At 46.1% G+C, this 144179-nt stretch overlaps 1 protein-coding gene across 3 annotated transcripts; it reads right to left on the bottom strand.

Annotated features, from left to right (window-relative positions):
* Positions 1–27806: 27806 nt before the first annotated feature.
* On the bottom strand, positions 27807–142012 carry RYK (receptor like tyrosine kinase). Of its 3 annotated transcripts, XM_040427694.1 has the most exons (16): positions 141640–142011; positions 102105–102226; positions 99944–100043; positions 97574–97708; positions 96271–96330; positions 95268–95412; positions 94804–94904; positions 92065–92118; positions 88640–88765; positions 84490–84576; positions 67629–67698; positions 52138–52270; positions 38761–38870; positions 38232–38391; positions 29101–29237; positions 27807–28440 (listed from the first exon to the last, which is right to left on the bottom strand). In XM_040427694.1, exons 1-16 carry the CDS (start codon positions 141986–141988, stop codon positions 28329–28331), a joined length of 2001 nt encoding a protein of 666 aa, XP_040283628.1. In that variant the 5' UTR covers positions 141989–142011; the 3' UTR covers positions 27807–28328. The 3 variants fall into 3 exon arrangements, with proteins under 3 accessions (XP_040283628.1, XP_040283629.1, XP_040283631.1); XM_040427695.1 differs by lacking the exon at positions 92065–92118 and having other exon boundaries at positions 88640–88774; positions 141640–142012; XM_040427697.1 differs by lacking the exon at positions 92065–92118.
* Between the last annotated feature and the right edge of the window lie 2167 nt (positions 142013–144179).

The following is a 144179-nucleotide window of genomic DNA, read 5'->3' as shown; positions in this document are numbered from 1 at the left end:
ATGTGTGAGGCGAACTCATTGCACCCGCACTGAATCCGGACCCAATCATTTCTATGGGGCTGTGCACATGAGCGGTGATTTTCACACATCACTTGTGCGTTGCGTGAAAATCGCAGCATACTCTATATTGTGTGTTTTTCACGCAACACAGGCTCCATAGAAAAACCTCCTTCTCCCAGTTTTTTTTCTCCCAGGCTGTGAGCTCTGCGCTGCGATTGGCCAGTGCTACAGCCTGGGAGAAGGAGACACCCAGGAGAACAAGGGCAGTAAGTTATAGCCGAATCCATGACAGAATTCTTAGATAACCCGAACCTTGTATGCCGAACTTGAAAACAGAAGTTCGCTCATTCCTACTCATTACATACATACAGCACCAGAACAAAGCCCATTATATACATAGAGATCCAGAACCAAACCCATTACATACATACAGCACCAGAACCAAGCCCATTACATACATACAGCACTAGAACCAAGTACAGTACATAAATGCAGCACCAGAACCAAGCACAGTACATACATACAGCACCAGAACCAAGCTCATTACATAAATACAGAACCAGAACCAAGCCCATTACATAAATACAGAACCAGAACCAAGCCCATTACATAAATACAGCACCAGAACAAGCCCATTACATACACTCACCTAAAGAATTATTAGGAACACCATACTAATACGGTGTTGGACCCCCTTTTGCCTTCAGAACTGCCTTAATTCTACGTGGCATTGATTCAACAAGGTGCTGATAGCATTCTTTAGAAATGTTGGCCCATATTGATAGGATAGCATCTTGCAGTTGATGGAGATTTGAGGGATGCACATCCACGGCACGAAGCTCCCGTTCCACCACATCCCAAAGATGCTCTATTGGGTTGAGATCTGGTGACTGTGGGGGCCATTTCAGTACAGTGAACTCATTGTCATGTTCAAGAAACCAATTTGAAATGATTCGAGCTTTGTGACATGGTGCATTATCCTGCTGGAAGTAGCCATCAGAGGATGGGTACATGTTCTCATTCTGTTTACGCCAAATTTGGACTCTACCATTTGAATGTCTCAACAGAAATCGAGACTCATCAGACCAGGCAACATTTTTCCAGTCTTCAACAGTCCAATTTTGGTGAGCTTGTGCAAATTGTAGCCTCTTTTTCCTATTTGTAGTGGAGATGAGTGGTACCCGGTGGGGTCTTCTGCTGTTGTAGCCCATCCACCTCAAGGTTGTGCGTGTTGTGGCTTCACAAATGCTTTGCTGCATACCTCGGTTGTAACGAGTGGTTATTTCAGTCAACGTTGCTCTTCTATCAGCTTGAATCAGTCGGCCCATTCTCCTCTGACCTCTAGCATCCACAAGGCATTTTTGCCCACAGGACTGCCGCATACTGGATGTTTTTCCCTTTTCACACCATTCTTTGTAAACCCTAGAAATGGTTGTGCGTGAAAATCCCAGTAACTGAGCAGATTGTGAAATACTCAGACCGGCCCGTCTGGCACCAACAACCATGCCACGCTCAAAATTGCTTAACCTCTTAAGGACACATGACGTACCGGTACGTCATGATGTCCTGGTACTTAAGGACACATGACGTACCGGTACGTCATGTGTTGTTCCGATCACTGCCGCCCGGCCGGCAGTGATCGGAACCCGGTGCCTGCTCAAATCATTGAGCAGGCACCTAGGCTAAATGCGCGGGGGGGTCCCGTGACCCCCCCATGTTGGCGATCGCGGCAAACCGCAGGTCAATTCAGACCTGCGGTTTGCTGCGATTTCTGCAGTTTCTGGTCCCTGCGGTCCCTGACCGCGGGGATCAGAAACTTTTTATGCCTAAAAAAAGTTTTATTCACCCCCCCCTGCACCCCCGAATGATTTTTATGGTGGCGGGAGGTGCAGGGGGAGGGTTGCGGGCGGTGCGGGAGGCGGGCGGTGCGGCAGGCGGGATCGCGATCCCGAGAGATCCCCTCCTTACCCTTCCCCGTCTGCGAAGTTCTGAGCAGACGGGGAAGGTTCCCATGGCAACAGGACGCCTCTCAGGCGTCCTGCTGTCCATGGTGCTGAACAGATCTGTGCTGAAAGGCATAGATCTGTTCAGTGTAAGTAAAATACAGTGCAGTACAATATATATTGTTCTGTACTGTATTATACAGACATCAGACCCACTGGATCTTCAAGAACCAAGTGGGTCTGGGTCAAAAAAAAAGTAAATAAAAGTGAAAAAAAAGTAAAAATCAAAAAACACATTTATCACTGATAAAAAATGAAAAAAATTAAATTCCCTACACATGTTTGGTATCGCCGCGTCCGTAACGACCTGATCTATAAAACGATCATGTTACTTTACCCGAACGGTTAACACCATAAAAATAAAAAATAAAAAACTATGATGAAATTAAAATTTTGCCCACCTTACTTCCCAAAAAAGGTAATAAAAGTGATCAAAAAAGTCGCATGTAAGCCAAAATTGTAACAATCAAACCGTCATCTCATCCCGCAAAAATCATACCCTACCCAAGATAATCGCCCAAAAACTGAAAAAACTATGGCTCTTAGACTATGGAGACACTAAAACATCATTTTTTTTGTTTCAAAAATGAAATCATTGTGTAAAACTTACATAAATAAAAAAAAAGTATACATATTAGGTATCGCCGCGTCCGTATCGCCCGGCTCTATAAAAATATCACATGATCTAACCCCTCAGATGACCACCGTAAAAAAATAAAAATAAAAACGGTGTAAAAAAAGCCATTTTTTGTCATCTTACGTCACAAAAAGTGTAATAGCAAGCAATCAAAAAGTCATATGCACCCCAAAATAGATGCCAATCAAACCGTCATCTCATCCCGCAAAAAATGAGACCCTACTTAAGATAATCGCCCAAAAACTGAAAAAACTATGGCTCTTAGACTATGGAGACACTAAAACATTTTTTTGGTTTTAAAAATGAAATCATTGTGTAAAACTTACATAAATAAAAAAAATTGTATACATATTAGGTATCGCCGCGTCCGTGACAACCTGCTCTATAAAATTACCACATGATCTAACCTGTCAGATGAATGTTGTAAATAACAAAAAAAGAAACGGTGCCAAAAAAGCTATTTCTTGTTACCTTGCCGCACAAAAAGTGTAATATAGAGCAACCAAAAATCATATGTACCCTAAACTAGTACCAACAAAACTGCCACCCTATCCCGTAGTTTCTAAAATGGGGTCACTTTTTTGGAGTTTCTACTCTAGGGGTGCATCAGGGGGGCTTCAAATGGGACATGGTGTAAAAAAAAAACAGTCCAGCAAAACCTGCCTTCCAAAAACGGTATGGCATTCCTTTCCTTCTGCACCCTGCCGTGTGCCCGTACAGCGGTTTACGACCACATATGGGGTGTTTCTGTAAACTACAGAATCAGGGCCATAAATAATGAGTTTTGTTTGGCTGTTAACCCTTGCTTTGTAACTGGAAAAAAAATATTAAAATGGAAAATCTGCCAAAAAAGTGAAATTTTGAAATTGTATCTCTATTTTCCATTAAATCTTGTGCAACACCTAAAGGGTTAACAAAGTTTGTAAAATCAGTTTTCAATACCTTGAGGGTTGTAGTTTCTTAGATGGGGTCACTTTTATGGAGTTTATAATCTAGGGGTGCATCAGGGGGGCTTCAAATGGGACATGGTGCCAAAAAAACAGTCCAGCAAAATCAGCCCTCCAAAAACCAAACGGCGCACCTTTCACTCTACGCCCCGCTGTGTGCCCGTACAGTAGTTTACGGCCACATATTGGGTGTTTCTGTAAACAGCAGAGTCAGGGCAATAAAGATACAGTCTTGTTTGGCTGTTAACCCTTGCTTTGTTTGTGGAAAAAATGGGTTAAAATGGAAAATTAGGCAAAAAAATGAAATTCTCAAATTTCATCACCATTTGCCAATAACTCTTGTGCAACACCTAAAGGGTTAACGACGTATGTAAAATCAGTTTTGAATACCTTGAGGGGTGTAGTTTCTTAGATGGGGTCACTTTTAGGGAGTTTCTCCTCTAGGGGTGCATCAGGGGGCTTCAAATGGGACATGGTGTAAATAAACCGGTCCATAAAAATCAGCCTTCCAAAAACCATACGGCGCACCTTTTCCTCTACGCCCCGCTGTGTGGCCGTACAGTAGTTTACGGCCACATATTGGGTGTTTCTGTAAACGTCAGAGTCAGGGCAATAAAGATACAGTCTTGTTTGGCTGTTAACCCTTGGTTTGTTAGTGGAAAAAATGGGTTAAAATGAAAAATTAGACAAAAAAATGAAATTCTCAAATTTCCTCCCCATTTGCCAATAACTCTTGTGCAACACCTAAAGGGTTAACAACGTATGCAAAATCAGTTTTGAATACCTTGAGGGGTGTAGTTTCTTAGATGGGGTCATTTTTGTGTGGTTTCTATAATGTAAGCCTCGCAAAGTGACTTGAGACCTGAACTGGTCCCTAAAAATTGAGTTTTTGTAAATTTCTGAAAAATTTCAAGATTTGCTTCTAAACTTCTAAGCCTTATAACATCCCCATAAAATAAAATATCATTCCCAAAACAATTCAAACATGAAGTAGACATATGGGGAATGTAAAGTCATCACAATTTTTGGGGGTATTACTATGTATTACAGAAGTAGAGAAACAGAAACTTTGAAATTTGCAAATTTTTCCAAATTTTTGTTAAATTAGGTATTTTTTGGTGAAAAAAAACTTTTTTTTTTGGACTCCATTTTACCAGTGTCATGAAGTACAATATGTGACGAAAAAACAATCTCAGAACGGCCTGGATAAGTCAAAGCGTTTTAAAGTTATCAGCACTTAAAGGGACTCTGGTGAGATTTTCAAAAAATGGCCTGGTCCTAAGGTGTAAAAAGGCTGTGTCCTTAAGGGGTTAAATCACCTTTCTTTCCCATTCTGACATTCAGTTTGGAGTTCAGGAGATTGTCTTGACCAGGACCACCCCCCTAAATGCATTGAAGCAACTGCCATGTGATTGGCTGACTAGATAATTGCATTAATGAGAAATAGAACAGGTGTTCCTAATAATTCTTTAGGTGAGTGTACATCGAGATCCAGAACCAAACCCATTACATACATACAGCACCAGAACCAAACCCATTACATACATTTAGCACCAGAACCAAGTACAGTACATAAATACAGAACCGTAACCAAACCCATAACATGCATACAGCACTAGAACCAAGCACAGTACATAAATACAGAACCAAGCTCACTACATACATACAGCACCAGAAACAAATTCATTAAATACAATGCATTCGAAAAATCTTCAGATTCCATTCACTTTTTACACATTTTGTTATGTTGCAGCAAAAATTGAAGTTTTCCTCTATCATTCTGCACTCAATACCCCATAATGACAAAGTGAAAACAGAACGGTAGAAATCTTTGCTAATATATTGAAAAGGAAAAACAAAAATGTTGCACTGACAAAAGTATCCAGACTAGAAATAACTAGCGAATTGATTCTAAAGAAATCAGATTCATTACGAATTTCACAAAAACTTGTTTGCCAAATGAATTGGAAGTCTTAGCGATTCTACTCGGAGGTATTGTGCAAAAACGGCATCTAGCACCATCTTAGGCTACTTTCACACTCGCGTTTGGTGCGGATCCGTTCAGATAATACAACCGTCTGCATCCGTTCAGAACGGATCAGTTTGTATTATCTGTAACATTGCCTAGAAGGATCCGTCTTGAACACCATTGGAAGTCAATGGAGGACGGATCCGTTTTCTATTGTGCAAGATTGTGTCATAGAAAACGAATCCTTCCCCATTGACTTACATTGTGTGTCAGGACGGATCCGTTTGGCTCCGATTCGTCATACGGATACCAAAACGCTGCAAGCAGTGTTTTGGTGTCCGCCTCCAAAGCGGAACGGAGGCAAACTGATGCATTCTGAGCGGATCCTTTTTCATTCAGAATGCATTAGGGCAAAACTGATCCATTTTGGACCGCTGGTGAGAACCCTGAACGGATCTCACAAACGGAAACCAAAACGCCAGTGTGAAAGTAGCCTTAAATGGCGGGGAAAACAGGAGGGAGGATGAAGATGATGGATCGCATTAAACTGGGGAAGTAGGGGGGCTTGCCATGATTGGCTCAGAGGCTGACAGACTGATCAACTGCAGGACGGAGGTCGGTCCATTTGCTGGGAACTCCATAGAACGCCATCCTGTGTTCAACTTGTGACCTGACAGCATGTGTTGTCTAAGGAAAGCCAGCTCTTTTTTGTAAAAACCTTAAAGGGGTTGTGCAAAAATGGGGGGTGGGGGTTTGGCAAACCTTGTCCGGACCTGTAAAGGAAGGATGACTTACGTGCATCCCGATGCTGGCTCCCCGCTCCTTCTCCTCCAGGTCTGTGATGCTCTGCTTCAGCTCCCTCGATGACAACATCCAGTTTGACATTGCTGCGGCCAATCACTTGAACTTTCAGTGTAATATTTCCTGCCAGTGGTTCTGATTCCCCCCCCCCAACTAATTTTAGATTGAACCCCTTACTCTTTTGTCTAGTTTTCCATAAAAAAAAAATAAAAAAAATTCTCTTTTGTTATAGTTTTCCATGTCACAATTAGGGATGAGCAAATTGACTTCGGATTAATCACCCGAAGTCGATTTTCATAAAACTTCGCTAGAATACTGTACGGAGCGAGCGCTCCGTGCAGTATTAGAATGTATTGGCTCCTACGAGCCAAAGTTATTACTTTGCAAAGTCTTGCGGGACTTCGCGTAATAACTTCAGAAATTAATTTTCTACTGTTAAATACCTTTTACTGAACTCGGGTTCAGTTCCAAGTGGTCACAATATTAAAAAAAATATATATATACATATAGCCGTGTAGTTTTCGCACTAGCAACAAGGTCTAATAATATGTCGAGAGTTGCTGTTCTGTACAAGTAACATTTCATCACATTATCATCACAGGCAGGATTATGACGTGATATAAACTCTGTATAGATAACACAGGATCCACCATTCACAATGGGTGGTATCACAGCTGATCTAAACCCTCCTGACCTCTGCACAGGTAACAGTGCACGCCTAGAAAAATGTACAATGGAAGACACTGCTCCCCTCCAGGCCTCTGACCCATGTAGCAGCTCTCAAAGAACAGGAAGTCTTCACATATTTAAAGGGAATCTGTCACTAGCAAAAAATCGATTCTTATAATGTGTAAATGACGCTGTAAGGAGCCCAGAGGGGCGTTCTTCTTTCTCCACGGTGCCCAGGAACGCCCCAAATCCCGCGCAGGCGCAGTGCCGACAGTCATCTTATCATAGCCCAGGAAATCTCCGGCACTGCGCCTGCGCGGGGATTGGGATGCCGGCGAGAGGAGGATCGGGGTGTTTGCCGCAGAGCGCGGCGCTGAGGAGGGGGGGTGTTGAGCACTTAGCCGCGCCTCTGGGAGGGGATTTAGATGAACTTGGAGGCGTTATTAGATTTCAAATTTCGGCGGGCACGGCACTTCAGAGGGGCGTTCCTGGGCACCGTGGAGAAAGAAGAACGCCCCTCTGGGCTCCTTACAGCGTCATTTACATATCATAAGAATCGAGTTTTTGAAGAAATGACAAGACGGACAATCAAAAGAACAAGACCGATGGAAAAAAGGTACTCTGTTAAACATGGATTCATGAAAAAAATAATTTGGTAAATTGCTAGTGACAGATTCCCTTTAAGGCATAATAGCCAGAGTGAAAACTGCAGAATTTTAGGAGATTTTTAAATAGACATAGGGACATAGAAATAAATAAAAAAAATCTAAAAATATGTTTAACATAAAAACTTTTGCTTTATTCATTGAGTTCAGGTGTTCTGCTCAGTCCCATTGCCACAGATGTATAAAATCCAGCTCCTAGCCATGCAGTCTGCCTTTACAAACCTCAGTGAAAGACTGGATCATTCTAAAGGACTCAGTGAATTCCAGCGTTGTCCTGGAATAGCATCTCACCAATGCAACAAGTCCGTTTGTGAAGTTTCCTCCCTCCTAGATATTCCACAATGAACTGAGAGTGGCATTATTGTAAACTGGAAGCGTTTAGGAACCACCGCAACTCAGCCATGAGGTGGACGTAAAGTTAGAGAGCAGGGTCATCAACGCTTTGCTGACTCAACTGCAGAGTTTCAAACCTCTGACATGAACATCAGCAAGAAAAACTGCCTGACAGGAGCTTCATGGCTTTGATTTCCATGGCCAAGCATCAGATGGAGCGGTGTAAAGCACTTCACCACTGGACTCTGGAACAGTGAAAATGTGTTCTGAGAAGTGACAAATCACGCTTCTCTGATGGGGGATGCCAGGAGAACGTTACCTGCCTGAGTGCATGGCGCCAACTGTAAGGTTTGGTGGAGGAGGGATAGCGCTACGAGGTTGTTTGTCAGGGGTTGGCCTAGGCACCTTAGTTCCCTTGAAGTGAAATCTTAAAGGGGTTGTCTCACTTCAGCATCATGTAGAGAAAGTTAATACAAGGCACTTACTAATGTATTGTGATTGTCCATATTGTCTCCTTTGCTGGCTGGATTAAATTTTTCATCACATTATACATTGCTTGTTTCCAGGGGTTACAACCACCCTGCAATCCATTAGTGGTGGCCGTGCTTGCACACTATAGGAAAAGACGTCAGGCTATGCACACTTTTGCATTTTTTCTAGCATGCAGCCGCCACTGGATTGCAGGATTGCAGAGTGGTCGTAACTAGGGATGAGCGAATCGACTTCGGATGAAACATCCGAAGTCTATTCGCATAAAACTTTGTTTCAATACTGTATGGAGCAAGCGCTCCGTACAGTATTAGAATGTATTGGCTCCGATGAGCCAAAGTTATTACTTCACGAAGTCTCACAAGAATTTGCATAACAACTTCAGAAATCGATTTATACTGTAAAAAAACATTTCCCCAACTCGGGTTCGGTTCCATGGTACCACTTCGGAACGTCAGAGCCAATACATTCTAATAGTGTACGGAATGCTCGCTCCGTACAGTAATGAAACAAAGTTTTATGTGAATCGACTTCGCTCATCCGTAGTCGTGACCTCTGGAAATGAGCAGTGTATATAATGAATCAAGCCAGCAAAGGAAGCAATATGGACAATCACGATACATTAGTAAGTGCCTTGTATTAACTTTCTCTACAGGATAAATTTGCTGATGTGACACAACCCTTTAATGTTTCCACATACAAAGACATTTTGGATAATTCCAACGTTGTGGGAACAGTTTGGGTAAGGTTTTTCTGTTCCAGCAGGACTGAGCCCCAGTGCACAAAACAAGGTCCATAAAGGCATGGTTGGGTGAGTTTGATGTAGAAGAACTTGACCGGTCTGCACAGAGCCTCAACCTCAACTCGATCAAACCCCTTTGGAGTGAACTAGAGCAGAGACTGTGAGCCAGGCCTTTACATCCAACTTCAGTATCTGACTTCACAAATGATCTTCTGGATGAATGAGCCAAAATCTCTGTACAGACTCAAAAATCTTCTAGAAAGCCGGAATTAGACTTAGGCCTCATGCACACGGCCGTTGTTTGGGTCCGCATCCGAGCCGCCGTTTTATGCGGCTCGGATGCGGACCCATTCACTTCAATGGGGCCGCAAAAGATGCGGACAGCACTCCGTGTGCTGTCCGCATCCGTTGCTCCGTTCCGCGGCAAGAATAGGCAGTTATATAAATGGCCACCCGTTCCGTTCCGCAAATTGCGGAAGGCACACGGGCGGCTTCTGTTTTTTGCGGATCCGCGGTTTGCGGACCGCAAAAAACGGCATGGTCGTGTGCATGTAGCCTAACCAGTAATTCAGTTATCACTAAATCACCACGACGGCCCACAAGGAGATTCACCCCTGACCTCTGTAGGGGCAGGAACAGAGAGAGGGTTTAAATCCCCCCTCCCACCACCAACACCAGTGTGTCCAAAATTACAAAGACATAAAAAGTGGTGGATAGATAATAACTCAAGAGGATATTAATTCATAACCTCAAAAAACATAGAGCAAAAAAATTAGGGTAGGGGATATATGTGCCATTGTGGTGATTTCCTCGAAACTGAATTACCGGTAAGTCTAATTCCGGCTTTCCACCTCATCACCACGACGGCCCACAAGGAGATATAAAAAATTATAAGAACTAGGGGGCGACTGCCTGAAGGACTTTACGTCCAAAAGACAAGTCTGAGCTACTAGAAAGGTCTAGTCTATAGTGTCTCATAAAGGTATGTATGCTGGACCACGTAGCAGCTTTGCAGATGTCCTCTAAAGAAGCCCCGGCCCTTTCAGCCTGAGAAGACATGGCTCTAGTTGAATGGGCTCTTAGGTTGGAGGGGCAGGGTAGGCCCTGGATCACATAACAAAGTGAGATGGTGTCCCTAATCCATCGAGCCAGAGAGGACCTGGAGGACTTCAAACCTTTACTCTTACCTGAGAAAAGGACTAAAAGGTGATCGGATCTCCGGAAATCTTTCGGAACCTCAAGATACCTTAAAACTGAACGCCTAACATCTAGGGAATGAAAGGTGGATTCTTTACTGTTAGAGGGATTGTTACAGAAGGAAGGTAAGATTATTTCCTGGTTACGATGGAAATCGGATACAATTTTAGGAAGAAACCCTGGGTCTAATCTGAGTATGATTCTATCATCAGTAATACGGAGATATGGTTCCCATATGGACAAGGCTTGTATCTCGCCCAGCCTCCTTGCGGATGTAATAGCTATAAGGAAAGCGGTCTTTAGAGATAGGTGTTTTTATAGAACAATCAAGTATAGGTTCAAAAGGGGCGAGTGTCAGGCCTGTGAGTACAACATTTAGGTCCCAAGTAGGGATACGAGACTTTAGAGAAGGACGGAGGCGTGAGGCTGCTTTCATGAATCTTCTGATCCAGTGTTGGTTAGCTAGGTCTCGGTCGAAGAAGCAAGCAAGGGCTGAGATCTGTACTTTGAGGGTGGATGGTCTAAGACCTAGTTTAAGACCTCGCTGGAGAAACTCTAAGATTTGTTGAATATTAGGAGGTTCAGAATTGGGGACTGGACTCCCGATCCAGGAACAAAACCTTTTCCAAATTTTTAAGTAGATGGAATAGGTGACCTTCTTTCTACTCGCCTTCAGAGTAGATATTACTCGATCAGAGAGACCTTGCATCTGGACCTCAGGATCCAGGCTGTCAATGAGATTTTAGCATCTGGACCTCAGGATCCAGGCTGTCAATTTTAGGAAGTTCGGGTTGTGGTGTAGGATTGGTCCCTGATGAAGCAGATCCCTCCTGGGTGGAAGAGGCCACGGGCTTTCTACCGAGAGTTTTTTTTAGAGAAGGAAACAAACTTCTCTTCGGCCAGTAAGGGGCTATTAGGATCAGAGTTGTATCTTCTTGGCTGAGCTTCTGGATTATTTTGGGAATTAGAGGCAGTGGAGGAAATGCGTAGCAAAGGTTCCAATTCCATTGTATCGTGAATGCATCCAGCGCCCAAGGATTGTCCCGTGGACTTAGGGAGCAGAATGTTGGTACCTTCGCATTTTCCCTTGACGCGAACAGATCTATTTAAGGGGTGCCCCATCTGTCTATCCGCATTTGAAAAACGACCTGATCCAGAGACCATTCGGTGTGGTCTATTAGTTTTCGACTGAGGTAGTCTGCCTCTATGTTCAGAGCCCCCTTCAGGTGAATCGCAGAGATCGAATTTACATGGGACTCTGCCCAATTGAAATTTTTTTCTGATATGTACATCAGTTTTCCTGATCTTGTCCCACCTTGATGAGAAAGGTACGCTACTGTAGTCGTGTTGTCGGACAGGACTTTTACGTGTAGGCCTTGGAAGAGATCTTCCGCTGCCTTTAATGACTCCCAAACCGCCCTCAGCTCTCTGAAGTTGCAGGATTGAGAACGAATTGTTGGCGGCTAAGTACCCAGAAAGTAATGATCCCCCACCTTCGCTCCCCATCCTTTTTCGCTTGGGTCCGTTAGGATCTGAATGTAAGGAGCTTTCTCCCAGGGAACTCCCAAGGAGAGGTTGTTCGAGTTCGTCCACCAGTCTAGGGAGGGTTCACTAGTAGAGGGATGGACACCCTGTGATTCAGGGAGCTCTGCTGCCTGTTCCAGATTCTGAGAATCCAGGCTTGGAGGATCCGGAAGTGCGACTGACTCCAGGGTAACGAGGGTATGCAAAACGAGAGAAGACCTAGAAGGCTCATGGCTTCTCTTATGGTGCAGGACCTTCTGCTCTGAAACCGTTGGATCTTTAAACGAAGGTTCCTGATTTTGTCCAATGGAAAGAACGTGCGTTGAACTTGGGAATCTAGAATGACCCCCCAGAAACTGAATCGTACTGGATGGGTGGAGATTCGATTTCTGCAGGTTTATTAACCAACCTAGATTTCGTATGAACGATAGGAATGTGTCTAGATCCGCTTTGAGCTGACTTTCGCTATCCCCAATTATAAGGAAATCATCCAAGTATGGTACGATCACCAAGCCTCTGTGCCTCAGGGAAGCCACCTTCTCGACAACGAGCTTCGTGAAGACTCTGGGAGCAGATGATATTCCAAAGGGAAGAGCTGTAAATTGGAAGTGAAGTATTGAGCCTTTGCAGTCTCTAATTGCGAATCTCAGAAATTTCTGGGAATTTGGATGGATCGGGACGTGATAGTAAGCGTCCCTTAGGTCTACTGTACACATCAGAGCGTTTCTTCCTATCAGCGGTATCAGAGACTTTAGAGACTCCATCCTGAATTTCAGATAGACTATGAATTTGTTTAGGGTCTTTAAATTTATGATGGTTCGAAATGAGCCTCCCTTCTTTTGTACTAAGAAGAGGTTTGAATAGAACCCCTGCCCTAGCTGTGACAATGGGACCTGGGTTACTACGCCCATTTCTAGAAGGCTCTGGACTCCCTGCAGGATTTTCTTGTTTACCGAGGATGAGCCGGGACTGGTGACAATGAAACGGTTTGGGGGAGATTAAGAAAATTCATTCATTCATTTGGTAGCCGGACCTTATGATCTCCCGGGCCCAAGGGTGATGGAAACCCACGGGACTAAAAAATTCTTCAATCTCCCCCCGACTCTGGCATCATTGTCTGTCACTAGGTTTATTTTGGGAGGAGGGGAGTGCCTCTTCCTTTGCCTCTCTTGGGGTAGCTCCAGCGACCTGACTTCCCTTTATGTCTTTAGGGCCTACCCTGACTAGCGGGGGCACGAAAGGGATATTTCCTTTTTAGGACAGTTCTTCGGGGAAACCCTTCTTTTTGTCTGCCGCCTTTTCTAAAATGCTGTCTAACACAGGGCCAAAGAGGTACTCCCCCGAGAAGGGGATGGAGCACAACTTCATCTTTGAGGTCTTATCCCCGGGCCTATCCCATTGGATAGGCCCTCATCCTTGGCGGCGACTCTTACAGATTCCGCTGAAGCGTCCGCCATAAATGCATTGGCAGACTTTAGCAGGGGAAGGGAATTTAAGATTTCCTCCCTAGGGGTCTTGACTCGGATATGAGCCTCCAGTTCGTTTAACCACAACCCCATGGCCCTCGCCACCAAGGTAGCCGCAATATTGGACTTTAGGTTATACATTGCAGCCTCCCAGGATTTTTTCAACAAGCTGTCCCCTTCCTGTCCATGGGGTCGCGTAACAGAGGCGTCCTCAAAGGGTAAAGCTGTCTTTTTATTTACTTTTGCGACCTGAACATCGATCTTAGGTGTTTCATTAAATATTTTACACTCACTGGGATCAAATAGAAGCCTATTTCTAAAGGACTTAGGCACCCCAGGCGTTTCTCGGGATTAGACCACTTGTCGAGAACCATCTCATGTATATTCTAGTTTATAGGAAAAACACAGGGTTTTTTTTAACGCGAAGTCCTCCGAACATTTCGTCCTGTACAGAATGAGACTTCTGGCCTTCCTCCACCCCCATAGTGGCTCCGACAGCCTATAGTAAGTCTGGCATGCATTCATAAGAAAAACTAAATCTTCTGTCAGATTCAGAGAATTCTGCGTCAGAGGAAGCCTCCTCGTCATCCCAGGGTCGAGAGGACGAAGCATCTTCAGCTATTCCGTCTGAATCTGAGAAAGAGGGGGGGACGCTATTCTCGGTCTTTTAGCTGGAGGTGGATCCCTAGGTAAAGAAATAAGCTGAGATAAAGAGGATTTGACTTCTTCATGAATCATGGACCTAAAGTCTTCAATTAACGAAGGTTGTTCTTCACGTATAACACTTGAGATGCAATCCTTACATAGTCTTTTATGGTAATCGTCTGGAAGCCGCCTATAGCACGATATGCACTTAGTGGGCTTCCTAACCTTCTTCTGCGCCTCCTTAGGGACCTAGGAGGGCAGAGCGACCCCAATCAGGCTGATATAAACACATAAATAATGAAAATTATATTTTGCCCCAAGCCTGAGTGTAGGAGAGGAGGAACCAGAGTTCCCTGACCACAAGTGCAAGCAAAGCATTGGTGATATAAGCACACTCCCCCACAGAACTTAGGGCAGCTGGCGCAGAGGGGTCTCCTGGAGAGCGGGGTTCCGCTGACGTGATGGCACAAGCAACGGATTGTTGCCTCGGCACTTCCATGCGCTGTGACGATGTTTGCAGGAGACGCGCGCCTTATATGTCACTTCCTCGTCTCCTGGAAGTGACGCTGCCGCATAGCGCTAAAGCGCCCGACGCGCAGCCCAGCTAAAACCCTAGGAGGCCCGGCGGGAGATCGAGTCCTGGGCGCAGGCTCTTGTATCAAACTGAGCGAGGCCTCCCACTTCTCCCCTGCCCAGCGTGAGTACTGGGACAGCGGGAGGGCAGGGGGACTCCTAGGTAAGCCTGGTGGTATTAGGAAATACATCAGTCTTCATCTCCCTGGTTAGGGAGACCTCTCTCTGCCCCTGTCCTCTGTAGGGACAGGAAACACTGGTGTTGGTGGTGGGGGAAGGGGGGATTTAAACCCTCTCTCTTTTCCTGCCCCTACAGAGGTCAGGGGTCAATCTCCTTGTGGGCCATCATGGTGATGAGGTGGAAAGATTTTACAGGTAGGTGTCATCTTTCAGTATGGCCTTACCAATATATGCCATCTGCTTTTTTTAAGCTCATGAAATGTCTTGCCTACATAGTTTTTGGTTCAGCTGCAGGTTATCATATATTACAACGGCTGTAGAACATTTACTAAAATCTCTAAGGGTTTCAGAAACATACTAACCAAACTTTTACTTTGCGTCCTCTATGAAATATGATTTCGGGGGTATCAGTTATTAGGTCCTATAAACCCTCATCACTTTCTATTACACCCAACATCTCTCACAAATTTGGCAAACTTCAACAGATTCCCAGCTTCATAAAGTGCATGATGGGGTTACTTAGGGATGAGGACACATTGCCCATCATGACTCTTGGCTGACTGATAGATTAGCCCTGGACCCTGACCAGATTGTAGAGTTCAGGGGCCTGTATTTCAAACGCAAAAATAGACCCTGCTGTAGTGTCAACTTCACAAATACTGACCACTGATAATCTAGTTCAGCTGAATGTAATGATGCCTTTCACTGAAAGGGAACCTGTCATGTGGATATTGGATTATAATCTAACTAATTATATACAATCATTAACTACTAAAAAGTGCCTTAGGCTACTTTCACACTTGCGTTGTTCTTTTCCGGCATAGAGTTCCGTCACAGGAGCTCTATACCGGAAAAGAACTGATCAGTTTTATCCCCATGCATTCTGAATGGAGAGTAAGGGCTCTTTCACACCTGCGTTCTTTTCTTCCGGCATAGAGTTCCGTCGTCGGGGCTCTATGCCGGAAGAATCCTGATCAGGATTATCCTAATGCATTCTGAATGGAGAGTAATCCGTTCAGGATGCATCAGGATGTCTTCAGTTCCGGTACGGAACGTTTGTTAGCCGGAGAAAATACCGCAGCATGCTGCGCTTTTTGCTTCGGCCAAAAATCCGGAACACTTGCCGCAAGGCCGGATCCGGAATTAATGCCCATTGGAAGGCATTGATCCGGATCCGGCCTTAAGCTAAACGTCGTTTCGGCGCATTGCCGGAGCCGACATTTAGCTTTTTCAGAGTGGTTACCATGGCTGCCGGGACGCTAAAGTCCTGGCAGCCATGGTAAAGTGTAGCGGGGAGCGGGGGAGCAGTGTACTTACCGTCCGTGCGGCTCCCCGGTCGCTCCAGAGTGACGTCAGGGCGCCCCAAGCGCATGGATCACGTGATCCATGTGATCACGTCATCCATGCGCATGGGGCGCTCTGACGTCATTCTGGAGCGCCCGGGGAGCCGCACGGACTGTAAGTATACTGTTCCCCCGCTCCCCACTACTACTATGGCAACCAGGACTTTAATAGCGTCCTGGGTGCCATAGTAACACTGAAAGCATTTGGAAGACGGTTCCGTCTTCAAATGCTTTCAGTACACTTGCGTTTTTCCGGATCCGGCAGGCACCTCCGGCAACGGAAGTGCATGCCGGATCCCAACAACGCAAGTGTGAAAGAGGCCTAATCCGTTCAGTTTGCATCAGGATGTCTTCAGTTCAGTCCTTTTGACTGATCAGGCAAAAGAGAAAACCGCAGCATGCTACGGTTTTCTCTCCGGCGAAAAAAACTGAAGACTTGCCTGAATGCCGGATCCGGCATTTTTTCCCATAGGAATCTATTAGCGCCGGATCCGTCCTTCCGGCCTGCGCATGCGCAGACCGATAAAAATGTGAAAAAATGTACAAGACGGATCCGTCTGTCCGCATGACAAGCGGAGAGACGGATGCGTCCTTGCAATGCATTTGTGAGATGGATCCGCATCCGGATCCGTCTCACAAATGCTTTCAATCCCAGAGAAGATACAAGCGGCACTTCTGCTTTCAGCGGTGCGGTGCGCGCGTCCCGGGAGGAAGATCCACAGATAATGGTATAGTAAGGACCAGCACTCGCTTCAGTAATAATTTCAAATAGATTTAATGGTCACATACAAATGATAAGTGACGCGTGCGTTTCGGCTACTGTGAGCCTTTGTCAAAACGTTTTTGACAAAGGCTCACAGTAGCCGAAACTCACAAATGCTTTCAGTCAGAGGCAGATCGGGCGGGCAGTTCAGACGACGGAACTGCCCGCCGAATCACACTGCCGCAAGTGTGAAAGTAGCCTTAGATGTATTCACTTACTGGTGTGACAGATGGTTACCTCATAATATACACACAAAGATGCTGCATGCTAATGAGCTGATTTGAGTCCAGCGTATATTTAATTCAGAGCTATAGCCACTCCCCTGCCCACCTGCTGCTGGTTCATATGGAAAATAACTGTCACGCAGCAGGTGGGCGGGGAGAGTCAGGAGCTCATGAATATTCATGACTCATCATTATCAGCTGGAGCTTTTCAATACAAGATGTTGGCAGATTGACTTGGTCAATTACAGAAAGTGACCCAGCATTTTGCTAAGAGAATCAGTCACTTATTTATGTTGCCCTTAGTTAGGACATCATAAAACTGGCGACAGGTTCCCTTTAGCAATCTGTTGATTTATTCTGGAGTAAAAGCACTTTTGATCCATATGCAAATAAGAAGTGCACCGAGGGAGGGGCCAAGCCATTCTGTGCACCATCGCACCGCCTCGGCCTTTGGAATGACAGGGACAGAAAGGGAGGAGCAAGGGTGCACTAAGTGGCTTGGGACTGCCCTTAGTGCACTGAACTACTCATTTGCATATGGGTTAAGAGTCCCTTTTCTCCAGAATGAAGCAATGGATTACTAAGTAAAAGGTATCATCACATTCAGCTGAGCTAGCCCTACAAGGGTGCAGGGTGCCTAGTGTAACAGTGAATTTGTTCTAGTTTAAGATTGTAATGAACTGTACAGTCATCACCGGAGCCAGTTAAAATATCATCTATGAATCTGGCCCACCGGTAGATTTTTCAACTCATCAGAGAACGCATACATGAGGGTAACAAGGGCTCCCCCTGGTGGTAACTCTTTTGATCACACAAAAAAATTATTGGGAGGTCAAAAGTGAACTAAATTAGGAATGTGTTAAATGCCTCAGATTGTCTACCCTTAGGCCTCCTGCACACAACAGGTTTTTTTTCCCCGTTTACTGGCCGTTTTTTGCGTTCCGTATACGGAACCATTCATTTCAATGGTTCCACCAAAAAAAAAAAAAAAACACGGAATGTACTCCGTATGCATTCCGTTTCCGTATTTCCATTCTGTTGAAAGATAGAACATGTCCTATTATTGCCCGCAAATCATGTTCCATGGCTCCATTCAAGTCAATGGGTCCGCAAAAAAAAACAGAACACATACGGAAATGCATCTGTATCCGTTCCGTTTTTGCTAAACAATCTATTGAAAATTTTATGCCCAGCCCAATTTTTTCTATGCAATTACTATATACTGTATATGCCATACGGAAAAACAGAACGGAAACACAACTGAAACAAAAAAACGGATCCGTGAAAAACGGACCGCAAAACACTGAAAAAGCCATACGGTTGTGTGCAGGAGGCCTTAGTGCCTAGAACAGGGGAAAGCAACATGTAGGCGTGCCAGACATTGCTGACCCCATGTTTAGAAAATGTTTAGTTGAATGGAGACCACATTGGTAGGGTATCAAGCTCTACAAGACTTTGACATCCAGGCTTGCACCCCTCTTAAAGGGGTTGTCCAGTTTCTCAACTTTTCCTCATAGATCACTGTCCAATGATCGCTCATTTCTTACTATAATATTATTTGTTTGGCCTCCAATGCTGATGACGTGACCCTCTATGTAGCCCTCTGGTGTGGCTGCATTCACACTTTACATCCTGGTCCCAGGTTGAATGCCTGCCCATCTAACATGGGTGGGGAGTACACAGAGAATTGATTATGCCACCAACTCCCACCCATGTAAATTAGATTGGCAGGGATGCAGCCAGGACCAGAAAGAAACACGATGCAGAAGTAAGCCACTGGACACAACCTCACCAGCAGGGGAGGACTGGGAACTTGAAGTGGCCCTGGAAAAAACCTAAAACTGGCACCATGTTGTAAGCAAGTTCAAATTGACAAAAGGTGGGGCAACCAAGGTCAACAGAAGTAGGCGCAGCCATAGTGCAGCATACAATACTGCGGATGGTGATGCCATTGAATTCTGGCCAGCAGCCGTAGGTGCCCTCCTGGTAGTCCTAGCATTAATTAACGCTGAGAGGATCAGATCGGTATGTACCTGGACAGCAGCCATGGGGAGAGCCCAGGCAGCCTACTGGGCATCGGCTCACCAGGAAGTTTCCCTGTAGGGTCAATGGCCAGGCTGGAAAACCGCTTTCATCATGTCCCCCAACATATTCATGCAGTCTCTGACAGTAAACACATGAGAAATCCAGACAGATTTTGATTAAAAAATATAAATATTTTGGCAACGATTGTTAGTAACATAGTACATAAGGCCGAAAAAAGACATTTGTCCATCCAGTTCGGCCTGTTATCCTGCAAGTTGATCCAGAGGAAGGCAAAAAACCCTCTGAGGTAGAAGCCAATTTTCTCCACTTTAGGGGGATAAAAAATTTCTTCCCGACTCCAATCAGAATAACTCCCTGGATCAACGACCCCTCTCTAGTAGCTATAGCCTGTAATATTATTAAGCTCCAGAAATACATCCAGGCCCCTCGTGAATTCCTTTATTGTACTCACCATCACCAACTCCTCAGGCAGAGAGTTCCATAGTCTCACTGCTCTTACCGTAAAGAATCCTCCTCTGTTTGTGTACAAACCTTCTTTCCTCCAGACGCAGAGGATGTCCCCTCGTCACAGTCACAGTCCTGGGGATAAATAGCTGATGGGAGAGATCTCTGTACTGCCCCCTGATATATTTATACATATTAATTGTTGTACAATTAAATTATCTTTCCCCATAAAGGTATCATTTATTTTAATGAAGCCAACTGCCAAATGACAACCCGTCCTTTCTTACAAGATCAGCATCCCAACCTTGCATCTTTATCTAGGCACATCAAGAAAATAGAGCTGTGATAGTTATCCCAATTCTGCCATCTACCATTAAACTAACAGATAACATTTCCCCCACACAGCAGTGAACTGACCATAGGTTCCCTATCTATATAGGAGTGTTATCCCTCTGTGCCAAGTTCTACCGAAGGACACTATATTGTATTACATTTTACTGCTGAAATGAAAAAATCCAAAAATTCTTTAAACATTTTTTATGAAAATTTATTTTATTTTTAAATACTGCTTTCTGATTGAAGTGTCCCTTTAAATTCATTCATGGGGCTGAGAACAAAACGCAGTAAACAGTCACTCTGCTGTAATACTGACAGCCGCATTTACGAATCTTCGTCATACAACGCTGCAAAATTTGTCATACAACGCTGCAATTTGGAACATCTGGCTTTAGAAGAACCCACTACACATGACCTCAGAAGGAACATTTTGCTCAAACATTTGGCACAATGTCTCAAAGTATGCCAACCAATAGCTGGTATAAAGAGTGAGTCTAGGGATGCATGAGATGTATTATCCAGCTGGTACATCTTCAGAGTTAGTAAATCTGTCCCACCTTTTTATATCCTGCCAGGTCCTGGATTACATTACCCCTTCGTCTGAGTGTTTTCTCTCTATTGAGTCATCATCCCTTAGACCCCGTATGCTAGGACTACACCGCAACACGTGTCGCGCACCAAAAAAGGGCACAACTATATTGAGACATGTCACTCGACAATTATTGTAACAATAGTCTATGGTGTCGCACTGTGACTGCGACGCAATTGTCACACAAAAATGCAACTTCTATGGATTTTTTGCGACCGTCGTGTCGCAGTGCGACACCATTGACTAGCATTACAAAAAATGTTGCGCCAATTTTTGCTGACAAAAAGTCACACGACACATGCTGCCACGTAGCACAAGCCTTAGTGCTGACAATTCGAACTTGTTCAGATTGGAGATCAAATCATCTACATTTTCAGCCTATGAAGCCTGTCCCATATGGGAGTCATTTTTTGTACTCTCAGGTTTTAAACTATGGAAAGTATGGGTCCTGCAGATTTAGCATTGTCCCCCAATAGGCCAGCCTATGTACTCACCCAAACTTTTGCCAATGCAGTTTTCTGGAGAACAAGTTTAGGTTATTCACCCACAAAAACCCAAGGAAACCTTATAAATGGAACAAAAGTCAAGGACTTTTAGAAACAGTCCATTCAATACCTTTCTAAATAAATTTTCTGGGAATCTGTTACCATTGCTTGTCCAACATTATGTTGGCGAGATCCTCAACTGAGAGGAACCCGGATAAAAGGTTCACATTGGGGATTAGATTCCTTCATGCCCCTATCTTCTCTTGGAGTCCCCAAACCCATCACACAATACAGTGATCCCTCAATGGCCTCAGGATACAATATTTTCAACATACAATGGTCTTTTCTGACCCATCTTAAGTTGAAACCAGACTCAACATACAATGTCTCAGATCCAATCACTCAAGGTCACTTCTCTGTATTAATAGCTGGATTAGTTGCTAGTAAGCAGCTATTCCTGACTGTTAGGGCTCATGCACACGACCGTATGCCCTCCGAGTCCGAGGCCCCATGAGCGGGCCATATGTCCCGGAGCAGCATACATCATGCGCACAGCATCAAAGGTTACTATGATACTGTGCGCATCGAGCCGCCTGCGGGACTACTGTCCTGCACACATATGATCATGAGTGCAGGACAATAGTACCGCGGGCAGTCCAATGCACACAGTATCATAGTAACCTATGATGCTGTGCCACGATGTATGCCGCTCCGGGACATATGGCCCGCTCATGGACTGTATGTCTCGGAGGGCATACGGTCGTGTGCATGAGCCCTTATATGTAAGGATGTGTTTTATCTGTCTTCGTTATCTGCTTGTTTTTCTTATAGCTTCATTTTCTCTCATCTTAGATGACATTTTGGGGCTTTTGAACCGATTATTTAAAGGGGTTGTGTCACTTTAGCAAATGGCATTTATCATGTAGATAAAGTTAACACAAGGCACTTACTAATGTATTGCGATTGTCCATATTGCTTCCTTTGCTGGCTGGATTCATTTTTCCATCACATTATACACTGCTTGTTTCCATGGTTACGACCACCCTGCAACCCAGCAGCAGTGGCCGTGCTTGCACACTATAGGAAAAAGCAACAGCCTATGTGCACTCGCATGGTCCCGGCCACCAGGGAGGCCACCACTTTTTCCTGTAGTGTGCAAGCACGGCCACCACTAATGGATTGCAGGATGGTCGCAACCATGGAAACAAGTAATGTATAATGTAATGGAAAAATGAATCCAGCCAGCAAAGGAAGCAATGTGGACAGTCACAATGCCTTGTATTAACTTCCTCTACAAGATAAATGCCAGTTACTGAAGTGACACAACCCCTTTTAGGCTACTTTTACACTGGCGTTTTGGCTTTCCGTTTGTGAGATCCGTTTCAAGGCTCTCACCAGCGGTCCAAACGGATCAGTTTTGCCCTTATGCATTCTGAATGGAAAAGGATCCGCTCAGAATGCATCAGTTTGCCTCCGATCAGTCTCCATTCCACTCTGGAAGTGGACACCAAAACGTTGCCTGCAGCGTTTTGATGTCCGTCTGACAAAACTGAGCCAAACGGATCCATCCTGACACACAATGTAAGTCAATAGGGACGGATCCGTTTTCTCTGACACAATCGAAAATGATTCCGTCCCCCCCATTGACTTCCAATGGAGTTCATGACGGATCCGTCTTGGCTATGTTACGGATAATACAAACGGATCCGTTTGTGAAAGTAGCCTAAGTTACAATGATCTCAACATACAATGGTCGTCCTGGAACCAATTAATATTGTAACTTGAGGGACCACTGTACAGTATCTATGAGGAACAGAAATGTATGCATTAGAATATAAACCTGTTCCTAGAGAGACCAAATTGAAACAAAAATTGAAATTATTTTTTTTATTTCACAACATATTAAAAAAATATATTTGGATACTTCTTTGTCATTAGAAGACTGTACCTGTTAAATAAAACCATGACTGTTCATCGTACGAGCAACTACGTCACAACGCAACATCGGACCAGGAGTCACTGAGAAAATGGGGATTTGACTGCATATGGCCCAAAACTGTGTGCAGAAGACGACTTAATACTTCTCAGATTCACCCTTAGGCCTCTTTCACACGGGCGTGTCCGGATGCGTCCTGCTGCATTTCGGCAAACCCGCGCGAGTAGGAACGCAATGTGTTTTGCACGCGCGTGATAAAAAACTGACTGAGGTACCCAGACCCGAACTTCCTTGCAGAAGTTCAGGTTTGGATTAGTTGTAGTGTAGATTGTATTATTTCCCCTTATAACATGGTTATAAGGGAAAATAATAGCATTCTGAATACAGAATGCATAGTACAGTAGGGCTGGAGGGGTTAAAAAATAAATTTAACTCCCCTTAATCCACTTGTTCGCGCAGCTGGCATCTCTTCTGTCTTCATCTGTGAGCAATAGGACCTTTGATGACGTCACTGCGTTCATCACATGGTCCATCACATATCCATCACCATGGTGATGGATCATGTGATGCGCGTAGTGACGTCATCAAAGGTCCTATTGCTCACAGATAAAGACAGAAGAGATGCCGGCTGTGCGAACAAGTGGATTAAGGGGAGTTAAATTATAATATTTTTTTTAACCCCTCCAGCCCTATTTTAATATGCATTCTGTATTCAGAATGCTATTATTTCCCCTTATAACCCTGTTATAAGGGGAAATAATAATGATCGGGTCCCCATCCCGATCGTCACCTAGCAACCGTGTGTGAAAATGGCACCGCATCCGCACTTGCTTGCGGATGCTCGCGATTTTCACGCAACCCCATTCATTTCTATGGGGCCTGCGTTACGTGAGAAACGGACAAAGAGGAGCATGATGCGATTTTCACGCAACGCACAAGTGATGCGTGAAAATCACCGCTCGTGTGCACAGCCCCATAGAAATGAATGGGTCCGTATTCAGTGCGGGTGCAATGCGTTCACCTCACGCATCGCATCCGCGCGGAATACTCGCCCGTGTGAAAGGGGCCTTCGTTTTGGTGAAACCACTGAACTGTGCCCGGTGTGTGTACTGGGCCTTAAGGCAGCTGCACCTCTTGCAGCACCAAGGACCCCCGATTTCTAGGCTTTCTACATTTTGTCACATAACCTACTGAATGCACCAAAGCCCCTGACGCCGCTAAGGTGAGAAGGTTTTTATTAAATAACTACATGGGAATAGATGAAATCACTGTGTCGTCCTCTGGTCACATAATGACTGCACAGCTAATGTACTGCTCTCCTCTGGATAGGTCATCAATATCAGATCGTTGATGGTTCGACGCTCCCTCTGATCAGCTGGTGTGTGTTGCCATAGCAACGGAACCGAAGTGTGAATGGGTGCCGAGCTTCAGTACATCGGTGGCAGAATCTACACACCATACATCACAGTGGCAACCTGAAACAGCTGATTGCTGGATGTTGGACCCTCAACAATCTGATACTGATGATGTATCCTGAGAAAAGGTCACCAATTTCTAGTGCCCAGACAAACCCTTTCAGGTCATGCACTGTAAACTGAAGTTGAACAGCAACTTTGAGGGTGTTTTTTCACACTAGTTTCCATTTTTAAAAAGTGATTTCCAAAGGAGCTCTGAAAAATTAAAGTTGGAATCTGATTGGTTGCTATGGGTAACTACGTCAGTTTTCCTTTGCACCAGTTTTGATAAATTTCCCTCATTATGGGTCCATTTACATGTCCACAAAATGGGTCCGCATCCATTCCGCAATTTTGTGGAACAGATACGGACCCATTCATTTTCAATGGGGCCGCAAAAGATGCGGACAGCACACAGTGTGCTTTCCGCATCCGCACTTCCGTTCTGCGGCCCCGCAAAAAAAAATATAACCTGTCCTATTCTTGTCCAGACACAGACAAGAAAAGGCACTTCTTTAATAGTGCCGTCCATGTGTGGTCGGCAAAATGTGGAACGCACTTGGCCAGTGTCCGTGTTTTGCGGACCGCAAAAGAGTTGGACGTGTGAATGGACCCCAAGTCTCATTCAGTGAAGACTGGTGTCTTCTGCTGTCTGTGGGCCAGAAACCTAGAGGAGATCCCATAGATTTCAGTTTTAATTTATGCCCGTTCTCAAATAGAAAGAATTAGACTCCTCTAAAATAAAAAAAATAAATAACAAATCAGAAGAAAAACGCGGGCCAAAAAACACTTGGGAAAAAAAGGCAGCAGGAAAACCACTAGGCGTGGCAGCAGCCTCAGGCAAGTTCTTAGGAACTTACTGCAGAAGTGTTCTTAGAAATGGGCAGGAGGGGAAGGTAAAGGTAAAAATGACCAAAGAGATAGAAATATTAGTCAATCTAGTCAAATAAATAATGGTTTGGTGCAACTAGAAAGTTTTGGCGTTCGGTATAAAAAAAAAAATATATATAATAATGATTGAATTCACCATTCACATCTACGTAACAATAGTGATTGTAGCCAGTTATAATGCGGTATATTTCCTGGCTCTATACAGACCGCATCTGTGAATGGTCTATCATCAGAGGACCTTGTAGGTGATCACAAGGTCTGCATGTATGTGAACTAGAGTTGGGACAGTCCTCATGTACCTCTAACCCCCCCCCACACTGTACCACAAGCTGTAAACCACTACAAGACGGACTTTCACATAGCTGCTGTCAGTGCATTCTGCTTATACACACTAGGGGGGAGATTTATCTGCTTCTCCTTGCTCCAGAAAAGTGGCTTTAAAAAGTCGCAAGCTGTGTGTTTGTGACTTTTCAAATGCAACTTAAATGGGCCTCACCCTCATCACCGACAAGGACATGACCAACAGCTAAGGCTACTTTCACACCTGCGTTCAGGTGTCTGCTCGTGAGCTCCGTTTGAAGGGGCTCACGAGCGGCCCTGAACGCAGCCGTCTGGCCCTAATGCATTCTCAATGGAGGCGGATCCGCTCAGAATGCATCAGTCTGCCAGCGTTCAGCTTTACATTGACTTTCAATGTAAAGTCTGGACGGATCCGTTCAGGCTACTTTCACACTTAGAAATGTTTCTAAGTTATAATGCAGACGGATCCGTTCTGAACGGATGCAAACGTCTGCATTATAGGAGCGGATCAGTCTGATGAAACATCAGACGGACCCGCTCCGAACGCTAGTGTGAAAGTAGCCTTAGGCTACTTTCACACTCGCGTTTGGTGCGGATCCGTCATGGATCTGCACAGACGGATCCGTTCAGATAATGCAGCCGTCTGCATCCGTTTAGAACAGATCAATTTGTATTATCTTTAACATAGCCAAGACGGATCCGTCATGAACACCATTGAAAGTCATAGAAAACGGATCCGTCCCCATTGACTTACATTGTGCGTCAGAACGGATCCATTTGGCTCAGTTTCGTCAGACGGACACTAAAAAGCTGCAGGCAGCGTTTTGGCGTCCGCCTCCAGAGCAGAATGGAGCCTGAACGGAGGCAAACTGATGCATTCTGAGCGGATCCTTATCCATTCAGAATGCATTAGGGCAAAACTGATCCGTTTTGGGCCGCTTGTTAGAGCCCTGAACGGATCTCAGAGACGGAAAGTCAAAACGCCAGTGTGAAAGTAGCCTAAGACAGATTTATCTTCAGTTACACTAGTTTTCTGGTGCAGATGAAGCCAGAAAACTACAGCAGCTCTGAGCCATCGTAGATTTCGGTTTAGATGCACGGACTGCCAGAGGATGTGCCTCATCATAAATTTGGTGCATCCCCCGGCAGTGCAAGGAATACTAAGGCCAAAGCAGAAAGCATTGGTCTTGATAAATCTCCCCCTAGATGTATATCTGCTGAAAATGCTAATTGTGTGTATGGTGACGTCCTAATTCTATCTCGACAGCAGATGTCAGGGAGAGAAGGACTGGGCTGTTGGATGTCAACATGACTGGTCCTTTTGTTCTCTGGGAGAGAAGCTGCCATCAGAAGGGCGCAGAGGGACAGTTTCAAAGCAGACAAAACGTATGGGTAGCTTTAGACTGCATGTGCCTATCCCAGTATTTGGTACTGAATACAGAACTGATTGACTCCTTACGTCCTGTATGGAGGTGAAATATAAATCTAGTATGTGTCGGCCTTGATGCAGCGCACAAAACCGTGCAGTGATGGAAGGAGGCGACGAACCATCTGACAGGACTAAGCAGTTAATCATTTTCTTATCCACACACACTTGATGACTTAAGGCCCCCATACACATTAGTGTATTGGAGGGTCCAGCCAACGGTCTAATGTGTACGGTGAGCACCTGAGTCTCCCCCGCGAGATATCATCAAGGAGGAGAAGGATCGGGGAAAGTGAATATTTTCACCAATCTGTTTGTTCTCCCAGGAGATACGCTGCCACCAGAGATGGCTGACAACCGCCTTCTACCCTCCATCATTGAATACACATACATGTTCGGCCTAACCCAAAGCGTACGTGTATGGTGGAGTTGGGAGAGGGTGCTGCCGACAGCTACTGAATGAGCATGGCCGCCTTTGGACTTGTATTTGGGTGGTGTGCCCCGGGTTACCCACTAGTCCTGCTACTAATGACAATGATTGTAGCTGGCATGGGGTTCAGTCTTCTTTAGACGTGAAACCGTATCATACATGAAAATACAAAGCTCCGCAGCTTCTTGATTAGTTGTGAAACCAAATGTACACAATGCATTCTGAAGCTAAAAGTGAATAAAACCCCATCAACACAGTAAGTGTATGAGTGTACCGTAAAACGGATGTTGTACGAGCGCTGTAGAAAACAGTTATCCTTTATATACAAAGTGAACCGATGCATCATAAAGTCAACAAAAGCATACATAAGGAGGCATTGTCTAGTGTTATAACTTATCTTTTCACCCTTTTACAAAGGAACGATGCATCTTAAAGACGTCCAAACACAATTATTTAAAAAATAAAATAAAATGGTCCTATATATTAAAAAAAAGAGTAAACAAAAGGGGTAGGCTTAAAATAAAATAAAGAATGTCCAATATTTATAAAGTACAAAATGTCTTCAGGGCATCGAGCGTCCTTTGTAGAAACAATTCATAGTCTTGCAACAGAGACCTGATGAAGTTGTGTTCTTCTGTGTAGTGTCAATCCACTCAGTTCCACGAAACCAAGGTCTACAAACTATAAAATACTTGATATAAATGTATTTTACAAAAAAAAAGTAAAAAAAAATGAAGATTAACATAGTATCCTAAGGCACTGTGTTGTGAGAGCGCTGTACAGTCCATGCAGTGTTATTCCAGATGAGTAATAGTTTCCGCTCACACGTATGCGCCAAGTGCAGAGTGGAATTCAGTCAGGCACTGTACCAATTGCTGGAACTTGGGCCTTTCCTCGGGATCCAGAGCCCAGCAGCATGCCATGACTGCAAACCTGGAGAACAGGAGGGTAGGGAACGTCACACACATGACCATGATCAAGGATCAACAGCAAGATTACAACCACAATGGACACCTTGTAGATGAGGAGAATAGTTTCTACATGGAGGAATGTACTAAGCCATTTACTAGAGATCTTCTAATGTACTACACTGTAGGTCTGACCGCTATAAGGTTCATGTGCACTAGTAGGACATATGAGTAAGGCCGAATGCACACGGCCGTGGAACCGTGGTATCCCGGCCTGGCATCCTGCTGACAGGAGCGCATGGCGTCATTGGTTGCTATGACTCAGTGCGCTTCATGCCGCCGCTACACTCAGTGATACACTTGTATAGATCATAGGAGTGTATCACTGTACAGCAGCGGCGGCATGAAATGCACGGCGTCATAGCAACCAATGACGCCGTGCGCTCCTGTCAGCAGGATGCCAGACCGGGATACCACGGACCGCTCACATCCGTGTGCATGAGGCCTTAGAGGCTTTTTTTTTTTGTGTGAAACAAAAACAACCCCTTTAGAAAACCAAAATACTAAAAACATGCATAAGTGCCACCTAGACAACATATGTACGAATGACTCCAGAAAATCCAGGCTATATATCTATATCTATATATATATATATATGGGTACATTATGCAGAACTCATACTTACAGCTCATCGGGGCAGTTGATAGGCTGAGCTATTCTGTAGCCATCCTTTAGGTAAGCAGCCATCTCAAACGGGTCAATGTCAACATAAGGAGTCTGTCCCAAAGTCATCAGTTCCCACAGAGTTACTCCAAATGCCCACTGTAAGAAAGAACCATGCCACAAGGTGCGTTAGAAGAATCCTGCATACACACGGAATTAGAAGAAGTGGGTGTCCCATGAAAAACAACAATCTAATAATTATCTGTCTAAACTCTTTTTACTGGGCAGAACAACCCCTATAAATGTAGTCACAAGCTGCTGAACTGTGATATTCGGTTCTGCAGCCTAAGGGTCCATTCACACGTCCGTAGTGTATTGCGGATCCGCAATACACCCGGCCGGCACCCCCATAGAACTGCCTATTCTTGTCTGCAATTGCAATAATTACAATTACAAAAACATGTTCTATTTTTTTTCGGAAGCCGCGGACCAGAAGATTGGGGCCGGGCTCCGGAAATGCGGACAGCACACTGTGTGCTGTCCGCATCTCTTCCGGCCCCATAGAGCATAAATAGGCCCGGATTCGTTCCGCAATGTTGCAGAACGGATCTAGACCCATTCTATGGATTGTGAATGGACCTTAATTGTGTTGTCCCCTTATTCGGCCAATTTGGACCCACCAACAACATGGGATCACTTTTAGATATTTTTCTTTTTCCAGGAACACTTCAAAGTCCATCTGTCAGCAGATTTGTACCTCTGACACCGGCTGACCTGTTACATGTGCACTTGGCAGCTGAAGACATCTGTGTTGGTCCCATGTTCATATGTGCCCGCATTGCTGAGAAATGAAATTTTAATATATGCAAATGAGCCTCTAGGAACAACAGGGGCGTTGTCATTACACCTAGAGGCTGTGCTCTCTCTGCTACCAGTGTCCCCTGTCCACTTTGACAGGGCCAGGGAAGATGACGTTTTCCCTGCCTGGTCCTGTCAAAGTGCAGAGAGAGAGAGGGCCAGATTTATCATTCCTCTGACCGCTCACTCCACTTTCACATATGGCTAAAGTCGTCAGTTTTAGCCAAGTCAGATTTATGATCGGCCCTTTAAGACTGTAATAAATGTGGTTTGACGGTAGCAGTTTATCCGTCAGTAAGCAGCTTTACAAAAGTCGCACGTCTTTACAAAAAAGTCGCACATCTTTACGAAAAAGTCGCATGTTCTATTAAAAAGTCTCATAAGATAAGCATGGTCCTCACTGGAGTGAAATTGCGACTTTTTGAATAGTCCCAATAGTAAATCTGTCTAGAGATTCATTTACATAAGAAAACACGCCCACTTTCAGAAAACTGGCGAGCATAGTGCAGAGCAGAAAAAAGTCGCAAATTTGTGCACAGTTTTAGCGTTTGGGACTTTTTTGGGGACTTTTTCACTCCATTATTCTGACCTGAGATAATGATAAATCTGGCCCACAGTCTCTAGGTGTACCAGCAACACCCCCGTTGCTCCTAAAGGCTCAACTGCATATATTAAATCATCATATTAAAACATATGAACATGAGACCTACACAGACGCCTTCAGCTGCCAAGTGCATGTAACAGGTCAGCCGGCGTCCTAGGTACAGATCTGCTGACAGATGCCCTTTTAGTAAGTACAATGATTATCATGCCTGCAAGCATTAGACACAAACTATATACCAGATTATAAACGCTCTCTGGGCAGCACACCGTGGCTCGGTGGTTAGCACTGGTGCCTTGAAGCGCTAGGGTTCGAATCCAATCAGAGATCTGCACTAGTGCGTTTTGGGGTCGAGCGCCTATATGGCAGCTACCGACTTCCCAGAGAGTCGCCCCAATCACACACCTATCCCTGTGAGAAAAGAGTATTACAAATGTTTGTCCTCGTCATAAAGGCATCTCACTGTAAGATCCACTTACAGGTGTCTAAACACAAGTGTTGCATACAGATGAAGCAGACCGTACCCAGATCTCACAGAAGGCACCACCACTGCCTAGTGAGGTACAACCAGCGATAGGTTTGGGGTCAGACGGCCAGTTTGTGGGATTACGTCATCTGCCTTCACACAGCAGTATTCTAATACTCCTGATGGTATGCCCTCTCCGCCGATTCGCCCCACCAAATAATTGTCAAAGACAAAGCACAAAGCTTGTTAGTGGAACAATCCAGAGACTCCCCTGGGACTCAGCCATAGAAAAGCAATGATCAGAAATAATAATGACTCCCTGGACCGGGTCATTTTCTACACTGCGCTAGGAACAAGACTCTTGACGTTTCTTCAATAGAAGGAAGTCGATGACTCCACAACTGTTCCTAAAATGTCCTGGCCACTTCGGACATTTGAGTCTTGGCCGCTGATAAATGAGTCTGCTTTTTATATATGATGGGAATCCGATTAGTTAAAGAATAAAACAATGCAAAAATCTACATAAAAAGTGATAAATTAGAAAAGGACCATTGTGAAGGGCCGGGACAAGATGTATGGTGCAGACATGTGCAGTGGTGGCGAACCCAGGGCACAGCATTTCCGTACACTCACGGGAACCAAGTTACGCAAGGGAGATGACTTACTCCTGAGCCGCTCTGTGTGGGTGGGGTGTGAAACCAGTAGCAGCAGCAGCCCAGTGAGTAACCAGTATAATTCCATCCATCTGCCAGGTTATATCTCACCGTAGTACATTAAATATACATTTCCAGATATGCTCAGGTGAGACAAGGAAGATGAGGCGGGGGCATTAAAGCGGGCGTGGACAGCTAAAAATCAACTCCCCAATATACACTATAGATAGGGATAATGACGAGGCAGTATACAGCTCTATATCCTTCACATGCCGCAGGATCACAGCATCAGTTCCTCAATGCTAACCCCTTTCCACCCTGTAATGTACTATCACGTCTGGTGACAGCGTGGACACAGGAGCTATTGTAGGCGTCTGTACTATACATGGCAGGGACTGGCGCCAACTCATTTAGGCTAGGGTGACCTGGTCTCTTGACAATTTTTATAATGCTAGTCTATAGTGTTGCGCTGCGACTGTTGTGTTGCGCTGCGACATGCGACATCATAAACTAGCATTAGTGCGACAGCTGCAAAGAATCCATCCAAGACCACCGTGTCGCCTTCACAGCATGTCGAATGTTACAGTGCAACACCATAGACTAGCATTATAAAAATTGTCGTGCGACACACGTTGCAGTGTAGTTGTACCCCATGTGCCGCGCAACACATTTAGTCGTGTTGCCCTAGCCTCAAAGGGAATCCGTTGTCCGTTCCAATGCTGCCCCATCTTAGGCTAGGGCTACACGGCGACAGTTGTCACGCGACAATTTTTATAATGATAGTCAATGGTGTTGCACTGTGACATGATGCCACTGCGACATGACAGTCACAAAATCCATCCAAGTTGGATTTTTTTTTTTTAAAACTTTCAATTTTTATTGATTTTTCAACATAAGAAAATCAGACAGTAAATATGTCATTTGCATAAGCCAGAACAATGTTAAGATTTGCAAGTACAACTTTGACATTTATATTGTGATGTTACATATTTAAGCCAACAAAAGAATACCAGCTAATAAATGTCACTTGTATAATCCAGCAACTATCACTTAATATATGTTAAGCATATTGATGACATATACAACAAATTGTAACATAGTCAATTCAAGAACAAGACTAATGGATTGAATCCAGAACTTGTGATCCATTTCTAAGATATATTTTATTCTATACTTTAGTGTACCGCTATATATGCTTACCCTATACCGTAATCCATCCACCGTCCTCCATCCACCGCTCTCTCCCGCCGTGTATGTATACCACAGTATTAGTCCCTACAGAGCTACAGAGTGAATCTTAACTGCAAACGGGCATGAGCTCCACAATTCCCATCTTTTGTGAGCCCTTAAGCGTTCAGAGTAAGAATCTGCATATATATATTCATGTTGCATATACTGGTTAACTAGTGAGATCACATCAGGCACCTGAGGAGTAATGGGCAGCTTCCATGAGGTTGCAATAAGCTTCCTTGCAGCTGAGAGAATGCCCATCATAACCGGTCTATGGGAGTGAGGTAAATCTCCTATTCCGATGGATAACACAGCTAATGGAGGGTCGAGGGGGATCTGGAAGCCCGCCACTGTCGAGATAAGGTCAAAAATCTTCCTCCAAAAAGGGAGAATAATAGGGCATGACCACCACATATGTGATAAGCTTCCCTTTTCCCCACAATTCCTCCAGCAGTTTGAACTATATTCAGGATCCATGTGTGCTATGCGGGCCGGCGTCAAGTACCATCTAAGTTGTATTTTCCTATTTTGTTCAATGTGATTAATACATTTGGCAGTAGCTATCGTCCAGTGGAAAGCATCCCTCCACTCCCCGACCGACCAAGAGCTTTCAAATTCTTCTTCCCATTTCACCATAAAGTTAAGCTTTGTTTCTAAAGTAGGGTCAAGTTGGATTTTTATGCGATTGACGTGACGCAGTATGCACGATTGACGATCACAGCTAAAAATGTCGCGCCACACATGTCGCAGTGTAGTTGTACTCGTTTTGTCATGCGACGACACATACCGACGTGTAGTCCTAGCCTTAGATCTCAGACACCCCAAACAAGAAGCTTCGTCACTTTCTTGAACGAATCTGCTGAAATCCGTACGTTTCATTCACCTCGCCTATCTCCCAAACACAGGAGCCTTTGTTCTAATCCCACACAAGCGTCTGACTTCCATCCTAAACACTTGGAGTGTGGAAAGAATGAGCGGCCGTACGAGAATCGCTGACGGATGGAGGACAGCTCCCGGTACAGAAGCCTGAGCCACGAGCTAGATCATTCCATTCAACGTACATGTCCATGTTAGGATGCAAGAATTTGCCATCACAGACTGCTGGACATCTCTGCCTATGGATTTCCCGTCTGATATATTTCGTTTTTCAAAAACTCCCATAGAATCTTAAAGGGGTTGTCACGCTTCAGCAAATGGCATTTATTATGTAGATAAAGTTAATACAAGGCACTTACTAATGTGTTGTGATTGTCCATATTGACTCCTTTGCTGGCTGGATTTATTTTATCATCACATTATACACGGCTCGTATCCAGGGGTTATGACTAGGGGTGGGCGATATAGACGATATAGGCGATATGCGATATAAATTTGTGCCACGATATGGATTTTGAGCATATCGCCGGACCGCGATATGATCGCGCTCTCTGCGCGCACCATCTTCTCCTGAGCCGGCACACTGGGCACAGTGGAGAAGGAGAGAGTCCCTCCCTCCCCACTGTGCGCGGCTGCCGCTGACCACCAATGACAAAAGAGGAGGAGGGGAGGGACTGACAGTAAATTATTGAGTTTTCACGATCTCAGTGAGCGCGTGAAAACTCAAATCCGATGGTATATTCTAACCCCCAGGCGTTCCCATGGTGACAGGGACGCTTGCCTGGGGGTTAGAATATACAGGGCCACGCCGCTGACAGTAGAACATTTAAAAACGAATCAGTAACTGTAACTTTATTAATTGGTGATCTCTTTACTGTATACCTTACTAGGTCTTCGCTCCGATAACAGCATGCAGTGCGGGCGGGCGGCGCTCACTCACTGACGTCACGCGCCTGCTCCTCCCACTAGGCGGCGCAGGCGCGTGACGTCAGTGAGTGAGCGCCGCCCCCCGCACTGCCTGCTGTTATCGGAGCTAAGACCTAGTAAGGTATACAGTAAAGAGATCACCAATGAATAAAGTTACTGATTAGTTTTTAAATGTATTCCTGTGAGCGTCGGGGGGGGGAGAATGTGGATGGCACCGTTTAGGGGGGGGGGGGGGGATCTGTGGATGGCACCGTTTAGGGGGGGGGGGAATCTGTGGATGGCACCGTTTAGGGGGGGGGGGGGGGGAATCTGTGGATGGCACCGTTTAGGGGAGGGGGGGGGAATCTGTGGATGGCACCGTTTAGGGGAGGGGGGGGGGAATCTGTGGATGGCACCGTTTAGGGGAGGGGGGGGGGAATCTGTGGATGGCACCGTTTAGGGGAGGGGGGGGGGGGGATCTGTGGATGGCACCATTTAGGGGAGGGGGATCAGCTCCCTGCTGCTGTGTGCACAAAGCACAGGGCAGCAGGGTGAATATGACAAGGGTTCTACGTTCTAGCCCTTAAGGAGACTAATAGTTATTAAATAAAAAGTAAAAAAAAGTTTAAACACGCCCCCCCAAATATAGAAAACAATATATCGCAATATATATCGCATATCGCACATGCTTAAAATTATATCGCAATATAGATTTTAGGCCATATTGCCCACCCCTAGTTATGACCACCCTGTAATCCAGCAGCGGTGGTCGTGCTTGCACATTATAGAAGGCAGAGACTGTCTCGGGTCACCTCGTATCTTTGTAACCCTTGGATATGAGCAGTTTACATCCCCTTTAAGGTTTATTCATAATGGCATTATGGGATATATATTAATAAGGCAATCTGTCAAGAATTTTAGACCACATGTACAGGACATTATATGTCCCAATAAGAAGAGGAGAAAACAAGTGAAGGTAATAACTAAAAACCATCATCGATGGCTCATGTTATGGGCCGACCGGAGGAGCCATATTTGCGGTCCTCGTTCTAGCTGCATTTTGCTCGTAACAGAAATGGATCCATGCAGAGAAAAAACAGAAAATCTATAAGCCAGTACCTGCTCCATTTTGCGCTCAGATGGAGCAAGGACTGAAAATAAAGCAAGGTCATCATAGCCATGGCTTTGGTAAGACCTGAGCCACACAATGACTCTTGAGGCCCGTCTGTAACCAGGAGTCCTCCAATGCAGCCACAACAATGTAAGGCTACTTTCACACCTGCGTTAGGTGCGGATCCGTCTGGTATCTGCACAGACTGATCCGCACCTATAATGCAAACGCTATAATAATTTATTTATTTTTTGTTCATGATAATGCAAACAGATCCGTTTTGACTTACATTGAAAGTCAATGGGAGGCGGATCAGTTTTCAATTGCACAATATTGTGTCAGCCAAACGGATCCGTCCTGACTTACAATGTAAGTCAATGGGGACGGATCCGTTTTTACTCAGTTTCATCAGACAGACATCAAAACGCTGCAAGCAGCCTCCAGAGCGGAATGGAGGCTGAACGGAGGCAAACTGATGCATTCTGAACGGATCCTTATCCGTTCAGAATGCATTAGGGCAAAACTGATCCGTTTTGGGCCGCTTGTGAGAGCCTTCAAACGGATCTCACAGGCGGACGCAGAAACGGCAGTGTGAAAGTAGCCTAAGATGGTTCTGTTGGCGATAGTGAGTGGGCAGGAAAAGGATTGGTAAATGGTAAAGACTTATAACCCTAACCCCACCATTTTAATTATCAGTTTAATGGTGTTTTCTGATATTTGGGCAGAGCAATTGGCAATATTAGGGTGGAGGGCAGCTGCCAGTGTTGCCCAGATCTGGCATAGCTGGATAGTGCCGCGTGCTCACCGGACTCCGCTGACTATAATTGGGATCCGGCCAGGCAATAACTATTGTGTCCGGCTGCATCCCAGGATTTCTGCCAGGGTGAGGCTGATCCCATTATAGTCAGTGGGGTCTGGCAGGCACGCGGTAGTATCCAGAGAACACCGGCAGGCTCTTCCAGAAATAACTTTGCAAAAAGTGTGAATTCAGCCTAGCCTTTCATCTGTCCTGCCGTGTTGGTCTCAACCCGCTGGGCTGGCAGCGGTTACATGCCGCTCGTTGTTCAAGTGACCGCTACAACCAATCGCTCTTCTTGGCGGTCCTGTGGCATTCATGCACACATTACGGCAGTGGTCATGTGAATGATAAATAGCCACATGACGGCTGCAGGTCCAGGAGGGACCGGAGTGGCAGGACATCTAAAAGATGAGTTTTTATTTTACGCTCTCTTCTGCTCTGTGCCAATTAAAAAATAATCTTACAACCCCTTCAAGCTGATCGCCACTCAGACAACTACTTGTTTGGATATAAAAGAGCTTATATGAGAGCACATTTTCAGTTTTCAAGATGCTGTGAAGAAAGTTAAGAACTACTATAGTCTCCAGACTGTTTAGTCTCCTTACAGTAACGCTAAGACGACTCTCAGTCATTCCTGGAACCTCCGTCATTGTAACTAACCAGAAACTGCGCACCTTAAGATGATATATTATAGAGTATAGATCTCACATGGAGGAAACATCTTCTGCAATGTTTAGCTCCATTTCAGTCACTTACTATTCATATCCGTACTACACTATGTAGTATTAAGACCACACACACAAAAAAGCTTAAACTGCTTACGCATGCCATCGACTCCTCTTACATATGATAGAAAGGGCAGAAAGTGGCTGCCAGGCACCTCCGGAGGACCTAGCTCCCTGAGAACAAAAAGGTCAGACATGCTGAAATCCAACTGCCTGATCTTTATTTTAGTTTGCTGTCAGGGGAGAGTCTGTTACGGTGGCAGCTGCCCACGATTGGCTTTTGTCCACTTAAAGAGGACCTGTCACCACAAAATGCAGAACAGTCACCATGTTATAGAACAGGAGGAGCTGAGCTGATTGATAAACAGTTTTGTGGAAAAATAGTCAGTAAAATTGGTCATTTATATCTCTGCTTAAAGGGTTATTCCTGTTATGCAAAGTTATTCCTTATCCACAGGACAGAGGATAACTATTAGATTGGTGGGACCACCACCGATCACAATAATTGGACCCAGTTGTGAAGTCCCCGGTCGGACATGCCCACAGCCGCTCCATTCATTTCCATGGGAGTCCAAGAGACAGTCAAGCACAGCGCCCTGCTAACTTCTCAGACTACCTGATGCATTTGGTAGCCCAAGACACTTCCTTCTGTCCTGGGACTGGCCAATGCTCATGTGAACAGAGCCAGCCAATCCAAGTAGGAAGTGTCTTGGACTACTGCTGACCAATATCAGTCTGAGAGGAGCGGTCATCAGGAGCCAAGGAATTAGCGGATCTGCAACTAAGAAGATAAAGAGGAGGTTACCAGGTAAGTGTTCTGCTTGTTCCGCAGTTAATGGGCTTTTCCTTCCCAAAATCACTAGCACATTATCATCTCAATTCAACTATAAATGACAAGCACGATTACAGTTTGGAAGAAAGGACTTACCACATCCCCAGCACTGGAAAACTCCTTGTTTACTAGACTCTCAAGAGACATCCAGCGTACCGGCCGGTTCTCATTGTCACCAAGACAATGATAATCCATGGGGAAAAGGTCTCGAGATAGAGCGTTATCTGTAATCTTTACCTGGAGAGACTCATCAATCCTGAAACACAGAAGACCTGCATGAGTATAAAGGTTCCTGGACAGAAGAAGTACAATCACCCAGTACCATGGACCGTGTGGTGCATGAAACGGCAGGACCACCTCCCAGCTTCCTCCTGTAGCACATGAAACACGTAAGCAAATGCGATTTTAACCTGGTTGTGTGTCTGAAGATACAGTAAAGCTTTGATTTTGTGCTGAACTTTCAGACTTTTGGGTGTTAAGATTTCTGAACATAAACCGTTTCTACTAATGTCCCCACTGACTTTAAAGGGGGTGTTTTTTGGGGTTTTGATGGGAAGAAACAGTCTTTACAGTATAGTCTGCCAGGCATATAAGAGCGTACATGATGAAGTCACAAAGCACTTACACACAATTTCTAGCAGCAAGGTCTTTGTGGATGACTTCTCGTCTGGCCAAGTAACTCATCCCGCAGGCTATCTGAATCGCCATGTGTACAAGATCCTGCTGGGAAATCGCCTAAGAAAGAAACACAAAATATGAAAACCGGACAACCACATACTGAGCACGTAGACAACTACATGGAAGTAGACCGTGTACGGTATGTCGACACAACCTGGATCATGACACTAGCTGCACAGCACTGACAAGATGGATGGCCTGGTGGTCGACTAGTCCATTTTTTTAAGAATGTAGCCAAGTAGTCTACAGCAGTTCTTGTTAAAGGGAACCTGTCATGTGGATATTTGATTATAATCTAACTAATTATATACAATCATTAACTACTAAAAAGTACCTTAGATATATTCACTTACTGGTGTGACAGATGGTTACCTCATAATATACACACAAAGATGCCGCATGCTAATGAGCTGATTTGAGTCCAGCGTGATGTCAGCGAGTCCAGCGTATATTTAATTCAGAGCTATAGCCACTCCCCTGCCCACCTGCTGCTGGTTCATATGGAAACAAACTGTCAATCAGCAGCAGGTGGGCGGGGAGAGTCAGGAGCTCATGACTATTCAGGACTCATCATTATGAGCTGGAGCTTTTCAATACAAGATGTTGGCAGATTGACTGGGTCAATTAAAGAAAGTGACCCAGCATTTTGCTAAGAGAATCAGTCACTTATTTATGTTGCCCTTAGTTAGGACACCATAAAACTGGTGACAGGTTCCCTTTAAGTGCAACATACTGGTGCAAGTAAGGGGGGCATATCTGGTGTATGGGGTGTCCCACTCTCCTCACTGGAAAGGCAGGCGGGCTGTTGGATTACTACATCCCAAATCCTTTTGTTTTTTTTAAGAAGATAAGATGAAAATGTAGGTCCACGGCCTGTGTGTGCCTGCTGGAGGTAAGCAGGTTTTCTTACTTTCTGACTAGAGGACTATGTTCTCTGTGACTTGTGACGAGGAATCTGTGAGCGCACAGACTTCATATGCCATGCACACCAACTTGTCCGCACTAGAAAGAGGGTCTCACAGGCGTGAAGTCGGGGAGTAGTCGACATGGTTGTTCTCCAGTAACTGGTTCACAGATTAGAGGGGTGTGTGTGTTATATATACATTTATAGATGGGGAGAATTGTGCCACAGACGCTCTGCCTTCTGCAAGATGCTGCAACAAGACGGTACATACAGGAAGCTTTATACAGACCAGACGCAACAGTTCATGGCCTATAAAAGATGGAAAAGTGTGTCGCCCTTCAAGGGCTCATTCAGACAGCCGTGATTGCATTCCGTATTTTTGCGGACCCATAGACTTCAATGGGGCCACGTCCTGATTTTCACTGACAAGTATAGGACATGTTTCATTTGTTTTGCGGAGCCGTGCAATGGAAGAAAGGGGCCTCATAGAAGTGAATGGGACAGCATCCAATCTGCAAATAAACAGCATACGGCCTTCTGAATGATGGGGTGGACACAGGCAGCAGAGGGTCCCTGTGCAAAGGAGCCCATTATTTACCAGCCCCTGAGCAGACACCTAGCTGATGGCCCCCACTAGCGCAGTAGAAGACACTTAGAAAACCAGCCTTTTTGGTTGCACCGTTAACTTTAAACAAGATGGTATCATGCAGTAGGAACAAGAACATTTTTACACAATTTATAATTTGAGCGTACTCTGCTTGCTTTGCCTCTTCATGGGCATTTGCCCGCATGGACAAATACCCCAAAAGGAGATGGACGACCCTTTGCGCTCAAACCCCCAGTGCAACTAAGCATACTACACATCAACAGTGGTCCAGATTTACTAAGTCTGGGGGTGGTGTTCCCTACACACAGTGTATGGTTTGCTGAACCCACCAAGAACAGCAGGTTCAGCAGACAGACAATCTAATGTCGAGTGTCGACAGAGAAGGGATGAGGGAAATTAATACTTTTTGCCTGATCCTCTGATTTCCTGGGACATGAGCTGAGCCAGCGGCTTTCTCCTCTCTCCTCATGGAAACCACATACACGATCAGACACATGTGTATGGGGGAGCCGGGAGAGATAGCCGTCAGCCAAACAACCCTTCTGCCAACAGCTATTGAATGTGTATGGGGTCCTTTAGACCGGCTGTCTACACGTGCACCAGATTTACCACAGGGGCTCAGGCTGGCGGACACACGTGTCTCACTCTATACAACTATTGGTCGGCTTACTTCGAGACAGTTTTCCTCCAGAATTGCAGGCACTTTCAGCACAAAACAGAGAATCTTCAGTCATGCCCCTTTCCAACAAAGCAGCGCCAGGTTTTCAAGAGTCAGGAAAAGTGTAGATACCCTGGTTGTGCCACATTTTAGGAAAATTCCAGGCGCAGACATTAGTAAATCTGGGCCAACATGTCTGCCTTAAGCCTCTTTCACACTACGGTTTTTTTTTTTTCCCCCCGTTTTGCTGGCCGTTTTTTGCGTTCCGTATACGGAACCATTCATTTCAATGGTTCCACAAAAAAAACGGAATGTTCTCCGTATGTATTCAGTTTCCGTATTTCTGTTCTGTTGAAAGATAGAACATGTCCTATTATTGCCCGCAAATCACGTTCCGTGGCTCCATTCAAGTCAATGGGTCAGCAAAAAAAAAAAAGGAACACATACGGAAACGCATCCGTATCCGTTCGGGTTTTTGCGGAACCATCTATTGAAAATGTTATGCCCAGCCCAATTTTTTCTATGTAATTACTGTATACTGTATATGCCATACGGAAAAACAGAACGGAAAAACGGAAACAAAAAAAAAACGGAACTGATCCGTGAAAAACGGACCGCAAAACACTGAAATAGCCATACGGTAGTGTGAAAGAGGCCTTAACTGAGGCATATCCATTTATCTTAATTCTAGGCTTGAAGTTACAGCCCGAGACTGCACTACTGAGACACTTCAGGTGCAGTGTTGTCCTGCAGAGCTGATCATCTGCACATTATATCACATACACTACTAAGCCAGGTAAGAAGAGGACGCAGCCAGTCTGGTAGATTTGCTGCAGAATGGTCATGGATTTTTACTGCACAATTCTTCCTATGCAAAACATGAAATATCATGGAAATGCACAACGCATTTACAGCCAAATCTGTGGTGAAAGAGTCCGCCATGTCTGAACGCAATCTCCGTATGAGTGAAGACACAGGACGGCCTTTTGGCATTGAGATGTGCCGGCTGTCATATAAAGCAAGCTGTTCACCATCCCTCCTGGCAGTTCTACAGCTCATTAGATATAAAGGCCGTATCAGAGATCTGCCAATAACCGTCACCTTATAGAGAGGTAAACGACAGCGTTCCTGCTGCCAAGCCTTCACATGCATCCATGCACTGATAAACTAATGCACAGCAAAGGAGCCCTGTGTTCTCAATGGGAGGCCGCAGATTGTAGCTCCTAAGACAGGACCTGTCACCTCTCCTGATATGTCCGCTTCACTAACTTCTTTTCTCATAACTCTACCTTGTGCCAGTCTTCTATTATTCCTTCTAGAAGTAAACCCTCCATAAACATCCAGTAGGAATAGCAGAGGAATGGTACAACAGAGCTATAATAATAGATGCTCCAGGATTGCTATTACATGGGGAATGCATCAAAGGGTTTCTGTCACCCCAATTTTCACTATTAAACAGGCTGACAAACATGTGAAAATGTCACCTGAATTTAACTCTGCATTTCTTTTATTTAAGTATGCCCCCGTTTCCGTGTAATTTTACCTTTTATTATATGCAAATGAGCCTCTAGAAGCAAAGGGGGCGTTGCACCTGCTCCTAGAGGCTCCGTTCGCCCACCTCATTTCCACGCCCTTCTGTTTTGATTGACTGGGCCAGGCCAGCGTTGGTTCTCCTGCTGGCCCAGTCTGCCGTGTAAATCTCGCACCTGCGCCGTCCCGTTCAGTATTCGGCGCAGTGAGAAAGCCGGCTGCCAGCTTTCTCACTGCGCCTGCGCCGAATACTTAACGGGACAGCGTAGGCATGAGATTTACATGGCAGACAGGGCCAGCAGGAGAACAAACACTGGGCTGGCCCTGTCAATCAAGACAGAAGGGCGTGGAAATGAGGTGGGCGAACAGAGCCTCTAGGAGCAGGGGCAACGCCCCCTTTGCGTATAATAAAAGTTAAAATTACACGAAAATGGGGGCATATTTAAAAGAAATGCAGAGTTAAATTCAGGTGACATTTTCACATCTATAATGTCAGCCTGTTTAATAGCGAAAATTGGGGTGACAGAAACCCTTTAAGTTACTACAACAGACATGTCAGGAGAGGTGACAGGTCCTCATTAACGCAATACAGGGCCTTACTCCAGAAAGTCAGTCATTATAGTCATCTTGCCAAACCAGAATATTTTACTCACCCTGGGGACCTCTACAATAGGGTCAATGGTATGCAAGGAACAGCAGCCGCCACTCACCATAAGGTCATATGGTCTAATTAACCAAAATGGCAAGGAAATCAAAAGCGCTGATCAAAGGGTAAGGGCTGTATAACATTTAACGATACGGGAGAGAAGCGTTCCTTCCAGACAATCGTCTAATCGTTAGTGGAAGAGACTGCTGCTATTAGATGCAGCGATCTCCTCCACAGTATGGGGAGGAGTGATCGCTACTGCCATCATTGTTTGCTGGCAGCAGAGCGTGATCAGACAGCATGATCTGCTGCTGGCAAACGAAGATTTTTAAGTATGCTTAGAAATATAGACTGCCTGATGAACGTCTGCTCGTTCATCAGGTAATCGGCATCAGTATTACACTGCCAGATCATCACTAATGAGCGTTCCTACGAATGCTCGTTAGCGATGATCTGGCGGACTATCTGCCAGCGTAATACAGCCTTGAGTTGTACAAGGTATGTGGGAAAAGCCTGGCACTGTGCAAGCCTCAGACTGACCTGTAACAATGGGGAATCTGTGTGGTGAAACTCCAGGTATCTGAAAGTGACTTCATGTAATTCAGAAAATGGCAGCTCCAACTTTCCGAGGGCAATGGAGACCATCATCGTCCATGACGGTCAATGCTCCACGAATGACCCAGATTGAGCAATACGAACATTATCCTAATGAAAACACACACATTCCTCTGGTATCTCCCGAGACTGGAGCTCATATCCTCATGCTCACATTTTCCTATGTAAGCTGGCAACGCCACAGCTTTCCGAGATAACCAAGGGTCAAGCTTGGGACCCTCCCTGTTTTGGACAGAACAGGGCAGTGGAAGCATGTCAGCAGAATACACAATGGATGGAGTCTCCGCTCTCACTCTTTATCGCAGGCATCCTGGGACCAGGATAGAACATTATCCTGCACCCAAAACTTGCCTTCTTGGATGAGGCCACTTGGCACCTCTGCCTATCATCACCCACATCTCTCTAACCTGATGTTATTGCATTCTTCAGGTTAATGGTGATAGAGCTGATGTGAAGATAACTGGATATGTACATTAGTCACGGATGGGATCAGTGCAGCTTGCAGAATAGTCCTCAGAGGCAGAACTTATTTTACAGAGCAATGATGGGGTAAAATATGATCTGCAGCCATATGCAGGAATGTGGAGAGAATTGTGAAGAATGTCAGCCGGCTACATCCAGGTGTGTGGGCGTTCACAGGCCTGTAATGAAGGCCAAAAAGTATGGCTCTCCTCCAGCAGCGGCTCACGAGGCACATCTCATGTCTCTCATCAAAAAGCAGCAGCACATTAACCTGCCAGGACTATTAGAAATACCTGGGACAGGACAGTCCTCCGCCTGTGGATGTTATATGCCAAGGACTGGCCCAATAATAAAAGAGTCCTCTACCCTGTAAAACCTCCTGACATGTACATACCGTTCTAGGGATTTCAGTGCATGTAAGAGACCACAGCAGTGAACCAGTGTATGAATCCCAGCAGAGAACTGACTGTCGGATGCGGACATAATGGGGTCCTGCGGAGACCCGTACACATTCCGGCAGACAAGCAGAGACCCGGCCTGAGACAAACTGCGGCATGCTTTGGTTTGTGCCCGGCCGATCCTCTGCTTGTCTGCCGGAACAGCCATGTATTTCTTCACAAGTTGAAGGCATGACCACCGCCATCAATCCGATTGACATATGTCTGTTTTCGCTCATACATACGTTAGAGGGGGCTGTCTGAATCAGGCCTTAAAGAGGACCCGTCACCACAAAATACAATGTAAGCTGCAGGCTGTCATAGAGCCGGAGGAGCTGAGCAGATGGATGTATAGGTCGGTGAGAAAACAGTCGTCATTAACCTTGTCATTTAGGTCTCTGCTTCTTCAAAGTTTAGGGGTTAGTCCAGTTATTTGAAGTTCTTCCCTGCACACAGGATAGGGGATAACTATTAATGCGGTGGGGGTCCTACCACTGGGAGCCGCAAAAGAATGGGGTAACCGTATCCAGTGGAGCACTCCAAAATGAACAGAGCAGCCGATTGTGCATGCGCAAGGATGCTCCATTCATTTCTATGGGAGTTCCACAGATAGCCAGCTATCTCTGGGGGGGGACTCCCACAGAAATGAATGGGACAGCTGCACACATGCCCAAATCTGTTGCTGTGTTCATTTCAGGGGGCCCCACAGGATACGAGGTCCCCATTCTCATGATTGGTGGGAGTCTCAGCGGTAGAATATAGTGGAGATCTATCTCAATCTGCTCAGCTACTCCTGCTTTATATCATGCTGCCTGCATATAGCTCTGCATTTTGTGGGGACAGGTCCTCTTCAACGGGTCACGGCCATTTCAACAAACCTTGCATAAAATCAACAAGAAAACTTTGTTATATATCTCATCAGAGGAAAAATGCCTTTTTTCTCTAGCAGTATTCTTTCTCCCTTCTACATAGACTTCTATGGGCTGCATGTGTATCTGTCTTCTCCTGCCCTTCTCTATAGTATTCTATGGACCGTATGCATCTAGTCCTCCATGATCTGTCTGGTCTCTCAAGATGGACTTAGCAGGGAATGCCAAGATACAATTCAAGGGTCTTACATTAAAACTGTAAAAAAGATTCATGCAAAGTCCCTGAATTGACAGTGATCACCTCAAGGCCATGTGAGTGGAGCGGGTGAAAATACCCAGCACACCGAGCCCACCGTCATAGTGAACCTGCTGTGACAACCTCCGTGCGTAGATAGCAGTGCCCAGGTGGGAAGGGACCGACAACTAATCAGACAAGTTAATCTATACCATGACACTTTCTTTAAGGGTTAAGCCTTGGGAATAGTTGAGTGACGTTTAAAGTTTCATAACCTGGGAAAATCTGTCATACAAATAAAAACGAAGGCCCACAGGGGGAAAACCTGTTCATGTTCCCGGAGAGCGGCTATAAATTCCTGCTCAGGCATGCTGCTGAACTTACTAATACATGACCAGGGATGCGGCTTTCCTGTGAAGAACACGACAACCTGTGGGTGCTCCGAACAGACGGAAAACGTGAACAACTTCAGCAACGTGAGCGCTGGATCCAAGACATGGAGGTCAAGCATGGTAAGACCAAGAGATCTATGGTAATCCTCGATCAGACAGGGGGCTCACTGCTTCACTGTAAACTATTTCTTACAGGGAACGGACAGTAAAATACATTTTATCTGGTTAATTGCTAAAAACAGTAGGTATTTTAAAATCGTCATTTTTACCTAAATACCCCAAAAAATAAAAAATCTGTGCTTATACACACAAATATAAAGTGGTGTCTAATAGTAAAAATATTTAAGAGGTTTCCATACTTTTGACTAATGGCCATCACTGTATGACTGTGGAGCTCCGACCTCAGGCACCTACAATAATTAGTAGGGCTGGAGTCCTGTGGCCGCATTATTGTTTACCAGGCACAGGGAGGCTTTTGGCAAATACACTGACCATATTTTGTATAGGTCAATAGTCAGCTGTGGTGTATAGCCTGGAGAGCTGTACTGGTGGATACTATGAAGAGAGGACGGGGAAAATCCAGCACCCAACAAGGAGGAAATCAGTAAGTCCCGTCACGGATACAGGAACGGATCCAACTGACTTGATAAAACATCAGCTTTACTGCAGTATTTACATTAAAAACTGCACATCGGAGCAGTCTTGACGTGTTTCAACCATATAACGGTCTTAATCATAGACTATAATAAAACGCCAGTCTATGATTAAGACCGCTGTGCGCCAATGATGTGCGGTCTTTAATGCGAATTCTACAATAAAGCCGATGTTTTATCAAGTCAGCAGGATCCGTCCCTGTAATTGCTGCTACCGGTGGATACTACCACTAGGCCCGATAGCACTGTACATACCCTTTCTTGTATAGGATGCGGATCCCAAACACACACACAGATACCTCCTGCCCTCTCTTATTCTCATCTATTAACACTTTCTCGGCTTCTCCTTACTGCTGGTGATAGCGCTCCAAATCCAGGCCCCCTCAGCAAATCCCCACCATCACCTTCACGTCCCAGTACAAATCTCCTTCTACAAATTTCGGAAACCCCTTAAACCTAATAACCATTCCGAAGGAATTCACTAAATAATGTTGTAAGTAATAGGCGACTACCTGACAAACGTTTCACTGTGATATTAGTGGTCGCTAAAATGTAACTTTTATTAAATGTTCTAAAAAAGAACGTGTGGAAGTTCTCAAATAACACATAAACTAGACATGTACGCTAACCTGGGTGGCACCCACTACATTTGAACATGTGCAGCTGGCCTAACCCAGGACTAAATATATGTCACCAAAGGGGGCAGACTAGTGACCAAAACCAAAGGGGGGATAGACTTATTGTGGTATATGAACCTCCATCAGCCCCTATTAATCAGTAGTCCGGTCACTGACATCGGTCTATGCTCCCTCATTCGACTATATAAAACGGCTACCTAATTGTGTCACCTATAGACTATAAAGCTCTCCCCTCCATAACTCAGGGACAGCAGTCTATCACTCGACGCGTTCCTCTGGTGATTATTACTGCCACCGATTCATCAGGAGCGCTAATAGACACACACCAACACAAACAAACTGTGCTGGCACGCTCTGGTGCATAGCGTGCAGCACGTAGCCTGCGGCACTGGGACGGCCATAGCGCGGCCGTCCTCCACTGCCGCTGAAAAGGAGAACACCACGCCTCCTATGCCGGATGTCATCTCGCGGGAACCAATAGCATCAGGGTGCCGCTAGCTACGGACGCGCCCCTGTCCCGTCTCTATACAGTATTCTCGGAGGCATAGAAGGTAGAAAGTATTAATGAAGTGACTAATGGTTCTACTAACTACCAGGTATAGTAATACTCACTGAAGACACTAAGCCAGGAACCCTCTTAAGGGATGTATACATCAATAAAAACCGCTCAAGCTGGCATGTGTGAATGGTTGCCAAGCAAAACGCTTGGGAACACAGGAAAGCAAGATAATGTCCAAATGGCAATAATCACAACCACAGCAATCATGAATACAAATAGGCCAGTGCCACGACAGAGAAAGTGTTTGGCTTTCCAAATGGGAGCCATATTCTGTCATGACAGGTGACGCTGACAAATTCATACTAAACCCAGACCGTGTCACTGAATAAAGCTGGTATATGAAATGAAGTCATTCAGTCCACATGGTTTCACCGTCTGTAGCATGAAAGTCCACTGAGCCTCTTTGCGAAGGAGGAGTTTATCCACATCTCCCCCTCGTGCAGATGTTCTAACATGCTCAATTCCTGGAAATCTAATGCAGTCAGTAATGTCAGGGTGTTGTTTCAGGACATGTTAAGCAATTGGTGAATCAGCTTTATTCGAGATATCACATAAATGTTCACCAATGCGACGCCTAAATTCGCACTTCGCCTTCCCTACATATTACAATTTACAGATACATGTTGCTACATAGATCACCCGACATGTTCTGCAATTAAGGAAGGACGAGATCTCCTATCTCTTGCCCATGGTCGTGCTTACCACGTCCTTCCCTTTCTTGATAATAAACCATTCCTCTGACCCCTACTCCTTTGGTTCCTTCTTGCAGGAGCATTATGGAATGCACGCTCAATCTGTAACAAACTGTCCTACATTCATGATCTTTTCATCTCTCAAAAACTTTCCTTTCTGGGTCTCACAGAAACATGGCCGACACCCTCCGACACCTCCTCCCCTGCTGCACTCTCATATAGTGGATTTCATTTCACTCACAACCCCCAACCCCAGCTGCAAACATGGTGGTAGACACCTGCTCCTACAGCCCAACTCCACTGCCACCTTCCATTACGCTCACCTCATTTGAAGTACACTCTGTTCGCATCTACTCTCCCCTCCAACTGGTCATTTACCGCCCCCCAGGCCCAGCCACCATCTTTCTTGGCCACTTTAACACCTGGCTACTACACTTTCTTTCTGCCAACATCCTATCATAATGGGTGACTTCAACATCCCTATTGACACCTGCCACTTAGCCGCCTCTAAACTCCAATCACTCTCTTCCTCCTTCGGCCTCTCAGTGATCTTCCGCTCCCACCCACAGAGATGGTCACACACTTATCTTTACCTGCCTCTGCTCCCTATCTAACATTTCTAATTCGCCTCTCCCCATATCGGACCACAACCTACTCACCTGCTCTTTACTGGTCTCTTCTGCTGCTCCCTCGGTCCACACTAGCATATCCCCGCAAGAACCTTAAACATCTCGACTTTCGCTTGCTTTCTGACTCTCTTCTCCCACTCTACCATCTGTTCCCTCCAAGACCCAGATGTTGCCACCACCCTCTATAACACCACAATAAGTACAGCTCTGGACTCCGTTGCCCCCCCTCACACACAACAAAACTCGGAAAAAAATCAACAGAGAACCCTGGCACACACACACCTGACCAAAAAACTCAGACAAGCTTCCAGGGCTGCAGAGCGGCGATGGAATAAATCCCATTCTAAAGATCAATTCACTGCATACAAGCAATTCCTCCTCATATCCAAATCCTCACTCGCTGATGCAAAACAGGCCTACTTCTCATCTCTCATATCTTCCCTGGCCCACAGCCCTAAACAACTTTTTAACACTAAACTCCCTTCTCCGTCCCCCCGCTCCCACACCCTCTCCTCTCAGCTGAGGACTTCTCATCTCTTCAACCTATCACTAACCTCTGGTGTCTTCCCCTCTGCTTTTAAATATGCTACAATTACACACATCCTCAAAAAGCCTTCACTTGACCCATCTTTTGTCCAGTAATCGCCCCATATCACTTCTTCCGTATGCCTCAAAGCTACTTGAACATGTCCATTCGGAACTGTCCTCTCACCTCTCCTCCTCGCTCCCTCTTTGACCGGCTACAATCTGGCTTCTGACCCCACCACTCGACAGACTGCCCTCACCAAAGTCACAAATGACTTAACAGTCAAAAACAAAAAACACTACTTCTGTCCTCCTTCTCCTTGACCTGTCCTCTGCCTTTGACACTGTCGACCACTCACTTCTGTTGCAAACTCTCTCATCTCTTGGCATCACTGACATGGCCCTCTCCTGGATCACATCATACCTCACAGACCAGACGTTTAGCGTCTCCCACTCTCACACCACCTCCTCGTCTCATTCCCTCTCTGTTGGTGTCCAGCAAAGCTCTGTCCTAGGACCCCTGCTCTTCTCCATTTACACTTTTGGCCTGGGACAGCTCATAGAGTCCCATGGCTTTCAGTATCACTCTTATGCTGACGACACACAAATCTACCTCTCTGGTCCAGACATCACCACCTTATTATCCAGAATCCCACAATGTCTATCTGCTATATCATCCTTCTCCTCTCGCTTTCTAAAACTTAACATGTATAAAACAGAATTCATCATCTTTCCCCAATCTTGTTCAACCCCCCAACAGACCTATCTATCACGATTAATGGCTGCACACTCCCCCCGGTCAACCAAGTCCGCTGCCTTGGAGTGACCTTGGATTCTGCCTTCTCCTTCCGACCGCACATCCAAGCCCTTTCCACCACCTGCCGCCTCCAACACAAAAACATCTCCCGCATCCGCGCTTTCCTCAACTTTCAATCTGCAAAAATGCTGGTACATGCCCTCATCATCTTCCACCTAGACTACTGCAACACTCTCCTCTGTGGCCTTCCATCTAGCACTATCGCACCCCTACAATCTATCCTCAACTCTGCTGCCAGACTAATACTCCTCTTCCTCTCCCTTCTGCCAATCCCTTCACTGGCTCCCCATTACCCAGTGAATTAAATTCAAAATACTAACAAATACATACAAGGCTGTCCACAACCTGTCCCCTACCTACATCTCTGAGCTACTCTCCCGATACATCCCCACACGCAATCTCCGATCCTCACAAGACCTCCTTCTCTCCTCTTATGACCTCTTCCCACAATCGCCTTTAAGATTTCTCCCGTGCATCCCCCACACTCTGGAACTTGCTACCCCAACATATCAGACTCCCACCTACAATGGAATCCTTCAAAAGAAACCTGAAAACCCACCTCTGCAGACAAGCCTACAACCAGTGACCCTGCTGCCTCTATACCACCATAACCAGCTTCACCCTCACCTACTGTGTCCTTCCCCCATACCATGTAGATTGTAAGCCCTCACAGGCAGGGCCCTCTCTCCTTCTGTACCAGTTTGTAACTAGTCTCGTTTATGCTTGGTGCAATTGTCTGTATTATGTATGTGCACCCCTTTCCATATGTGCAGTGCTATGGAATGAATGGCGTTTTAATAATAAATAATAATAGGATACTACTGTACATTGCTTTCTTGTGGAAGTAGAGAAGCTGCCTCAAAGATGCAGGCCTTCAGAAGTCAACACTAGAGCAGATAAAATTAAAGACAGCACAGGAAAGTCTTCATTTCCGTTACTTATTGGACCTGTTTACCTACAAGGACGACATAGTCATAGAGGACAATGTACAGGAAACGCCCTGTTTGTTTGCACATTGTATCGGACATATCATATTCCCTTCTGAGAGCATGCTTCACAAGGATTCAGCAGTTCCTAGAACTGAACATGATGTAACACATTATTAAAGCATATTTGTTCCAAGCACAGATTTAGTAGGACGAAGGTCTCCACTCCACCACAAGTTCTCACCATACATCTTCACCTATAGTGAGCAAATTAAAGAACATTTATATGGCAATGACAACATCCAAAGGTGCTGACACCAAGACTCCGACATAGCAAGTACGGTGAGTAGCCATCCATACAACCCCAGCCCCAGTACTACCACACAAGGCGGCAGATTTACCATACCCATCTAAGACTGCTGAATAACAGGAGCTGCAATAGTGGTTGTGACCAAGTCTTCTCAGGAGGAAAACACAAAGTGCTGCGTCTCATGTGGAGCAGTATGAAGACCAGTCAGAGATGTGGTTACCTGTGGGTTGTTGGCCTCCACCAGCTTACACTGCCGCAGAAACAGCTTCAAATTCCCCCAGTTCATAAAAGGCAGCAGCACCATTGGTTTTTCCCCATCCTCTATACAGACATGACCGATGGGGAGAAGATTCCTAAACAAGAAGCAAAAGCAGAATTAATATTAAGATCCAAAGAATCTTTCTAGTGCAGTAACAGTACGACTTCTGTACGTCATTTTGTAGCCTACCATCAGTAAGGTCAAAATAGGGGGAAAGGTGCAAAAAATGTTGAGAAAGAGAATCATCTGTATGCCGAGATATTTTAAAGGGGTATTACGGTTAGAACAAGTTATCCCTTATACACCAGAAGCTTTTAGCTGGGGGCCAACCTCTGGGACCTTCACCGGTCATGAGAACGGAGGATCTGAGTGTCCCAACCCAACAAAGTGATAGTGGAGAATGCACTATGGGACTGCCAGAGAGAGTGCTGTACCCATCTGTGCCAGTCCCATAGAGATGAATGGAGTGCTGGTTCGCATGTTTGCCCAGTGCTCTGTTCAACCAGGGGATACAGCTCCCCTGTTCTTGTGATCGGCAGAGGTGCCAGAGAGGATCCTTAATGCCAATGGACAACATTCTCTAACCAGAATGTCTAATGTAAGTGTTCGGCTCGTGTCTTAGACAAAACAAGTTACGTTCCGAAACAGATGTCACAATAAAACTACAATGATTGCAAGATATAGAGGGCCGGTCTTTCTGTGCGATTCTCTTTCATAGGGATATGCCACCAGAGACCTCCCTATCCCATCTGGTTGCATAGAAACATAGCTGTGGTTCACCTGACTAGAACCCCGTTTTTCTTTTCATGATCTAAGGCTCCGCTCCCAAGGTACGTATGGAAATCAGGCCTTTGGTGCAATGAGGGCATCACCTTTGCTCTTACTGCATCCCAGCTACACTCCTTCCTGTGGCCAGCCAGACCGTGGCTGCATCGATTAACAGGGCTAGGGCGTAGTAAAGCAGCCAGAGAGGGGCTGACCACAGAAATGAGTGGTGCTTGGGTGCAACAAGAGCAATGGTGATGCCCTCATTGCACCAAAGGCCTAATTTCCATATTAAGAAAAAAGTATAACTCAGGAACAGGGCCTCCGATCAACAAAAGAAAAACTGTGTTTTAATCAGGTAAACCACAGCTAAGAGTTTGATGGAGAGGTCACTAGTGACAGTTTTTGAAGGCAAACCCAGGATTGAGGACAGGTATAAAAGGCAGATTTCTTCCCCTTTTTTTTGGTGCAATTTTAATGGCCCGAGCCAGAATATTGAATCTCCGCCTAAAAAAAAAGGCTTCAAAACCCTGTTGAAACTTGCAATGCAGTATGACAATGGCATGCACGCCTGCTAATCTGAATTCATTTACTCTTTGCAGAGAGCACGTTCACCTCTAACCTACGAAGGCAGAGCTCGACGCTTACAACATCTGCAGCTGTACACGGCATTGCAAAATGTCCTCTCCAGCAGGGAAGAGAAACTGGCGTCCTTTCAAAGTGTAAGCCAGGAACACTGACATTAAACCTCTCCCCACAGGGCACAAGTGAGTAAAACAATCAAATCACTATTTAATATCTCCTCATTACAGAAAAAGGATTTTGAAATATGTGCCGCCAGAGCGAAGATGCCTGAGGCTACTAGAAAACACAACACGTGCCTGCAAAACAAAGCAGCGCGCAAAGGAAGAGAACTGGAAGCTTCCAAGTGTATAATGCAGAGCAAACACTGAACTGTATCAGGACAAGCAGGCACGTGCCGACTCCTCTGCATTCTGTAGGGGACTACTCCGGAGTCCGGGCTGGAGCTGGCATCGGGTCTACTGTAACTTTACTACAAGCTGGAGCCCCAAAGCGAAGGGGCAAAAAAATGGCGCAGGCAATAAAACTGACTAATGTTCAGGTTCAGTTTGTATAAAGTCACAGGACAGATTTATTAAAGCATTTATGCTACTTTTGTGCCATAAAAAAAAAAAAAGGAGACTTTTGTATTACTTACCAGTAAAGTCTCTTTCTCGCTCTTCCTTGGGGGACACAGGAAACCATGGGGGACACAGGAAACCATGGGTATAGCTCTGCTCCCTAGGAGGCGTGATACTAAGTGAAAGCTGTAAGCCCCTCCTCCATCAGCTATACCCTTCAGCCTGGAGAAGAGACTGCCAGTTGCGTGTCCAAGTAGTGAAAGATAACCACCAACCGGAAAAAGAACTGTCGAGCCCCAACGGGGGCAACCAAGCCGGAACCACAACTGTAACCCAAATGAAGGGCGGGTGCTGTGTCCCCCAAGGAAGAGCGAGAAAGAGACTTTACTGGTAAGTAATACAAAAGTCTCCTTTTCTCGCCCATATTCCTTGGGGGACACAGGAAACCATGGGACGTTCCAGAGCAGTCCCAGAAGGGAGGGACCAGAACAAACTCAACCAACACCAGAGGCATCAATCAACTGCCGCCTGCAACACCAGACGGCCTAAAGCAGCGTCAGCCGACGCATGAGTATGCACCCTGTAGAACTTGGTGAAGGTGTGCAAGGAGGACCAAGTGGCCGCCTTGCAAATCTGCTCCGTAGAAGCCCGATTCCTCTGAGCCCAGGAAGCCCCGACCGCTCTAGTGGAGTGAGCGGTAACACCAAGGGGCGGAACCTTGCCCTTGGCGAGATAAGCCTCAGTAACAGCCATCTTGACAAAACGGGCGATAGCAACTTTGGATGCCACCATCCCTCTGCGTGACCCCTCCGGGACCACAAAGAGCGAGTCAGTATGCCTGAAAGAGCTGGTTACTTCCAGGTAAATCTTGAGCGCCCTGACAACGTCCAGGCGATGAAGCTTCCTCTCCCGCGGGTGGGAAGGGGAAGGACACAAAGAGGGGAGAACGATGTCCTCGTTCAGATGAAAGGCGGAGACCACCTTAGGAAGGAAGGAAGGGACCGGACGAAGAACCACCTTGTCCTGGTGGAACACTAGGAAAGGTTCCAGACAGGAGAGTGCAGCCAATTCGGACACCCTCCGAAGAGAGGTGACTGCTACAAGGAAAATAACCTTGCAGGAAAGAAGTCGCAAGGAAACCGTCCGCAGAGGCTCGAAAGGGGAAGCCTGGAGCGCTGAGAGGTTCAGGTCCCAGGGCGGTACCGGAGGGCGGTACGGGGGAACCGCGTGAGCCACGCCCTGAAGGAAGGTCTTGACAGGACCAAGGGGGGCCAGTGGGCGCTGAAACAAAATGGACAGCGCAGACACCTGACCCTTCAAAGAACTAAGGCCCAGCCCGCTCTGCAGGAAGGACAAAACGGTGGGGAGAGAAAAGCGGAGCGGAGGAATCCCCAGATCGGCACAGAACCCCAAAAAGGTCCTCCAGGTCCTATAATAGATCCTAGAAGAGGACGGCTTACGGGCGCGGATCATGGTGCGGACGACGTCCGCAGAAAAACCCCTACGTGTCAGGACGGTGGTCTCAACAACCACGCCGTCAAACGTAGGGACCCTAAACGCGGGTGGAAGATCGGTCCCTGAGAGAGAAGATCTTCCCTGGCGGGCAGCGGCCAGGGCGCGTCTGCCAGGAGCAGCATGAGGTCGGCATACCAAGACCGGCGGGGCCAGTCCGGAGCGACCAGAATCACCGAGACGCCTTCCGCCGCGATCTTCCGAAGGACCTTGGGCAGGAGAGGGATGGGAGGGAATATGTATGGGCGCGCGAAGCCTCGCCAAGGAAGAACGAGGGCGTCGGCTCCGCAAGCTCCCGGATCCCTGGCCCTGGACAGATAGGCGGGGACCTTGTGATTGAATTTTGAGGCCATGAGGTCCACGTCCGGTATGCCCCAACGAAGGCAAATGGCCTCGAATACCTCCGGGTGAAGAGACCACTCGCCGGGGTCAACGGTGGTGCGACTGAGGAAGTCCGCCGCCCAATTGTCCACCCCTGGAATAAAAATTGCAGATAGGGCCGGGACGTGGGCTTCCGCCCAACGGAGAATGCTGGTGACCTCCCGCATTGCTGCAGCGCTGCGAGTGCCCCCCTGGTGGTTTATGTACGCCACAGCCGTGGCGTTGTCCGATTGTACACGAACTGGATGACCCTTCAGCAGATGAGTCCAGTGTCGCAGAGACAGAAGGGCCGCTCTCAGCTCCAGGACATTGATCGAGAGTTTGGACTCCGATGGAGACCAAATGCCCTGGACGGATCGGGGAGGAAACACGCCTCCCAGCCCAAGAGACTGGCATCGGTTGTAACCACCAACCAGTTGCGTGGCAGAAAGGACCTGCCCAGAAGAGGGGACTGTAACCACCAGCGGAGAGATGACCGCACCGGAGGCGATAGATGGAAGGGATGATCCAGAGACTCCGGCGATTTGTCCCAGGAGGAGAGGATCGCCCGTTGGAGAGGGCGGGAGTGAAACTGCGCAAATGGGATCGCCTCGAAGCAGGCAACCATCTGCCCCAAGACCCGCATGCAGAAGCGGAAGGACGGTCGACGGTGGAGAAGGAGACCCTGAACCGCCCCACGGAGGATCAGACGTTTTTCCGAGGGAAGACGTACCTCAGCCGCTCCTGTGTCTAAAAGCATTCCCAGGAAGACTAGTTGTCTGGAGGGGGGAAGGGAGGACTTGGGGAAGTTGATGACCCAACCGAACCTCGCTAGAGTCTCTAGAGTGAGATCCACGCTGGCAACCGCTTGAGAAGGGGACGGAGCCTTGATGAGGATATCGTCCAAGTACGGTAGCAGAAAAACACCCCTGGAACGGAGTAAGGCCAAAACCGGGGCCAGGACCTTGGTGAACACCCGGGGGGCTGTTGCCAGCCCAAAGGGAAGGGCGACAAATTGGAAGTGGAGGTCCCCCACGGCGAATCGGAGGAAGCGATGGTGACACCGGGCTACCGGAACATGGAGGTAGGCATCCTGTATATCGATGGAAGACATGAAATCTCCCTGCTCCAGGGAAGCCACCGCGGAACGGAGGGACTCCATCCGAAACCGTCGAAGGAGGAGAAAACGGTTGAGCTTTTTGAGGTCCAAAATGGGCCGCACCGAACCTCCCTTCTTGGGAACTACAAAGAGGTTCGAGTAGAACCCTTGGAACCTTTCCTCTAGAGGAACGGGGGTAATCACCCCCCTGTCCAGTAAGGCTTGAACGGCCGCGGAGAACGCAGCCGCGCTTTTCGGGTCCCGCGGCGGGCGGGAGCGAAAGAACCGATCTGGAGGGAAGGATGCAAATTCGATTTTGTATCCGGAGGACACAATTTCGAGGGCCCAGGCGTCGGAGACGTGAGCCATCCAGACGTCCCTGAAAAGGAGGAGCCGGCCCCCCACCCGGGTGGGTGGGGGCGCGCCTTCAGGCAGAGGACTGCTTTGCTGCGGGTGTGCGGGCAGCCTGCGGCTTGCGCCAGGAGGGCTGCCCCCGAAAAAACGGCTTCCTACGCTTATCCTGGGGAGGAGCCGAAGCGGCAGCTGTGGTGGGAGCCCCAGAGGCCCTGCGGGAGGACCGAAAACGAGACGCACCAGGGCGTCCGCGGGGGGCGCCCCTGGCTTGGGGTTGAGGAAGATGGGTGCTTTTACCACCCGTGGCCTCCAAAATAAGTTTGTCTAGGCGGACCCCGAAAAGGCGGGAACCCGCAAACGGTAGCCCCGCCAAGGAACGTTTGGAGGCAGCGTCCGCTTTCCAAACCTTCAGCCAGAGCTCCCTCCTGACGGAAACTGCCAGGGCGGAGGAGCGTGCAATAAGGGCTCCCGCATCAAGGGAGGCCTCACAAACAAAATTCCCGGCCCGAATAATAAGCTGGGCCAAGGAACGTAGGTCCTGGATCGGGACGTCCGAGTCCAACTCCTGTTCCAGCTGCGCACCCCAAGCAGAGATTGCTTTCCCTGCCCAAGCAGAGGCAAAAACCGGTCTGAGAGCAGAACCGGAGGCAGCAAAAATGCCCTTGGAAAGGGTCTCCATGCGACGGTCCTCCGCTGACTGAAGAGAGGACCCGTCGGGAACAGGGATGGCCGTGTTCTTTGACAGCCGGGCCACAGGGGGGTCCACCTTGGGTGGGGAAGACCATGTGGCCACGACATCGGCTGGAAAAGGATAGCAAATGTCCAGCTTCTTGGGGTTGACAAAACGGGCGTCTGGGCGAGCCCAAGCCTTAGACACCACAGAGGAGAAATCAGAGTGGATTGGAAAGACTTTTGAGGCCTGCCTGGGTCTGATAAAGGAGACGCTAGCTGCGTCAGAGCTAGGGGGGTCATCCTGCACCTTAAAGGTGTCACGAATATCAGAGATGAGTTGACCCATCGCTGAGGCTAGCTTGGACGGCAGGGCCGAGTCCATTTCCAAATCTGAAACCGCCAATTCACCTTCAGAGAGCGAATCCTTTGGAGAGGAGAGGCCCGTCTGGGTGCGCACGCGTGGCGGGGAGAGTGAGGCCTCAGAGGAGGAGGCTCCCTCTACTCTAATACGCTTCTGAGAGTGCCTAGCTCGGGAGGGGTCACTAAGAGAGAGTGAACCCGCTGCAGCGGCAGAAGCAGTGGACCCGGAGGGCGCGACAGTCAGAGAGGCGTCCTGCGGGGTAGGTGGCCTGTCTATTAGGCGGCCCACGACATGAGTGAGGCTTTCCACGGCCTGGGACAGGGATCTAGCCCAGTCAGGCGGGTCAGAGGAAGCAGGGAGCGACACAGTGGGCGACTGAGGCTGCGGTGGAGCTCGGCATGCAGTACAGTGCGGATCAGACTGCCCCCGGGGAAAGGGTTCCCTACAAGCAGTACAGGCATGGTACCAAGGCTTGGCGGCTGCAGAAGGGTCTGACATGGTGGAAAAAAGATGTTGCACTTAAAGTGGGAGACCCCAAAGAAAAGTGTTGGCACGGAGGGGGTTAACAGTCCTACCAGACCCGGATGATGCAATCGGCAGCGGTAAGGGGAACAGACTGAGGAGGCTGTGGAGGAGAGGCAGCAGCACGGAGATGAATGGCTTCAGGATCGCACGGCAGAGAGGATTCCACGCAGCACTGAGAAGTGGAGCCCGATGAAACCGGAAGTAGCGGAGCGCATGTAGGAAGCTCCGCCCCCCCTCTGCCGCGCTGAAGAAGAAGCAGAGCCGCGCGCGCGCGGCAAAATGATTTTAACCCCCAAGGTGATGAAGTGCCGGCCAAGTTGAAATGGCGCCGTTCACGCCAAGTAAGCGGCCCCCGCCGCGCCTGGATGTGGCAGACGGCTTGCTTGCCTGCAGCCGTCCCCTGAAGGCAGCGTCCCTGCCAAGGACTTGCCCAGATAAACTCCCCTGCCCGGTAACGGTCCCGATATGCCCGGGGGGGGGGGATGGGGGGCGTGGGGCGGGCGATGTAGCAGTGGCCATGGGGGATGTAGCAGCGGCCATGGGGGATGTAGCAGCGGTGGGAGGGAGGAAGGGGAGGCTGGAGCAGCCACTCTCACCATACGCTGTCTTCGCCCTCAGTCCATCCAGCGGGGGTCGCCCCTTCAGCTCCTGGCACCGCAGTGGCAGGAAGCCGGGGGAGGGACTTGGCGTGCGGGCGACCCTGAGCTGGCGGGACGCAGGGGAGCGAGGCTGCCCTGGTCCACCTTGTCTTCTGTGGGGGAGGCGGCAGTGCGTAATTACCGGCACTGGCGCAACTCAACCCCGGGAGAAACAGAGGGGTCTAATGCGCCTCTGTTGTCCCTGTAGGTAGAAAAAAAATCGAATTAAAAACAACAAATAACGCAAAAATAAAAATAAAAAAATCATAGGAAAACAACCCTGCATAAGCAGGGGGTGTCTTGCCTTCTTGGACACTAAGCAAAAAACTGGCAGTCTCTTCTCCAGGCTGAAGGGTATAGCTGATGGAGGAGGGGATTACAGCTTTCACTTAGTGTCACGCCTCCTAGAGAGCAGAGCTATACCCATGGTTTCCTGTGTCCCCCAAGGAATATGGGCGAGAAATTTAAACGGGCATTTTAAAGGGGTTGTCCCATTAACACTACGTATCCTCCATCCACAGAGTCTAACTGGCTGTTGGGGACACCACCAATCACAAGAATGGGGGCCCATGTGACAGACATGCATGTATGTGTTCTGCCGTTCCCTTCATCTCTATGGGATTGCCGGAGATACAGTAGAAGTGCTCGGCTATCTATAACCGCCACGCAGAGCTCAATTGAGCGGCAGTGCGCATATGTGACTGCCACATTCAAACAGGGGAGCACGGGACCCCATTCTTGTGACCTGTGGGGGAACCAGCAGTCAGACCCTAGCTGCTGAGACACGTATCCCCTTATCCACAGGATACAGGGACAACTCATTTAAGCGATATGCAATATTTCTGCTATAATTTGCAACTTTTTACACTTCTTGCCATTTTTCATGAGTGGTGAAAAAAGGAGCTAGCTCAGCAGAAATTAGCGGAGACAGCCTTGGCCCGACAGATAATTAAAGCCTATAACAGGCTAAATGATAGCCTTTATTTTACACCAGAAGCTTGTGGAACCACGATCGGCTGAACGAGCATCCTGCTGCAGCTACCTAAGGTATATGGCTACCTTAAAGAGTACCTGAGTTTTCAAAAAAGTTTCCATAAGGGCTTTGCTTCTTTGAGCAATCATAATTGTGAAGGAACCAGTGTTTTTTGGGGCTTCCCCAAAGTCTCTTTCAGCCACATTAGTACTTGTTTCAACTGCACAGCAAGATGCATTTCCCTCAGAAGCAGGGGGTGTCTCCTTTCTGTTGAATCTGCCAGTACTTTATGCAGTGACCTTACTTCCCACCATGTTTGTTTTTTTCTCCAGAGCTCAGAAAGCTATTAAGGAAGGGAGAGATCAGACTTACAGGAGCTTTTCCACACTTTAAAAGCTGTATATAGGATGTTGAACAATTTTTTAATATACATTTAAAATTTTGCTTGCGGACAGTTATTATATCCATACTAGTAGCCTATCCCTAAAGAAAAAAAAAAAATGGCCTGGCCCATTTTAGTCCTGTCAAATGCATCCATGGGAGAGTTGGATATGACTAAACATGGAGTCAGTCATCTGATGCTCAAAATCATGATGTGACCCGGCTTTCGGTTAACTCTCCAGGTATCTAACAGGTGAATAACAGTGTATTGACGAGCAGAAACTGTATTACTTCCTGCAGCATCATCTCATGTCTGTCAGTGTAGAAGCAGATTGTGTGTGTGTGTGTGTGTGTATGTGTGTGTATGTGTGTGTATATGTGTATATGTGTATATGTGTATATATATATATATATATATACATACATACATACATACACACATCCACACACACATACATACAGTCAGGTCCATAAATATTGGGACATCGACACAATTCTAAAATTTTTGCAGACTGTCAGCTTTAATTTGAGGGTATTTACATCCAAATCAGGTGAACGGTGTAGAAATTACAACAGTTTGCATATGTGCCTCCCACTTGTTAAGGGACCAAAAGTAAAAGTAATGGGACATAATAATCATCATAAATCAAACTTTTACTTTTTAATACTTGGTTACAAATCCTTTGCAGTCAATTACAGCCTGAAGTCTGGAACGCATAGACATCACCAGACGCTGGGTTCCATCCCTGGTGATGTTCTGCCAGGCCTCTACTGCAACTGTCTTCAGTTCCTGCTTGTTCTTGGGGCATTTTCCCTTCAGTTTTGTCTTCAGGAAGTGAAATGCATGCTCAATCAGATTCAGGTCAGGTGATTGACTTGGCCATTGCATAACATTTCACTTCTTTCCCTTAAAAAACTCTGGTTGCTTTTGCAGTATGCTTTGGGTCATTGTCCATCTGCACTGTGAAGCACCGTCCAATGAGATCGGAAGCATTTGGCTGAATATGAGCAGATAATATTGCCCGAAACACTTCAGAATTCACCCTGCTGCTTTTGTCAGCAGTCACATCATCAATAAATACAAGATAACCAGTTCCATTGGCAGCCATACATGCCCACGCCATGACACTACCACCACCATGCTTCACTGATGAGGTGGTATGCTTAGGATCATGAGCAGTTCCTTTCCTTCTCCATACTCTTCTCTTCCCATCACTCTGATACAAGTTGATCTTGGTCTCATCTGTCCATAGGATGTTGTTCCAGAACTGTGAAGGCTTTTTTAGATGTCGTTTGGCAAACTCTAATCTGGCCTTCCTGTTTTTGAGGCTCACCAATGGTTTACATCTTGTGGTGAACCCTCTGTATTCACTCTGGTGAAGTCTTCTCTTGATTGTTGACTTTGACACACATACACCTACCTCCTGGAGAGTGTTCTTGATCTGGCCAACTGTTGTGAAGGGTGTTTTCTTCACCAGGGAAAGAATTATTCGGTCATCCACCACAGTTGTTTTCCATGGTCTTCCGGGTCTTTTGGTGTTGCTGAGCTCACCGATGCGTTCCTTCTTTTTAAGAATGTTCCAAACAGTTGTTTTGGCCACGCCTAATGTTTTTGCTATCTCTCTGATGGGGTTGTTTTGTTTTTTCGGCCTAAAGATGGCTTGCTTCACTGATAGTGACAGCTCTTTGGATCTCATCTTGAGAGTTTATAGCAACAGATTCCAAATGCAAATAGCACACTTGAAATGAACTCTGGACCTTTTATCTGCTCATTGTAATTGGGATAATGAGGAAATAACACACACCTGGCCATGGAACAGCTGAGAAGCCGATTGTCCCATAACTTTTGGTCCCTTAACAAGTGGGAGGCACATATGCAAACTGTTGTAAATCTTATGCAAATCTGCAGTTAAAGCACATCTTGTTCGTTTAATTTCAAATCCATTGTGGTGGTGTATAGAGCCAAAAATCTTAGAATTGTGTCGTTGTCCCAATATTTATGGACCTGACTGTATATATTATATTTTTAAATTTTTTTATTTTTCTTCTCTCTTAACAGTAAACTTAACATTACATCACCAGCTAAAGACAGGCAGCCATTTTACAACCACCTAGAGGTAGGCAGCCATGTAAATACACACAATGATGTTACTGTAATAACCACAATAAAAATCCTAACAAACAATAAAAACACTGGGATACCCCTTAAACTTCCCTGTTAGGCCTCTTTCACACGGCCGTTTTTTTTTGTATACAGAACTATTCATTTCAATGGTTCCGCAAAAAAAAAAAAAAATGGAATGTACTCCGTATGCATTCAGTTTCCGTATTTCCGTTCCGTTGAAAGATAGAACATGTCCTATTATTGCTCGCAAATCATGTTCCGTGGCTCCATTTAAGTCAATGGGTCCGCAAGAAAAACAGAACACATACGCAATGTACTCTGTATGTCTTCCGTATCCGTTCCGTTTTTGCTGAACCATCCATTGAAAATTTTATGCCCAGCCCAATTTTTTATATGTAATTACTGTATACTGTATATGCCATAAGGAAAAACGGAACGGAAACAAAAACGGAACAATGGATCAGTAAAAAAAATGGACCACAAAATACTGAAAAAGCCATATGGTCATGTGAAAGAGGCCTTAGGCTACTTTCATACTGGCGTTTTGGCTTTCCGTTTGTGAGATCCGTTCAGGGCTCTCACAAGCGGTCCAAAACGGATCAGTTTTGCCCTAATGCATTCTGAATGGAAAAGGATTCGCTCAGAATGCATCAGTTTGCCTCCGTTCAGTCTCCATTCCGCTTTGGAAGCGGACACTAATACGCTGCTTGTCCGTCCGACGAAACTGAGCCAAACGGATCCGTCCTGGCACACAATGTAAGTCAATGGGGACGGATACGTTTTCTATGACACAATCGAAAAACTGATCCGTCCTCCATTGACTTTCAATGGTGTTCAAGACGGATCAGTCTTGGCTATGTTAAAGATAATACAAACTGATCCGTTCTGAACGGATGCAGACGGTTGTATTATATGAACGGATCAGTCTGTGCAGATCCATGACGGATCCGCACCAAACGCGAGTGTGAAAGTAGCCTTAGGTGACTGTCGATGTCTTTTTTTTTTTTTCCCCCTCCTTTTCACCCGTTACACTGTGATAAGGAGTAAGCCAGGAAGCGTTGATAGAATTTAGTTTATTTCGCATCCCTTTAAACAAGTGACCTCATCATTTTGGTTATCACACCGTCATCATTTACACTAAGGATTAACATAAATCCCTGCATTAGCTAAATAATAATTTCCATGATCTCATTACTGTTTAATGTGGGCAGGTTAGAAGTTCATTAGAAACTGCATGAGGTCGGGCAGACGAAAGAAATCCTACTAACCATCACGATGAGAGATCTGACTTAGGACGGGACACGTAGCCGAACCACATGGCGGTAGCAGAACTATTTATACAGCCTGTTCGTATGTTTAGTTCTTAATCCTCCTTCAATGGCAGAAGTGTATGCTCCGAGCAGATCCGAACACGCATGGGCTCATGCATCTCCCCCGACACAAAGAGGAGATTATGCTTGTGTTTTACTGTTTGTAAAGCATTTGGAAACCTTCCTGTCTCAAGACACCCTAAAATCCCCTGCAGAGCAGCACACGTCAACTTCTACATGCCAGCTATTAGCTGGGGGCGCACAATTTGCTCTGGTTCAAGGGAAGTGCTCACTTTCAGAATGGAAGCACTCTATGACAGATTATCATTTCCACCACATATTAAGCATCCTGGCCATAATCTATAAGTGGATCGTCCTCTAGAAGACCACTTTATCGATGCAACTTTGAGTGGTCATGCAGTTTTCTTGCGGGGGGGGAAGAGGCAGGAGAAGCGATGTGCAGGCATAGACTATGGAACCCCCACCGATGCAGAAAGCGAAGGGCCACAATGCATGTCCTAGTGCTATGCCATCATTTATGGGATTAGAATAGTCCCACACAAGATCTAGATGACCACTAATGACTTTCTGAAACCAAAAGGTCTTGTTGCACAACACTGTACATAGTAAACTGCAGAGGTCTGGCCTATTGATTTGTGATGCAAATGGTAAAAGGGAACCTGTCTGCTAATTTGACCCCCTAAAACCATTATCTCCCCAATATAGGGGCAAGACCATTCTGTATATCCACATGTGCCACCACTAATGCAGCATACCTAAAAAAAAAAAATGCTGCACCACATGCATGTCATCTCGGTGTCCACTGGGCGTTTGCTCCAGCAGGTAAGTGTCCTGTTGTAACCTCTACCATCTGGGAGGTAAATGGATGGCACAAGAGGGTTCAGAGATGCCAATCAACCCTACACAGGAGGTGCTGCTGCTGAGGGCTCATGCACACGATCGTGGTGTGTTTTGCGGTCTGCAAACCGCAGATCCGCAAAACACAGATGGCGTCCGTGTGCGTTCCGCAACTTTGTGGAACGGCACGGACAGCCTTTAATATAACTGCCTATTTTTGTCTGCAAAGCGCGGACAAGAATAGGACATGTTATATTTTTCTTGTGGACCACGGAACGGAGCAATGGATGCGGACAGCACACCGAGTGTTGTCCGCATCTTTTGCGGCCCCATTGAAGTGAATAGGTCCGCATCCGAGCTGCCAAAACTGCGGCTCGGATGCGGACCAAAACAACCGCCATGTGCATGAGGCCTGAGAAAACAGGACACAGAAGAAACGCCCAGCGGGCACCTGTGGATCACTGGCATGTGGTGCATGATTTGTAAAGGGCTTTTTATAGTATGTAATGTTGGCTACACAAAAAGTCCATTAAAAAGTATAAACTGTCAGTTTTTGGTGGCCATTTTGCATCCATTTTCTAGTCATCTATCTGCTTTTTAACGTCCATTTTGCATCAGTTTTTAGCAGCAGTTAATAACGGCCATTAGAAAAGGTTGGCTTTTTTTCTTTTTAAAACCCCAACCTCTGCAGTGCCCTCAGTATATATAATGCCCCCATAGTGCCCTCCAGTATTTATACTGACCACCCCAGAATAGATAATGGCCCCTTTGAGCCCTCCAGTATAGATAATGGTCCTCTATGTTCCCTTTAGCCCCCATTCCAAAATAGTCCAGACAAAAAAAAAAAAAAAAAAAAACTCCTCCGCTCACCATAGTCACAGCTGGTAACACTTGCTCTGCACTGGAGTCATCAGAACCGATGTTCCCTGCATGTTCACACGTTGTGACGACAGCGGGGGCATCAGGTCCTGTTGCTCCAGTGCTGAGTGAGCATTATACCAGCGTGTCTGTGGTGTGGGGTGTGTATATATATATATATATATATATATATATATATATATATATATATCTATCCTCGAGAAAATGAGGAAGCAGCACACTGTATGAACACGGGGTGCACGTCAGGCTGGTGAGGACCAGCACCTAGGTCCAATGAGCTAGAGATAAAAAAAATAGCCAGCAGCACTCCAGGATATCAAAAAGCAAACGGTGGTTTATTAGACCTGACTAATGCCAAGAGAATGCCAAGAGTGTGCAAAGCAGTAATCAAAGCAAATGGTGGCTACTTTGAAGAACCTAGAATATGACATATTTTCAGTTGTTTCACACTTGTTTGTTATGTATATAATTCCACATGTGTTAATTCATAGTTTTGATGCCTTCATAGTCATGAAAATAAAGAAAACTTTGAATGAGAAGGTGTGTCCAAACTTTTGGTCTTTACTGTATATTTATATATTTTTTTATTCTATTTTACACAGTGTACCTGTTTTTAAATAGAGTTTTCCGTGTCTCCTATTTTTTGGACTTAGAAAAACCATTGGCCATAAAAAATAAATAAATAAATGGGCACGTGAATACGCCAATAGACTTCGATGGCACTGAAAACAGTGGCAGCTGTTTTTTATCTGTGGTGTGAATGCAGCCTTATTCCATCTGGTCACAAATTGGTGCCATTGCTGATGTCAAGCAGTCTAGTATAACTGTTACAGGGTACCTCTCTCCTGACAGGTCTGTTCCAACAACTGTACTCCCTGTAATATCACAATTTTGGAGGCCGTTTCAAAGCACTATGGATTGTGCAGTTCCCCTTATTCCTCAGAGAAATACCTGAAAAACTTGTTAGCAGTTGGAGGAGGGTCACTACAGTCAGTGCCGACAGTGTCAGACTGTGTGGTACTGACCAGGAGAATGGTAACCTCCAGTACAGGTCTGAGAAAAAAAATTCTGCAAAATTGGTATTTCCTGGGTAATACAAGTATTTACTGAAACAACCTGGTCAGGAGAGATGACAGGCCTCTATGACTTCCATTACTGTAGCATTTAGGTTGTACACTGTCCGTCTGCTGAATTGGTCCGAACCCTGCCCAATCATGGCTTTTAATGTGTGCAACGCCAAGGTCCTATCTTCAAAATTGCGCACCACTGACTGCATGTGGAAACCTGGCCACAGAAAGGTGAAAAATGTGATATGCCAACATCCATCAGATATGCCTACACTCCTCTCCATTAAAATGCACTACCTCATGTACCTCCATCAAGCACAATGTAAGAGGGATTCACACAGCACTTGCCTACCCGCTCAGGAAGTCTCTACATGTGAGACCTGCAAAGCTCAACTCAGACGTGAAACCACCTAAAGCGGTCAGGACCTTACCTGTGGTGCAAACCTCTCAACTTGCAGCTCTCTGTCAGCATCATTGTAATTTGAACTTCGGATGCTTGATCTAAAAGCAAAAATTACACAAGAAAAAAGTCAATAGGAGAATGGAGGCAAAACACTAACAATTTATGAAGTAATTGCACAATGACGGTTAAAGGGGCTGTGCAAAATGTTTAAAAACAAAACAAAAAAACAGGGACGGGAAGCACAATTGCTGTAGAAACCTCTTACTTAATGGAACACTCCAGTCAAAACTGATACACTGCATGGTACACTCCTGGTGGGGCGGTGAACTCTGGGGTTTAGCCCAAAGTGGTCCATTAAGGGCTGACACAACTGCACTCAGTCCGAAAAACAAGGCCCATGTGTTGGGCGCATCAAAGATAACGGCTCCCCTGACCTGTCTGCATCATAGTGATTTACGTCAGTTCCTGTCTGATCGTGGGTCTAATGTACTGTACTCACATAATGTGAGCAAAGTACAATAGACCCACAATGCAATAGGAACTGACCATATCATTGATCACTAGGATGCAGTTATAGCTCAGGTCAGGGGAGCCCCGTTCGGTCTGGGAGATGCGGCCGAGTTAGCCCTAAACAGCAGCTTATCATAGATGTGTTGATCATAGATCTATTGGCTACTGTTTGGAACAGCGAATCTCAAATTTATTACCATGGGAAGCCCCTGAAGAAATGTCCATCCACAAAGAACCCCCTACTCCCATTCCTAACTCAAAAATAGCTTGGTGTAGGGGCACACAATTAAATGCATAATTTTTTTTGCCTTGCACTACTTTCTAAAAGGCACAGAAGTACCAGGCTGAAAATCTGCTGGATAGCCCCACTGTATAAGACACCGGCCTTGATCAGGGAAGCTGGACTGGAGTTTACAACCAGTAGTATGTGCAGTCTCCAGATCCCAGGACAAACACACTTGGCACCGGCCGACCCAGCACCGCTATGATCATCACAGCATCTGATGGAATTAGAGGTAACGCTCCTGGTCTTTCATGACTACAATGTCCACCTTTTACCCATAAGAAGCAATTACTTTATCAGGTCTGTAAAGGGTGATGTTCTAAAAGCACAAGCTGCCCAATTCATTCAGAAGAACCTAGACTCAAAATCAGATTCCTTTAGGCTCTCCATACATGTTAGAAAAGCATCAGCCAAACCTACTGTTTTGGGTTGGATCATCCAATCACTTAATATGTCTGGGAGCCTCGCGACTCGTCAGGGGAGGGGGGAGGGAGATGAGGGTTTGGGTATGCAGGATTTGAACTGCCTGAACCTTTTGTTCTTGGTCAGATAAGTCATTGTCAAATGACAACCACTCTCTATGCGTATGGTTGGGGCTTGAGACCATCATAATGAAGGTGCCTATATGTATGAGGGGCTGTAGTCTACATTTGAATAGCCACTGAAGGTCCAGTATAGGTTTGCATGTACATCTTTCCCTGGTAATGATGGATTACAGCCTCACAGAACATAATGACAACGTCCTTGTGATTCCCAATGGCTTTAATGTAGTCTGATGACAGCTTAAAACTAAAAGAATTTGGAGGACAAGTTTCTTTTTGATCTAATCCTAAATGGAGAGTACAAGACTGAGCAAGCCAACTTAGGAATCGCACATGAGCGCAGCGAGGGGATGTGACACAAGTTGTAGTCATGCAAGTTTACTTAACGCAGTTTGGTAAAGGAATGAGGAATGGTTACCTACATTACAGCGGACCCACAGCCTCGTTCCTTATGATAATTTACTTTTTACTTATCTAGTCAGTCATATCCAGGCACAGGATGGCAGAGAAAACTGCAAAGGCCTATTATGTCCCATAGAGGCAGAGACAGCGATGCAGCCCCTAGAGAGTGGGGCCCATTCCAGATGGTGCCTTCACCCTACAGGGATGTGGTCTCCACAGGTGCACAATATTGGCATGCTGGCGATTTGTGTATTTTATCAACCTCATTGAAGTCTATGGGAAAACCGGGAACCTGCACAATTGACATGCTTCAGAATTTAAAGGGGTTTTCTGAAACTATGTGATCGGTGGGGGCCCAACACCTGGGGCCCTGCTGATGAGCTGTTTGAGAAGGCACCAGCGCTCCTGTGAGTGCCGCAGCCCTCTGTCAGCTTTACCCAAGCCGAGTGACGACACATTCATCCGCCTCATGGCCGAAGAGCAGCTCAGCCTCATAGAAGTTAATGGGGCTGAGCCCGATGCCAAGCACAGCCGCTGTACAATGTATTGAGCTGTGCCTTCCCGGGTATCAGATCCTGGCCAATATGATACTAAAGAACTATCCTCAGGATAGGTCATCAGCATCAAAATCTCGGAAAAAAAAACTTAAACGGACGCACCTCAGGCTAATTCACACATATGCAAAATACGCCCAGTGCACAGAAATCTGGCAAACCTCAGTGCCTCGTGCTGCCTGCACATGGTGCAGAATGCTTCCGTTTTTTCCATGCGGATTTGTGTGTCACACTAGCCAACAGAATAAGATTCACCAAGTCTCATGTATACAGTGTGTAATTAAAATTATTGAAAATTGACCTGAGGGGCGGCTTTTAAAATTTACAGCATAACAATTGCTTGTCCTGATTCACGATTTCCCCATAGACTTCAATGGGGGTTGCTAAAATACACAGAAAATCAGCAGCAATAATCTGTGATAAATAGCGCGGATTCATGTGGATTTTCTGCATTACAATCCGCAGCCTAAAGGTTCCCTAGTCTAATAGGCAGGCACGTAATCTTCCAGCCTCAAATACTAATACATTGCAGCAAAGGGGGGGGGCGCAGGAAAAGCTGTATTTATCCTACGTCCCACTCCCTGCATTTCAGTTTGCTGCCTTCCTTCCACTGAAACATTATTGATAAGCAGAAATCTGTCACCTCCAACACTTGGCCTTCCCATTGTTTCCTTGCAGTAGAAGTGAAACGCTGAGATTTATTTTTGTTGGATTACGGGGCGGCAGATTGTCATTCTGCAAGATTGTATGAGGAAACCGAAATCTTATCAGAGTGTACAGCTCCCACATCCGTATTGTATGTTCTTATCAATATTATTTCCTTCTTTTTCTCCACGCAAGCAGAGCGGCCATTCTGAAACTCCACAATGCGCTATAAATTTACATTGCTGTGCCGCTTTAAGAAAATAAAAGGAAAGTATTGGCGTATGAGAACAGAACTAAAAAGGGACGGATGTAAAAAAGTTAAAAAAATGACCGAACACTCTGTCTTACCAGTGAGGTTCTCACATTGAAACAAAGGATCCCTATCGCACGCAAACAAACCCTAAATGTAGCCATCAGCTAATCTAAAAGGCCGGGCTCTGTAGTTACAGGTCGTGCAATTTTCAGACATAATGTTAAAAACTGGAACATTGTGAAGTCATAAGGAGAGCAGATTGGGGTCAATGATGCTATGAACTGTGGGACTGCAGGTTAAAGTGTGCGGCACAAGAGGTTTCTAATGTTACCCAGCAATCAAGGACTTTTTCCCTATTCCTTATGCTCACTAAAGGACCTTTAACACTTAATGAGGTCTTCCTTTGATTACTTAAAGCAGAACACCATTGCTTGCCTTGAATCGCACAATGCCTTCCCACAGTGGGGAATTCACAGCCCCGATATAAGTATGGCTGCAGGTGCAGCGCGCCCAATCAAACTAAACATTGGCTGGCAAACCAGAAGTTTTTGGTGGGACCTGTCAACGACCTAAGGTGTGGGGTGCTCCCATATACATTATCCTTCCGCTCTCTCGCGATGGAAGCCATCGCCAATTGTGCGATGGCGACGTTCTCCTTGTTGAAAACACAAAAGCTGGATTCGGCCAAATGTGTATCTATATGGGGAGGTCAGGATAGAGCTGAACCAGCATACAGATGACGGCTACAAAAAGGTATGAATTAGACTTCATGCACACAAATGTATTTCTCCTCCTTGTGCAGATAAGCACGGCGACCCATTCATTTCTATGGGGCCATGCACGCATCCATATTTTTAGTGGATCTGTGTTGATCCTTTTGCCAATTACAGAACATGTCGTATTCTTAAAGAATAGTCCTTTCTATGGATGGGAGTGAGAAAAATGTGGAATGCAGACCAGAAGGTAATCTCTGTCTGTGGTCCAAAATACGGACACTGCCATGTACATGAAGCCTAAAACTTTATGTCAGGGTCACAACTCAAGACGTGCAGTTGCTTCCTCGCTCACGTACCTGCATAGCAGGGGATAATCTCATGAAATCCTGCCTTCCAGCACTTTATCTAAATCCTGTTCACATTACCTGCCAGGCATCTGCAGGACACAAATATGTTATCTCTTGGCGCTGTCCAGTAAGACTTGATTTACTCAAGATGTGCAGAGAGCAGACTGGAGCTAACGGACAACTATATCTGCAATCCATGCCAGTAGGTGACTGAGTGAGCCCCGTAATAGATGTAGTGGTGCACTGAAGAGCTCACCTGCATTTACAGGTACGTCAAATGTAGAAAGTAGATCTACAAATGAGCTCCAAAGTGTGAATTCACAGACATGGAATTTCAAAAGGAATCTACTTTGGAAAATCAAATCTTTTAGAATCTATGAGCTATTAGATTTTATGAGGAAGTGGTGCGGGCACGGTCTGTGTCACTGGTCATTGTAAGGTTATACTCACATGTTTCATGTCCATTCAGCATGTATGATAATTACATATATCTGAGATGTGTCCATAGAGTTAGACAAGTTAGATGGGAGGCCAAAAACAATATGCTTTTGAACTCCGCCTGGCTGGTATATGTCAAGGCACTGCAGAAAAGCAGTATGGAACAACACCGCACTATTCTATGTAATGGAATCCATCAAAAACCTATAGGTTACGGAGGCGTTCTTCAGTGGAATCCTATGGGTGCCGTATGCCTCCATATAGTATCAGTTTAAAGGGAACCTGCCACATTGAACATGATGTCTGAGCTGCAGGCACCATGTTATAGAGCAGGAGGAGCTGAGCAGATGGATATATATCGTTTTATGGGAAAGGACTCTCTCCTGTGTAGAAATGCCTATCCTCGTCAACTTCGTCTAAGGGAACAACAGCTGACAGAGACAATTAGGAGATTACAGGGTGTATTGGGTGCTCATCATAATGAGCAATATATAACCCAGTTATAAGAGGCCAACTTACAGCTTAAGACACTTTTATATAGTAAAGCTCAACATAAGCTTCTCTTTCAAGGCCAAAATCGGGTAAAACAGGTAAGTTCTTGGCACGGTTAGTAGCTAATCAGAGAGAGGCTACTAGCATAAGTGAGATTAGGAATTCAAAAGGTAATAGGGTGAGATCCCCAGAGATGATCAGGGAGGAATTTGTAAAATACTACTCTGTGCTTTACGCTTAGTCAGGATGATATGGATCAATACTTACAACGACTAGGGCTTCCCCGGTTAGATCTACAGGATAGGGAAATGTTGGATGGGCCTATTTGTTTGGAGGAGCTGAAATATAATTCATCCCCTTGTCCTGATGGTTTGTCGTTTGAACTCTATAGGTACCATGCTAAATCGCTCCTTCCAATTTTTTGGCAGGTCTTGAATGAATCCTGTGTATCTGGCGCTTTGCCTCCATCATTCCGAGAGGCAGTGATTAGCTTGGTGTTGAAAAAGGATAAAGATAGAAACATAGAATGTGTCGGCAGATAAGAACCATTTGGCCCATCTAGTCTGCCCAATATACTGAATACTATGGATAGCCCCCGGCCCTATCTTATATGAAGGATGGCCTTATGCCTATCCCATGCATGCTTAAACCCCTTCACTGTATTTGCAGCTACCACTTCTGCAGGAAGGCTATTCCATGCATCCACTACTCTCTCAGTAAAGTAATACTTCCTTATATTACTTTTAAACCTTTGCCCCTCTAATTTAAAACTGTGTCCTCTTGTGGTAGTTTTTCTTCTTTTAAATATGCTCTCTTCCTTTACCGAGTTGATTCCCTTTATGTATTTAAAAGTTTCTATCATATCCCCTCGGTCTCTTCTTTCTTCCAAGCTATACATGTTAAGGTCCTTTAACCTTTCCTGGTAAGTTTTATCCTGCAATCCATGTACTAGTTTAGTAGCTCTTCTCTGAACTCTCTCTAGAGTATCTATATCCTTCTGGAGATATGGCCTCCAGTACTGCGCACAATACTCCGTGAGGTCTCACCAGTGTTCTGTACAGCGGCATAAGCACTTCACTCTTTCTACTGCTTATACCACTCCCTATACATCCAAGCATTCTGCTGGCATTTCGTGCTGCTCTATTACATTGTCTTCCCACCTTTAAGTCTTCTGAAATAATTACTCCTAAATCCCTTTCCTCAGATACTGAGGTCAGGACTGTGTCAAATATTCTATATTCTGCCCTTGGGTTTTTACGCCCCAGGTGCATTATCTTGCACTTATCCACATTAAATTTCAGTTTCCAGAGTTCTGACCATTCTTCTAGTTTTCCTAAATCCTTTTCCATTTGGCGTTTCCCTCCAGGAACATCAACCCTGTTACCTATCTTTGTGTCATCAGCAAAAAGACAAACCTTACCAGCGAGGCCTTTTGCAATATCACTTATGAAGATATTAAACAAAATCGGTCCCAGTACAGATCCCTGTGGAACCCCACTGGTAACATGACCTTGTTTTGAATGTTCTCCATTGACTACCACCCTCTGTTGTCTGTCACTCAGCCACTGCCTAATCCACTCAACAATATGGGAGTCCATGCTCAATGACTGCAGTTTATTGATAAGTCTTCTATGTGGGACAGTGTCAAAAGCCTTACTAAAATCTAGATATGCGATGTCTACTGCACCTCCACCGTCTATTATTTTATTCACCCAGTCAAAAAAATCTATAAGATTTGTTTGACATGATCTCCCTGAAGTAAACCCATGTTGTTTTTCATCTTGCAATCCATGGGATTTTAGATGTTCCACAATCCTATCCTTTAATAGGGTTTCCATTAATTTGCCTACTATTGATGTCAGACTCACTGGTCTATAGTTGCTCGATTCCTCCCTACTACCTTTCTTGTGAATGGGCACGACATTAGCCAATTTCCAATCTTCCGGGACGACTCCTGTTACTAATGATTGGTTAAATAAATCAGTTAACAGTTTTGCCAGCTCACCACTAAGCTCTTTTAATAATTTTGGGTGTATCTCATCAGGCCCCTGTGACTTATTTGTCTTCACCTTAGACAGCAAACTTAGAACATCTTCCTCTGTAAAGATACATGCATCAAACGATTTATTAGTCATTCTTTCTAGTGGAGGTCCTTCTTTTTCTTTTGTAAAAACTGAACAGAAGTATTCATTAAGGCAGTCGGCTAGCCCTTTATTCTCTTCTACATACCTTCCGTCCTTTGTTTTTAATTTAGTTATTCCTTGTTTTAATTTCCTTAAAAAATTAGATAGATGCGCTATGGGATCATATAGATCCATATCGCCCTTAAATACAGACTAATCGCTTGAAAAGGGCCATAGCCTCTCTGGTACACTCCAATCAGACGGGATTCGTTCCGGGTCGACAAATACAGAGGAGTCTCTATAGGGTGTATTTGAATCTTTCTGTTGGGGGTAGTGGAGACCACTCCATCCTGTCTTTAGATGCTGCGAAGGCGTTTGACAGGATGGAGTGGTCTACTATGTCTCATTTTGGTTTGGGGAATGTATTCATAGAAATGACCCAAAAGCTATATGAACAGCCGTCAGCACGTATTAATATTAATGGCATTGGTTCTTCCCCCATTATGATGCAGCGAGGGATGAGACAGGGATGCCCTCTTTCTCCCCTTCTTTTTGCTCTATTCAACCACTGGCCTGTAAGATCCGTTCAGATAACCGCATAGACGGCTTTGGGGTGGAAAGAGCGAGCGATAAAATAAGCCTCTATGCCGATGATGTTATTTTGTTTTTGAACCAGGGATGGAAAATCCTCCCCTATGTGATGGCAGTAATAGAGGACTTTGGTAGATTATCGGGCTATCTGATTAATTGGACCAAGTTATCGCTTCTCCCGCTGAACTGCAGGGCCGTAGATGAGGGGAGTGGAGTCCGGGTCCTTGCTCCCAATGAAACCCTGGACTACTTGGGGGTTAAGATTGGGGTTCCCATAAAGAGGTTTTATGAGCTTAATTTGGTCCCGGTTTTGAATAAAGTTAAAGCTAAAATATGCGCTTGGCAGAAATTGATATTGGCACAGACTGATCGAATAGCGCTGGTTAAGATGATTATCCTGCCTATGGTGATGTATCCGATGTGTGCCTCCCCTGTTTGGATCGATGATATCTTTTTTTTATAGACTAGAGACTCTTATTAACGATTTAATATGGGGAAGGAAGAGGGTGAGAATAAAACAAAGATATTTATGGCTGTCGGAATTAGATGGTGGGCTATCATTTCCTTTCTTTCAAGGATATTATTTATGTGCACAGGTTCAGCGTTGTTGCAATTTTAAAGAGAGAGTTCATTAGCACAGTATTTGTCGCAGGTTATGGAAAAACCAATAGAGAATATTTTTACATGTTTGGAATCTGGTTATTTGGGGGTGAGGAAGTCCCTATTGATTCCTTGGACCCTAAAAATGGTTTGGAATAAGCTTAAGAGGATTCTGAAAGTCTCCTACTCTTTTGCTTTCACCCCTTTGTGGGAGAACAGGAATCTGACGGAATTCTTCAAAATCACAGATTTTGTTTATTGGTTACGTAGGGGGGTTGTTAATGTGTGTCACCTTTTTGTTTTTGGACACTTTAAATCCTTTTCGGATTAGAATGTCACTGATAGTACATTAGATGTGTTTATGTATTCACGTTTAAAACACATGTATGACGCTCCTAGGAATAAAGGTTATATTCGCCCACGGGAGAATGTATTTTTTGATTATTGTTATGCCCAGATAGAAGAGAGGGTTAAGATAGCTAGTCTATACAGTAAACTTCGAACGGCACTGGCAACTGTAACTCTATTTAAAAGCCCAAGTAAATGGGAGCTAGAGCTGCATTGCCCACCGTTACAATGGTCTAGTATAGATAGAAACGTAAGAAAGGCTACTGGATGAGGGGTCTGATGGTGGCAAAAGTTATTTTAGTTAAATATTGGGGCTCTGTCTCCCCACCCTCGGTAAATGAATGGATCCTGTACCTTCAACAAATTAAAGTCTATGAGGATATGGAAAGGTAACGGAGAGCGGCACGTGTGACTGTTCAGACATAGCTACTAGTGTAATCATGTCTGTATTTATTAGAGTTGTAGTGACGACAGCCAATTGGGGGGGGGGGGAAGGGGTGGTGGTTATAGCCTTATTGTGTGTATTAATTGTGAATTTACAGTCATATTTATAATCTTTTTGAGGATTTTGTGTTATGTTATAGGATAGTTGACTTTGTATTGTGAAGGAAAAAAAAAAAAAAGAAATGCCTATCCTCGTCTGCAATTACAGATAAGAATAGGCCATGTTCCATCTTTTTTGTGGGCCATTGAATGAAAGAATGGATGCGGACAACACACGGTGTTAAGTCCTCACCTTTTGCGGCCCCGTTGGAATGAATAGGCCCGCATCCGTTCCGTAAAATTGTGGAGCAGTTGTGGACAGAAATATAGTCGTGTGAATGGGCCGTGAGTCAGTTTGTTGATCTTCTGAGCAACCGAAAAATGTCTTGATGCATATGAAAATTGGGAAAAAAGAACCAAGGGGTGGTCTCCATCGTTAATGGTGGCCAAGCACTTCCGACTAAATCGAGCCTAGCTCCTCCCCTTGGGGCATTATCGCCACCTCCCTTTGGACCGGACATCATTAAGCCACTAGTTGAAATTTCATGCAATCAGTGTGGGTAACAAAAGGGCACTGAACAGAGTTGAGGCGTGCGGCTGCCAGAACTTTCAACCAGTGGGACCAGGAGGAGGTGGAGATGAAGCACTATGGGGAGGAGTGGAGCTGGATTCCGCTGAAGTGTCTTTTAATAATGAGTACTGCTCCTAAATCGCATATGAATCAAAACACGGCAGGTAAGTGGATCTGCATGTACACATAAATTAGGACTATTACACCTCAGGACATTGGTGCAGAAAAGAACGCCTATTAGTAGCTGTCTGCATACGCGGTTCCCAGCAGCTAGTAATAGAGAGGGGCCTGTAAAGGTAACTGGCTACAACTGGGCCTAAGGTATGTTGGGATTTGGTGGAGGACACAGATTAGAAGGCTGATGTGGGAAAGCTGAACAAATACTGTCTCTCTCAGCAGTACTGTCAAGGTCCATGCCAAGCAAATCCATGTCCTGAGACAACGCAGGCCCCAGACCTTCAGTGCTTCATAGTCCCTGCAATGAAAACACTGGCTTCGTCCTCTCTGCCAGAACAACCGTAGAGTATTTTCTCCTTAGCAATTCATTCAATGCGAAGAAACAGAGGAAAGTAAGTGTGTCAGGACACAAAGATGCCTTCGGGCTTGTTGTCAAGTAAATCATATGTTTACAGAGGTCGGATTAGCCGGAGCACTCAGCAGGCTTTTTAAGACAAGACTTTTACAAAGTTTTTCTAACATTTGGCTCAATTTCTAACTAAGCTATCTGCAGAAATGCAAATGTAAAAATAGAAAGGACGCGATGGCCTTGCGATAAATGGCTCTGTGGCACAGTGTCATAATAGTTATCCCTCTCTCATGTATGTATAGTGACTTAAAAAAATACCATGTCTCTCAGACAAATTTGGTTATTACAGTGTTTTCAAAACCATTTATATCTTTAGTATGTGGTCTATACTACATATATTCTACTATCTACGCCCAACAGTCTTTATGGTTATGTACTATTGATAACAATACAGGAGTTCTTTTCTCATGTTGAGTCCCTTCGGGTACCAGGTATCTAATCTATAAAGATCCAGAAGGCTTCTCGTAATAGTATCTTGTTTCTTGTATCACCTCCTCTGGGGGAGAAGATAACCTTCTCAATGGCATGTGCGCGGAAACTAGCCACATTTCTATTGTGTTTAATAAAATGAGACCATGTGATTGGATCATGTGATGTGACGTCACCACAGGTCCTTAGCCGGCAGAATTACGCGATCAAGTGGGCTCGGTGAGTACATTTTTTTTTATTTTTAACCCCTCCATCACTATTTTACTTTGCATTCCGTATTCAGAATGCTATTATTTTGCCTTATAACCATGTTATAAGGGAAAATAATACAGATCGGGTCCCCATCCGCACTTGCTTGCGATTTTTTACGCGGGCCCATTCACTTCTATGGGGCCTGCGTTGCGTGAAAAATGCAGAATATAGAGCATGCTGCGATTTTCACGCAACGCACAAGTGATGAGTAAAATTCAAAGCTCATGTGCACAGCCCCATAGAAATGAATGGGTCCGGATTCAGTGCGGGTGCAATGCGTTCACCTCACGCATTGCACCCGCGCGGAATACTCGCCCGTGTGAAAGGGGCCTAACAATTTTACCTGAGTACTGGGGCAGCAGGGGAGGGCTGGTTAAGCTGCTCATAACTGTAGATTGGTAGCAGCTAGAGATATATTGTCTTGCTTGAAAGCTGGAATTCAAAACAGTACCAGAATCACAGCATTATCTTCACTACATCAAAAGATATCCCTGTTAGAAATCGGGACAACAGTGAATGCAGCTGGAAGTGAAAGCAATTGCAGATTTTACCGCGTTTATTCCCGACTCTATTTCTAACTGTGGTATCTCCTGCTGATGTTGTACTAATGCTTTCTAAGGATTCTGGTCTTGTATGAAAGCTTGGACTCCATATCTCTAGCTGCTACCAATCTGGAGATATGAGCAGCTAAACCTGCTCTCCCCCCGTTCCCCTTGCTGCTAGACCTTAGCTCGGCCAAAACTGTTAGACAGTTATAAGGCCTCTTTCACACTTGCGTTGTTGGGATCCGGCATGCACTTCCGTTGCCGGAGGTGCCCGCCGGATCCGGAAAAACGCAAGTGTACTGAAAGCATTTGAAGACGGAACCGTCTTCCAAATGCTTTCAGTGTTACTATGGCACCCAGGACGCTATTAAAGTCCTGGTTGCCATAGTAGGAGCGGGGAGCAGGGGAGCGGTATACTTACAGTCCGTGCGGCTCCCGGGGTGCTCCAGAATGACGTCAGAGCGCCCCATGCGCATGGATGACGTGATCCATGTGATCACGTGATCCATGCGCTTGGGGCGCCCTGACGTCACTCTGGAGCGCCCCGGGAGCCGCACAGACGGTAAGTATGCTGCTCCCCCGCTCCCCGCTACACTTTACCATGGCTGTCAGGACTTTAGCGTCCCGGCAGCCATGGTAACCACTCTGAAAAAGCTAAATGTCGGCTCCGGCAATGCGCCGAAACGACGTTTAGCTTAAGGCCGGATCCGGATCAATGCCTTCCAATGGGCATTAATTCCGGATCCGGCCTTGCGGCAAGTGTTCCGGATTTTTGGCCGGAGCAAAAAGCGCAGCATGCTGCAGTATTTTCTCCGGCCAACAAACGTTCCGTTCCGGAACTGAAGACATCCTGATGCATCCTGAACGGATTTCTCCCCATTCAGAATGCATTAGGATAATCCTGATCAGGATTCTTCCGGCATAGAGCCCCGACGACGGAACTCTATGCCGGAAGACAATAACGCAAGTGTGAAAGAGCCCTAAGGTGCCCATAAATCTTGAACAGCTGTTAAAATCACTCTCTCCCAACTCCCCCTTACACATATACACTCCGTTTCGATAAGCGTGCATGTGTTTTTAATAGAGAGAGATGAGCATATCGATTCCAGTCACCTGTAGCCAAGTCTTATTGCCCCGAAGAACCCGACATTACACACATCAGATTTTTGGCTGGTGGGTTTAGTAGACAGTACTGTGTACAGGGACCTTTAACTTGCAAAACGATCCTAGCAATAATTTCATGTTCTCCTTAATATCGGTCACTATTCAGGATGAGCGAATAGACTTTGAATGAAACATCTGAAGTCAATTCGCATAAAACTTTGTTTCAATACTGTACGTAGAGAGCGCTCCATACAGTGTTAGAATCTATTGGCTCCGATGAGCTGAAGTTATTACTTTGTGAAGTCATAACTACTTCAGAAATTAATTTAGACTGTAAAAAGCTATTTCCCAAACTCTGGTTCGGTTCCAACTGGTACCTTGGAACCAAACCAGAGTCCGGGAAATGGTTTTTTACAGTATAAATCAATTTCTGAAGCTATTATGCGAAGCCTTGCGAGACTTCGCGAAGTAATAACTTCAGCTCATAATTATACTTCAGCTCATTCTAATACTACAAAGAGCGCTCGCTCTGTACAGTATTGAAAAAGTATTATGCGAATCAACTTCGGATGTTTCATCCAAAGTCGATTTGCTCATCCCTAGTCACTATGTTAGCAAGTACAAGGGCCAGAGGGAGCTGGGTGACACATGACTGTTGGATAAGACTACATAGCGTTTGTTTGAAATCTGTAACCATGGTTACACATAGGTCTGTAGAGGAGCTGTAAGTGAAAAAGGCCCCCAAATCAGTGCCACTTGTAACAAGTTTTTGCAGCGGCTCTGCAGGTTTAGCCTGCATGGGTATCCAAGCTGCCTAATGACGCTCAGGTACATGCTCTAACAGTCAGGATTAGACAAACCTCCTTTGCAGGCCTTTACACCCCTTAGATGCCACTTTCACTACTGACCGCAGCATCTAAGTAGTTTCCCTTCTGTCATCCTGCAATTGCGATAACAGGATGAGGATGCCTTCTAGGGATGAGCGAATCGACTTCGGATGAAACATCCAAAGTCGATTCGCATAATACTTTGTTTGACTATTGTACGGAGCGAGTGCTCCGTACACTATTAGAAGGTATTGGCTCCTATGAGCTAAACTGATTACTTTGCGAAGTCTCGCGAGACTTTGCATAATAACTTCATAAATCAATTTGTACTGTAAAAAAATATTTGCCGAACTGTGGGTCGGGAAATGTTTTTTTTACAGTAGAAATTGATTTATGAAATTATGCAAAGTCTCGCGAGACTTCGCGAAGTAATAACTTCGGCTCATAGGAGCCAATACATTCTAATACTGTACGGAGCGCTCGCTCCGTACAATAGTCAAACAAAGTATTATGCAAATCGACTTTGGATGTTTCCATTTAAGTTTTAAATGGAAAAAATAACCTTCCCCATGTATTTGATCTTGTCGCATCAGTAACAACCTGAACTATACAACTACCATGTTATTTAACTGAACACCGGGAAGCACTGGGGGCTTTCTTGCTTATCCATCACACAAACTATAGTATCTTGTGAACCCCAAAATGAAAACTACACGTTGTCTTGGAAAAATAAAGCTCTCTCACAGCTCTGTCGAAAGAAAAATGAGAAAGGATATGGGATGCAAAAAATTTTTTGTTAAAAGAGCTTTTATTGTGTAAAACATATAAAAAACTATATATATTTGGTATCCCTGTATTTGACTGACCCACAGAATAACATTTTCATGTTATTTATCAAAGTGAACATTGCAAAATTTTAAATGGCAAAAGTGCTACTTCTTTTTTCACTCTCCTCCCAGAGTAGTTAATGAGTCGTGTGTACTCTCAATGGTGCCGTTAAAAACTACAACTTGCCCCACCCAAAAAAAATATATAAAAAAAAAAGCCCTCGTATGGCTATATCCTAGGGAAAATAAAAAATGTATAGCTCTTGAAACGCAATGATGAAAATTTTTTAAAATAAAATTGCTTAAATAGATTATTGGCAAAGGTGCAAGTTTTTATTTTGGATGCATTTTGGCAGTACAAAATGGTGGCCATATCACCGTAACAGAGGTATTCATTAACGACAGCAGGTTTTCAGCAACCGTCCGGTCACTGAAAATTAGTGATTTCCTATTGGGTCTCTTATACTGAATTAATCCCTTGTTTTACAGACTTTACCAGCAGTCTTAGGCTACATGCACACGACCTTATGTGTTTTGCAGTCCGCAAAAAAGAAGAAAAAAAACGGACGACATCTGTATGCCATCCGTTTTTTTTGTATTTTTTTCGGATCCATTGTAACAATGCCTAAAACGGACAAGAATAGGACACGTTCCATTTTTTTTTTTGCGAGGCTACGGAACGGACATACAGATGCGGATAGCACACGGTGTGCAGTCCACATTTTTTTGCGGACCTATTGAAATGAATGGGTCCGCATCCTATCCGCAAAAAAACTGAAACAAACAACGTTCATGTGCATGTGGCCTTAATGCAAGGAGATTCTGCCTTCCCCGATTGTCAGCCCGTATGAATAATCCATAACAGAAGTATAAATAATTGAGGTCAGTATAAATAGAAATATGGTAATACTTCCATAAATGATAGAAAGCACACAGGACTGGGCTGGGAAATCTGCTAATACATTCACTGACAAAAACAACAACACCGCACACAGAAATGTCGCGTTGCTGCAAAACTCGGCATTGCAGTTATACCTCAGGCAGATATGTCAAAGATTACAGGTGTGGTCTGATTAGGGTCTTGTCACCAGAAGGCATAAAAGTGCTTTTCCTACAATAAGGCTCTCAGAGGCTACTTTTGAGTAGTGTACCTCTTGGTGAGTGATTGGTAACTGCTAGACATGTCTCTATACCACACGCTCATTGACAAACATTGAGAGGGGGGCACATTACTGGACTGAGAGAAACAGGATGGTTGCCCGCCTTGTAGGCCTTTCTGACATAGCTAGTAGGAGGTGTTAGGAGCAGTGGTTACGTGAGGGCACATGTACACAGTGAACAGGCTCCAGACGGCCCAGATGGACCACCAGTAGAGATGACTGTCTCATCTGTCGACAAGCAGCTCCCACAGCTTTGTTACCCACCATCCAGACACAGGAGGTACCTTCATTAGACACTGCATGGATCATTTCCAAAGAAAGATGAGTGTAACAGCTCCCATTACAGACAGACAGCCGCCGTCACCTTTGTTTGCAGCTGTCGTGAAACATTAACCTGGACTGAAATGGACTAGAACTGCATCGTCTTTCGCAACAAATCCAGGTTCAGTTTGAGATCTAAAGACGGTCGGGTCAGTGAATAAGCCTCAAGAACATCCTTTTCTAATAGCTGGCTATCAAACAGCACTTATGGACTCAGAATATTCCCTTAATAATAAATAATACCAGTCTTTTCAGCCATGGCCTCAACTGCTGCTGTCATACAAGTAGTGATAGGAGGAACAGTAACAGCTCAGTGCTATGTGCAGGACACCCTGCGGCCATGTCGTGCCTCTCATGGCAGGGCTTCCAACTGGAATTTTTCACCAGAATAACGCTCGCCTACACGCAAGGAATGTCTCTACCAGATTACAACACTTCGGGTGCATTTACACCATCAGATTATCTGACAGATGGCCGTTTACCCACAGAGATCTTTTGTTACACAAACCAATTATTGGTCTGATTAGACAGAAATTGGTCAGATAATCTGTTGGTGTAAATGCACCCTTACTTGGCTTCCTGGTCAACAGATTTATTGCCAATTGAGCAGCTATAGGACCAGCTGAAATGCCAGTTAAAGCAACCTACAAATGTGCCGGATCTACAGGTCCAGCCGCAACATGAGGGCAAATGTACTGCAGGATACCATACAGGACCTATATGCCTCCATGGCCAACCGCATCCTCTTGTATCCAGGCTAGATGCGGCCCAACAGGGGGCTAGAGCCTGCTTTCAATTGTACGGTTTTACCCAATAAAAGTAAGCTCTTGCTCTAGCATTGTAGTCCCTTCCATATATCATTACAGTCACATTCATTCCATTCCAATAACTCCTTGTCAGTGACTGCATCTACCTATGGATAACGGAGCCGACAACTCACCTTTCACAGTTTTTACAAACACGGCCTTCTCTTTGCTTGGATCCTTTTCATCTACCAAAATGCCGTGGAATATTCGACCAAATGTCCCTGGGTAAACAAATCAGAACAAAAAAAATGAGTACAGATAAAGTTCGAACTACAAATCGTTACCGAAACGGATGAACTGAAGGAGGGTATAACGTAAAGTGGAAAAGACAAAGTGACGTCTGTAATGCTATACACGCCAAGGAATGGGCCCGGTTTCAAGTCTCCAGCTTCATTGATAGATTCTTTGATGAAGCTGGGATGGCAAAACCAGTCAGGGGGAAACAGAGGGTCCATTTTAATGTTTTATCACTTTTAGGCTCGTTTAGGTGTTGAGGACCATTAAAGTTGTCTTTGTCAGTGCAGTTGGGCAGAATCAAAGACCTGAGGAGGAAGAAGTGGTGCAGCGCTGCTAGAGTCTACCCAACAAATCCCAGGGACTTAATGGAGGGGTACACAGGAAGGAATCCCACCCGGACAGAGCACTACAAGGGCATACTACCTGCGATACCACAGACTGACATCTAAATTACTCCACATCCACACGTACAAAAGGAGTGGGGAGAACTTTTAAAACCCAGTCATTTAGTTAGGCTCCATTCACACTTCCGCAAAATGGGTCCGCATCCCATTTTGCGGACGTCCCCATTAATTTTCAATGGGGACGGAATGGATGCGGACAGCACACCGTGTGCTGTCCGCATCCGCATTTGTGGAGCGCGGCCCCGATCGTCGGGTCGGCAGCTCCGCAAAAAGATAGAACATGTCCTATTCTTGTCCGAAGCTGCGGACAAGAATAGGCATTTCTATAGGGGTGCCGGGCGGGTGTGTTGCGGATCCGCAACACACCACGGACGTGTGAATGGAGCCTTACAGAAAGAGGTCCTGGACAATGATTATGTGCGGTCACACAGGTAAGGGCTCATTCAGACAGTCATATGCTGCTTTCCGCAGTTTTGTGGATTAGATGTGGACCAATACACTTCTACGGGGCATCTTTTCTTCCGTTCCACGAGCCCGCAAAACAAATAACATTTGCTATACTTGTCAGTGAAAATCAAGACATGGCCCCATTGAGGTCTATGGTTCCTCAAAAATACAGAATGCAATCCTTTTTTTCTACTTTCACACCAGCAGCACTACGATCCGGCAGACAATACCTGGAATCGGCCAGAGAAAGGATGCACTAGAATTACTCTCTTCCAGGAAATCCTGTCAGACAAGGCTGGAGACCCCCCCCCCCCCCCCCCACCATAGACCGAAGAGCAGCAGAAAGAAAACAAACTCACTCTGTACATATAAAATAATCCCAAATTCAAACTCCCTCAAGCTAAATTCCCCTAAACTTGCCAGAAATGCTGTGGTGAAAAGTCAGCTCTTTGAAGAACATTAGGTTGACATTCATCTCATTTCAGTTCATGCGTAAGCAGGCTGCCCAGGGACAAGCTGAGACTCGGCCAGGTTTAATGGCAGCACAGTTGATAAATGATGTACCGTATGTTAAAGTAAACTGCGTTACTACAAGGATATGTAGCGTGCATTACTGGTACAGAACAGGTCCTCGTAACAGACGTCAGCTTACACTGAATGCATGACGCAGGGCGGAAACACAAAAGCAAACTGGGCCAAAACGTACAGAAAATAGGTTCAGGGTTCGCCTTTCCGAAGTGTCTGCAGACTATATAATCAGAAGACATCCATCCATTCATTTCAAACAAGGATGCATATTACAAGGCTTGGTCTTCCATTTTTTCTCCTTGCTAAAACACTAGGAGATATGAGATCATTTCTAAGAGGAATCTCTTATCTAAGAGGCAATCCTCTACGCCGTCAGAAAGACTGGGGCTGAAGGACCTGTGACAAAATTTTAAGTCACAATGGCAGCACAGGGAAGTTACAGCCAAGTTTTTCAAGACTGTGGTCAGAGATAGCAGCCAAGACAGGACTGTGTGGTATAAGACATTATGTACTTCTATAGTGGACAGCCATCTTATTAAAAGTCACTAAGGGATCAAACTGGGGGCTCAGAGGTGGCGACGACTCCTGTGACAAGCTATGCTCCAGTCCCATGAAGGACTCCCATTAAGAGGGGTTTTCACACCATCAGAAGTGGAGGCGAGACATTAGAGACTTCCTGATCAGCGGAGGTCCACAGGCCCAGACTGCTATTGACTGGAATCCAGCTGTGTTTCAGGAAACAAAAAGCTGAAGGATCTCATCCCTTTCATGCTGAAGATCAGCGAGGATACCCCTGATATTATTATAGTTATCACACAATGGCAATATCCTATAGAGGAGCCTGTAAGTCTATTCCCAATGATGATTATAAAACATTGAGCAGATGCCAAGTCAAAGTGTTCCCGAACATGACTAATCATACCGAGGAAGCAATCTTATCAGATCCAAATGTGTTGCATGAATCAGTCACATTCTGCACATGGAGCAAGACCTGTGGAGGTCATTAATTAGCAGAAAATTGTTTTACGTCGCCTTCTCACCCTCAGAGTATCATAAACCTGAAAGGGGAAATTGCAATAAACTGCGTCAAAGGCATACGCATACATACAATTATCCCAAGGCTGTGCAGAAGAAATGTCGATAATACCAGAGGGCTGAGCGAGGCAGCAAAACGTAAAGCAAGATGAAAACGGTCCTCCCACTAATGGAAACTCAAATGTCTTGAACACTAGGGATTTATCAATCTGAAATACGCCTAAATTAGGTGTATTTCAGGCACAGATGGCAGCGCTAGTTGCGCCCCAATCTGCGCCTTTTCCGCGTGGGATAGGCCATTTTATACGCCTGTTACAGCTTAGGGCTTTAAGACCGGCGTGTAAAATGTGCCTCTTAGTGATCAGAACCTGCTGATTTCAACAGGCTTACTACTGTGTATGGAGGAGTCCCGACGGCAAATATCAAGGCAAATAATTATCAGGCTTACGCGTTGAAATCCCGCCTGATAATTTGCTCCAACGGGAGAAAAGTTGCTGCTAGCAGTGTCTCCCAGCAGCGTCTTGTTGCTCACTCTTCCCCAGTGACAAGACACGCACACTAGGCAATGTGTGAATGTCTATAGAGAATCTAAAATGTTACTTAGTTTGGTGGGGAGGCCAGCTCTAGGAAGAGTCCTGGTTGTTCCAAACTTCTTACATTTAAGAATTATGGAGACCGCTGTGCTCTTGGGGACTTTCAGTGCAGCACAAAATCTAGTGTACCCCTTCTCCAGATCTGTGCCTCCACACAATCCTGTCTCTGAGCTCTACAGGCAGTTCTTTCCTCCTCATGGCTTGGTTTTTGCTTTGAAATGCGTTGTTAGGCTACTTTCACACTAGCGGCATGGACCTCCGGCAGGCTGTTCCGTCGGGTGAACAGCCTGTCGTATCCGTCCTGCCGCTAGTGACCGTGTGCCCCCGGACTGCCGCTCCGTCCTCATTGACTATAATGGGGGCAGGGCGGAGTTCCGGCGGAAACACGGCAGCGCACGGCGAGAGGCTGCCGGAATAAATGTTGGACATGTCGTAGTTTTAATCCGGCAGCGTCTCACCATGCGCTGCCGTGCCTCCGCTGGAACTCCGCGCCCGCCCCCATTATAGTGAATGGGGACGAAGCGGCAGTCCAGGGGCACATGTTCACTAGCTGCAGCACAGATCCGACAGGCACCCGACGGAACAAACTGCCGGAGGTCATTGCCGCTAGTGTGAAAGTAGCCTTAGCCGTGGGATCTTATATAGACAGGACTGTGCCTTTCCAAATCATGTCCAATCAACTGAATTTAGCACAGGTGGACTCCAGTCAAGGTGTAGAAACATCTTAAAGATGATCAAGAGAAATGGGAGACCCATCGGAGCTAAATCTCAAGTGTCATAGCAAAGGGTCTGAATGCTTTTTTCCATGCAAAATTTTAATATTTAATACATTTTCACCTTCTCATAATGGGGTATTAAAAAGCAAACAGAAAAAATTTGATTTTTTTTCCCCATTTAAGCTCAAGGGTGCAACATAACAAAATTTAAGTGTGTGAAGACTTTCTGAATGCACTGTATTTCACTAACATTACTCATACCCTAAACTAGCAATTCATTATCTGAACTGGAAGCTACAAGAAACTCAGACTATGGCAGCATACCTTCCTGCAGGACATCCTGAAGTGTTACTCTTTCTCTGGAGATGGCGATGTCCTTCACTTTGACTTTTGCCTCTTGTAGGGTGACACTTTTCAGGTCATTCTTCTCGATCCGCAGCGTTGGGTAACCTGAGGAGCCAACGGAACCCAACAAAAGCAATATGAATACCCTGGTAGAAACCCACATCATGAATACACTGCTCCCACAAGAGGAAATCAAGTGGCATGTGGAGAACATACAGAACTGGTCACTTCTAAAAGAGCGGAGGAGTCTTCACATGGAAAAAGGTCAGATCTAGCAAAAGGTTTGTACTTGGTACATGATTGGGATAATAATATGGCAAATTAGTGCCAGAGGTATGTATGAACAGTGATAACGTGGCCTGCTGGTGATAGAAGCTATAGACTTCTCTACGTGACCTTATAACAGTAGTCCGGTACATAAAAGATGAACTTTACAATTGCTATCAGATCGGCTATTGGGTGTTAACCAAAACGGCGCCTTCCTGGCACCCTAAGGGTTTGTGCAAAATGCTCCTAAAATCACACCATGCCAGTGAAGTATCTCATCCCCGGGTGGCTTGGCAGATACGCCTAGTGGACATAGATGTCATTCTGTGCGATGTGGATTCTTGTCCACTAAGATGCCCAGCAAATAACATTTCAGTCATTCCTCTGTGACAGAAGGTCTGTGGAGGTTCTCATTTATCCAGGTCATGGTATATCTGTAAAGAATAAATCAACGCAACTGGACTTACTGTAGATTTCTTGAAACGTTTCACTCGTTCTTCCAACGAGCTTTCTCAATTCTGAGTGACTGTACAAGAATTCTCTGGGAATAAATATGTAACTGAATCAACATCTGGTAAATATACCCAGCATGGGGGTCAGAGGTCATTATACCCAGCATGGGGTCAGAGGTGTTGATTCCATTATCCTAATTGGAGTCAGTAGGTGATAATGACCTCCCAGAAAAAGAAGGTGTCAAGACAGCATTGTATGTGGCAGACAATAGATGTCTAACCCCCCGCCTCTATTCAAGCTTGGCTTCTCCATTTTTACGTAGATGGCCTCCTTCACACCTCGTTTGTACCAATCGGCCTCCTTATCCAAAACATGTACTTGACTGTCTTCAAAGGTGTGCCTGTTTCTTTTAGATGTAAGTACACGGCTGAATCTTGACCAGAGGGTTTGGCTCTTCTATGCTGAGCCATACGCTGATGTAGTTGTTGTTTTGTTTCGCCGATATACAGTTCTGAGCATTCCTCATTGCACTGGACTGTGTACACAATGTTGTCCATCTTGTGTTTAGGTGTTGGGTCTTTGAGGTGAACCAGTTGTTCCTCCAATTAGGATAATGGAATCAACACCTTTGACCCCATGCTGGGTATAATGACTTCTGACCCCATGCTGGGTATAATTACCAGATGTTGATTCAGTTACATATTTATTCCCAGAGAATTTTTGTACAGTCACTCAGAATTGAGAAAGCTCGTTGGAAGAACGAGTGAAACATTTTCAAGAAATCTACAGTAAGTCCAGTTGCCTTGATTTATTCTTTACAGATATATCTGTGACAGAAGGACTGTGGATTACTCCTGACCTTTGGTTAGATATGAAACGGCTGCATCTGGTCAAATGTTATCAGAAACCAAACCCACGATATAAATAGAGATATAGAGACGAGAGTTGTACAATTATTCCAGTAACCCAACAGTTCACTAGACAATGAGACTTTATGCACCTGTAGAAGAGGAAATTTACTGCCAGTCTTGATTTTTTTTTTCTCTTACTGATGTCCATGAATTTAAGTACATACACAAGTTAAAACGACCCGCCAGTTCAAGAAAAAAATAAAAAATAAAAATCACAAACAGAAGCCTTACCCGGTGCCTCCTTCTCATATTTTAAGCTGCAGATCTTCCAGTTCCTGGGCTTTTCTTCTATCACCCAAGATGGCTGCACTTCTCTGACTGCCGGACGTATACTGAGCATTTGGCGGTCCTGCTTCCCTCGGAGTAACCAGTACTGCTCACATGAGAAGCGCTGGCCAATCCAAGGACAGCGCTGGACAAGCGGGAAGTGTCTTGGATTACAAAAAGCACGGTGTGCATCAGGCAGTCTCAGAAAACGTGCGGCCACCTTGGATGACAGGAAAGGAGCCCAAAAATAAGGAGGGAATCAGGTAAGTGTTCTGTTGGTTCTCCAGTTAATGTGATATTTTTTTTTCTTGAAATAAAAGGGTCACTTTAAAGCTGGATGGACCATATCCTGGTGATCAGGAGGGTCTCCTCTTGTATAGAAAAGTGTGTGTGGGTGACGGAGGAGCCCTGGACGCATTGTACTTTAACATGAGGCGATATGTAAGCACATGCACTTTTTGCCGAAATTGCTGCAAGAAAACCAGATGGATTCACATACACTTCTGCTGTAGAGCGTCCTTCCACTGCACCAGTAATGCCCCATTTAAGTGCACTAAAGTAATGGTCTCAGTCCCTGCTGACTAATTGGGGCCTATGTCCATTGCCTAGGACAGTAGTTATACAAAATGTCTTCTATAGAACACAATGTTACAATGTAATTTTCTTTTAGGAGCATAATTGCTAATTACAATGCCGGGCTTGCATATCCCCAGTGCAGACCTCCATGTGCATCTCCTAGATAAAAACGGATGTTGTACAATCTATAGGACAGCGCCAGCCACTGTCAGAAAATCCCTGCTGCCCGCTGTACACGTCCTTCACTAAACCTGTACCAATATAGTCTGGTAGGAGGCACTCCTATTACAAATACTGGTATTTCCATGTCCTGAAATGAATGAATCAACATCCACCTATGTGCCGGAACGTAACGCTACGTATCCTATGCACTGGCTGGGCCTGCTCCCTCGTGAGCTCAGGTGGTCTTTAATCCCCATTAAGTGCCACAAGTCTCTCCTGATTAATTATGGTAGATGCCTCCGAGCAACGCAAATGGATCCAAACAACAGCCTCTCTGCAATGTCTCCAGATACCTAAGGAATCTGAACTATTTCCAGAACCAAAAAGCAAATCCTGACAGGAAACCCACCCCAATGTAGTTAGTGCAGGAAAAACGGAACAAGCTAGAAAAGAAGTAAATGCATGGATACACATATGATAGACTGCATCTGATGGTCATGACTGCCACCTTGTGGAGGAAAGGGAACAGGACATCCATGAAGTTGCAGGATACAGCATACACTGCGATTACACAGTACTAGTCAAATGCCATCACATTTCTAGAACGATATATTTTAATGCTGAAAATCAATTAAAATAATTTTTTTTCACCAATTAGTAAAGTCGAGTTCAATGATAAATTACGAATAGTTATTGTGAACAGGTTTTCCCATCATGCCCCACACTTCTAAAAAAAAAAAAAAAAACAACATAGTGAAATATACTTACCGCTTAAATTCCGCGCCGTTCCTGCGCCGCTGGTGCTGTTTTCCCCTGCTGCGTCTAGACCACCAGGGACAAAAACATATTAACCTCCATGCTTCCTTAGTCCACAAGGGATATCATCATTAACCCATCAGCCACCCCACCCCCACCCCAAGGAACATTTATCATTAAAGGGAATCTGTCACCTATTTTGAGCCTATATTACTGTTAACATAGCAATGTACAATAAAGTACCTTCATTCCAGCATGTGTCCTTTCTTTTATTCAACTTTTCATTCAGATAAAAAAGCGATTTTTCTGATATGCTAATTAAGCCTCAAGGTGCCCAGAGGGGCGTTATTACTCTCCTCTAGTGCCCAGTAACGCCACCCCTTGCAGTGCCCAGCACGCCTCCTAAGAAATAAATGTACTCCTACATCCTTGCCGAACGGCGCCGCCCCCTCCACTGCGTCATGTAATTTATTCACCGCACCGTCCTTGCTTTCTCCTCTCTTGGCCTCCAAAATCCCGCGCAGGCGCAGTGCAGTATCGCTGAGTGCCTGCGCCTGTGCGATACTCCTGCTCCTGAGGGCAACAGCCTCTATAGTGTCACTGGGCATGCGCCAACCCCAGTGACGTAAACAGAGCGCTGTTGCTCTCAGGAGCAGGAGTATCGTACAGGCGCAGGCACTCAGCGATACTGCGCGGGATTTCGGAGGCCAAGAGAGGAGGAAGCAAGGATGGTGGGGTGAATAAATTAAATGACGTAGTGGAGGGGGCGACGCCGTTGGGCAATGATGTAGGAGTACATTTATTTCTTGGGAGGAGTGCTGGGCTTAGAAGAAAGGCGGGCTGGGCACTGCAGGGGGGGTGTTACTGGGCACTAGAGGAGAGTAATAACACCCCTCTGGGCACATTGAGACTTAATTAGCATATCAGAAAAATCGCTTTTTCATCTGAATGAAAAGTTGAATAAAACACATGCTGGAATGAAGGTACTTTATTGCACATTGCTATGTTAACAGTATTATAGGCTCAAAATAGGAGACACTTTCCCTTTAAGCCACCCAAGACTTAAAGGGGTTCTGCAGTTTGTTTAAACAATAGATCATCAGCTTCTGATTGGTGCGGGTCTGACCCCCGGAACCCCCGCCGATCAGCTGTTTGAGAAGGCAGCGGCGCTCCAGGAGTGAACAGAGCTTAGCCGCGCCCAGGCCAGTTGATACTAGTCATGACGTCACTGGGCCTGCGGTAAACCGTGAGAAGGCCACGGTGCTCCTGGAGCACCACTGCCTTCTCAAACAGCTGATCGGCGGGGGTCCCAGAGGTCGGACCCCCACCGATGAGAAGCTGATGATCTATGCAGAGGATAGATCATCAGTTTAAACAAACTGCATAACCCCTTTAAACATTCAGAAGTCACCCTGAGCTACCATTAAAGGGTTCAGGGGCAAAGAGACCCTGAATGTAGTGCACGCCCTGGGAGGTAATCCTGCTTATCTAGCCATTTCTTTCTAGATATAAGCATTAGAAATGTGTGATTAGTAGGGGGCGGAGGTTTTATGAACTTCTGTCAGTAAATCCCCTGGAGACCATTACAGAGACATGTACCAGAGGATAAGACAGCCGAGTGTCCATTCTATTTCATACAAGTCAAAGGCGCGTGTAAGTGGTCTTTACAAGGCTAGCTATCTGCACTTGAACTCTGCGGGTCAGAGCGACCCCAAAGTTAAAGGGGTTGTCTCATCTCGCCGTTGCCAAGGTGAGAGGAGACAGTACCAGCCACCTCCCGACCGGGAAACAGCGCAGCACAGCAAGGTATGTTCATTCCCCAACGCAGAGACAGTATAGCTACAGAAACAGCAGAGCACCGGAGCGCTCTGAAGCCTGGAAGTGGTGGGTACGGTGTCTCATCCCGCCTTAGTAACAGGTCTAGAAATGAGGATGAAAAATCTAGCTATGTGAGATTAACAACTCAGAAAACATGGACTCGGATGGAAAATGTAGACTTTAAATATAGGTCACTGTTCAGAGGGGCTAAAAACAAACAAAACTGTGGACTACAACAAGAAACAGAGGAGACTGAGGTTAAGAAAAATGCTAAATATTTGCAAGAAGTGAAAAAAATATCTAATACTTAAAGGAGGTTCTCCACCATTTTAACACATTTTGCCCCCACCCACCTTCTCCAGCGGACCTGTGGTGGCAAGCATACTCAGCTGCTCCCCACCCACTGCACCCTAGTCCCCTCTTGCAAACTTCTGTCAAGGAGAGGAGTCACCCGTGCCGCTGCAGCCATTGATTGGCCTCAGGGGTGAAGTTTTCTCCAACAGGTAAATGATCCAATGATGTTTCGCTTGGGGGACATGTCACCACTGTGGGCAATCATTGGCTGCAGTGGCTTACATGACCCCTGTCCGTTGCAGAAGTTTACAAGAGGAGACCGATGCACAGCAAACACGGCTGTGGCCCAAAGGAGAAAGGGAGCAGATAAGTATGCTTACCTCTACCGCTGCGGTGGGGAGGGGAAGAGGGAACCAATATTTGTTAAAAAAAAATAAAGGTGGAGCACCACTTTAAGTAAGTCTGCTATACATATATAACAATCGGAATGAGAAAAGTCTACGTAAAAGTGGACTGCCCTTAAAGAGGCATGATCAAAACTACCAACATAACATGAAGGAAGCAGGTTTCCTTATATATTCGCAGTCAAACTTTGTGGACAGCTCAGACTAAATAGAGGACTGTTATATGAACGCTTACTGGTGATGGGCGCTGCGTTGTTGGGGGTGTCTGCTCGTAGGTACTGCGTTGTCTGGGTTGAGGGCTGAGAGAGTCCCTGCGAGCTGCCGCTGTCACTCATGCTGGAAGGAGAAAAGAAACCCTCAAGGTTAGTACAGTAGACACTTCTGGAGGACCTGTCACCTCTCCTGACATGTCCGTTTTAGTAAATGCTTGTATCCTCCATGTAAGAACAATCCAGATTCCAGTGATATTTCTCAGAATATCCCAAATGTTATCGTTTTTTGTTTTAATGGTTAAGAAACTCATGAAGATAAGGCAGCAGTAAAAACCTTTATGATAATGGATGTCCTCACCATTCCTAGCACAAGAACATGATCATTTTACAAGGGATTTACCAAAAATGCTAGTCTAGTCAAAATTGCTTCAAACAGACTTTAAAACAGACTTTAGTCAGTGGTGCCACCAAGTGGACAAAGTCTTACCTGTCATCCAGTTCCACTCTCTTCATACTGTGAAGATGCAGCACGGCCAGGATAATCGCCACTAGGAAAATGACTGCGCAGCAAACACCGACGCTTATATAGAAGACACGGGTTGAGGTGGTAGGGGCGACATTTACAGGATCAACTGAAAGACATGTGAAGAACATCACATAAAAAAAAATCGGCAGGAAAGTAGAATATTCATCGAACCCTCATACCCAAGACACATGTAATCATCGAGTCTCCCATACAATCCATATGCCGCTGTATAGTGCTTCTGACCAGCAGTGCATTTTAGATTTAAAGGGGTTTTCCAGGATTAGGAACACGGCTGCTTTCTTCCAATAAGAGGGGATGCAAATTAACTCTTAGCAAGCTCTGCCTCTAATGCCATCATGGAAGGTAGCTATCCTATAAATCAAGGCCTCGAGACATGATTTGGATAATAAACCAGCACCTCATCTGCAGACACCTGTTTCTGTGCAGACCGTACTGGCCTAGGTCAGGATTAGGGGAACACTATATGTCCTTATGGAGAGCGCCTCAATGGCGCAAGGAGTCTTATAGACCAGGCAGTGACATCGTCCATTGATTGTGTGCGTGGTATTGCTGCCCCACACCACGGGAGTCTTCAAATCTGACCAAGGACAACACCTGCATGGAGTTTGTATGTAGGTGACACTACATCTGGAATATGGCAAGCTACACCTTATTTCATAAAAAAAAACCTGGACAGGGAAAAAAAAATAACTCTGCTTGCCTGCATATGAACTCTGAGGTATATGGAGGTACAGTGGGACGCCTCATACTTTTGAGGGTGTCACGTTACTGCCCCATATACCTGAAATCCTGTATGCCTGTGACACATTAGCTTCTCCCAATGACCAGTGATTACGTTGCACACATGATACTCTCTGGCTGACACGCGGCCGCCGCGTCTCTCCGTGTGCACGGTCAGGTCAGGGGGGACACCTTGTGAAGGACACTACAGATGAGAACTTACAGTGAACTCTTGTGCTGTTCTTGTCCGGAGATATTGGGGGCTTCACTTCTTGCTCAATCTCTGTAGAAAGAAACAATGGGTTATCACATTCAGCGGAGCGCCCGACGCCTAGTATTCAGTATAAAGAACCTGGTCTATTCGCCCCTATAGGATGCATACAGATACCAAACATACCAAGATGCTACCATCTACCCTACAAGGGAAAATGTGACAGGAAAAGAAAAACTCCAACAACATACAGGTGGGATTTATCAGGCGATTAGCACCTTCTGTGGTGATAAAAATGGCAAATTATGGGGCATGTCACATCTGCATCTATTTAGGGCACGGCCACACGGTCAGGTTTCCTGATGCAGTTTTAGAAGCCAAAATCAGGAGTGGATCATAAAAGAAGAGAAAGTATAAAAGACAGATGGGACTTCTCTTTTTTCAATTCACTCCTGGTTTTGGCTTCCAAAATTCCTTCAGAAACCTGACTGTGTGACTGTACCTTTAAATCTTGTCGCTTTTAAAAAACAAGGATAACAAAAAAAAAACAGGTTGGGTTTAGCAGTTGGGCCAACAAACAAATTGAATACGTTTTAAGCCAAAAAACAGTGCAAAAAGCAGCACAATCCTGCACACTAACAGCCTCCACGTGTACCCGGCTCAGCAGATTTGTACCCATGACACTGGCTGACCTGTTACATGTGCACTTGGCAGCTGAAGACATCTGTGTTAGTCCCATGTTCACATGTGCCCGCATTACTGAGAAATATGATGTTTTATTATATGCAAATGACCCTCTAGCAGTAACGGGGGCGTTACCATTACAGCTAGAGGCTCTGCTCTCTCTGCAACTGCTGCGACCTCTGCACTTTGATTGACAGAACCAGGCAGTGAAAATGTCATAATACCTGTACCTGTCAAATTGCAAAGTGTGCAGCAGTTGCAGCCTCCAGGTGTAATGGCACCGCCCCCGTTGCTCCTAGAGGCTCATTTGCATATATTAAAACATTTTTCTCAGCAATGCGGGCACATGTGAACATGGTACCAACACAGATGCCTTCAGCTGCCAAGTGCACATGTAACAGGTCAGCCGGTGTCATGGGTACAAATCTGCTGACAGATGGACTTTAAAAACAACCCAAGATGCACCAAATGTATTAAGAGCCACGTGACTCAAGTTTTACAGGGACAACACTTTACAGCTGAAGCCCCTAACAAGGGAAGCTGCCGGTTTATCATTAGCGGAGCCTGTAGATATTTTATAGGTTTCCTTCCTCAACTCAAGGCCGCAGAGCCCCCATTAGACCACACTTACTCCTGTAGCACATTTTCCTCCGCTTGAAGTTAAGGACTGTGATGTTCTTGGCAGGGCTGATGGTTATGTTGAGCTGCATGACGAGCATGACCTCCGCCTCCATTTTCCCAGAGCAGAAGAGACCGACTCTGAAGACTGCCAAGTAAAACAGAGGAAAAGACTGTGAATGTCAGAAGTGAAGGCGGCCCTGCACAGAGTGGTTTAATCTGTGACCCGGGTACACATTCTGCCAGGGTAGAAGTGAATAGAAAAACATAGACTCGCTCCACAAACACAAACCTGGCACCGTGTAAAGGCCATGCAAATTACTGACAGCGACCTGCACTTGTTCTCAGCCTTGATAATAAAGTGCTGAGCGCAAAAAGTCACTCACCGCGCAGAAACTGCAAGGCACATGGGATATAAAGTTAAAAGCATTGCTAAGACTCCCATGACAAGTGTGAGCTAAAGCAAGTTTTTAATTGGAATCAATAAAAGCAATGCTCCCGTTTCTGGATGTTACATACTTGCTATGGTGCCCCCTGCTGGTATATTCTTGTTATGGCGCTCCACGTGGTCTTTTGATTCTCTCTCAGAGTGCGTTTGTGCGTGCAAGAAAACGCCGCTTCTAGTGCCAAGGAGTAAGGAGGTGGGGCTGAGCTACTCAGCATGCGCCATCACTGGACACATTGGGGGAGATTTACTAAGACCGGGGCTTCCTACGCCACTCAGTAAATCTGGAGTAAGATTTGACAACATTAATAAAAGGCACAGGTGCCCTATGGCTTTCAGTGCGTCAAACTGAAATTATGCAACTAGCAGCTGGCGGAGATTTCAGCTACAATGTACGCCAATTTATGCCGCAAATTATAGGAGGCTCTGAGCTCTCCTGGAGATTTTCTTGCCACTTAGAAGATCAAAAAGTCTCATATTATGGTACAAATACAGTGCGCGCCATAATCTGTGATGTAAAGCACTGATAAATCTTCCTGTTTGGTAGTACATTGTGAAGGACTGCACAATGCACCATACCAAGTAGGCGACTGCAGGTGGCGCCATACCAAGTAATAGGGATCGACCGATATTGATTTTTTTAGAGCCGATACCGACAATCTGTGAACCTTCCGGCCGATAGCCGCCAATGATTAATACTGGGTTTGGGAAGGGGGGGCGCACTGCGATCCGCGGCAGTTAACCCCTCAGGTGCGGCACCTGAGGAGTTAACTACCGCAGATCGCAGCTGCTTGTCATAGAGGTCGGGAGCCGGCTATGTGATTCTGCAGCCAGCTCCCGCCTCCTGGATATGAATGATTGAGAGACTTATCTTCATTGGTGGCGCAGTGGCCACAGCCCCTCCCCTCCTCTTGTCCTCTCTCCTCTCAATGGTGGCCGTGGCACAGGGGGAGGGAGACACTGCTTCCTTCTCACCTGTGCTGCTGAGGGAACACGGATTGCGCTGACAGCAGCGTGATCCGTGTTCCCGATTCGTTATCGGAATATCGGCAAAATAGATGCAGATACCGATAACATTCAAAATCCTGAATATCGGTAAAACCGATAATCGGTCGATCCCTACCAAGTAGGCGACTGCAGGTGGCGCCATACCAAGTAGAGAGAGGTGTGCATGTGTAGCCACTGGTCCATTTACAGCAGCCTCAAGACAGGAATGGGTCCTGTACCTAACCGACATTCATCGGCCATCCAGTGGATATGCCATAAATGTAGAGACGGTAATAACTCTTTCATTCCAAGGAATCTGGAATGATGGACCCACAGGTTCTGACATTGTAATCTGACCTGGGTTATCAGCACATGACCAGGACCGATCTTATTTCCTGCAAGTACACAAATAATTCTATTGTGGTTTAGCGCTGGGGTCCTAGGTTCAAATTCAACTAAGGACAACATCCTCAGAGTTTGTATGTTCTCCCCGTGTTTGTGTGGGTTTCCTCCGGGTACTCCGGTTTCCTCCCACACTCCACAGACATACTGATAGGGAACTTAGATTGTGAGCTCCACTGGGGACACAGTGATGGTAATGTCTGTACAGGGCTGTGGAGGAGTATGTCAGCGCTACATAAGCGAGTAAAATAAAAAATCTGTGACAGATTCCATTTAAACATAACAGTAGTTGCTCTTGCATTAGGCATTACAATACCAACATGCACAGAACCATAAAGCAATGAACAGAAATGTACAAATGTGCTATTTTTTACGTAATGGTTGCAAATACCAAATGTAAGGACACATTACCACCACTAGGTGGTGCTGCTGTGTCGTGCAGAGGCTCCTTATACTAAACACATGTGGCTAGGATTCTGGCATTCAGGCAAGTGTCTTATACGTAGTAAATGTGAGTCATGCTGTAGGGAAGATGCTTTTTCAATCTACCTGACAAGGAGCGAGGCACATCCCCCTGCACTGAAATATTGGCCTGTGGTACGTCCATAGCCAAAGGATTGTCCACGTGAAATCCCAGTTTGTACTCAACCTAAAGAGAAAGAAAAAACATAAGAAATCCTAAGTATTGAAGCTAACCACATACAGTGCTGGCAAAAAAGCGTGCCGCCCTCCCTGTATCATAGTGGCAGTATATGGTTATACGGGGTCATGCTCCTTTAGAACACAACTACCCCCAGCATCTCCCACTCACATCAGTCACAGGTCAATAGATAGGTTCCCATACACATTAGAGGAATATCCGCCGAACCAGATATGAAAGATATGGGCAGGTTAGATTATCTCCAATACCCCCTGGCACTGATATATACTAGACATTGGTGAGTGTCCCTGTCGGCTGCTCAGCCAGGATGGCATACCGTATCCAGGATCACATCATCCACAATAGAGCGGTGCAGTGTGCCCCTCACCCCCCAGCTCTGCAAGTGGTGGCATCCATCCTGCTCACATTATCGGACAGGTTGCTGGTGCCCATCATTCCCGGAGAAGCCCTTTAATCCCTCTTCACTATTCATAACACATGTGCAGCATATGACCACTGCAGCCAATCACTGGCCTCAGAGATCTCAAACAGCACTAGGCTGCTGAGGTCACTGGTTGGCTGCAGCAGTCATGAGTGTATATGACAATCAGTTTCATGGTAGTATACAGAGATCCACATATCCGCGGCACAGATTAAAAATATAAAAAAAATGTTTTATTATTTTTTTATTATTAGATGAAAGCATTCCTACATTTTGAAATTTTAAAAAAATAACCAGGACAACCACTTTAAAAAGGACCCGTTATCTCTCGACATACCTGTAACAGTAAATACTTATGTTTTTCATAAAATTATAATCTGATAAAATTATAATCCGACATAACCTTTTCTTCTAACCCTACACTGAGCCGTTCCTCAGTTATTCCACTTGTACATCCTGGACGAGTGCATGCCGCCATTTTCTTTTCTTACTCCTGCAGAAATGTCCCGAACACTGACAGAACTGATTGGAGTTGGACAATATTAGACTGTGCAGGGAACACCCAGTTGTCAATTTATTCATACATTTCTGGGAGGAATAATAAAAGAACGGCACAACACACAGGAGTCCTATGAAAAGATGCTCCAGAATAGTCATTTAGTAGAACAGACATGTCAGCAGAGGTACTTACCTCTAGTTTCACACTAGCGGCAGGCTGTTCCGGCGGGTGAACAGCCTGTCTGATCCATCCTGCCGCTAGTCCACGCCTGCCCCCGGACTGCCGCTCCGTCCCCATTAGACTGGCCACCTCTCGCTGCCACCGGAATTCCGCCCCCATTATAGTCAATAGGGATGGAGCGTCAGTCCGGGGGCACACGTGAACTAGCGGCAGGACGGATCCGACAGGCTGTTCACCCGCCGGAACAGCCTGCCGGACTCCCCTGCCGCTAGTGTGAAAGTACCCTGCACTGGATAACAGCATGCTAGGCTCAAGACACAAACATCTATTAGCAAGAACAAGGCCATGCTCTCAATGAGAAGGGGCGTCCCAGCAGAAAGGAATCAACCGTCACGACAAGTCCATGAATAGACAGGGGAATGTGATTCTGGAAATGTGCAGCAATGCCAGACATATGCTCCGACACGGAGCCAGAGCAGGGAGCGTTCTCACATCTGGAAAGACGGAGGCTGCATTTAGCAAGCTATCCAGACCTGGGACCGTGTGAGACCAAAGCTAAATGACTGGTGAGGATGAGGGGGCACCCTACTGAGAGATTTCTGAGTCTCACCTATTTCTAAGAAAGTTGGGTGACAACAGATACAGCCGACAACCGCTGGTCACTCAGTTTCCTAAATTTCTGATATAAATCCAAATTTCCAGTTCCAGTACCAAACATGTCCATGGTCGTCAGCTGAGCACTAGTTGGCCGCTTTACTTCTCCCATTAATATCGGGTCGGCCAGTGTGAGACCAGCGGTTGTCAGACAATTCTGGCTGAGCTCATCTTTGGAGCAAAGAATGGAAAATGCCCTCCTTATTGGCCGGTCAGCCGACCGTCATGTAACGTGTAAGACCAGCGTTACGCCATGAACAAGGGGATGGTTCTGCGCCAGGAGGGACAGACGTACCTTAGATTTGGTGTGCCAGCTGAAGTGGAGGCTGCTGGTCTCGGTGGGAAGGAGCAGGTTAAAGGAAAGGGCATAGTGATTTATGATATCGTTCCTGACGTAATAAAGTTCTGCGTCCAATCCTAAAAAACAGAAGAAATAACAGATTATTTATGACAAAACCAGAATTTACTGGGCCTCTGCCCCTCACCGCATTCACACCATACTACAGATTGGGTCACCATTCATTCTCTCTCCGCACAATGAATGAATGACAAAGGACACGCGCTAGCCTTGGAAATCACTGGACACAGCTCGCCCCATAGGAGCAGCTGTACGGCCTGGCAAGTTCTGTAATATTGGCCTGTACGAGATGTAGGAACCTGTATGAGGACCGAGCTGCCGCCCCTACAAGAGACGTCCACAGGAAGGATCGCCCGATGAACTCCCTCCCCATAGGCACCAGTGTAAAACCTTACCACGAGACATACGGTTTTTACTTGATGACTCTGTGTTGAAGAACACAGCACCCACACAGAGGTGGAGAGGAGACCCTTTTGGCCTCCATCAGGTGAATGGGGACCTAAAAACACATTTGGGCCAAATGGCCTCTGCAAAAAGTAGCATGAATGCAATAATAAGAGGGATAGAAGCAAATCCAGTTTAGGAATAGGAAATATAACATATACAGCAGAGCATACTGTATAATCAGGGGCGCACCCCCAATGAGGCCAGGTGAGGCGCTTCACTTTTTGCCTCGGGTGGCAAATGTGTGTATAATGTGAACGCTGCCTGAGATTTCAGCTCCACCACAGGTTACGTATTCCACCCCTCACCAGTGAGCTCACCCGTCTGGTGCCCTTCCCTCCCACACTTTACATATTAATAGAAGATGGAAAGCTTGGTCTCCTGCCCCCCGCTCCTCCTCAATCACTGCCATAGGTTTTACATGGCGATACCCCCGACTCGTCTATTCAGCCAGGGCACAAAAGAAAGCCTTGAAATAATTGGACCAATTAAGGAAAGCAGCAATCTGCCAGGGCAGCCCCTCCTGGCACCAGTACAACTTTAGGGTGGCAGGGCTCTTCATCCATATCATCTACTCTATGGCTGGAGGATTTCCACAATTCCTCCAGGCTGTCAGATAAGCCTTGAATTTACATCTGACCCCAAAGGAGAAGGTTAAACCCGTGTCAGGCCGTGGCCCGTCTCACAGACGCTGTATATATACACCTCAGTGGGAAGCCCAACCTCTGGCCGACCCCAGGCGCCCAGATGTGACTCCAGCTCCACAGCCCCGCCAGGATAAATCACACACATCAGAGTTCTAGGCATAAAAGGGATAAACTTCCTACAACAAGCACTTAATAAATTACACAATATTAATACAATACTGGAGTCTGCACATTTCTACCAATTCAGATTCCACAGCCATGGAGACGTGAGAGTTAAAACACAGGAATATATATGGATGTGACCCTATTACACTGCCAGCCCTGGCGCAGCCGTCATTATCACCTCTCTCCTGACAATGTGCTCAATATCCTGGGAGATAGTCGGACTCCCAGGAAGAAACCTGCTCATAAACCCCTCCTTTCAAAGCTTCTCCAAAGAAATTCCGACATTCAGCAAACACCTCATTCAAGGGTTAACCTGGCAGCGTGCCCAGAGGCTATTAAATCCCATGTTTGCCCACCAACCTTTATCAGCGCACAGGGCAGAGACATGTGCCTGTCATGGCTTGTCCCCACAAGAAATCACATCACCCACCATACGAGGAGGGGGGCATTACATGTAGTCCACCTATTAAGTCAATCGCTAGCTGCCAGCCAAATGCTCACAAGGCCTCTTTCACACTTGCGTTGTCCGGATCCGTCGTTCACTCCATTTGCCGGAGGTGCCCGCCGGATCCGGAAAAACGCAAGTGAACTGAAAGCATTTGAAGACGGATCCGTCTTCAAAATGCGTTCAGTGTTACTATGGCAGCCAGGACGCTATTAAAGTCCATAGTAGTAGTGGGGAGCGGGGGAGCAGTATACTTACCGTCCGTGCGGCCCCCGGGGCGCTCCAGAATGACGTCAGAGCGCCCCATGCGCATGGATGACGTGTCCATGCGATCACGTGATCCATGCGCGTGGGGCGCCCTGACGTCACTCTGAAGCGCCCCGTGAGCCGCACGGACGGTAAGTATACTGCTCCCCCGCTCCCCGCTACACTTTACCATGGCTGCCAGGACTTTAGCGTCTTGGCAGCCATGGTAACCATTCAGAAAAAGCTAAACGTCGGATCCGGCAATGCGGTATTTTCTCCGGCCAAAAACCGTTCCGTTCCGGAACTGAAGACATCCTGATGCATCCTGAACGGATTTCTCTCCATTCAGAATGCATTAGGATAAAACTGATCAGGATTCTTCCGGCATAGAGCCCCGACGACGGAACTCTATGCCGGAAGACAATAACGCAAGTGTGAAAGAGCCCCTTAGCCAACAGTTATTCTTTCCGACTACCTTATACACCTGCATGCTTGGCCAGGCACGTGCCAGGATTTATCTCCTGTGAGAACAAAGGATCAGGCATGTTGACACCCAACTGCCCAATCCTTCCTTCCCAAAACATCCTACACCCTCAATCATGGAAGAACATGCAGCAAATTTTCAGATTAAACCCTTTCCTTAAAGGGGTTGTCCTATATCGCAGTTTCCACTAAGTGTTGGCCGGGGAGGCAGAGGTACAGCCACATATAGCGGATTTTCCTCTGTTGCGGAAAAAACTGCTTCATTTTTATTATGGATTTTACCTTACAAATTGCAACTAGTGACGTCAGCAGTTAGTTGATATTTGCATCATAAATTGACATGATGAAGGTTTAAACCCGCACCGCTGGTCAACTTTCACTGAATTTTTTCTTAAACTCTCACCTACTTTGCTGTGAACCGTAAATGTTGTAATTTAAGTTTCGGCACTAGCAATTTATGAATGACCCCCTCTATCAGGGGAGATGTGAGGCATGCTGAGAAGCCAATCCTGTATCTGCTTCTCAAGAGCTGGGACGTAAAAAGCCACTTGAGAGGCCCATGAGCCGCATGTGCCCCCCTCCCCCAGCAGAAGAGCTCATAGATAGTAAGGCTGTACTACAATGACGTATAATTCATGTGAAAAAATCCGACAATCTGCAGCCGAAATCCAAAACTGACCTCCGACCTCTGCAGTGGATTTGCAGTTTGATATGTTCACACCACAATATTTTCATGCACCAAAAATGTGCCTTTCCAGTGATTTCAATGGGCTCTGTAGTTTCTGCACGGAAAAAAACCTGTGGTGTATAAACCGCAGCGGGGGTCAGTGGGATATAAAAGGCAACTCAGAGAGAAATCTGAGGTTCAGCCTGGATTCTAGGTTAGATTTTTCCTGTGGAATAATTGGTCATGGGAAAACACAGCTTTAGGCTACTTTGCGGCACGGAGATCTGGTAGAATTGCGGAGAAACGGACAGAAAAACCCGCAGCATGCAGTCTTTTGTGCCCGGACAATGCTCTGCATTTCTGCCGGATCTGGAGAATTTGAGCAGGCTGTTCTATGCCAGAATCGTCTTAGTGACCCTGAAGATCCCTTTACAGCCATTCTAGACTTCTGTCTGATTAGAGACAGGGGAAGGTACAAGATGCCACCGCAATGACTGGGACCACATGGCCGCACTGTGGAGATCTTAGACTTATGACTGGTACGAGGAGGATAAACCTATGATGGAGATGGATGGAAAGAAGGAAATCATACAGCGGGTGCTTTTCATTAGGGACCCGATGAAACAAATTAGATTGAAACAAGGGAAGGACGCGTTGAATGGATTAAGGAAAAATCTGTTTTCCGGAATTAGCCCAAATGAGATGGATTTCGTTGCAGGAAGCCAGGCTTTTCATACGTGCGGCAGCACGAGGCCAACTACATTCCTCCGCTCACATGGCCAGCGGCCTCCCTCCACATACTGCTCGGCTGGATTTATAATGGGGATTACAGGGCCCGGCCTGGGAAAAACAATGTTTGGGTTCGCAGAGGTCAACAAGGAATAAAGTACTAATGGTCTGACCCCTGTGTAGTCCTCAGCCGCCTCCTCTGCTCCCAGGACTGGATTTGGTACAGGATACAAAAGGAAGTCCTAAGGACAAAAAGATTTGGCTCCACTAGATGAGGAGCAAGGGAAAAAAAGGGAGGCTCTACTGGCACCCCTCGCCATCTGTTTACCCAATATGATGTTGTATGGCGCTCTATGAATGCAGACAGGAGGCCAAGGGAACCGTTCTTATTACGTGCCGTTTGTAGTTGTTTTCTTTTCATTATGACAATTATAATCATTTATTCACAGTCCGATCCCTGAAAATCCAAAACTATGAGCAAAACCATCTGTGTCAGACTGGGGTGTCTTGGGACCATCGGACAAAATTATTATCAGGGCCGTCTATAAAGGGCTCGAACACCAGCCATTGTGGAACGGTACGCCCTGGTGTCTTTAGAACGCTCCTATCGGTTGGATTTTTTTTTTGCGGAGCCGTGGAACGGATGTGCGAATGCGTACAGCACGCGGTGAGCAAAGTCCACACAAATTGACATGCCCCAGGTACCGTGTGCATGTGTAATGTTACTGGTGCGGTAGACTGCACGCTATAGCAGCACCTCCGTATGCCTACGTATGAAATGAAAGGCAAAGAAGGTACAGTGGTGGAATTCTGCACCTCCAGGGCAGGCCTATAACAATGTAACAATCGTGGAGATGAACATTACAATGGATCAACCATTTACAGAGGCCCTGTAACCACAAAATACAGTGCAGTCTGCAGGCAGCATGTTATAGAGCAGGAGGAGCTGAGCCGATTTAATATTTTCCCACAAAACTACACAACAATCACCGATAACTGTACATGGGGGAGGTGTTATCGGTGACCGACAGGTATATATGTATATACACTTACACAGAGAATGCTATCAATCACTGATAACACCTCCCTGTGTACAGCTATCAGTGACTGACATCTATCTCTGTATACACACTTACACAGATAATGCTACCAATCACTGATAACACCTCCCCTGTGTACAACTATCAGTGACTGACATGTATATATGTATACACACTTACACAGAGAATGCTACCAATCACGGATAACACCTCCCCTGTGTACAGCCATCAGTGACTGACATGTATATATGTATACACACTTACACAGAGAATGCTACCAATCACGGATAACACCTCCCCTGTGTACAGCCATCAGTGACTGACATGTATATATGTATACACACTTACACAGAGAATGCTACCAATCACTGATAACACCTCCCTGTGTACAGCTATCACTGACTGACATGTATATATGTATACAGACTTACAGAGAATGCTACCAATCACTGATAACACCTCCCCTGTGTACAGCTATCAGTGACTGACATGTATATATGTATACACACTTACACAGAGAATGCTACCAATCACTGATAACGCCTCCCCTGTGTACAACTATCAGTGACTGACATGTATATATGTATACACACTTACACAGAGAATGCTACCAATCACGGATAACACCTCCCCTGTGTACAGCCATCAGTGACTGACATGTATATATGTATACACACTTACACAGAGAATGCTACCAATCACGGATAACACCTCCCCTGTGTACAGCCATCAGTGACTGACATGTATATATGTATACACACTTACACAGAGAATGCTACCAATCACTGATAACGCCTCCCCTGTGTACAGCCATCAGTGACTGACATGTATATATGTATACACACTTACACAGAGAATGCTACCAATCACTGATAACACCTCCCTGTGTACAGCTATCACTGACTGACATGTATATATGTATACACACTTACAGAGAATGCTACCAATCACTGATAACGCCTCCCCTGTGTACAGCCATCAGTGACTGACAGCCATCTCTGTGCTCCATTCGTTTCTATGGGAGCTCCCGAGATATGAGAGTAGAGCGCTCTACTCAGCCATCTCTGGAACTCTGTGGATACGGCATAACTTCAGGAATACCCCAATGTATAAAATTACAAGATTTACGGAATCCTTCCCCATAAAACTGTATATACATATATCTATATATTATATTAAAATCAGCTCAGCTCCTCCTGCTCTATAACCTGCACTGCATTTTGTGGGGACAGGTCCTATTTAACCAGCTTCTCTGATTTTTCTTGGTTCTCCTTTTCCAATAATCGCCCCTTATAGTCCGATTTGAGGCTAATCATACGGGATTGAACCTTGTCTATGACACATTAAACGTAAAATCTGGCCCCCTAATCTAACCAGTATCATGAATGTAATCTTAGGAATACTAGAGCACAGGCAGTGTAGACTGACAGGTAACAGAAAGCTAATAGTATAGAGAGACAACTGAATGTAAAATCACTGAAAGTCACATACAAAGTTGTGGTGGAAAAAAAAAACTCATGGCTTGATGCGGCTGACACACCGGAGGAGATAAGGAGGTGGACTGCCTTATTTAGCCATGAGACAGGCTGCGGTGCACTGCCGAGGAAGAGCATCCCCACTGAGCACAAGCACACACCAGTGCTCTTCCAGACAAGTTATATCAGGTCAGCGACACCAGACAATCACCCCATGGAGAGAACGCAACATGCAGGATGGAGATCCCCAAACATGTAAAGTAAGGCACAGTTCACACTAGTAGGGGATCTGTCACTTACACGACACTGTCCATTGCAGAGGCCTCAGAAGCAGGCAGCAAACTGAGTGCAACCAACATGAGAACCTAGCTGTCCGCAGGGCCCTGCCCGACCCTAGAAAACAGCACAAGTGCAATGGCCCCGCTGTCACTGGAATGCTAGTGCACCAATCCTTATGACTGCTGTGACGTTGCACTTTACTATGGTGACATTAGCTGAGTATTAGGGCTCATGCACACGACAGTATGTATTTTGCGGTCCGCAAAAAACACGGATGACATCCGTGTGCATTGCGTATTTTGCGTAACGGAACAGCTGGCCCTTCATAGACCAATACTATCCTTGTCTATAATGCGGACAATAGGACATGTTTATTTTTTTGCGGAACGGAAATACGGAAACGGAATGCACACGGAGTAACTTCGGTTTTTTTTGCTGACCGCAAAAAAACTGAACGGACACGGAAAGAAAATACGTTCGTGTGCATGAGCCCTTAGGTCATACTGACATGGCGGATTTTTCATGCAAATTATAGCACTGAAATCCACGGTAAATATACATGTATTCCGCCTCATCCGGTTCCTCAATGGCAATCTGTGTCATTTTTCAATGTAAGATCTCAAATCTGCGTCAAGAAGGGACACGGCCCTTTCTTGGAGCAGGTCTCACATGGTAAAAGTCTGGGGGGGGGGGGGGGGGGGGGTGCAGATTAACACCAATGAATGAGGTTAAACCATGGTCAGCTCTGCAAGTACAAATCACAGGGACGTTCCTAGGAATTCCTCTAGGGATTCGCATTTTCTCCGCCGTGTGCGCCACCTGTATTCCTGGGACATAAAACAATGGACAGAGAAGGTGGATGTCCTAGGACCTTCATATCCGCTAAAGCCTGTCTACTGCTTCGTCTTTATTATTATTCTTTTTAAAGAAAATTTATAAAGAGCTAAAAAATTTGCTGATTATGCCCCGTTTCTAGAGTGTCAGGGACCCATCTGCGGAAGCCACCTTGACGCCTGTAGATGGGCCCGACAAATGTTTGATCAAATATGTGCGCAAAGAGCTTCTATTTTTTCATTTATAGTAGGTATAATACCACTTTAATCTAGAATGATCCCCATTTCTCAGCTCAGTTGTTTGTATGTGAAATGCTGTGCTGCCATACTTTTATTAGCTTTCTGTTTCTAGATGTGTATTTTTATATATTTTTTTTGCATTACACCTAGCTTGGAAAATGTGGGTTTTACAAGTGTTTAGTCACACCTTTTTCTAGACTTTTTTCCCCCCTATAGAGAAGTCTGATAAAATGCCTGAAAAAAATAAAAAATAAAATTCCTGATTGCCCTGTGTTCAAAATTTCCAATAAACGTTCACACATCTGGAGCTAGTGTTTTTGCCTTAAAAAGGCAAAATAATAAGTATAACACTGCAAAAAATACCATCCGGCAAATTACAGAACATGTCCCCTTCTCGTCGGTTGAGCATGCCTGTCGTGAGCAAAACAAACGGCCCTCCAGCTGTTGCAAAACTACAACTCCCAGATTTCCTGAACAGCCTACAGGGCATGGTGGGAGTTGTAGTTTTACAACAGCTGGAGGGCCGCAAGTTGAACATCCCTGGCTTACAAGAATAGGTCTTTCCACAATTGGGCCCACAAAAAACGTGGCATGCACACTACCGGTATCCTAAGATTAAGCCTGACCAAAGAAACATTTTCTTTTAGTGAAATTTACTTTAATTTGTTTTTGTGCTTAGACACCACCAAGGAAACCAGCCGGCGGTGGAGAAGACGCATTGCGCCGACTGGATTACTCAAGCATTTGGTTTAGATGAAGTCGCCGTGACCACGTCACTCCCACCCTGAAGGTTTGGCCTCGGTCAATGTCCACTGGAAAGCAGGTCGTCAGATCAAGTCTACATGTGGAGCAGATTAATTTCTTCCTGCAGCCCTCTCTCGTTTCCTCACAGTGACTTTCTCAGTACGGTTACGACGGTGGATTTGTAATCAGCCACCACCGCCGATGCCAATTCCAGATTAGTATGGAAACATGAAGCTGCTGCCTGCATGCTGACACACAAACCATATGGGCCGGGTCCAGAGGTCTACAGGATCACCAGGGCTTACAAATTCTCAGGAAATTAGACGGTGGCTGCTGACTGCTTAATGGTTTTAGAATGGTAATGTAGGTGGAGGCAAGCTGCCCTGACTGGGTACAAAGTAGTAGGAAGAGGTTTCAAATTCGGCAGCATCAAAACATAGGAACTCTGGTCCCCCCCCCCCCCCCCCCAAATAAAAAAAATCTAGGCTTAAAGGGCTTCTGTCATCAGGAACATGGTTATTTAACTGGCTGACTTTAGACAAGTGCTTATGTCAGCTAAAGCTAAGTCTGTGTCCCTTCTTCCTGTGTGCTTCCGATTTTGTGAAAAATGAACTTTTCTTTTATGCAAATGAGCCTCTAGGAGCTAGAGGCTGTCCTCCTTCCTTTGGCCACACCCTCATCATGTTGATTGACAGGGCCAGACAGTGTTCACATCATCCTGCCTAGCCCTATCAATCGACATAATGAGTGTGTGGCCAAAGGAAGGAGAACAGAGCCTCTAGGAGTAGGGGCAACACCCCCATTGCTCCTAGAGGCTCATTTGCATAAAATAAAAGTTCATTTATCACAATCGGAGGCACACAGGAAGAAGGGACAAAGACTTAGCTTCAGATGACATGAACACATGTCTAAAGTCAGCCAGTTTAATAACCATGTTCCTGATGACAGAAGCCCTTTAAAAAGGATTGTCCCGTTTGCCACCCCTTCGCAGTTAATGGAAGCTACACAAACAGCTTGACACCGCCAGCTCTGCCATTTCCGTAGCTCAAGAGTTTGTGGCTTGTTCTGCTACTCTGTTTAGGTGGCTCCCATTCACTACAATGGGAGTTACCGAAACAGTGGGAGCACCCACCCGCTCAGCAGTTACCATAAGCCTGGCCACCTGAGGTCGTCACTTAGTCCCATCTCATCCTGGAAACTGCGAGATTGGACAAAGTTCTCTGTAGGCTCCTAGACAGGCCCTGTGGATGAGTCTCCTCATACAGGCCCCAAATCCTCATTTGAAGGGTCATTTGGTGGTGCAGTAAGAACATGCATCATAAGTTACTCATCGGTTTCTCTTCGCTGCCCATTTTCTTCTACAGAAGACTTGAAATGTTTACACAAACGTCAAGCAGATCATTGGCCTCCCAATCTTCAACTTCTGAAATTTGGAAAAGTATAATCTATAACAACAAACACGTAAGAGGATGACTCTAGACAATGGCCGTTACCCATGTCAGGGTCGCGAGTCATGAATCATTAAAAGGTAGGTTCACATAGGTTTTTTAGAGGAGGTTGAGGCAGATTTTCCGGATTTTTTAATTTTTTTTAGCTAAAGCCAGAAGTGGAATTGAAAGGAATGGAAAAAATAAAGAAAAGGACTTATATTTTTTCCTTCCTGCTGGATGGACCTACTTCTAGCTTTGGCTAAAAACCTGAAGGGAAATCTGTCTCCAAGTCTTCTCCAAAAAAAATGGTTGAACCTATGCTATGTGATGTATGGTCTGAGGGGGATTAGAAAATCACTCTACTGTGGTCTTCAGATAAAGGGCTGTAATGGAGCCAATTGACCTTCCATATGTCTCCCAAAATGACAACACTGGACTATTCTAGTTATATGACCTGTAGGTCATGACTGCAACTTGTGTGGTCATGTTCAGCATAGAGGAAATATCTAATATAAAAAAATAAATAAAAAAAAACAGTTCATCCTTCTCTCCATATTTTTTTGACTTTTACACAAAAGGAGGTAATACAAAACCTAGAAACCATACACTAGACATTCACAACGTGCTTGACGACTACCTCATTTCAGAATCCTACTGTCTCACATGTAACACGTTGTCAGACATGTCCCTGGTGTCCTCAATTATCTGGTTCATCCATAGATATAAGCACCTTTACAGCCCCATCATGAATGTGTGTAGTACGGCGTAGATCAGAGGTTGCGATGACTCCTGTACAAGTTTCAGACGCCTGTTCAGGCTATTTTACTCCCAGAACAAAGTCTAAGGCGTACCAATACGCCTGCCTTTCAGCGCAGTGAGCGCCGTACAGCAAGGAACTTTGCTATTGGCTGGTTTGGGTGGGCTATCGTGTCCTGCGGCAGGTGGGAGCTGTGAGGAGCAGGGTCTGGCTCACATGGTAGGATTGGGACACATCATGCAAACACCACAGACAACTATATAGATGTCTCCAGAGAATGTCTAGGAATGTCACAGACAGATGGGAGGTCTCAGCCTCACAAACCTTTCTACAGCACCGCTGCGCACATTTTCTGACTCAGGGAACAAACATCACATCAGCCTAAAAATTCAGCGTATCCGCCAAGACCCCTAAGGGATGCAAGATGACTGGCAGCATGAGGAGATGCCGATTAGGAGCCCAATGTCGGGGAATTACATCTGGGAGGCGGGCGTCATTCCCTGTAAATAGGATGAGACCTGCAGACAAAACAAGTCGATTCACAAGTCCAAACACTGAGACGGGCGAGCCAAGTGCAGGTATCTCCGGGGCATGGAGGTCACACGAGGAGATGTCTAAAGTTTTTAATTGTGCAAATTAAGACACTTTACGTCAGCCTGTATTCTAGGGGAAAAAAACAGCAATTATGAACACAGCCATAAAGCTCAGAGTAGAGAGGAAAGCTTTAGGCTCTGTTCACATCTGCACTAGGGCATCAGATTGATGGTTCTGTCACCTCTGGCAGCAACACCACCATTATTCTTGCTCTGATGGGAACCTCAACAGACCCCAGCATAGATAAGTGCTGCCCATCCATGGTTGGGCTTACTTCACATGGGTGATGTTAACGTCCAGATGAGGTCCGTTTTTTACAAAGCATACGGTCTGAATACATGTCAATGGGTACATGCACAGGAGCATTGAGAGAAGGGGGGGACAACACACTGTCATGCAGGACTGGTCCATTCATGTCAACGGGTCTGGTTTTCACTGATGGTTGCCAGGAGATGCAAGTTATTCTTCATGTGCAAAAAAAAACGCCAAAAACCGGCTACAGAAACATATGAATTAACAGATTTTTTTTAAAAACTGACCAAATTATGTAAACTGAAAGAAAAATCACAATTTCTCACTGACACAACTTGGACAATTCCATACTGCTCGTGTGAAAGAGGCCTAAAAAGAAGCTATGGTGCAAATATGAACAGCGCCTTATGCTAAAGCTCATTAAAATCTGCAGTGTGGCTGAAATACCAAGACTGCCTATGGATCTACCGAGCCGGCCATAGATCTCCATTCGAAGAGGCTTCTGGTGAGCACTGCGGCCTCCTTACATCTAAGGCTAGGTCCACAGTAGTGTCCCGGAAGCCTGTCCCAGCATAAATGCCAGCCAGGCGACAACCGAGCCGATATTTGTACAGGCGAAACCCAGCATTTATGCTGGTAAGCCAAATACGATTATAGTCAATGGGGACCTGTCAGCGAGTGGCAGTATCTGGCATTGCCCTCATCACATACAGTGGTGTGCACTGGGCAGCTGCTTGGTACTGACCGATGAAGAGGTAGTCACTGGCCTAGAAGAGGACGGCATGCATTGGAGATGCAGTCTTTTAAAAAAGACTTTTGGTGGGGGTGCTAGGAGCCAGGACCCCATTGATCAGATTTTGATGATCTATCCTAAGCATAAGCCATCAAAGTCCCAGACAACCCCTTTAACACGCCACAAGACAATGCAAACGTGTGACGGCATCCATTCAACGAGGAGAACTGCATCAAAGTAGATAGTAAAGTCAGATAACGACATCCACGAATCCCCCATTAGGCACCAGCTACACCAGGACTACTATATATGAAAGTCCGGAAACCACAGAATCCCCTCTCAGTCGTTTCCAAACAAAGACATTTTAGAGATTTTGAGAGTTTACTTTACAGGTTCCCAGATGGGATCAGCGGCGCTACTACTGCAATCTGCAGACAGCATGTTTGCTGTGTGATTTATTGAACTATGAATTATGGGGGGAGGGGGAATACAACCCAAAAGCCCCCTGACAAACAGGTGGGAAAAAGTCATCAAGTGTAACCTTCATAGGGTCATAACATGTTGTTCCTTTTGGCCCTCCACATTATTATTATTATTATTTTTATTATTAAAGCGCCATTCATTCCATAGCGCTGTACATATGATGAGCGGTGCACATACATAATACAGACAAGTGCACTAATCATAAACAAGACGAGTTGCAAACTGGTACAGAAGGAGAGAGGGCGCTGCCCGTGAGGGCTTACAATCTACATGGTATGGGAGAAGGACACAGTAGGTGCGAGTTAAGTAGGTCATGGCGGTATAGAGGCAGCAGGGTCACTGGTTGTAGGCTTGTCTGAAGAGGTGGGTTTTCAGGTTTCTTTTGAAGGATTCCACTGTAGGTGAGAGTCTGATATGTTGGGGTAGCGAGTTCCAGAGTATGGGGGATGCACGGGAGAAATCTTGGAGTCGATTGTGGGAAGAGGTGATAAGAGGAGAGGAGAGAAGGAGGTCTTGTGAGGGATCGGAGATTGCGTGTGGGGATGTATCAGGAAAGTAGCTCAGAGATGTAGGGAGGGGACAGGTTATGGAAGGCCTTGTATGTATTTGTTAGTACTTTGAAGTGAATTTGTTGGGCAATGGGGAGCCAGTGAAGGGATTGGCAGAGGGGAGAGGCAGAGGAGTAATAGGGTGGGAGGTGGATTAGTCGGGCAGCAGAGTTGAGGATAGATTGGAGGGGTGTGAGAGTGCTAGATGGGAGGCCACGGAGGAGAGTGTTGCAGTAGTCTAGGCGGGAGATGATGAGGGCATGTACAAGCATTTTCGCAGATCCAAAGTTAAGGAAAAGCACGGATGCGGGAGATGTTTTTGAGATGGAGGCGGCAGGTGGTGGAAAGAGCAGAATCCAAGGTCACTCCAAGGCAGCGGGCTTTGTTGACTGGGGAGAGTGTGCAGCCATTGATCATGATAGATAGGTCTGTTTGGGGGGGGGGGGGGGGGTGAACAAGATGGGGGAAAGATTATGAATTCTGTCTTATCCATGTTAAGTTTAAGAAAGCGAGAGGCGAAGAAGGATGATATAGAAGATAGACATGCGGAAAAAAGTATGCAGACCCCATGCACACAACAACCGAATACATTTTGCAGTCAGATACCAGCCATGTGCGTCCCGCATTTTCCCATTCTGCGAGTCCCACCCCATGTTAAAAAAAAGCCTATTCTTGCCCACAAAACGACAGGAATAGGACACATTTTATCTTTTTGTTGTGGGACGTTAAAATAGACATACAGATTTTTTGCAGCCCCCTTGAAATGAATAAAACATCCAGTTTGACATCGCTGCAGCCAATCACTGGCCGCGGCAGAGACCAGATCCCCTTGCATTATGTGACCATTTGTCCTGACGTAAGGGGAGCCGGCAAATTGGCACACTGCCGATGCATCTAGCTGGATAGAGACCCTCTGAGAGTAGCTTGCCAAGGGGCTGAGGCTTACCGGAGAAGGGTCATGGCCGACCCAAAAGCAGCCACAATTGTACTGGAACGTTCTGCTGCAGACTATGTGGTATGAAGTCAGATACCAGCTCTTGTTTTATGGTTGGGATCCCTCATACTTCACTGAAACTACTTAAGTAAATACTTTCTGATCTACTTCTTAAAGGATCTTGCACCAATCACATGTTCCCTGAGATATATGGCGACACTTGTGATTACAGAGAATTCCACAATGTGTGGGAAGGAACGCTAGAAAGCTAAAAAAAATACCTACAGGAGAAAGAATCTGTAAATCAGTATGTCGGAACCATAAATCCCACAGATACAGGAGGTGAAGCATGTGGAAAGCTCTGGCCTGAAACACAACAGCCAAAAACCTTTGTTAAAGGGGATGGCCAATAAACATCCATCACCTATCTGCAGGATGCGGTTCACAGGCCAACCCCTTTAAAATGTTAAGGCGCTATTAGACTGCACGATTCTGGGCCAATTATTGGTAATACAAACGTTTGCTGCCAATAATCGGCTTGTACAATCGAGCAGTCTAACGAGTAAACGCGGTTTTATCGACTGATCGCGATCAATTATCGGCAGTATGTCCATCTGTGTAATCAGAGATGAACTGCCGATAATGACTGCAACACGATTGCATTTCTCCCACATTCAGTATGCATCGGCCTGTGTAATCAGGCCGATGCAAACGAGCGCCGAAGGATGCGTTCTCTTCTATCGACACTTGCACTACCTGAAAATCGGGAGGGAGGCTGCCTTATTTGCGGTTGGAAACTGTTCTGTCCGCCATTTTTAAATCTGGCAGAGGCTAGTTGCACACTAGCGGCAGGGAACCAGCAGGCTGTTCCACTGTGCAGTTTTCTTCTGGCCAGAATGTGGTGGGATCTCCGCCAGCTCCCCATTATAGTTAGGGTACTTTCACACTAGCGGTTTTCTTTTCCAGCACAGAGTTCTGTTAAAAGGGCTCAATACCGGAAAAGAACTGATCAGGCATATCCCCATGCATTGTGAATGGAGAGCAATCCGTTCAGGATGCATCAGGTCAGTCTTTTTGACTGTTCAGGACGGAGATAATATCGCAGCATGCTGGGGTTTTATCTCCGGCCAAAAAAACTGAAGACTTGCCTGAATGCCGGCATTTTTTCCATAGGAATGTATTAGTGCCTGATCCGGCATTCAAAATACCGGAAGGACGGATGCGCAGACCAAAAAAAAAAAAAAAGTGAAAAAAATAAATGCCGGCTCCGTTTTTCAAGATGACACCGGAAAGACTGATCCAGCATTTCAATGCATTTTTCTGACTGATCAGTCTTACAAATGCCATCAGTTGGCATACATTTTGCCGGATCACTCTGCCGCAACGGAACTGCTTGCCGGATCACTCTGCCGCAAGTGTGAAAGTAGCCATATTGAATTCAGGTAATTGAAGTCAGGTTTTTCCAATAGGAAGGGGGGGGGCATGTGATATGAGTATCGGCTACAATTACTCAAAAACACACTGAAAGCATCAGTTTTGACCTCTCTTACCTGTTTTGGAGTTTATCGAAGTCAAAGTTTCTTTACATGACGTGTTCTGTGTGTCCATCCTTCTGCCAGATGCACATGGTTAAACCTTTAATCCAGTCTTTGTAAAGATGCTGAGGAACCGCAGGCGATACGTCTTCATAGCGCTGTAGGATTCACCGTTTCAGGTAAGCCATATTGCGTATTACAAAGATAGGTCAAAACGGACATTTACAGCGTGTTTTGAGTAAATTCTAGTCGAGACTGATATCACATGGCGGCCTTCCCAGTGGAAAACCCTGAGCTGAATTCAATATGGTGAGGAGGAAGATTAAAGAGGTATTCACTCATCTAAAGTGAGTACATTTATCATCATTGGGCGTCTGATCTCTGGAACCCCACCGATCCAAAGAATGATGGGGCAGCAGCGCCGATGTAGGGCCCCAGCCACCCACATTCACTTGAATGGAGCTGTGCTTATTCAGTTCTACAGTCCCACCATTCTGAGGATCAATGGGAGTCCCAGAGGTGGGACCCTCACGGATTAGAAAGTGACGGCCTATCCTAGCGGTATGTCCTCGCTTTATAAGATGGGAGTACCCTTTTACAGCTAGATCTCAACAACTTTTGGTAACTTTACTGATCGGGTAGGAGGCAGCTACTCCAGTATGAAATCCTTTCAATCACCACAAGATAACAACTCTTCCCCCCACGTGGGGAATCATGATAAATGTAAAAATAAAATAAAAACAAAACAAAACAAAAAAAAAACAACTGATAGAATCACCGCAAATATAAAAAGTTAATTAACTGAGCTAAAAGGGGGTGTCAAACTGCAGGAGGTCTAATAAAATAATCCCTAACTCTCACCTTCGTAGCCCAATCCTATCCTGAGCTATTATTTTGGGCTGCAGCGGTGATGTCCCATACACCGCCACAATCAGTCAATCACTGGCCTCAGCAGTCTTGTACCGTACACTGCTGAGGCCAGTGAATGGCTGCAGCAGTATACAAGAAGTCACTGCAGCAGCCTGGCTGAAAGGAGTTCTTATTACTTTTTATTATAATTTTGTTATGTCAGCCTCACTGATGTTTGCCCCAAAAAGCCTTCAACCCTTTTAAAACAGTTTTTCAGATATGCTTTTCCAGCTCAAGCATCACATTTCAGATGTGAACGGTAGCCTACTAAGGCTACTTTCACACTTGCGTTCGGTGCGGATCCGTCTGGTATCTGCACAGACGGATCCGCACCTATAATGCAAACAATGGAATCCGTTCAGAACGGATCCGTCTGCATAACAGCTTTTTCAGATCTGAGTTTTCACATTGTGAAAACTCAGATCCGACAGTATATTCTAACACAGCCCCCTGTAAGAGGTTGGGTGCTGCCAGGCAGCAGGGGGCAGTTATGTACACAGTTCTTAGTATATTCTAACTTGAAGCGTCCCCATCACCATGGGAACGCCTCTGTGTTAGAATATACTGTCGGATCTGAGTTTTCACAATCTAACTCAAATCCGATGGTATATTCTAACAGAGGCGTTTCCATGGTGATGGGGACGCTTCAAGTTAAAATATACCATCGGATTGGAGAAAACTCCGATGGTATATTAATAGGGACTCCTGACTTTACATTGAAAGTCAATGGGGGACAGATCCGTTTGCAATTGCACCATATTGTGTCAACGTCAAACGGATCCGTCCCCATTGACTTGCATTATAAGTCAGGACGGATCCGTTTGGCTCCGCACGGCCAGGCGGACACCAAAACGCTGCAAGCTGCGTTTTGATGTCCGCCTCCAGAGCGGAATGGAGGCGGAACGGAGCCAAACTGATGCATTCTGGACGGGTCCTTATCCATTCAGAATGCATTGGGGATGAACGGATCAGTTCGGGGCCGCTTGTGAGAGCCCTCAAACGGATCTCACAAGCGGAACCCCAAACGCAAGTGTGAAAGTAGCCTACTAACAGATTGAATGTCACACTGCAATTGCAGACGACTGCTGGGATCTGTCACTCCGTTAAATCCAGGTGGAGGCCTAAAAATGACACAAAGCCCAGCTACAATAAAACAGTTTACAGCCTGACTCAGGCAGCCATGCTATTTCTGCTGCTCGGCACTGTAGGGAATTCATCTTCCTCAATTATGTGGCCTCCGTAATGAAGGGATTGGTGCGCACCCGCCCCGTTGCTCAGCACTGCATGACAAATCTAGGCACCCGTACACAAAGGGTGGAAGCGCGTACCTCTCCACAGAAAGGTTCAGCAGAAGTAATAGGATCCATGCGTCTGAAAACACAGAGCATGTGTGATATTACATGATCATCTGGAAACAAAAGGAGAGCGCCAAAAGGCAGGAAAGTGAGCACACCGCAGTCTTCAAAGGCAGATTTTCCGTACAGGCCTCCCACGTTCAGTGTGCCCGCCAGGCCAAGCCTTCTCCACAACACAGGACGGATGGGGCACTCAGCCCACTTTCTAAAATGCCTTTTACTACGCTTCATGCTACTATTGCTAAGTTAGTATAAAAACCTTCCAAGATGCCAAGTGAATAAAAAATAAAAAAAATTATATATTTTATAAAATACAATAAAACACACAAACTCCCATTTCCTTTGCGATAACAGCCTGGGCTACACTACGACTTTTTGTAGTGCCACTGATTTTAACTATTGAACTACAGCTACAATTCAAATGAATGCAACCCTGCAGACGGCAGCCGTCATTCAATAGTTAAAACCAATCAGTCTCAGTGTAGCCCAGGCCTAAATCCGAGAGCTAATATTATGTCATTCCTTTCCCTTAATCCTGTAATAGTTGCAAATAACTATATAGAGAGAGGGGGTAAATAAAAACCATGTGCATGGCACCTCTGGGGGTGAGCACTTTTCTTCTCCTCTCTGGCACTCCTAATCATTCAATGGCCGTTGATGGCACCTTTACGGGTTGATCCCCCAGACAGACCGCGGCTCTCCTGACTACAATGTTTTATAACACAGACTGCGGGTCTAACATGCTGTACTCACATCATCAGATCACCCCAGTACATTAGACCCGCGATCAGACATAAATCACTATGATACAGTCCGTTCTGGTAAGGGCAGCCGCGGTCCGTCCGGGAGATGAGGCAGTCCGTTCTGGTTTTTGTGCAGTTTTTACCCAGATTTTATGTTGTCATTTTTGGTGTAAATTTTCTGTTTAACATCCTCTAAGGAAAACCACTGTTGTACAGATGGATATCGCACAAACCATTGACATGATGTGGATATTAAAGGAGGGAGATTTAGCAAAGTTGGTGTAAAGTAGAACTGGCTTAGCTGCCCATCGCAACCAGATTCCACCTTTCATTTTTCAGAGCTCTTATGAAGGTGGAAAGCAGTTTTCCTTTACACCAGATTTAATAAATCCCCCCCAGTGTGTACATGAGACATGTTCACAGTTTTTTAAGCAGAATTTGTGCTGACACTTGCGCCAAAATTACACAGACGACCGCGTCCTCGCTGCCTCCCATACATCTCAATGGGAGGCTGCGCTCAGGATTGCAGAGCAGCGGCCGCGCTGAGGAAGGACATGTACCCTTACAGTTACTGTACTATGCTGCAGACTTTCAGCATGAAATTCTGCACAGAAAAACCACACAATGCGCAAGGTGTATCGTTACCCTACAGGGGTTGTCCAGTACTTTTATACCCATGGCCTACCAGAACCACACAGCTCCATCCATCGTGCCGCGCATGGAGCGGGTTAGTTCAGTGATGCTCCCGGTTAAACACTGCAGTAACCAGCTCCAACCAGTAGACAGCTGTACATTTCCAGGGCTACTGCAGAACAGCCGATCGGTGGGGGGGGGGGCGGACCCCCGCGGGTCAGATATTAACGGTCAATCCTGAGCTATCAAGAGAAAATAAACACTTGGTGCCAGCAGCAAGTCTCTGGGCTGAAAACAAGAGGCTGAGTAGATGTGGAGATATGGAAACACCCACCTAGCCATTCTCTATGAAAGTCACTCCCTCAGAAAGCGGTCATTTTTTAACAACTCAATAATCACAGAAAACTATTCACTGCAGAATTTTGGAATAATTTTTTTTTTCATTACAGCAATACTATAACAGTAAAAGTCCTCTATAGCAGTCAGCTAAGAGAGAAATCTCATTATATATACACTGCTCAAAAAAATAAAGGGAACACTTAAACAACACAATGTAACTCCAAGTCAATCACACTTCTGTGAAATCAAACTGTCCACTTAGGAAGCAACACTGAGTGACAATCAATTTCACATGCTGTTGTGCAAATGGGATAGACAACAGGTGGAAATTATAGGCAATTAGCAAGACACCCCCAATAAAGGAGTGGTTCTGCAGGTGGTGACCACAGACCACTTCTCAGTTCCTATGCTTCCTGGCTGATGTTTTGGTCACTTTTGAATGCTGGCGGTGCTTTCACTCTAGTGGTAGCATGAGACGGCGTCTACAACCCACACAAGTGGCTCAGGTAGTGCAGCTTATCCAGGATGGCACATCAATGCGAGCTGTGGCAAGAAGGTTTGCTGTGTCTGTCATCGTAGTGTCCAGAGCATGGAGGCACTACCAGGAGACAGGCCAGTACATCAGGAGACGTGGAGGAGGCCGTAGGAGGGAAACAACCCAGCAGCAGGACCGCTGCCTCCGCCTTTGTGCAAGGAGGAACAGGAGGAGCACTGCCAGAGCCCTGCAAAATGACCTCCAGCAGGCCACAAATGTGCATGTGTCTGCTCAAACGGTCAGAAACAGACTCCATGAGGGTGATATGAGGGCCCGACGTCCACAGGTGGGGGTTGTGCTTACAGCCCAACACCGTGCAGGACGTTTGGCATTTGCCAGAGAACACCAAGATTGGCAAATTCGCCACTGGCACCCTGTGCTCTTCACAGATGAAAGCAGGTTCACACTGAGCACATGTGACAGACGTGACAGAGTCTGGAGACGCCGTGGAGAGCGTTCTGCTGCCTGCAACATTCTCTAGCATGACCGGTTGGGCATTGGGTCAGTAATGGTGTGGGGTGGCATTTCTTTGGAGGGCCGCACAGCCCTACATGTGCTCGCCAGATGTAGCCTGACTGCCATTAGGTACCGAGATGAGATCCTCAGATCCCTTGTGAGACCATATGCTGGTGCGGTTAGCCCTGGGTTCCTCTTAATGCAAGACAATGCTAGACCTCATGTGGCTGAAGTGTGTCAGCAGTTCCTGCAAGATGAAGGCATTGATGCTATGGACTGGCCCGCCCGTTCCCCAGACCTGAATCCAATTGAGCACATCTGGGACATCATGTCTCGCTCTATCCACCAACGTCACGTTGCACCACAGACTGTCCAGGAGTTGGCAGATGCTTTAGTCCAGGTCTGGGAGGAGATCCCTCAGGAGACTGTCCGCCACCTCATCAGGAGCATGCACAGGCGTTGTAGGGAGGTCATACAGGCACGTGGAGGCCACACACACTACTGAGCCTCATTTTGACTTGTTTTAAGGACATTACATCAAAGTTGGATCAGCCTGTAGTGTGTTTTTCCACTTTAATTTTGAGTGTGACTCCAAATCCAGACCTCCATGGGTTGAAAAATTTGATTTCCATTTTTAATTTTTGTGTGATTTTGTTGTCAACACATTCAACTATGTAAATAACAAAGTATTTCAGAAGAATATTTAATTAATTCAGATCTAGGATGTGTTATTTTTGTGTTCCCTTCATTTTTTTGAGCAGTGTAATATATATATATATATATATATATCCCATTGTGAGTTTACTGCTGCTGTGAGATGTTATCTGCTACTTTAATAGTAAATGGTAGAACTAGGATAACAGTATGATCGCTCCAATGTTCTGTTGATAGACCGAGATACGGATGTCTACAGAAGAGCATGGCACTCATCAATGTAATGTGTGATGCTATAATTGAGCCATTCATCCCCTTCCCTCTCTGACCGCAGTGAATGGCCCGACAGAGTCAAGCGAAGCCGTCTGCTGGGCTATAAATCCACACAAAAACGGGAGGTAAAGAGCCAGAACGGGAAGTAGAAAACATGAAGTGACTCCAAAAATGATATCTAGAAAACCGTCCACCTCGTTTTCATATTAAAAAAAATAAATAAAATGGCCTAGCATATTTACAGGGAGGTTAATAGGCAATAAAAATGTTGACGCTTGTGCCCCTTTAAGGTGGAAATGCTCTTAAAGTGATGGCGAAAAGCATCCGGGTAATAAAAAAAAAAAGTGGTGGAAATGCTGAAATACTGGAGTTGAAAACTGGAATATATAAAACCGTCCTCGAAAAGCCAAAACAGATTTCTTCTGTCCCGAGTGATCCTATATTTAAACAAAATAGCTCATATGTCAGAAAATAGGCAGCGACCCCCTCCCCTAAAGCCCCAAGAAACATGTGGTGATTGAAAGATGAGGGCAGGAGTCGATGTGTGTAGGAAAGGGATCTGCCTCTCGGATTTCAGCCTCGTAGTCCCAGGCATTTAACAAATGTCTCTGTCGAGCAGGAAGCCACGAAATTACTATGAAATGATTCACTGGAGGGGGGCCGAGAGAAGCCGAGCTCACCTCAGTCACTGGGGTCCGGGGTATGGTTCCCATTATTAGCACCCATAATTACAGACACAATAAGGCTCCTCACAACTCTCCGGGAAGATCCCCAACATTGTAGTAACCACTGATTGACCTAGACCATCGTCATTTCTGTTCTCCCCAGCACCCATGTCGTCCACCTAAAGCTGGGTTTACATGTTCCAGGTGTCGTTTTTACAAAAGTTTTTGCACGATTGGAAAAAATGCACTGCGGCAACAAGGGGTAGAGCTGGCCTGGGGCTAACGCGCTTAGTGGAGAGGCACTGTTAGGTAGTGCATCAAGGAGGGGGAGGTCTTCTTCTAGAACATCCATGCACCAAAATGGGGAATATGACCAGGGACCCTCTTCAGAGAACAAGCCTTGGGACAATCGTGTTTAAAGTTGTTTTCCCACCTTCTAACGAGCTCACCTCAATGACTTGTGGGGGTCTGACCACTGGGAATGAAGAGTATGCAGTTTAGCTGGCACTGTGTCCTCTTAACTGTATTCCCGGCGGTGACCTGGACCCCAGCTGTACTAGGAACGTCAGCGGGAATCATGGGTGGCTGGACTAAATCCAGGGACGCCCACCATTTGTAAAGCAAGGGCAGGTCCTATAGATGAGATACACCCATGAATAAAGACAAAACCATTTGTATTTCATGTCATTATATGTACGTAAATATACGTAGCTCCATCTCTCCCCCATAATCTGGTTCCAGAAAAGTGGGCCAGAAACTGACAAAAGGAGCTGTCCAGCTTCATACAATTAAATCCCCTCCCCCACCTGCTGGTAAGCATAATTACCTTGGCTACGTGGGGCTTCACTGCGCTTTGGTCCTCATATGTAAACTCCCACCATGGATGGGGGTCACATGCGCCTCTGGCCACATTGGTGACATAACTTCACTCGGTATATGACCACTGCAGCCAGTCACTGGATTTGCAGGTGACCCTGTCCGTGCCAAAAGTTTACAGGTGGAGACTGAAGTGCAGCGAGGACAGCAGTGGACTCATGCAGCTGGAACCCAGCGTCAGGGAGCATGCAAGTATGCGTCCCTCAACAGGTCCTGCCGGGTGAGAGGATAATTAAACTATTTTAATTCAGCTCAAAATATGAACACGCATGGTTAATGGCCGCCAGAAGCAGTGGACATGCCAGAAGCATTTAAAGCAGTGACCACGTCAAGAAGGGACATCTTCCTTCTTGGCGTTGTCGTGGCCGCTCGGTGCTAAGTCCCATTGAAAACAGAGGAAGGCAGAAAGGAGACAGCCTCCAGGAAAAAAACTGCAGTGTGAACAGGCCCTAACCACGAAACTGTCGGTTTAAATGACCGCAAAAGGAAAAAATGTCTCCTTATCTCATTTTCTTCCACAGGAGGAGGACGACGACGGCTAACAGTCCAGCTCTTGTCCCTCTGCCAGGATTGACTAGCGTTCCAGTCCTTGATAAAAAACATTCCTGCAGCAGATGTGCACAGAATTACGCCACATATCACATATTCCTTCCTCCGATCACATTGTATGACAACCAAGACAATAAAAATATCCTCCTCCTAGAGACACATCGAGGAGGCAGAGGATCGCAGCCATCGAGCACGAGAGACCACAAGAGGTTTCTTCTTATCCACATATAATATAGATGTGATGTGCTGCCAGCCAGTTCTCAAATACACACTGCCAAAAGATGCCCACAAACGTGCCAGGGCCGGCCTACAACCCCTTTCCAGTAGGCCACGTGACCCAGGCATCTAAACCAGTTAAGAAATGCGACACAAAGCATGAAGGCCAGCATTTTATTCTTGGTGTAAATTAGTCAATAATTCCAGTGCATTTTGCTTAGTAAATCTGAGCCCATCCTCTGGAATGATAATGCTCTCCACTGGCGATCTGACACACTATGTGGGTTGATGCCAGGTGGATTCCTGTAGAAGGAAGATATCTCCCATGGTTTAGTGTGAGCTTCTTAGGTTTCATTAGGACACTATAGTATTGTGAGGCAGCACAACAATGGCCTGGAATGGAGGCCAGACCTCACCAATCATGGTCACTTGATGGACACAAAGCTCTGCAAAAGTGCTCCAAAAATCTAATGGAAATCCATCAGAGTGGAGTGGACAGCAGCAATAAGGGGCGTCTCTACTAATGCCCGTCAGGGCTCAAATTTGCTATGGACTGACCTGTGGATTAACCCCATTGTAATTCAATGGAGCTAATCCGCTGCTTTTCCTTGTGGATTCTGTAGCAATAATGAACACGACAGCGGCAAAGTATCCAGGAAGGGGCGGGGCTTGGGTGACGCCCTGAATGAACCAAAGGTTTAATTTGCATATAAAAAAAACAGGTATCATAACTGAAGAAAGGAGACTGGGATCAACAAAAGAAGACCAGTGGGGGTCATTTACAAAGACTGGCTTTTTATGCCGGTCTTTGTTTCCCCCCCTGTGCTATAGGAGGATTTGCCTAATATATGAGGGGTGCGCCTCGACATAAATTAGTCACATCTCCAGCTGTTTGTACACCTAGAGTTATAAAAAATACTCCAGCTCTTTGACTTGTCTCATTTTGCAAACATTTAGGCCTTTTTCCAAGCATACATTTTAGTCAATTCGTCAGGCGGCGATGTTCTGGCCTTCGCCACTCCCAACTGTCGAGCACTCCGCAAAAACGTCCGTGCTGCATTTAAAAGGTTGCAAAATGGGATTTTGCAACAATTTTTACACCAAACACTGCCATGAAAAGGTTTGTAAATGACCCCCAGTGATGTGAACCATAGCTACGTGCATGCAAACAGATGGACAGGGAGGTCGCAGGTGACAGATTCTCTTTATAATCCACAATATGCCCATTATTATTTAAGGATTTTTTTTACCAAAGCACATGAATTTAAATCCCCTGGTCACAGGCACTGGCAAGGCATAGTGTCCCGGGTCTGGCGGCATACATTAGTCAGCACTCAGCAATGTGCTGCAGGAAAAATGCCGTCTGCGTTGCCCTGTGGTTATCCAGATTTCAGTCCTCCTTGAAGCTTAAATTCCAAGTTCACAATGAAACTCAGACATCGAGCTGGAAAGTGTTCCTAATCACACCAAGTATAAAAAAATATAATAAAAAATGTTTTCCCCTAAAAAAAAAAAAAAACTGACTTCCTGCATTATCCCGTCAGCGACCCATGGGTGGTGGGGGGCGCAACAAAGGAAATCAAATGACTGATCACTGAGGGCTGAAGTAATCGCATTAGTAAGTGTCTACAGCAGGACACGTCCCTTATCCTATGGAGAAGGCAGCGCCCCCCCCCGGCCGGGACGCCAGGCTCATACACAATGCTGATGCTGTGTACATAAGGGAGCATATATATCAGCAGGGGCCGACCTCACAGATTAATGTAATGAAGCCTAAAGTTCAGGTGTCTGCACACTATATACCGTGCGACTCCCAGGACCCCCCACATCAGCTGTTAGAAGAGGCTTTGAGTGCTGCAGCCCCTTCCTAGTCCAGTGACATCACTGTAAATTGGTCACGTGACCTAGTTGCCGCCCAGCCACACTGGTCAATGGAGCTGAACTGCAGTACCAGGCACTGCCACTATACCAAGTATGGCGCTGTGCTTGTAAAGCTGCTGGGAGCCTACATCACTCACCACAGCTCAAGGGAACTGCTGATGGTCAGGGATGTTGGGACTTGGACCCTTGCTGGCGTTATAATGACGACCTATCCTGAGGATAGGCTATCATCATTTCCAGGATCCCCCCCCCCACACACACACAGTCAAGGCAGCTGATTTAATTGACCATAATCCAACGGATCACTGCAGCTTCTTCAGTCTGAGTAAGGAGGGTCCAGTTGGGACAACCCATTAAAAACTCCCCAATTCACACCATGTTTTGAGCGTTAATTTTGGGTATATGCCAGAAAAACCTTTTGATGTCTACCTCCGGCAGAAGGCCGCGACATATCCTATACTGTACTATGTACATCATTAGGTGGAACAGCACAGTCTGACGTACAGTAAAAAGGTATACCGACATATACTGCCCTGAAAGATGCCAAAGTGACACTCTCTTGACCTCCAAGACATTTCTGAAGCCTTAAAAAACATACATGGCGATGTGTGGGTGTGGAGCTGTATTACACAGCACAATGTGGCAGACGATTGTCAGGAGGGAAGCAATCGCCTGCTTGCTAGCGGAGGAGACGCTGCTATTACATGCAGCAGTCTCCTCCACAGCATGGGGAAGAGGGATCGCTGTCAGACAGCGTGGTGATCTGCCAAGCAATTTGGATTGCCCGATGATCGAGCATTTACCGGGCAATCGGAGGCAGTATTAAATTGCAAGATTATCACTAGCGATTAGCTGCCAATAATACTAAAATTATTATTATTATTATTATTAATAAGGCACTTTAATACAGGCTTTAACGTACAGGCTACTTTACATACAACGGATGTGACACACGCACAGGGTTCTGGATGTATGATCAGGCATTAATGGATAAGGCTACTTTCACACTTGCGACAGGATTCCAGGAGGTAGTTCTGGCGACGGAACTGCATGCCGGATACGGCTATCCGGACACAAACGAATGGCAAATGCATTAAAATACCGGATCCGTCTCTTCAGTGTCATCCGGAAAAACTGATCTGATATTTATTTTTTTCTGCATTTTTAAAAGGTCTGCGCATGCTTGTTTTGCCGAACACTTAATGCCGGATCCGGCACCAATACATTTCAATGGAAATTAATGCCGGATCAGACATGAGTTGAGGATTTTTGGCCCAAAAAATAAAAAATGCAGCATGCTGCGGTATTTTCTCAGTCCAAAAAACGTTCGAGGGACTGAACTGATGCATCCTGAACGGAATGCTCTGCATTCAGAATGCATTAGGATAAAACTGATCAGTTCTTTTCGGGTATAGAGCGCCTAGGACTGAACTCAATACCGGAAAAGAAAAAATGCAAATCTGAAAGAACCCTAAGCACCCTATGAGCAGCGCTCAAACTAAATTTCAATACTGAGGATATATTCGAAAGCCAAACCAAAGTGTGAGAAGGGGGTGTCTAAGTCCCCCCTGTTCAACTCTATGGGCTGCCGGAGATCGCCAAGTACACCACTCACTATTTACAGCAGCCCCATAGAGTTCAATGGAGAGGCGATGCAGGGGACTCAGTGAGGGTCTAGCAGTCAGAGACCCCCACCCCCAACAATCAGAAACGTATCACCTATGCATTCCCTTGTGTACCCTTTGTTATTGATGTGCACCCCTGCTGATCAGCCGTTTCAGTCTCGGCTCCATCCGTTATATAGTGGATGAAGCTGTATACTTCTGTCACCCAAGCTAAACTGAGGATAGACCATCAAGAACAAAATGCTGGATACCCCTTTGAGGGCTATTCTAGGGAAGAATACCTCCATACGACTGCGTCCATTAGCATGCCATGACTGTTTTCCATTACACGTGGAATGAAACAGAAAAAAAAAAAAAAAAAGCCTACTGAGAAGATAGATCTACGGCAAATGATAGACATGTATGTGAGATGCTGCAGGCTTCGACCTTTTCAAGAATTATTAGGAGGCTAAATCCAAACCAAAATCCACATACAGGTCAAGAAGGTCCAAGTGCGCCCGATGTAGTACTTCACATGCTGGTCATGACAGAAGGATAACATCTGGTACTCACATAGGTCAATGGCTACCTTAAAATAGGAGCAACCAGGGTCGGGGACACATGCACTGTATGTAGCACAGGACGGCCTCTGGAGAAGTAAACTAGAGACCCGGTATATCCACTAGCTACTCTTAGGACTGATGGCGGGGTAGTGATAGATCCAGCAGACGCTCCGCCAGTGACCAGATCTAATCAGTCTAAAGCCAAGCCTGTCATCCTAAGGGAGCATGAGGAGAACGTATGGACTTGACCAAGGGCCCGATCACCTTTCCCCTTCCTGTAGACGAGCCGTTGTGGAAGGGAAATCTTCTGAGCTCATTGAAAGCAGCTAAAACATTACATTGACGGAAAATGTGATTAAATATTTCCCACTCGTATGTCCGATTTCAGTCCAGGTCTAGCCGAGGCACATCTGACCAGTGAAGGAAGGGGGTCTGCAGTAGGCATGCTGGGAGTTGTAGTTTTACAATAGCTGCAAACCACATGCCATCAATTACTTGTGAGTCAGACGGTGAGGTGCTGCCCTGGAGAACCTGGGACATGTGGAACCTCACCTAAAGAAACAAACCTCCTCAGCCTGGAGGCATCTGAAGGCCATTCTTCTCCTTTATTGTTTACAAAGCCAGCTCCATAAATCTTACCAGTCATTTATGTCAGAGCAGATGAGCTTCTTCAGACCTGCCGTGTACACAAGGCCCGGCCATTAACACCTCCCACAGTATGCTGGGCGAGAACTCCCCTGCGGCCGGCGTACGGCACACAACCTGCACAGATTAGGCTACTTTCACACTAGCGTTGGATCCGGCAGGGTTCAGCAAAAACGCTTCCGTTACTGATAATACAACCATCTGCATCCGTTATGACCGGATCCGGTTGTATTATCTGTAACATAGCCAAGACGGATCCGTCATGAACTCCATTGAAAGTCAATGGGGGACGGATCCGTTTTCTATTGTCTCAGATTGTGTCATAGAAAACGGATGCGTCCCCATTGACTTGTATTGGGGGTCATGCCGGATCCGTCTTGCTCCTCATCCCAGGACTGAGAGCAAACTGCAGCATCTGGCGGTTTGCTCTCCTGTCTGGGAACGCATTCTGGCGCACTCCATTCTGTTCTGTTCAGTTTTGTCCCCATTGATAATGAATCGAGACAAAACTGAAGCGCTTTTTTCCGGTATTGAGCCCCTTTGATGGAGCGCAACACCGGAAAACTTAAACGCTAGTCTAAAAGTAGCCTTGAACGCTGTGACTAGGGATGAGTCAATGGACTTCTGACGAAACATCCGAAGTCGATTCACAAAACTTTGTTCTAATACTGTATGGAGTAGTATTAGAATGTATTGGCTCCGATGAGCCGAAGTTATTACGTCACAAAGTCTTTGAGACTTCGGGTAATAACTTCATAAATTAATTTGTACTATAAAAAAACTATTTCCCGAGCTCATCCCTAGCTGTGACGGCGGATGGCGATCCATGCCATTGACACAAAGGTATTTTTGGTCCGCATCCATTTTTTACAGATTGGAGCACCCCTGTGTCCGGATGTCCCACAAAAAAGAACATGTCCTATTCTTGTCTGTTTTGCGGACAAGAGTAAGCATTGTTACAATGGGTCTGCATCCGTCCGTATACATGCAGTGTGCTGTCCGCATCCGTTGCACCGTTCCGTGGCACCGCAAAAAAATATATAGCATGTCCTATTCTTGTCCGTTTTGCGGACAAGAATCGGCATTTCTACAATAGGCGCCTGTTCCATTCCGCAAATTGCGGAAAGCACACGGGCGGTTACAGTTTTTTTTGCGGACCGTAAAAAACGGCATGGTCGTGTGCATGAGGCCTTAGTAGGCAATGGAAATCACCAAAAAAAACACACAACTGGATAACCGCAAGACTAAAAGACCCCCTGTTAATCAGGATGGGACACATGCACACTGACACCTCAGCCTTAGGCCTCATGCACACGACTATCAGTTTTGAGGTCCGCAAACCACAGATCTGCAAAATACGGATCTGATCTGTGTGCAGGCCACAATTTTTCACTAGAACTGCCTATTCTTGCATGCAAAACAGACACACGGAAGTGGACAGCACAGGGATGACTTTGCAGAGCCACAGGTCCCCGCGTGACCAAATCAATGGTTGTGTGGATGAGGCCTTAAGGCTGTATTACACAGCCCGACGTGGCAGACAATTGTCGGGAGGGACAGCGGAGGAGGCCACTACTATTACATGCAGCAATCCCCTCCGCTATGCCGTCGCTCGTCTCCATGCTGTATAGCCATTTACAGTAGCAGCCGAGTGGAGAAGATTTTGAGAAGTCTCATTCTCACTTTGCGAAGAGGATCCGCACATAACAGTGGGGTGGATTAGGGAGCATGTCAACTTACGATTGCGGATATATCCTGCTGTTTTTACGCTTTACAATACAAAGGGTGAGAACCAAGGCAAATTCAGTGTTTCTGCCTTAAAAACCACTGCAAAATCTTCACAAATTGGTGCAGATTTCAGCCACAATCAATACGGGACACTCGCAGTGTCTTTTTTTGGACAATTTCACTCCCAAGTTCCAATCTGCATCTAGAAGCAACGTAAACACAATGCCTCGTCATTGGGATGGATAGGGCCCCCGTAGAATAGGCTTGAAAATCAGCTGGTGCTTACTGGAGCCATCGCTCAGCACCTCACCATTTGGCACTTCCAGGATGGTGAATGCCAAGAGAATGCGGTACCCCCACCTGCACACCGCTGACTGCGAAGACTGATATATGGCGTTTTTTCATAGCTTGGGCAGGTTCTTTAGTCACCAAGTCCAGCTCCGGCTGCGGGAAAAGTACTTAACCGTTTTCCCCGAGTCCAGCTTTGGAAAGCAGCTAGAGACATGGACCTGGTCTGGATCTCTAACAGCGATATCTTCCCATGTAGTGAAGTTCTGGTATTGATTGAAAGCTTGGAATGCCAGCCCGTATCTCTATCTGCTACCTATCCAGAGATAGAGCAGCTAAGGCAGCCCCCCCCCCCCCCCTTCAGTCTGAGGGGGGAAAGGAAAAAATATAAATAATATAGAAGTGTGGCATTATCATAATTGCAGTGACCCACATAATGATAAAATTAAATAAAATTGTCATTTTTACCACCCAGTAAACAGTGTAAATAAATTCAACAAAATAATGTTAAAACTGCAGTTTTATTGTATTTCCCCCTAAAATTAAATAAAAATTACTTAATACACTATATATACACACCAAAATGGTTCCTAAAAAACCAACAACTAATCCCAAAAAGTAAAATTTTTGAACAAAAAAAAAAATTAAAACGTTATGACTGCTGGACCACAAAAGGGGAACATTGTACCGGTCCTTAAGGGGAAAATTAATTAGGTCACTAAGGGGTTAAAAATGCAATTGTTTTTGAGTTGTGTGCCAAAAAGATTTACTGCAGACATATTAAAAATCTACAAAAAAAAAAAAAAAAAAAAAGTGACATTTTTGGGAGGGTTTTACCAATTTTATTGTGACTGTTAAAGGGGTATTCCGGGATTCGGATACTGACGGTGTAACCTCTGGACAGGCCATGAATAGCAGACTGGTGGGGGTCCGACAAGCCGTACACCCGCTGTTTCAGAGCAGTGTCATACACTAGACCGCTACCGTACAAAAATCTGCAGCATTGGGAACAGAGGGCTAAATGCTGTGCATTCTCCGGAGAAAAGCAATTATAGTCACCGCAAATCTCATCCACACGATGGAGAAAACTGACCGCATGTCCGTTATCGCTGCGGTTTTCAACTTTTGCTGATTTACAGTCAGTGATTTGGAGCCAAAACCAGGTGCAGGTGTGAATCCCGGCAAAGAACAGCCTCCCGGAGTTTACCGGAACAGACGCAGCTGGATGCAGATGGAAAGTCCGCCGGCCCCATTGGGTATAACATTTTTTTTTGTTTTGTTTTGCAGATTCAGATGTGAATTTTCGTGTGGAAAATCTGCAGAGGACTTGTTACGTGTGGCCCAATTGGGTTTAGCCACCTAAGCAGGTGATGGCCTATTGCTCTCATGCGGAGAGTCAGCGTTACAGCCGGCCATGATATACCTGAAAAAGTGTACCCACTACTGTACTTGTCTTCCACGTGCTACCAGTGTGCGCAATGGACGGCACACAGATCCATAGAAGTGGTGCCAGTCACTGTCATCCAACACAGACCAAGGGACCTTGTCGAGACACGGACCTGAACACCACTGTAGTCCATGGTCTTCAGCACTCACCAGGTCCACAACACGGAGGATTTTTAATATCGATATCTTGCAGAAGCCCTGACTGTGAGCCAATGCTCGTCAGCCAGCATCAGTGCCGATCATCACCAATCATCCCCACCAGTTGCTAGAATGAAAGGGTCCCAGCAGTCATCCCAGCACAGCGGTCTTCCATCGCTTACTGGGCTATACTATCAACTGCTTGTAAGACCGCCACTGACAATATACTCTACTAATAAGTGCACTTTGCGACAATTATTTCCAACCTAAATGGTCCTAACGTAAGGGGCTGGCGACATTGTAAGGATATCTCCCATATGGCCATACAGTGCATGCTTGTCTCGCACCTGAGCTGCGAAAATGTCCCATCGGCAAACTGTATAAACAGCACTGTGCCACGGACACCATGTCCATGGAAAGCAAAATTGCAGCGGTCACGTGGTTTCCCTAAGTGAGGGTCCACAATGCCCAGGGCCTGCAAAGAAAGGGGGGGGACGGGGGACCATGGAGGGCTAAGAAATTGGTCACATGAGCAATCCACATGACCATGGAGGAAGCGGCTGTGGCCCAGAGTTCACTGTAGGGCGGTTTAGTGTATACCATCATAGTCACCAACCCCTTTACAGTTTGATTAGCGGTATTCAAAGCCATATTTCCCAGTAAGGCCCAGTTCTGCATCCAGCAGGTAAAAGCAGCGCAGCAATGTAGACCTATTTTTCTGGTAAAAATGACGATGGAACGCGATGGACCCCATAAAAAGGGGATCGGACTGGTGCCATTGGAGTCCTGACCATTCACAGCTGGAATTGTTTTTCTGTCCCTATGATGAAACTAAAAACACCGAATTCCATAATGCAGATGTGACCCCAGCCTAAAACAGGCAAGCCTTGCCAACACGTGTCCGTCCAGAGCCGTCATTGAGTTTACATAAGGAGGACCCCCTGCACTAGAGTCCTTCTAGGCCTTTATCAGTAACCCATTGATCCCCCCCATCCACCTCTACAGCCCCACCACTCCAATCACCTACAAGCTAAATCCTTCTAAGGCTACTTTCACACTAGCGTTAAAGTTTTCCGTTATTTAGTTCCGTCATAGGGGGTTAATACCGGAAAAAAATGCATCAGTTTTGTCCCAATGCATTCTGAATGGAGAGCAATCCGTTCAGGATGTCTTCCGTTTTGTCCCTTTTAGGGTGTTTGGCCGGAGAAAATACCGCAGCATGCTGCGGTTTTTTCTCCAGCCGAATTCCGGAACACTTGCTGGATCCGGCATTCATTTCCATTAAAATGAAATAATGCCGGATCCAGTACCATGTGTTCAGGAAATTGCTGTATTGATGGATCCGGTTTCCGGAAACAAATGATCTCCGTTTGCACACAGATTTCCGGATCCGGCAGGCAGTTCCAGGCAACGGAACTGCCTGCCGGATTCTTCTAACACTAGTGTGAAAGTACCCTAATCCTAGCCGTAAGGGTCACTACCTTTCCAAAAAACGCTTGATATGTCAGAGATGTCTGAAAAGTTTTGATCAGCGGGGGTCCGAGAGCCGAGATCCCCAACAGACGTTAGAACAAGGAGAAATCGGAATTGATCCCTTCCCCCGCAGCCAGGACAGCACTTCTCTCGTTCTAGGGGGCAGTGGGGGTCTCAGCGCTCAGACCCCACCAAATCAAAACTTTACATATGTCCCTGCCCTATGAAATGTTTTTGGAAAACTCAGTGACCCTTTAAAGTTGCCATCTACAACAAACTAGTGAGTTATTGTAGGACATTCGATCGCTGGGCGGTGTTTACACAGCATGCAGACGAACAACCACCAATAAGGAATTGGGCGCTAGTCTAAAGGGGTTGTCCGGGTTCAGCGCTGAACCTGGACATACCCAGTATTTCACCCAAGCAGCCCCCCTGACATGAGCATCATTTCAAGTTGCGCAGGGCAAAGGCATTTTGTGGAGCTCCGGTGACGTCTCTTCTTCGGGCTGCCAGGTGGAGGCATCCGCCCAGCAGTGAGCCTGGTGACGTCGCCGGCACTGATGGGAGGACTTTAGCGTTGCCCATGCCTGTAAAACGGGACACACTGCCGGGCGGAAGCCTCCGCCCGGCAGCGTGTTACAGTAAATAAAGGAGCCCTTGCCCTGCGCGATCCTGCGCAGGGCAAGGGAGAGCATTAGAGCATGAACTGCTCCGATGCTCTTGTCAGGGGGGCTGCCTGGGTGAAATTCTGGGTATGTCGGGGTTCAGCTCTGAACCCGGACAACCCCTTTAAAGAGACTTTCACATGGCTTAATGCAAAGTGAGAGAGGGATGAATGATCGCTGTTACGATCACTTGGCAATGTCAGCAGCACATCCGAGGTCTACACTTTCAGGTCAGGTTTCCTGATGCCGTTTTGGAAGCCAAAACCAGGACTGGATCATAAAAGGAAAGTATGGAGGACAGATAGGAACCTTTTGGCTTCCAAAACGGCATCAGGAAACCCGACTGTGTGACCGTGCCCATCCACGAGCCAATCACAAATGTTGATTCCAGATAACTGGCCTGATCATCCGGTAGAAGGGTTAGACAATACCGTGCGGATTACTTGCAGTGTAAGGGTCCATTCCCACGTCCGCAACTGTTTTACGGCCTGCAAATTGCGAATCCGCAAACACAGACATGGCCATGTGCATTCCGCAAATTGTGGAACGGATGCGGACCCGTGAATGGACCCTAATACAGTACCAACAAGGTTAAAGGGGTTCTCTTACCTCAGCAAATTGAATTGATTATGTAGAGAAAGTGAATACAAGGCACTTACTAATGTATTGTGATTGTCCATATTGCTTCCTTTGCTGGCTGGATTCATTTCTCCATTACATTATACTTGTTTCCCCTGCAATCCAGCAGCAGTGGCCGTGCTTGCACACTATAGGAAAAAGCCCCAGCCTATGTGCGCTCCCACAGTCCCGGCCACCTAAGAGGCCGACACTTTTTCCCTATAGTGCGCAAGCGCGACCACCACAGCTGGATTACAGGGTGGCTGTAACCGTGGAAACAAGCAGTGTATAACTTGATGGATAAATGAAGCCAGCCAGCAAAGGAAGCAATATGGACAATCACAATACATTAGTAAAAGCCTTGTTTTAACCTTGTCTACATGACACATGCCACTTGCTGAACTGAGACAACCCCCTTTAAATGAGATTTTCCAAGCCTCCTTCTTGGCCGGTGACATCACATTGACTAGGACTGAGCTGAAATACCAGGTACAGCGGCTATATAACGTACGGCGCTGTGCCTGGCATAGTGTGAGGGGGCCGCACTGCTTCTATCAGGAGTCGGACCCCCACCATCCCATCCTGAGGACAGGTCATCAATATTTAACTCCTATCACCCCTTTAAATGGTTTCTACCACCAGAAATACCGTCATGTAGCTGACTGATATGTAGTGCTGACAGTAGCGCATCGCTATAACAGTGTGTTTCTAACATTTCTCCCTGCAGCTGTTTTTGTAAAATACACACTTTTACAATATGCTAAAGAGCCTCTGGGTGCTCTAAGTGGGTGTAAAATCAGCACCTAGAGGCTCAGTCTACTCACCCTTTATCCCGCCTAGGTCCCCTGTTCTGCCCGCCCCGCTCCTCTTGATTGATGTCACTGTTCCCTGCATCGTTGGCGAAATCCCGCGCCGTTCACTTCTGTCTTCTGCGCAGGCGCAGCGAGTTAAGGCCGCTCTCCTGATGCCGGCTTCCTCACTGTGACGTAGTCAGCGCAGGCGCAGTGAGGAGTCCGGCACCAGGAGCGCATCACTCACTGCGCCTGCGCCGAAGACAGAAGTGAACGGTGCAGGCGCGGGATTTCGTCAACGATGCAGGGAACAGTGACATCAATAAAGAGGAGCGTGGCGGGCAGAACAGGGAACCTGGGCGGGATAAAGGGTGAGTGGACAGAGCCTCTAGGTGCTGAATCTACGCCCACATAGCACCCAGAGGCTCATTAGCATATTGTAAAAGTGTGTATTTTACAAAAACATCTGCAGGGAGAAATGTAAAAAACATACTGTTATGTAGTGCTGACAGTAGCGCATCGCTATATCAGTCAGCACATCGCTAAGGTCAGTCAGCTGCATAACAGTATTTCTGGTGGTAGAAGCCCTTTAAACCAGATGCTGCTAAATATGCTTATTTTCTGTACTCTATGTACGTGGACAAACGGACCTCACTGCCGCACTGAAAACCGTATGCGAGTTGCAGGCGCTACACAGACACTTTCTAATACGGACGCATGGGTAAGCCCTTCAGAGAGGATTTTTATTATCTCAAACTCCAAACCGCACACCCATCATACGGGGACTTCTACCAACTTTATATGAAGGCCACCAACCTTCACCAGATGCTTCAGCCCCAGAGAGACTGCAGGAGAACGGACCAGGAAGGAGAAGACGACGTAAAGTCACATACGGTGCCTACCACGTGAACATACAACATGTCACACTTGCAGCTTGATCCTTTTTCAATGGTTTCTTACCCTGCAGAACATGGCTTCTGCCCCAACCACAGGATAGTCACGGACCAGCCCCAACCAGCATGATGGTCCCAACAGGCTCATCAGTCAGGAGCCCCCATCACACAGCAGCCCAAGGTCTTATCACCAGCCGTAAAATACTGGACCACAGCAGATGCAGAAGTATGTACATACCCCACACCAACAATGGGGTTTCTATTCACTGAGATCAAACAGAGATATTGGTGCTAAACCGAACCATAAAAGGGCAAATATCTCTGCTGTCATTATTTATTGTATGCACTTATATAGCGGTACGATATTCCTCAGCGCCTTACAGACATTAGCATCACTCTGTCCCCAATGGAGCTCACAATCTAAGTTTCCTATCTTTGGAGGGTCGGAGGAGACCGGAGAACCTGGAGGAACACGGGGAGAACATACAACCTCCAAGCAGATGTTGTCCTTGGTTGGATTCGAACCTAGGACCCCGGTGCTAACCACTGAGCCACCGTGCTGCCCATGACATTAAAGGGGCTGTGCCAAGTTTGGAAGTTATTCCCGATGACTGATCTGAGGGGGTCTGACTACTGGGACCACCACTGATCCCGAGAATGATGGAGCAGCAAACTCTCAAAGGGACTGCTGGAAATAACCAAACGCCATCTCCAGCAGTCCATTAGAGAATGAACGGAACCAGCAAGATGCATGCCTGACCTGCCACTCTATCGGGGGAACAGGACCCTCTTTCTAAGGATTGGGGTGGTCTCAGCAGTGGGCCTATGCACACAATGTGACCTGGATCTGGCCCTGGGTGCATGCCATCTTCTTCCATGACGCAGCCCCTGTACCCACCTAGCAATTCACAACCAAAAACATTTGGGGCATCAGCTAAAGACTGCACAACACACCCCGGCCACAGTCCATAGGAGGACACCGAGTCATAAGACCATAAGTCCATATAGAAAAACCCTGGCCACTAACAGCCCACCTAGGAACAGAGAAGACCCCGGCGATCAGCTGTTCATAGTTCATGGAAGTCAATGTGGCCGTGCAGGACTCGCTCTCCAATGACTATGGGTAACAGAGGAGCTCCAGGTCTTTAGGTGCTATGTGAACCACCTGATGTGAGCCACGGGACTGCTGTCCACCATCAGAGACAAGGAGAGCACAGCCAGACAACTTCTGTCCATCCCAAATCACATGAGCCCACCATAGACGTGTCCATCAACCTACAGAGGCCGGAGACCACCATGTCCTCACCGTGCACATCATCAATTCTGTCCTGCAAAAGTTCAACACAAACCACAGATTGTGGGCAATCAAAATGGTGCGGTCTACAGAGAAGAGGAACCACCACCAGCACCACCATCCACAACAACAACCACCAGCACCACCATCCACAACAACAACCACCAGCACCACCATCCACAACAACAACCACCAGCACCACCATCCACAACAACCACCACCATCCACAACAACCACCACCATCCACAACAACCACCACCATCCACAACAACCACCACCATCCACAACAACAACAACCACCACCATCCACAACAACCACCACCATCCACAACAACCACCACCATCCACAACAACCACCACCATCCACAACAACCACCACCATCCACAACAACCACCACCATCCACAACAACCACCACCACCATCCACAACAACCACCACCACCATCCACAACAACCACCACCACCATCCACAACAACCACCACCACCATCCACAACAACCACCACCACCATCCACAACAACCACCACCACCATCCACAACAACCACCACCACCATCCACAACAACCACCACCACCATCCACAACAACCACCACCACCACCCACAACAACCACCACCACCACCCACAACAACCACCACCATCCACAACAACCACCACCACCACCATCCACAACAACCACCACCACCATCCACAACAACCACCACCATCCACAACAACCACAACCACCACCATCCACAACAACCACCACCACCATCCACAACAACCACCACCATCCACAACAACCACAACCACCACCATCCACAACAACCACCACCACCACCATCCACAACAACCACCACCACCACCATCCACAACAACCACCACCACCATCCACAACAACCACCACCACCATCCACAACAACCACCACCACCATCCACAACAACAACCACCACCACCATCCACAACAACCACCACCACCACCATCCACAACAACCACCACCACCACCATCCACAACAACCACCACCACCACCATCCACAACAACCACCACCACCACCATCCACAACAACCACCACCACCACCACCATCCACAACAACCACCACCACCACCATCCACAACAACCACCACCACCACCATCCACAACAACCACCACCACCACCATCCACAACAACCACCACCACCACCATCCACAACAACCACCACCACCACCATCCACAACAACCACCACCACCACCATCCACAACAACCACCACCACCACCATCCACAACAACCACCACCACCACCATCCACAACAACCACCACCACCATCCACAACAACCACCACCACCACCATCCACAACAACAACCACCACCACCATCATCCACAACAACCACCACCACCATCCACAACAACCACCACCACCATCCACAACAACCACCACCACCATCCACAACAACCACCACCACCATCCACAACAACCACCACCCCCATCCAGGCGCTGGTCACTCCCCGGGCGGCAGGACAATGGCTGTTCGGGTCGTGTTCCCCAGCTCGGCCCCCTCCCCCCGGCCCCACTCACCGATCAGCCGCCGCACCTCCTCCTCGCTCATGTACACGTTCAGACCGGGCTCCCCGGCGCTCCCAGACCCCGACTGAGCCTCACTGACGCCCAGGAGAACTGCGAGCAGTAGCAGCAGGGACGGACACCACAGCCCGGGGCCCGGCTGCCTCCCCCGTCTCCTCCACCCCGGGGGGTCCGGGGCCCCGGGCAGCATGTCGCTCACAGGCCGTGCTGAGACGAAGAGGCGTCCCGGACCATCCCCGTAAACGCTGTCTGTCCCGCCGACGATAACAGCACACCGCGGACACGGAACACGACCCTGGCGCGCTCGGTCTCCCTCACGGAGACTACAATCCACTAGACGCATGCGCTTCCCGACCTCGCTCTACTCTCAACATCATACTCTTTTGCCTCTTCCGGGCCGCCGTCCCCAGCTGCAGCTCCTGTGCGACCCCTACAGGAGGGATCTGATTTAGTGTCGATTTATTATTATTATTATTTTTTTTTATCTTTATTGACAACATAAACAAAGACACAGATCAATACTAGACTGGATTTTTCTGTGGCTGGCACCATACATACCAGTAACTGTCTCCGATACAGCTCAAAATCTAATGTCCCTCAGGGTCTCACAAGCTATAAAATATTATATACACATACAGTACAGACCAAAAGTTTGGACACACCTTCTCATTCAAAGAGTTTTCTTTATTTTCATGACTATGAAGGCATCAAAACTATGAATTAACACATGTGGAATTATATACATAACAAACAAGTGTGAAACAACTGAAAATATGTCATATTCTAGGTTCTTCAAAGTAGCCACCTTTTGCTTTGATTACTGCTTTGCACACTCTTGGCATTCTCTTGATGAGCTTCAAGAGGTAGTCCCCTGAAATGGTCTTCCAACAGTCTTGAAGGAGTTCCCAGAGATGCTTAGCACTTGTTGGCCCTTTTGCCTTCACTCTGTGGTCCAGCTCACCCCAAACCATCTCGATTGGGTTCAGGTCCGGTGACTGTGGAGGCCAGGTCATCTGGCGCAGCACCCCATCACTCTCCTTCATGGTCAAATAGCCCTTACTTTCAAAGTTTTCCCAATTTTTTGGCTGACTGACTGACCTTCATTTCTTAAAGTAATGATGGCCACTCGTTTTTGTTTTACTTAGCTGCTTTTTTCTTGCCATAATACAAATTCTAACAGTCTATTCAGTAGGACTATCAGCTGTGTATCCACCTGACTTCTCCTCAACGCAACTGATGGTCCCGTCCCCATTTATAAGGCAAGAAATCCCACTTATTAAACCTGACAGGGCACACCTGTGAAGTGAAAACCATTTCAGGGGACTACCTCTTGAAGCTCATCAAGAGAATGCCAAGAGTGTGCAAAGCAGTAATCAAAGCAAAAGGTGGCTACTTTGAAGAATCCAGAATATGACATATTTTCAGTTGTTTCACACTTGTTTGTTATGTATATAATTCCACATGTGTTTATTCATAGTTTCGATGCCTTCAGTGTGAATCTACAATTTTCATAGTCATGAAAATAAAGAAAACTCTTTGAATGAGAAGGTGTGTCCAAACTTTTGGTCTGTACTGTACCTGCAGCATTTTGGCACGGAATCCATGTCAAATTCTGCCTGCAAGACACCATGTGAATGGCCCTTAAAGTGGTTATCCAATTTCAAGAAACCCCCCCCCCCCCCCCCACACACATGTGCTGGGCCCCTCACTGGTAATATAATTACCCTGGTCCCCGCGCCGCTCCTGGTTCCTGCATTGCTGCTGATGCTTCTCCCTGCACACGGATGAAAACATCCGATGTTGAGAGGGAGCAGCCAATGGCAGACGGGTGACGAGACTCCCTAGTGTTACCCACGATGCTCAGGAGGCTTGTCCCGGTCCCCGCCTGCCATTGGCTGCTCCCCCCCCCCCCCCCCCGACACCGGATGTTTTCATCCGTGTACAGGGAGAAGAAGCAGCAGTGCGGGAACCAGGAGCAGCGCAGGGAGCAGGATAAGTATATTAATGGTGAGGGTCCCGGCACATGTGGGAGGGGTTCTCAAAATTGGATAACCCCTTTAAAGGGGTTCTCCAGGCTTTTACTATTGATGACATATCCTCTGGATAGCTCATCAATATCAGACCGGTGGGGGTCCGACACCCCCAGCGGATCACCTGTATGAGTAGACGGTGCGCGCAGTGAGCACGTGCCATCTCCCATCTCTCTTCCTGCTCACCGTTGCTGTCTATGGCAAAGTAGCAGAGAGCAGGAAGAGAGAAGGGAGACGGCACTTGTGCACTTCGCGCGCCATCTACTCATAGAGGTGATCGACGGGGGTGCCGGTTGTCGGACCCCCACTGATCTGATATTAATGACCTATCCTGAGGATAGAAGGAAGTCCGTTCTCCCAATAGCGTGGTGCACGTGTCTAGGGTCAGCGTCCCCGGAACAAACATGAATATAAGTCCGGCACTTACTTGTAGATTGCGATTTCTGTTTTTATATATAAATCCTATCTTCATGTTCTATCCTGAGGATAAGTCATCAATAGTAA

Source organism: Bufo bufo, chromosome 4 (genome assembly GCF_905171765.1).
Source record: "Bufo bufo chromosome 4, aBufBuf1.1, whole genome shotgun sequence".
NCBI classification, from domain to species: Eukaryota; Metazoa; Chordata; class Amphibia; order Anura; family Bufonidae; genus Bufo; species Bufo bufo.
The sequence above is the reverse complement of the archived record's forward strand: the minus strand, read 5'-3'. Positions and strand labels throughout refer to the sequence as shown.

What these genes read in the sequence shown, in the direction of transcription:
- RYK (XM_040427694.1), bottom strand. Translation starts at nt 141,988, where the DNA reads ATGCGTCTAGTGGATTGTAGTCTCCGTGAGGGAGACCGAGCGCGCCAG. An exon ending in CAACGCAGCGCCCATCACCA is followed by an intron (nt 92,119 to 94,803) that starts GTAAGCGTTCAT and finishes CTGGTGGTCTAG; the next exon opens with ACGCAGCAGGGGAAAACAGC. An exon ending in TTGAGAGGTTTGCACCACAG is followed by an intron (nt 52,271 to 67,628) that starts GTAAGGTCCTGA and finishes CTTCTTGTTTAG; the next exon opens with GAATCTTCTCCCCATCGGTC.